The sequence below is a fragment of the Diabrotica virgifera genome, chromosome 5, assembly GCF_917563875.1.
Source record: "Diabrotica virgifera virgifera chromosome 5, PGI_DIABVI_V3a".
Lineage (NCBI taxonomy): Eukaryota > Metazoa > Arthropoda > Insecta > Coleoptera > Chrysomelidae > Diabrotica > Diabrotica virgifera.
In genome coordinates this window covers 11,219,154-11,363,332 of record NC_065447.1, presented here as the reverse complement: position 1 = coordinate 11,363,332, position 144,179 = coordinate 11,219,154, and the positions used below count along the sequence as shown (strand labels likewise).

The 144,179-nt window shown below is 32.8% G+C and overlaps 1 protein-coding gene across 1 annotated transcript; it reads left to right on the top strand.

Annotated features, from left to right (window-relative positions):
* The first annotated feature begins 139,056 nt into the window (after positions 1-139,056).
* On the top strand, positions 139,057-140,250 carry LOC126884883 (uncharacterized). Its single transcript, XM_050651190.1, has one exon. It carries the CDS (start codon positions 139,057-139,059, stop codon positions 140,248-140,250), a length of 1,194 nt encoding a protein of 397 aa, XP_050507147.1.
* Positions 140,251-144,179: the final 3,929 nt, after the last annotated feature.

Here is a 144,179-nt window from a genome sequence, read left to right as displayed (position 1 = left end):
AATTACTTTAAGGCCATATTAACATATCTAAATTAACACGCGTGCGGAAAAGTAAAACGCGTGCGGAAAAGTAAAACGCGTGCGGAAAAGTAACACGCGTGCGAAAAAGTAAAACTTTTTAAACTAAAATGCGTGCGCGAAAGTAGACATTTTTGCACGCTCGTAGAAAAAAACTGTTTTGTAGTAGATTATATTTCCGGAAGCCGGCGACAATAGAACAAATAGTTTAGCAACAATTAAATTGGTAATTTGAACGTTGGTATACGTTAAAAAAATTATTTTCTCGGCTTCCCATAGAGCAATTTTCTTCATTGTTTTTAATCCTCGAGTAGAACCATCTAAAAACGCATTATATAATATAATATCGTTTGTCATTCTTTTTGTTTTCGAGGTAGCTGAATCCGAATATGAAGTTGATTTTTATCTAAAATGGGTGGGACATGTTCAAAAATCTAATTTTATGCAAAAATGCAAAAAATCTATTTAGATAATTTTTCAACTTTAACTCGCTGTATCTTTGTTTGCTGTAAATATTTCCCTTCCAAAATTTTACTGTATGATCCTTGAAGTATTTAGATAAAAATGTTCGAGCAATGTTCAAACAAATTAAAAGACGAGCTGTTAATTTTTTAACATTTTGTCGTCAGATTTCATTAGTTTCGTGTGTACTTAACAAAGTTGCATAACAGTTTATAATTTTAACCAACACAACATTAAAACATGAGTCATGAAGAAGTTTTCTGGAAAATTTGCCATTCACCTATGATGGTCGCTTTTTCGATTTCTAAGCCTCAAATTAGGGATGTTCCGCTCGCCTATAAAGATGTTTTAGTTTTGTTATAATAAATAAGTTTTTCTTGTTTTTTTCCTAATTTTCCCAGAGTATTACTCCGGCACGCAGTTGCTGAATGATCGATAGCTCTAAAGGGCTTTCACAAGATTTTTTGTTCATATGACAAAGAATGAGAGTAGGATTCGAAAAAAGGGAATTTCAAACTTCTTTATAAAGTGTTAAAAAGCTTCTTGATATGTCTCGTGAGTCGGTTGAGATATAAGGTAGCTCAAATACTTATATTTTGTATTAGAAATGAGAGCTATAAGGTCTTTAAATTACATGCCATGGTAGAAACAAGAATATTACAATAATTAATTCCGATAGATGAGAAATTTTTTCAAAGTAATTTCACTTTTATTTATTTATTTAGCGTATAGACTTTCACAGTACGACAAATACACAAATATAATATATTATTTAAACACTAAAATATAATGAATGAATCTAAATATTAATATCCAATTTACATAGCCATTCAATTGCTTCTAGGGAGCATTCCACAAAGTCCTGAAGATTTACACGGTAGGCACGATTTAGGCAATCTGAAACACAATGACTTATGGTCTGTCTAGGTGATCCACAATCGCACTGTGGACTTTCCGCACGACCTAGACCGGACAGTATCGTAGCCCCCGCTAGCGAAATTATTCCGATTCGATTTTTTTGCACAAACTTACTCAAAAAGAGGTTCTTGCAACATATCCACAGGGTGCCGGGCGGTGCCGTGGTCGAAAAATTGTTTAAACAATTTTTTTTAAACAAATTCACAAAAATAATTTTTTCACTTCAAACAAATTTTTTTTTTGATAATTTGGGACATTCTGAGCAAAAAATGTCTCTAGTGATTTTTTTCTAAAATTGATTGTTGTCGAATTATACGCGATTTATTATTTTGAAAAATGCGAAAATGGCCATATAACTCGACAACAATCAATTTTAAAGAAAAATCACAAGAGACCTTTTTTGCTCAGAATAACCCAAATTACCTAAAAAAAATCGTGAGCAATAAAAAAAAAATTTGTAAATTTGTTTAAAAAAAATTGTTTAACACAATTGTTTAACAATTTTTCGACCATGGTACCGCCCGGCACCCTGTGGATATGTTATAAAGACCTCGTTTTGAGTAAGTTTCTGCAAAAAAATGGAATCGGAATAATTTCACTAACGGGGGCGACGGATACATCCTGGACTATAGTGCTAATTGTTAATAATTAAAAATAACAGCTTTGTAATAAAATAATAACAAAGATCTCTTTAGAACCTTGAAGAAGAGGTTTAAAACTTAACTTGGTCACTTTTTGAATTTCATAATAATAATGTTTACTCGAGTTATTAAGCCTTGAAAATGGCCATTTTCGCATTTTTCAAATTTTTAATCGCATATAACTCGACAATAATCAATTTTAGAAAAAAATAACCGAGACCTTTTTTACTCAAAATAAGCCAATTTATCTAAAAAAATTTTGTTCGAAATGAAAAAATTATTTTTGTTAATTTGTTTAAAAAAAATTGTTTAAACAATTTTTCGACCACGGCACCGCCCGGCACCCTGTGGATATGTTATAAGGACCTCTTTTTGAGTAAGTTTGTGCAAAAAAATCGAATCGGAATAATTTCGCTAGCGGGGGCGACGATACTGCCCGGTCTAACCCCATTTGAACAGAGAATCAGCACATTTACCATGTCCAGTACGTATGCGATTAAGCCTCGCCCAGGTGGACCGGAACAGACACGATCCGATGAAACCCTGGTTTGGGGTGGATATCTGAATATAGTCTGCTGCTATTATTGGCATCCATCTTGTGGATCATTGCCTTTGTATATCATAGGAATCACCAACTGTTCGGGCAGATCTGATTGGAGAATTTCTAGACCTCAGTCGCTGGTGCTCTTTCGAGATGTCTTGTATGTCTTGATGGATTGGTAATTATTGTATGTTGGCTACAATTTTCTGGTACTCTCTCACTAATGCTGCTGTACGGCGTAGATCTGGTGGAGCAATATTGCTCAAAGTAGGCAGCCATCTCACTGGGGTTGATTTTATTGTTCCAGTGATTATTCTCATGGTTTGATTAAGTTGGACATCGATTTTGTTTATATGTGCACTATTAAGCCATACTGGTGCACAATATTCTGTCACTAAAAAACCAAAGCTAGAGCAGAAGTCCGGAGAGTATCTACAGAAGCACCCCAAGTTGTTACAGTAAGTTTTGTAATTATATTGTTTCTTGTTCTCAGTTTACCGGCTGCGTTTGTAAGATGGCTTTTGAAGGTGAGTGTTCTATCAAGTGTGACGCCTAGATATTTGGGGTTGTTGCTATGTTTGATAGCTGTATCATTTAGTGTTACATTGAGAGTATCACCTGCAAGTTGATTCGACAAGTGAAAGAGACAGGTTTCAGTTTTGCTTGTGTTAGGACGTAAGCGCCAGTTCTTAAAGTAGTTACTTAGTGTAGTTAGGTTCTCGTTTAGAGCTCGTTCTCCACCTTCCTTACTATTATCTAGGAAGCCAATGGCCAGGTCGTCTGCATAAGCGAATTTTCTCGATTTTGTTTCAGGTATATCTGCCGTATAAAGGTTAAATAATAAAGGAGCTAGCACTGAGCCTTGAGGTAAGCCTTTGTTAAGTTTTTTAACGTTACTTCGTGCATCATTTATATATACCTGAAAAAGTCTGTTAGTTAGTAGATTGTTTATCAGCTGACAAGTTTTGAGACAGGGTATGATTTTTATCAACTAATAAATAAGGCCCTCCCTCCACACAGTCTCATAGGCAGCCGTAAAATCTATAAATGTTATGGCAGATTTTTCACGTCTTTCAAAGCCAGCTTCGATGAATGTAGTTAAGGACAGCACTTGGTCACAGCAGCTTTGTCCTTTTCTAAATCCAGCTTGCGCAAATGGTACAGCGTCCTCAATGGTGTTACATATTCTATTATATGTATAAGAGTCTTTCTAGTAATTTATAACAGTAACTGAGTAAGGCGATAGGCCGGTAACTTTCAGGCAGCTTGTTGTCTTTGCCAGGCTTCTGGATTGCGATAATTTTTGTTCTTTTGAATTCTGGGGGTAGCATAGCTGTAGTTACAATGTCACTAAAGAATTATTTGAGCCATTGTCTGGTTTTTGTACCAGTGTGGACTATAAACTCAGGATATATTCCATCGAAACCAGCTGCTTTTCCCGTTTTGGTTTGATTAAGCGCTTCGTTTATTTCATCCAATGAGAAGGCACATGAGTATTCTGATGTTGCGGGGGTATTTGCTTTATGTTGTTTAAGAGCTTTTTTACCGTCGATGTATGAGTTTTCTCAGATGGAGCTAGAGAGTTCTCAATTATTCTATTGGCTATCTTATTTGGCTCAATTGTTGATTTGTTTGAGTGTTGTGCTCTGCTTGCTTCGCCCAGTTTGCGGATCAGTCCCCATGCCTTCCGACTGGAATGGGAGAAATCAATATTCTACGGTAGACTTCCATTTATTAAGTCTAGTTGAATCCAGTGACTTGAGTAAGTTGTCACCAATTTCGGGATCTTCTGATTTCAAAAATTCGTTATACAGTTTTTGGCTTTCTTCGGTCCAGCCTGGGATGTACTCTTTCGGAAACCTGGGGGTATATGCTTTTTGGCGATAGAGATAACCATTTCTAAAAAACGGTGATAATTGTTGGCCTTCGGGTCAATGAAGCGAATGCAGGTGTCCAGCTCTTTGGTGTAGTCAGGCCAATTTGCTTTGTTAAAATTCCAACGGGGTCTCGGCGTGGATTCAAAGATAGGAATTTGTATGCCTATTTCGATTATGACAGGTCGATATTTGCTGCGAGGCAGTACAGTTCGGGAGCTTGGGAGTGGTTGCAACTGTGATTCACTCGAAACCCAGCATAGATCCGGGTTGTAGCCTTTGCACCATCTTCTAGAAAAGAAAGTAGTTTTATCTTTTAGACTATGGATAAGTTGAATATTGTTTTCTTCGGCCCACTCCAGGAGTTTTTTTTTTCATTTTCATCATTGTTTTCATACCCCTATTTGTTATGGTGACTGTTAAAGTCCCCTATGTAAACTGTAGGTTGGTTGCCCTCAGCTTTGATTACATTTATTGGCCATTTAGTTAATGGTGGTTTGTAGATGTTCTTTATGGTTATGCCATTCACTTCTGTAGAGATTATGGATACACCATTTTCGCAGCTGCAGTCCGTCACCTTGGAATTTTGTATACTGTTATGCACGTGCCGTAAACATTGCTGTAAGTGGCTCTAATCATGCTATATCCCGGAATTTTACCCCTCTTAAGAAGCTCGGTTTCTGATGGTGCGTGAGTTTCTTGAATGGGTATGACGTCACCGTTATTTTTGATTAGTAATTCTTACAAAAAATTCAGATTTTGATCTACTAATTCCCTCTACGTTTATTTGACATATACGGAGGGTTATGGGTTACGGAGGGTTACGGAGGGTCCGATACGTCTCGTCAAATGGTGTTGATAAACACCTTTGTAGTTTTCCATATTCCTATATGGAGATTCCTTTTCTTGCTTTTCTTTATCGTACTGGTTGCCAGGAGAGCTCAGCGGCTAGTTTGGCGTTCAAAAATTGATAGATCATTTAGCGTTACCCAGGGTCATTTATTAATAACTACATAGATACCTCACCTTTAGGTAAAACCGAATTCAGTGTTAAACTCCGCCCATTTACACCTCTTTGCCCCTCAAGTCTAAGTACTAACTGCCTGGACGGTGGCGACATTTATTGAAATTTTTGCCAAGATTGAAAAATAAATTTGAGTTGCTTGGCTGGCGTAATAGACAACGATATAAGGTTAGTAATCAGCATTTTAACAAATAATTTTAACGCGATTGTAATCTCTATTTTGGAATTCCGATTTTACTTCAGATAAAACGCTAAACATTGATTAATAAAAATAGTGAAGAGGTTTCTTAAAAATTATTTAATTATTAATACACTACAAAAAAACAACAAAATAGAAAATACATAATAAAATTAGCAGTGATAATTAAAAAAAATCTCTTTTGATTTAATTGTATAAAAAATATATAAATCACTCAATATCAACTGATTTTATATAAAATATATTTTAATAGTATTATTCCCATTGACAAAGCGCATTAGGCAAACATAAAAATATTTCCAAAGTTGAGTACTCACCTAAATCAGTTGCTAACTGTGCAAATTTTAGAGGAACAGCATTTTTCCTTAATAACTTTCTTTGGCCACTTTGGTAAATATGTTCCACTGCATAATGATGCTGGCAAATTACCCTCTGTTTCAGGTCACTGATATCCATCAATATAATATCAATATTTCCGCAGTTTTTTTGCCAAATTTTTGTGCGCTCTACGTCTTTTAGGGAAAATTTAAAAGAAAGATATATTATTATTTGTTCCTTCGCTTCTTTCAAAACATCCCGCGTAAACACACTTATGCGTTACAGAGGCCATTTTATCTAAAATGTGAGTCCTTTTTATTTTAATTTTGCTATAACTTGTCACAACACTTGTCACAGTTAATACACCTATAGGGTAAGTTCGGCCCTGACACTACTCCTACCTTCTCGCAATTCAGAGAGAGAATGAGAAATCTCGATACAGTTTTCGAGTAGCGCCATCTAGTTGTTGATACGTCTTTCGGTTACCAAGAGGTGAGCTATCTAGTGGAATATTTATAATCAATGCCAGGGTCCACCACGTGGAGGCGATCTATCACTACACCCCGTACCACTACACCACTACACCCCTTAAGTTCACTATTTCCAGTTCAGAATAAATACACACACCCAAACTTATATGGAATCATCTGATATTTCTTACTGTTTCGCGCGAATTTAAAAAAACAAACACACGAAGTCAAACAATATTTATTTTAAATCAATTTAATAACAAATACATAACAATTAAATAAAACAATAAAGCATTTAACAAACAAATTGAAAGTAGTTGTTTTAAAGTCAATAGCATACAAAATTCCAATGTAAAACGAATAATGTTTAAATTGTTTTTATTTATTTTTTTGTATTCTGTGGTAGTCAGTGTTATTACCTCTAGTCCTTATGCAAGCTTCAGTTTGCGTGGGCACGCTCCTAATCAAATTATCAACATTTTGTTATGGTAGGTTGCTCCATCCTTTAAGAGCAGCTTGTACTAGCCGTGCGGTGTTTTGTGGATTATCCCGGCGAACTCTAATTTTTCTTTTAAGCATATCCCACAAATACTCTATAGGATTAAGCTCGGGTGAGCAAGCAGGTTACTCCAAACAAGGGATACCTTCTGCTTCAATTATGTCTGTAGTAACTCTAATGGTATGTAGAGGTGCATTATCATGCAATAAAATTAAATTTTCTCCTGTTGCACCTCTCTAGAGCCTGACTACAGGTTATCAACATACCTGTGAGCAGCTAAAGTTGATTTGATGAAAATTAAAGGAGTTTTTTTACGGATCACAATTCCTCTCCAGAACATTACACTTCCCCTTGTATATTTGTGAACAGATCTGACAGTTTTCTTCTTGCTTGTGTTCCTCGACTTCTTAGTACACGATTTCATGGGTCATCTGATTTTAGACAACTCCTGACTTTTTTTTGAAAATAACACATTTTGTCAATTCCCAATGTTCCAGTTTTGGTGGTGAAGGCACCAATTTAGGCGATCAATCTTGTGCTGACTGGATAACTCGGGAACCCATAATTGTCTCCTGCTCTATACTTCTTGGTATGAACTCTTTTTCTTATCGTTTCAACTGAAATAGTTACACTTGTAGCTTCCAAAAGCTGCCTTTGGAGCTGCAGCTAAGAAATGGTTGGGTGTCTTCCAGCTGATTGGACAATTAAACGACCTTGGAGAGCCGTTATTACTTTTGGCGACTTTCCCTTGCTTTATTTTTGAGCTTTTCTAGTTCCTGTTACCTAGCATAGGTTTTGGACAGAACGCCCTGTATTACGCCTAGCTCTATAGCTATGTCCCTCTGAAAACAATACTTTCTCCACAAGACCAATAATCTTTCCTCGTTGTAAGTTCTATAACCCCACATTAGGCCATATTTTCGTTTTTGGGCGCAAAAGTTAGTTTATTTATTTTCGTTCAATTTGCAACTCAAGCAAATAACATACGGTTCCTAGCTGTACTATCCGATTGTCTTATATATTTGTTTATTTTCAATAAAAACCTTTTCTCTTCGCAACAATAACAAGGTTTTTCAAAAGAAATAAATATTAACAAAATGTCGAAACCCAAAAGACTCAATTTTCAAACAAATAAATGTTTAAAAATAATAAAATCTTTGGATTTCTTAATTCGGAAACAGATTCTCTCTTATACCTATTCCCATCCTTCTAAAAATTGCAAGGAATAAAGGGTGATGAATGTATAGACATGGGGAGTCTACATAGTTGCACTCCACAACATATCAATTCACCGAGGTAAAGATCAACAAATCTGCTTCCTAATACTCGATACGTGAGTAAAACCGTAGGTAGATAAAAGGCATTATATTTAATTTCGATCCAGAGATCATTGCCATCTTTCTATGGACCATTTCGAACTCTTTTGTTCTCATCAGGAAAGAAACTGTAATGATGCTCTATCGAAATTAAATATAATGCCTTTTATCTAAATAAATATTACTTTGAAATACATGGTGATTCCATAAAAGTTTGGGCGTGTGTATTCACAGACCAAAAAGTTTCGATACGACGAATTCAATGGGCCAAAATACATAAGAACACAATACACATACACTCTGAAACACCAAGAAAGAGACCTGGCCCCTAGACTACTAATCTTGGGCAGCGAGTAACAAATATTACCAGTGGCCAAGTATATAAAAATATTGAATTACCGACGAATTAGACATCACCCGAGGAACACGATTACCTTAATTTCTGCCTCCAACTAAAACCGCCGTTTACCAAATTAACTAATGACCTGGAAATTGTGTAAGATAACAGAACAGGGCTTGTGGAGCAGTAGTCTTAATATTAAGTAGGTGTATAATTAGTAGCTAGGGCTAACAGATTACCCATAGTTTCCGGCTGACCTGCTGCAATGGTGGTGGTTGCATTTGGCGTGAATAAAACACGGTAAACAAATTGGTACATTAAAACAAGTATGTAGGGGACATAAAAACCATCAAAGCTAGCGCTAAAATGTTTAGATACGGTAAAGTGTATGGTGATACATACAGTAGACTATAGGAAACAGGATAACGTGATATATCTCAGCACAATGTATAAATAGTCCAGTCGGGTTAGACGAATAACAGGCCTAACCTTGCATTAGGAGCTGCCCCAAATTTTATTTTTCTAATCTTTAGGAAGGGTCAATATTAGTACAAATTTAAAATCTCGACTGAATTCCACCGTTGCGTTAGCCGCCATCTTGATTTTAAACGAGAACCGTTTTGCTTAATATCTCCGCCATTTTCAACGTTTTGACAAAAAGTGTAGAAACTGAAATTGTTGAAAATGCGATTTTCTATAATTTCATTTATTATAATTTTTCTCGTGCGGTCGATATTTTCCGAGTTATGAGGGGAAAATAGTGAGCGTTGGAGCATAATTATTGAATTATTGAATTATCTCGTTTATTATTAGTTTTACAATAAATATGTACCTATACAAAAATGAAGAAAATTAAATTCTACACAATTTTAATCTCTTTAATTTTTTTGCTAAAATTAATATTTAAGGTAGTACGTATGCGGTAATGGCGAGAGCGTAAGACCGGATTGATTTTATAGCAATTGTTTTTGTTCAATATCTACGCCATTTTCAACTAAAATTGTTCAGAATATAATTTCCTACAATTTCTTTTTAACAATTTTTTTCATACGGTTGATATTTTCCAAGTTACATGGGATAATAGTAAAAAGTGGTGGGGGGAGCATAATTATTGAATTTAATTTTGTTTCTGAGCTGCCCCAAATTTTATAATTCGATCCTTTAGGAGAGATCAATAGTAGTGTAAATTTAAAATCTCGACTGAATTTCGCGGTTGCATTAGCCGCCATATTGATTTTAAATGAGAACTGTTGTTGCTTAATATCTGCGCCATTTTCAACTTTTCGACATAAATGGTGGGAAAGAAAATTGTTACAAATGCAATTTCCTACAATTTATTTGGCACAATTTTTTTATACGATCAATATTCGCCGAGTTAAGGGGAAAAATAATGGAAGCGGAGGGGAAGCATAATTATTGAATTGTCTCATTTATTATTAACTTTACGACATAATTGTACATAAACAAAAATAAAATAAATATTTTATACAATTTTTGAAACTTCCAATGAAACATCAACCAAACTAAGTATATAAAAGACATACAAAGACATTATATGCATTAAGTTCACTTAATTTTATTAACTAGCAGGTTTTATTGGTTGAATTTGTCTGTCGATATTTTAAGTTTTATTTCAGCTAATATATCGTGATGTTTCAACAATTTTTTTTTTAATTTTGGACCCTGTTGGGGGGAATTTTCCCATTTCCCCCCTTGTAGACCCGCCTCTGGTTCTCTTGAAAAATTGTGGTAAATTGTAATTGCAACAATTTCAGTTCTTACACTTTTTGTCGAAAAGTTGAAAATGGCAGAGATATTGCTACAAAATCAATCAGGTCTTACGCTCGCACTTTTACCACATACGTACTACCTTAAATATTGATTTTATCAAAAAAAATGAACGGCATCAAAATTATACAAAATTTAATTCTCTTCATTTTTGTGTAGGTATATATTTGTTGTAAAACTAATAATAAACGAGATAATTCAACAATTCAATAATTATGCTACAACTGTCACTATTTTCCCCTCATAACTCGGAAAATATCGACCGCACCAAAAATATTGTAATAGATAAAATTATAGAAAATCGCATTTTCAACAGTTTCAGTTTGTACACTTTTTGACAAAAAAATTGAAAATGGCGGAGATATTGAGCAAAAACGGTTCTCGTTTAAAATCAAGATGGCGGCTAACGCAACGGTGGAATTCAGTCGAGATTTTAAATTTGTACTAATATTGACCCTTCCTAAAGATTAGAAAAATAAAATTTGGGGCAGCTCCTAATGCAAGGTCAAATGCTATCCCGACTGGGCTAAAACCGTTCTGAAATATTATTCATATACCCTATTCCACAAACATAAGCCTGTTTTGAATTACTTCGACAACGAATATTTTACTGTGCAAAATAAGAAGAACAATAGTAAATTGCAAATTACATTATTGTTTATTGGAATAATTATTAGCGCCATTTACTTTCGTATTTCTTATGTTGCACAGTAAAATATTCGTTGTCGAAGTAATCCAAAACAGGCGTATGTTCGTGGAATGGCCCATACAACTAATTTCGACCAATCAAATTTAGGTTAAAAAACTAAACGGGTTGACTGCCACAAAAAAATGTTTAAAAAAGTGCATCGGGCAAAAAACTGAAATACATCCATTACTAATGTTTCACCAATTTTATTTATTAGTCCCAATTTTTGAAAAAATATGTCAGCGGTCGAATACGACCGCCACGGCGTAGCCGACATAGCCCGTGTTGCCAAGCGGTCGTTCAGGCGGTCGTTCTCTTCTGTTCGAGATAGATGCAAATTCATACTTTGGTGAAAAATCCATATGATAAAGTAAAAAAATACAGTAAAGGTTGTTATAAAGAGAGATTTGGGGAAACATAACCAAAAATCGGGTAAAAAAAGTATAATAACTTACTGTGACACTTGTGAAGGTCAACCACACCATTGTTTAGATTGGTTCAACAAACATTCGAAATAACTGATAATTTTTAATTTCTTTCATGTTCTTCTTTAACTTTTGTATGTTATTTAGTGTGAAATAATTGATATTTTCTACATTTTTATATTCTTTACTCAAAATAAAAATAATATTGTCAAAATTTCGAATTCATTTTAGTCTCTACTATTCTGCCAAAATGAAAACTGATATGTATATGCCACAACTGTATGCCACATCAGTCGAATACTACAATAAATCCGCTTCTGTACATGACCTCTGGCAAAACAGGAACTATATCACAGACCGTATCAAATCGGTCGTATACGACCGCCTGGCAGTCAACCTGTTAAATGCTTCTTACCTCAGACTCATAAGAATTGATTTTTCATAAAATACTCTACATGGTCTAAAATCTAAAATACAACCATCAGATATCAAATTTTTTCAATTTTATACGAGGCATGTAAAAAAATATGAATTTTTCTTAAGAGTTACGTGTCTTTATTATTCACAATATTTTAATTAGAAGGGTGTAATTGAACACTGAAACATATTTTTTAATTCCAAACCACTTTTCTTAATAACAATTGTCGATATTCTGCAATATAAAGGTACTTTACTCCTGAGTGAAATTCATATTTTTTGACATACCTCGTATAAAATTAATAAAATTTTATATTTGATGCTTGCATCATAGATTATAACAATGCACGAGTATTTTATGAAGAATAACTTTTTTTAAAACTTATAAAAAAAAGTTATGAATAGGCTCCAAGCTACGCAGACATACTGTATAAAAGCTAAAAAAAATTTTTGTTGAACATTTCATATTGTTGAAGCTTATTATTAAATGTATTTTAGTTAAGTTTTACAGAAAAAAATGTTGATCATTTTGTATAAAAAATTTTTTAGCTGGTAATTTTCGGTCTTTGTATTACAATTTTGTTATCTTTCTTGATTTTCTCAAAAAGAAATAATTTATTGCATTTTTAAAGTAAAATAATTCAGTGCGTTTTAAAGATTACATCCCAAGCTTTAAAAAAGCACCTAGTAAACTGTAATAAATCTGCTCACACTTAAGTAGTGCCGTCTTAAAGTAACATAACATCTTATCATAGTAAAAAAATTACATATTTTGAGACCTCGTATCAGTGGAATTAAATTTCTGAGATTTTTTTTAATGGAGCGTCGTTTAGTAAGAAGTTTGACAGGTAAGTTGTGCAAAATTGAGAGTTTTATAAGAAAAATTGTATTAGGTAGTTGCACATTTTTAAATCATTTTTAAAGAAAATTCATGTAAGTCTTATTTTCCGCTCACACCATACTTATGAGCATACATTTTATTTCCTTTTATTACAACCATAAGATAGCCTAATTATTCTTCTTTCATGTCCAGTTTGTAAAATTTCATTTCATCCATTAGTTAAAGAATTACGTTAAAATAACTCAACCGTACACTTTGCCGTACGCTAGTTTACAGTGCGCCATTGTTTGTGAGAAGGGTGACTTTAGCGTTATAAACAAAAAATTATAGAAGCTATATCTTTAATTTTAGAAAAATCTTAATTTAAGGTTTTTTTTGTAAAATTTCCTGAATTTTTCAATGGTCAAGTCAGTTTTTTCCTAAAATTTATATTTTCGGAGTTATTTAAAAAACATCTAATTTCGCAGTTCATTTGTTTAATAAAAAATGAAGCACCCACTTGTCGAGTAGAACTTTTTGATATGATATTTATTAAACATTTCTTAACGAAATTACAAAAAGCTCTATCTTGTTTGAATTTTTCCGAAGTGAAAATCTATTTGCGCTCCCCTATTAATAAAATAAATGCAATTTAGTAAAGTTTTTTTCGCACGAAGATAGAAAAAATATATTTATTTCGTCAATATATAAAAAGTTCAGATATTAAATATATCATCATGTGTTATTTTTCCCATAAAGTGACGTGACGATTACCTTTTACCCGATATTTTATAAACATATAATTTTTCTAAGCTGTCAAGCAATCCCAGCAAAAGCCGAATCCATTTGACATAAACATGGAAAACGTTTCTAGTACCCTAATCAATCACCACTTCCAATTAAGCTGGAAAAAAATGACAGACATACACAGCCGGTAGTCAGTCAATGTGCTTGTAATCCAGGATGGGGATGATGGGATGGGGATGAGGATAGAGCGAAGTAACGATCACTTATACGGAAATATGTATTAGTACAGTGTGTGAAGGTAAAAATCCGGTCAACCTCCATCGATTTCCATGAAAATTGGTGAATAGTTAGACGATACCTCAAGAAACAAAAGTGATATGTAGCGAATATGTGCTTTTACCGTGGGGGTGGATTTTTAATAAATAAATAGAGGGAGAAATTCTAAGCAAAATTTGTTATAAAAGGGTATATACAGTGATGAGTGCGCTAATAACCAGCAAAATAACTGGTAGATGAAACTGGTAGAGGTGAGAAATTACCAATAGAAACCTATAAATTTACATTATATTGATAGTTTTCCACCTTTAAACCTATCGGAACCAAACTGTCAAAGGAGAATTTTCTCCGAAATAAAAAAAAAAGAAATAAAATTTTCCTGTTACAGTGGCAGTTGCCAAACCATCCTATACGTCTAAAGGTGAGAAACCTATCAATGTAAATGTAAATTTATACATATAATGTAAATTTATAGGTATCTCTCGATAATTTTTCTCATCTATTAGTTTCATCTCTTTTTAATCCACAACGTATTGTTTTCCGTTATTTTGCGGTTTTTAGTTTACTCACCAATGTACTTAAAAAATACCACTTAGTGTACTTAAAAAATAAAATACGTTTTTCATAAATAACTTAAAAACTATGTTTTAACAAAAAAGTTATTCTTACCCAAATTGAAGCTAATAAAAAATGGAACAAACTCCTTATTTGAAAGATCTTTTAATGTTATATTATAAAACATACTTAGCACACACTTTTCAAAGTACTCACGAATAATACCTATAAAATAAGCTCCAGAAGAAGTTGATAACATCAACCGGTTATAACCGGGATAAAAAACACCCTGACAAACCGATTATTGCGAAGTAAAGAAACCGGTTTAAGGTTATCACCGGCATGTTTTTTTTTCGACTGTACTAACGATCACTTGTACGAAAATGTGTATTTAATAATTTCAAATGTTGGCGGGGAATTCGCAGCAGGCTGGGCTACAAGAGTGGAAGTTGTTTAAAGTGTGATAAATTATGTGGTACGCAGATTATTATTAAATCGGAAATTTATGACTGGCGCTTGTTATTTATTCCCTCTAGGGATGAAAGATAGCGGTTGCGTAGCCCTTGACAACAAGTCCCTTTATGGTATACAGTGTGTGAATCTAATTAGGAACCTAATTACATACCGAATATAGCTTCGCGATTGTTTTCTGTTTTGACCTAAAATATATTTTTGTTTGTATCTGGCAGCTCATTACAAATGCAAATTTTCAAGGCCATAAACCATTTTGGTATGGATGTAGTTAAAAACAATAAGGTTTTTTTTGAAAACTTACGAGTTATGCATTAATTTAAGTTACATATTTAAAAAATACCCCATGAAATTAGAAACTCTTAAAACACAGGATGGCAACAAAATAGAAAGCCCAAATTTTGTAAATTTTAGGCAGAAAATTACCTATATTTATTGTTGTACTATTGTTGGATTCATAAGGCATATTATTTATACCATTACATTCATAGAATACTTTGTCTAAAAAGAGAAAATTCCTTTATTAAGGGGATGGGTACGTATTTTCGGCAACAATGCTATTCAAATGGGGATTCATTTTTTTTCGAATCCTCGGAAAACTAATAAATATTTTTGAAAAATTTAAATGCAGAATAAAGGATTACGTTCTTACCGAGGCCCGAAAGTCCCTGAAAACTTCTATAATGTTTATTTTAATAAGTTACAGGGGTGAAAAACTAAGAGAAAATGTAGTGTGATTTTTAATTTCAAATATCTCATTCAAAAAATACTTTTTATTTATTCTAAGGGACTTTCTGCAATCGATAATCATTTATTGTTTCATTCTGCGCTTAAATTTTTTTAAAATATTTATTAGTTTTTTCAAGATTCGCAAAAAATGGACACCATGTCCGTGGTGATATTTTCCAAATCGAAAATTCGCTATCTTTGTCATACAACGCACTGAGTTAAATAGAGTATGATGACAAGACACTGACAGTTTTAAATATTTGACATGGCATATATTCTGTGATCCAAATATTTTGTTGTTAAATATATTCAAAATAATAAGCGTTCCATGGTAGCAATATATTATCAAACAATCACTAACACTTTTCCTCTTTTATCGATTGAGTATTAGTTTTTGTTGTACATATAAATTATTACAATCACTGAATACATAATGAAAAAATTATCACATTTATTAACTGAATTAATAATTTGCAATTATACAAATAACAGTTATCCAAGAACATTCGAAAGCCATCTCTTGAAAGTTAATGATGACATTGGCAAGTAGAATGACATTCTAGTAATGTTTACATATCCAGCCAGTGTGAATTTTACTACACGTAATTTGCCGTGTAAAGACAGAAAAAGTAGGGATAACCGTAAAATATTTGCGAATTATGTACCGATGGCCTTATGACTTTGACAAATTTGTCAAATCATCTTTGGGATACTACCTTTCTACCTACTAACCGAGTAAGAGAACGTTGTGACTAATTTAATACCGTTCCTGTTATCAGTTAGCACTTCTATCCACGCGTTAAAATGACATCATCGATTCAATTTGTTGCTGCTAAACTTTAAAGCGGCACTTATTTTCTGAGAGAGAAAAAAGTGTCTTCAATGTATATGAATCCCTTTTTCAGGAACAACCTTTATGGTTACCAATGTAGTGACTATGCGTCCAGGTATGACAGGTGTTAGTGAAAGAACCATTTACAGATTTTTAAGTGAAAGGACCGAAGTAGCTCAGGCCGTAGGATGCCTGACTTCCATGCAGCTAGGCCGGGGTTCGAATCCCAGCGCCAGCGAGAACAGCTAGACATTTTTAAAAATGTCTATAGGCTCCGGGTCGACTCAGCCTGAATCAAATGAGTATCTTGGGTAAAGCCAGGGGCAAAAATAGGCGGTTGAAGGGTAGCACTGGCCCTGTGACTTTCCTTGTATACAGTAGGTCCTAGATATAGCAGGCCACCCTGCTATAATCCCAAAGCCGCGTTAGCGGTACAAAACAGGAGAATATTATTATTAAGTGAAAGTAAACAAAAAAACATTACTAAGCCAAATAGACATGAAGGAAACAACCAATGAAAGGGTACCTCCCGTTAAGGCTATGGGTACATAATTCGCAAATATTTTACGGCTATCCCTACTTTTTCTGTTTTTACACGGCAAATTACGTGTAGTAAAATTCTCTCTGGTATGGAAACTGCAGATTTAAACATTAGGTTGACAGTAACATTGTCATTAGAAAGGCAGAGATGGCTATTTTGGTTTCGTTCAGTTTTTAAATGTTCTTGGATAACCTTTACTTCTATAAATGATAGGATTGAAAATGACACGAATGAAAAATTACTGAAAATAATAAACACACGTCCTCATCTGGTCAATACTATCAAAATTAGATAGACGTCATATCTAGGACACATAATGCGCCATAGCGAATTTGAACAGCTCCAGGTAATATTAGATGGCAAGATCGAAGGTAAAAGGGGTTAAAGAAGAAAGAAAAAATCTTGGCTCCGAAACATCAGAGATTGGACCCACACAACAGGAAATTACTTAATTCATCAAGCCCAGAATAGAGAGAAATTTGCCATATTGACCGCCAACCTCAATAGAGAAGATCGAAGGTAAAAGGGGTTAAAGAAGAAAGAAAAAATCTTGGCTCCGAAACATCAGAGATTGGACCCACACAACAGGAAATTACTTAATTCATCAAGCCCAGAATAGAGAGAAATTTGCCATATTGACCGCCAACCTCAATAGAGAAGTCACTTAGGAAAAGGAGCCGAAAATATCATTTTAGTATTTTTCTTCGAGAAAAAAAAAGCGTTAGAACTTTCCGTAAAAAGCGAAGCCTTTAATTATAAAATCTCAAAATCATCTTTATTAAAATATGAAGTCAACATTTAATAATTCACTCAAGAAAATGGGTGGAATGCATAAAACGTAGTAGATGCTATTGCTTCAGCAAATAGTCACTACTTTGTAGCATTTTCTTTTACATAAAAGTAGATGCTTTTGTTGAGAAGAACTTTCTACACAACAGAAATACCTACTACTGACCAGAAGTATCTACTACAAAGCGTAGCGCCAGCCGTGTCTGAATTACACCAATCGTGATGGATTTTCTCCATTTTATAGACTGCAACATAGATCAACTCAAGGTTTTGTTAATAGATTATGTATAATTTAAAATAACTAAGTATATTAGGATATTAAATAATTGGGCGAAACACTTTTAAACCCCCCAAAAACCATGAAGGATTTTTGCGGGCCTAATTATATTTTTTGAGATCGATACAGCCTGAATATTTTTTTTTCATTTTTTTTACGATATATGTGATTAAAAAATAAGACTAATCGCATTTTTAGCCCACCAACCCCTCCCACTACTACTTGAGGACAAACTAAGCAACAGATATACTGAGAAAAAAAATTAAAACGAAAAAATAATGATTTATTGAGCAGGTTGAGAGGGAGGAGGGCTAAAATTGGGCTAAGCATAGGCGCCCATACACACGGGCAGGGGGGGGCCGTGGCCCCCCCTAGCTTTTCGGGAAAGAAAAAAATTAAATTTATATTACATAAACGCATTTTTGTCAAAACATTATTGGATAATTTTGAGAGATAAATTGGAAACAACATATTTATTAATAAAAAAAATTCACATATTGGGTAGTTATTAATAGTTTAACAGAAAATCTTTGTGTCTGCAACAGTGGTCTGTATGGAATGTGCATAATACACATTTCCCACAATCACGGTATGCTACTAACGAAAACATTGACAGAGATTAGAGGCTTGGGAAACATATACACTGTAATCGACACCCAAAATTACAAATTAAATGAATCATTTATACTGCAAAAAAACCATATCAGCAAGAATTCCGATTTCTGATCGATAATCACTAATGAGCCATTTGTCTTTAACAACTGGTATAAAGTAATTATATTTTATATTTTGAAAAAATTCATACTGACAAATAATTTTTAAAATTTATTGAACATAGTCAAATTTTAGTTAGCAAAAGTATTTTTTTAGTAAGTAGATTATTTTTAAAGTGTGCATTATGATGAACAGAACAATTTTATTTAAATGAAAAACAGGTGATCTTTCATGATGAATGAGTGTTATATACAGGGTGTCCCAAAAGTAGCGGAAAGGCCGAATAATTCGCGAAATGAACATCGGATCGAAAAACTGAAAAATACGTGTTCAATAATTTTCAAAAATCTATGCGATGACACTAAACAAGTCCACCACTTCAACCCCTGGGTGTGGAGCGGGGGGTAACTTTAAAATCTTAAATGGAACCCCTAATTTTTGTTGCAGATTTGGATTTTCCTTGTAAAAATAAGCAAATTTTATTCGAGCCATTTTGCGAATTGTGGATAGGTAGATAGCGCTATAATCGGAAAAAACGGTATATCGTGATACCACAGCAAAATTATAGAAACGGTCTAATATCTCGAGAAATATATGTACTTCCAGATAAAACTAAAAAACACGTGTTTAATATTTTTCAAAAATCTATAGAATGACACCAAACAGGATTTTTCATTCCACACTCTGGAGGTGGGGTGAGAGTTAACTTTAAAATCTTAAATAGGAACCCCCGTTTTTCCTTGCAGATTGAGTTTCCTCCTCAAAAAATAAGTAACATTTATTCGAACTTTTTTAGAATTGTTGACGGATGGCGCTATATTCGGAAAATGCGATTTATTTGCGCCATCTATCAACAATTCTAAAAATGTTTGGAATATGTGTGCCTTATTTTTCATAGAGATTCTATATCTGCAAAAATAAAGGGGGCTCCTTTTTAAGATTTTACAGTAAAAACTTGGTTCGACACATACTCTTGGTTAGTCTGCTCGCCAAAGTTGAAGGGAAGGCTTTGCAAGCGTTGTATTCTTTTCAAACGGGTTTTAAAGAGAGGCTCAACTTTTGTGGTACCCATGACATTTCCATTTAAAAACTTGGTCTAGTGTTTAAATGTAAGAATAATTCCTCACAACATGGTTCAAACTAGGTTTTTTAGGTGGTTTAAACTACAGTAGACTCCCTCTATAACGAGAACTGAAATGGTGAATTAATAATCTCGTTATAAGCGGATCTCGTTATATCAAACAATAATAATATTGAAATCTTTTGATGCCTCTTACGTAGTTTATTATGTGTCGATGGTCAACCTGAACAGTGAACAATGAGACTTCGCCGCCATAAATTGTAAATTTCCTATAGTATTCAATATCGGTCTATAAACAGGCAGATGTTTATTACAGGTGGCCGAGTTTATTATAGCACTGGCCTCGATAATAAGACAGATGTTGGGCATTTCTATGTACAGGTAGTTGGGGCATTTATTTATTTATGACCATTACAACGCTAAAAACAGGTAAAGACAAGTATTCTTCGATTTAAATTTTCCTCGTTATAACCAAATATGCCTCGTTATAGAGCGTTATAGTTCAATAGGAATTTCATGGGACACCTAATGTACCTCGTTATAAGCGAAACCTCGTTATATCCGTGTTCGTTATAGAGAGAGTCTACTGTATATATTGTCATCCGAAATATACAAAATGTAATGTGCAACATCTTCAGGTTTGGCCCCCCCCTAAAAATTTTTATATGGGCGCCCTTGGGGCTAAGGCTTATTTTTTAAACACATCAAACCTAAAAAAATGAAAAAAATATTCAGGCTGTATCGATCTCAAAAAATATTAGGCCTAGATCCCGCGTACCAAAAAAAGTTAATTAATAGCAAGCTGAAAATATGTGAATAGTTTAACAGTGTCTAGTTGGACAAACTTTACAATCTGTTCCACAATTAAAACTTTCCCTGTTTCAGTGTTCCGATACATCAAAGTTTGTCCAACTAGACACAGTTATAAGCTATTCACAAATTTTCAGCTTGCTATTAATCAACATTTTTTTGGTACGAGGGATCCAGGTCTATTTGTATTTTTACTATGGCCAGTTTGACGATTCACCACCCAGTATATTGTACTACTGCAGCGTTGTGCTATGCAGTGATGAGCGCGCTAATAACCGGCAAAATAACGCAAAAGATGGAAAACATAATAAGTTGTGTGATAAAAAGAAATAAAACTAGCAGAGTTGGGACATTTAGCCATAAAAACCTAATAATTTCATTATTATGATAGTTTTCCACCTTTAGACGTATCGGACGAGTTTGGCAACTGCCACTTTGACAATGACAATTTTAGTTGACATACTCCTCTGCTACGTCTAAAGGTGGGAAACAATAATATAATGTAAATTAATAGGTTTTATCCCGAAATTTCCCAACTCTGCTAGTTTCATTTCCTTTTATCTCACAACCTAATATGCTTTCCATCTTTTGCTTTAGTTTGCCGGTTATTAGCGCGCCCATCACTGTATACTTGATTATTTGTAGCTTCAACTGCCAATTTTACAAACAAATATAAAACCCACAGAAAAACAAAAATCGACAATATTATTTCTGTAAATGTATTACAAGCTGCAAACTATAACAACAAGGAGCTACTTCAGTACTTTATAACGTGCCCTCCTTAGACCAAATAAAATAATTTTAGAGCTCTCTAATAACTTTCTCTGTTCATTCTATCGAGGCATTCTAGAAGCATTTAGCTGTTTTATTAGCTCGTCTCGAGGACCCCCGGGCCACTATTTCTTAAGTAAACAGCTTTAAAACCAACCAATGGAAACAATAACATATAAAGCGCTATGTGTAGATATATAAAGGGCTTAAGGGATAATTCATTGCTGTTTCAAGCTACGAGGGTATGCCATAAACTTACTATACTGGAATCAAATTGTCCTTTAAAATAGTGCTTAAAATAAAACTGAAAAGGAATTTCATCATAAGTTACAAAATAATCCGACCCTAACTTCATAGATACTGCAAAGTCACTTAAATAGACTTGAAATATGGTTTAAACTGTGGAGAGTCAAAGTTAATAGCTCCAAGTCAACACCAATTACGTTTACACTAAGGAAGGGGATCAATCCAGCTGTAACCTTTAACAACACACCACTTCCAATAAGAAGTGACGTCAAATACTTGGGGATTTACCTAGACAGCCGCCTAACATGGCAAAAGCATATTTGGAACAAACGACTGCAACTGGGACTCGTTTATAGAAAGATGTACTGGTTCATGAATCAAAAATTATGCCTAAGTCTAGACAATAAACTTCTGATCTACAAATGTGTACTGAAACCCATCTGGACTTATGGCATCCAAATCTGGGGAACTGCTAGTGAAACAAATTTACTCAAGATGCAGCGCTTTCAATCAAAAGTTCTAAGGCAACTGTGCCAAGCTCCTTGGTACATTTCCAATGATAATATACATAAGGATCTCCAAGTCCAAACCGTCAAAGAAGAAATTGTTTCCCTGTGCTCCAAGTACCACAATAGACTACAGGTTCACCCAAACATATTGGTCACCAATCTCCTGACACCCCTACAGAACAGGATCTTGCAAGTTCTTTAACCATGAGGTTCTTCTTCGTCCTGGACTGGGTCTGCCTGCTATGTTTCCTTGCATGATATTTTGTAGCAACCTATATTTGGGACCTCTCATTACATGTCCGAAATACTCCAGCTTTCTCTGCTTGATGCTTTTTATGATCTCAGTAGTCTTGGTGATTCGTTCTAGTATTGTGGAGTTTCCAATCTTCTCCACCCAGGATATTTTTTGAAATTCTTCTATAGCACCACATTTCGAAAGCCTAAAGGCGATTTAGATCGATTTTATTCACAGTCCAAGACTCGACACCATAAAGTAAGACCGAGAACACGTAGAAGCGAAGTAGGCGGATCCTCAATGCCAATTTTAGGTCTCTGTTACATAACACCTTGGACGTCCTTCTAAAAGCGGCTCTAGCCTGCTCTATCCTAGATCTAATTTCGCCGTGACTTTCTGCGTTACAATTTAATTGCTGTCCAAGGTAAACGATTTTATCAACTTGCTCAAGTTTGGTATTATTTACATATACAGGGTGAGTCATGAGGAACTGTACATACTCCTACCTCGTATAGAGGCTCCTATGGGGAATAACAAATGACCATTAAAAAGTGTCTGCTCCCATTGTATAATAATATACAGGGCGAGTTTCGCATTTTGACAGAAATTTTTATTCGTCATAATTGTTTAACGGTCAGATCAATGTGTCTCTTATTTTGGTCAATCGATACACTATTATCACCCAACCAACTGATTTAGTCAAACTAGAAAAAAATCAGGTCCGGCTTTAAAAAATTAGTTCGTTTGGGTCTTGGGAAAAATTTCACCCTGTATAAGCTTTTTGAAAAGTCTAATCTGAATTTTACAAATTAGACAAATAGACAATTAAAATGGCATATTTATTTTTTTCCTCACACGATTACTTAATTTTTTATAAAAAAATCAAATTGGACTATGAATTAAAAGTTTGGTAAAGTGAACCATAGATTAAAAAAAAATAACTTTTATTACAAAAATTAATTTTTTTTAAACAAATATTTCATTTATGTTACCACCCAATCAACTGATTTATTTAAACTAGAAAAAAATCAGGTCCGGCTTTAAAAAATTAGTTCGTTTGGGTCTTACAAAAAATTTCACCCTGTATACGCTTTTTGAAAACTCTAATATTAATTTTACAAATTAGACAAATATGCAATTAAAATGGCTTATTTATTTTTTCCCCACACGATTACTTAATTTCTTATTAAAAAATCAAATTTGTCAAAATCGGAATTTTAACCTAAAAATGAAAAAAAAAAAATGAAATCACGGTAACTCGCCACAACTCTGTTCCATTTTAATATTTTTTTTCTGAAATTTTTACAGCACATATCTCTTACCATTGTGAAGACTCTGAAAATTGTTGTAGACTTTCAGTCTTCTTCTCGTAAAAGTTATGAATTTTTAAAAATAAAAGGTGCAGATTCGTGAATTGCAAAGTTAAATCGCAAAAATTAAGTGAAAAAATTTAAAATTTATCTATTTGATCACGTCTATGTTAAACTATAGAGTCCAAAGGGAAGCGTATGGGGAGTTTTAGATCTAAACGTGTTATAGAAAAAAAAATGGTGAAACTTTTAATTTTAAGAAAAACGTTGTTTAATTTTTTTATTTTTATGGTAAAATTGCGATTTTGACAAATTTGATTTTTTTAATAAAAAATTAAGTAATCGTGTGGGGAAAAAATAAATATGTCATTTTAATTGCCTATTTGTCTAATTTGTAAAATTTATATTAGAGTTTTCAAAAAGCGTATACAGGGTGAAATTCTTTCTAAGACCCAAACGAACTAATTTTTTAAAGCCGGACCTGATTATTTTCTAGTTTGAATAAATCAGTTGATTGAGTGGTAACATAAATTAAATATTTGTTTAAAAAAATTTAATTTTTGTAATAAAAGTTAATTTTTTTAAATCTATGGTTCACTTTACCAAACTTTTAATTCATAGTCAAATTCGATTTTTTTATAAAAAATTAAGTAATCGTGTGGGAAAAAAATAAATATGCCATTTTAATTGCCTATTTGTCTAATTTGTAAAATTCATATTAGAGTTTTCAAAAAGCGTATACAGGGTGAATTTTTTTGTAAGACCCAAACAAACTAATTTTTTAAAGCCGGACCTGATTTTTTTCTAGTTTGACTAAATCAGTTGATGAGGTGGTAATAGTGTAACGATTGACCAAAATAAGAGACACATCGATCTGACCCTTCAAAAATTATGACGAATACAAATTTCTGTCAAAATGCGAAACTCGCCCTGTATATTATTAAACAATGGGAGCAGACACTTTTTAATGGTCATTTGTTATTCCCCATAGGGGCCTCTATACGAGGTAGGAGTATGTACAGTTCCTCATGACTCACCCTGTATAGAGGGTTTTATATGCTGTTGTTAACTTATTACGAGTATTTTGGTTTTCCGTATGTTCAGATCCAGACCTGCCTCCCTACAACTCTCAACGACACTATCAAGTAGTGTTTTGAAAATCTTATTGACTAGAACCTATGAGTACTGTATCGTCCGCATTACGCAAATTATTGATGACTTCACCGTTCACAAGTATTCCTTCTTGTTTTTCAGAAAGTGCTTTTCTGAAAATTCTTTCAGAGTAAACGTCGAAAAGGAGGGGTGACAAGAGGCATCCCTGCCGTACTCCTCTTTTAATATTAAGAGCCTGTGATTCCACAACATCTACTAAAACTGATGTTTGATTCCAATATAAATTTGCAATTATTCGAACATCTCCGCCGTCCAAGCCAATGTCTTTTAGAGCTTCGTTCAATAGGTATAGAGTGCTTATCACGTTCAAATGCCTTTTGGAAGTCAACAACAGTATATGTCTACAGACATATCTCGACATCTTTGAGCAAGTACGTTCATTCCAAACAGTGCCTCTCTCGTTCCAAACCCGTTACGGAAACCAAACTGTGTGTCATCCAGGTATTCCTCGCATTTATTGCAGATACGACCACGTATTACCTTCAGAAAAATTTTCAATAAGTGGTTTAACAAACTGATGGTTCTATAATCAGCACAGGTTTTTGCTGTTGTCTTCTTAGGTAGAGCTATAAACAGTGAATTAGACCAACCATTAGGTAGTTGTCCGCTGGTGTAAATGGTATTGAAAAACGAAGTTATAGCCTCTAAAACATTGCTATCATTTATAAGCTTGTATATTTCAGTTGGAATTTCATCACGACCAGTCGCTCTGCGATCTTTTGATGACTGTATAGCTTTTATAACTTCAGAGCGTGTTATTAGGGGTCCGTCGCAGTTAGTAATATCGGGAGGTGAACTACTCCTATCGTCTTCGAATAGGTTCGTGACGTAATTTTCCCATTTTTTAAGTTTGTCCTCTACTTCAAATATTACTTTAATCATGTTCATGCTGTAGCGACGCAGTTTGTTTCTTATTGAAGATACCAGCCGCTTCTTTCACTTTTTTATACATATTAAACGTGTCGTATCTGTTTTCAAGTTCTTCAATGTAATGACACTGTTTGGCTAGATGTTGACCGTTTGCTTCTCGTATTTTACGTCGAATTTCTTTTTGTATGCTGTTATAAAGTGTTGCGTTGTTTTTCGCTAGTCGCCGTTGTTCTATCAAATCAAATATGTCATCTGTCATCCAAGCCTACTTTTTTAGCTTTGACCTGCCTTGTAAATTTCTCACACAGATTTCTTTTACTGTTATTACGATTTTATTTAAGCCCTCATCGACATTTTCACCAATATTTTCCCAAATTAAATTTTCGTTCAGTTGCCTTTGAACTGATTCCCTAACTTTCTCGTCTTGATCACCTTGACTTGACTTCTTTTTGACTAACTTGACTTCTTTTGTTTTTAATTTTAATTGGGTTACAGATACTATGGGATTGTGATCAGACCCAATGTCAGCACCTGGATAAGTTCTAACTGATTTGATGCGGTTTCTCAATCGATTTTTTATTAGAATGAAGTCGATTTGGTTCCTAATAATATATCGTTCTTTAGAATACCTAATGCATCACAGAACACGAAACTCGCTGGTAAGGAGTTTGATCTTTTGAAGTAAATCTCACAGTCCATTCGGATAACCATGTTCTTGTATCTCTATGCATATTTGGTAGACAAAATCCTCTTTGCCTGTATGGTATTGCCTTGATAATTCTTTCGATAACGCTCTGTATTAATAGTTTATTCCAAATCTACTGTTCTGTTCTTTTCTGCGTTGAGTCACGGCCCATGTCATCAGTTGTCCATAACTTAACGTTTATGAAAACAGGTATCGAAAAATTTGTTGCAGTCTCAATTATTTTATAAAAATTTATTGCCATGTTGATGGGCAAAATACGAAACGGATAGGTACCACAAGAAGAAGAAACAACTATGCATTAATGATTAACGATGGCTAGAAGAAAATAAAATTCTATTTCTAACCAAGGATACCCCACTTTCATTATTTCCATATACTGTATATTTCTACATAAAATTAATTTAATTTTAGAGAGCAGACAAATGTAGCGGAAAGTTTTATGTCTACATATATCCCACTCTTATTCATTTTATCGCATCCACTTCACATTTCTGTTGTCTAATGTCATCCTTTACAGCTTAAAATTACACCCATATTTCAAGCGTTCACACAAAAGGCCTTAAAATCCCAAATCCTAGCTAACGCATATATACAGATACAAATATTATACTAAGCATTTATAACGAACGAGTTTTAGAAATGTGTATATGTGTGTGACATTATCTTTTATCCTCGGCTTTCCTCCATCGTATGTTGGAGATGATCATATCAAAGGAGCTATAATTAGACACACTGGGTGTTTTATTACAGCTTCTAGTAATTTATCAAAGCTCAGCGTACTCGTTTTATATATAAGGATAACGGTTTTGTCACCCGACGATGCTTCAAATGTATGATTCGTTTTCTGTCTGTTCCTGTCATTAGTTTGCTCTATATTTAGCGATATATTTCTACGATGCTTTTGATTAGGAAATACTTAAACCTTCATTATTTTATAAAATTCATCATTTGAAAGGGTAACGAAAATTTTGTTTTATTATCAAATTCTGAGTGGGAGTGTATACAGTTCAGTCGGGTTAAACGAAACAAAGACCTAACCTTGCATAGTAAGCTACCCCATATTTTATTATTCTAAATTTTAGGGGTGTCACTAGTAGGGTAAATTTAAAATAACGACTGAATTTCGCCTCACGTCTTTGAAAAAGTTTCGAGTCGAAGCTGCCCCCTAAGGCCGACCCGTTCTAATTTTCCTGTTTGTGAGTTTCCTGATCTGTGTTTCAGATCTGAATTCCAACACCTTATGGTGTTTGTTTTCTTGGATGTAATGCCTTTCATCATATTAACATGCTGCGCTGATCAACTTTGCCTTCCTCTTCTTCCTCTTTCACAGTCCTAACTTTACTGTACCCACCAGAGGCCTGAGTAGTTGATTCGTGTTCGAGAGCGGCGGACAAGTCATCGACCATCGTCTTGTGACGAACTAATCACAGTGTTCTCTGCGTTTCATGATCACGAAGACCATCAATCAATATTTGAACAGCCAACTTTTCCATCATGTCTTCGGAAGCGGTTGGATAAGCATATCCTACTAACCTGGGCAATATACGAAAAGATTGGTCATAAATTATAGCACAGATTCTGGCGTCAAAAATAGGTTGATTAAACCTCACTTACCTAGATACAATAGTGCACACAAAAAAAGTTACAGCCCTTTGAAGTTACAAAATGAAAATAAATTTTTTTTCATATATCGAAAATTCTTAGAGATTTTTCATTGAAAATGGACATGTGGCATTCTTATGGCAGCAGCATCTTAAATAAAAATTTCAGTGAAATTTGTGTACCCCATAAAAAATTTATGTGGGTTTTGTTCTCTTAAACCCCCCAAACTTTTGTGTACGTTCCAATTTAATTATTAGTGTGGCACCATTAGTTAAACACACTGTTTTTAAAACATTTCTGCCTCCTAGGACTTTTTGATAAGCCAGTGTTTATCGAGATATTTTGAATATTTATCGAATCCACCAGATATTTTTATGTGGTTAAGTACGATTATAGAGACCTGTTAATAATCTGAAAGTGTATTTATAATTTACATTTGTAGGTATATTTTGAAAAAGAAGGTATCTTGATAAAAGGTGACTTATCAAAAAAAGACTAGGGGGCAAATAAGTTTTAAAAACACTGTGGTTAACTAATGGTACCACAATAATAGTTTAATTGGAACGTACACAAACATTTGGGGGTTTAAAGGAACAAAACTCCCATAAAATTTGTATGTAAATATATTAAAAAAGAAGCCGCATCTCGATAAAAACTCGCTTATCGAAAAAATACGAAAATGCAAAAAAGTTTTAAAAACGTTGTGTTTAACTAATGGTACCACAATAATCAATTAATTGGAACGTAAACAAAAGTTTGGGGGGTTTAAGGGATCAAAGCCCCCATAAAATTATTATGGGGTGGACGAATCTCACTATAATTTTGTTTTAAGATGATCCTGCCATAAGAATGATACATGTCCATTTTCAATAAAAAATCTTTAATGGTTTTCGATATATTGAACAAAATCAATTTTCATTTTGTAACTTCAAAGGGCTGTAACTTTTTTATGAGCACATTTGTATTAAGGTAAGTTAGGTTCAATCGAACTATTTTTGACTCCAGAATGTGCGGTATAATTTATGACCAATCTTTTCGGGACACCCTGTATATCTTGTATTCTTAAAGAGCTTCATCTCTCTTCTTGAACGCTCTTCTTCTATAGTATTAAATTATGAGTAAGCATATATTCATATATTCATCTTTTTTTGTTTAAATTTTTAAATATTCGTCACCATCTCGCATGTTCAGTCTATTCTTAAGCTAAAGGGGGAAAGGCACTTTTGTTTTAATATGATTCAGAGTTGGACCACCATCTACAGATAGCTATTTCTGCATCTTATGCTTCATCAGTGTAGCTATGCAGTCGCAACTCTGAAACAAAAATCAACAATCCTGCCCTTTTAAGGAAATTCACCGCGATGCAGTAATTCCACCTTTGAGACGCAAAACAGCGACATCTCTAGTAAAACTAGGAAGACGACGAAAAGACCCAGACCTCAGATTTTTGAGTACTCGAAACTGTTTTTCGGCACTTTTTCCTAGACGAAAAGGGAATAGATACGTGACTGTTGTCCTTTCTACTTTCTTCTATATTCGTCGTCTCCGTGCTTATAAAGCCGGAGATTCAGGATGTACCAGAAAGCAGTTTCTTTCGACGAAAACTCTTGGATTTAAAATAGTGTTTATTGTTTTATTTCAATTATTTTAATTGTTCTGATACAGTAAAATTTGCATCTGGGCCTTTTCGTCGTCTTCCTAGTTTTATTCTTAAGCTGTTTGAAATTATCTGTCACTTCTACGGCTATAGTCTGAAACACTTCCAAAGCATCTCCTCGTAGAACATAGTCAGGTTTACCGACTTGTCTTTTTCGGACAATCCGTTCGCTCTTGCAGCTAGCTGATTCAAACTGCTTCATGTAGTTGTTCCCTGAAGATTTTCCGTCGAAAGTTAGAATTCTAATACGAACAGAACTTCCACTCCCTTCAACTATCAGCCGTGGCTCCAATTTCCATTTGGGCTCATCGTTTTTGTTTCTGCTGAAATAGGTTCCATTATTCTGTCTGCTGTCCCTGTTTGCTCCATCTTTTTTTCATCTCTTTCATCTTTTCTTCGAAAACAGAAACAGATTCAAATATTATACTAAGCATTATTAACGAACGCATTTTAGAAATGTGTATATGTGTGTGACATTATCTTTTATCCTCGGCTTTCCTCCATGGTATGTTGGAGATGATCATATCAAAGGAGCTATAATTAGACACACTGGGTGTTTTATTACAGCTTGTTTTAATTTATCAAAGCTCGCAGTACTCGTTATATATTATAAACGAGGGTAACGGTTTTGTCACCCGACGATGCTTCAAATGTATGATTCGTTTTCTGTCTGTTCCTGTCATTAGTTTGCTCTGTATTTAGCGATATATTTTTGCGGTGCTTTTGATTTGAAACTATTTATATCTTCACTATTTTATAGAATTCATCATTTGAAATGGAAAAGAAGAGATTTTGTTTTGGTACTAAATTCTGAGTAAAAGCTTATTTATATTTTTTCTAATATATTCAAAATAGAGGGATGCGCATCATATTAAGAACTAGTAGAATAACGCCAATATTGATTATGTTAAAATCACTTGAATGGTTGTCAGTTCGTCAACGTTTGCATTACCTAACCATGGTTTTTGTGTATAAAATATTGAACTCGTTGGCTCCATCTTACTTTCAAAAATATGTTTCTTTTCAGAGAGATGTACATGATTATAATACAAGGGGTACAAATAATCTACATATTGTTGAGTTTAAAAATAGCTTTATGATGAATTCTTTAATTTGCAAAGGGTTCAGAGAATATAATGAACTACCTCTCGATTTAAGAACTTGTAGAAACATTAATACATTCAAGTACAGTTTAAAAAAATATATTATAGAGAATAAGATGTGTTGAATTTATTTGTGTTGCCTTGTATGTATACTTATTGTGCTTACATTAATCGCATTGGTATTTTATTCAAATGTTTGTGGCTTTCGATATTGACATTTTAATTAGTTTCGGTTTTTTACTTTTTAAATTTTAAATTATCAAATGTTTGTGGCTTTAGGTATTGACATTTTAAATTAGTTTTAGTTTTTTACTTTTTAAATTATGTTATGGACTATATCAATACTTGTATTGTTTTGACTATATGTACTTTAGCATGTTTATATTAGGTTATTATTTCAAATAAAGTATTATTATTACAAACTTATATATAAATAATACATACATCTTGGGATCGGTATTCACCGGAGGGACCGCAGACGTTCGGATACACTTAGCGTCTCTTTGCAAAGACAATGACGTCGACTTTGCAAAGTAACAAGACACTTACCATGCCAATGGCCGTTAGTTGTCGATGCATTAGCTAAATAAAAAAACGTAATATAATATTGAGACATCATTTTGATGTAATGATGGTATATTTTTAATTTTGGTGAAGGAGACACTATTACGCCTAGCGCATCCGCCTGATTTTTGAAATACTAAAAAATACCCACCAAAAATATTAAATTGCATGCCACAAGAGAACATTATTAGGTAGCTTCAGAATAACTCCTTTAAATGGTAGAGCTTAAATGCATGACTTGTAGTAGACTTAACTTATATTCAGATCTATATATCTATTGTATACTACTTGTTGTATTGTATACAACTTTTTGAAGTTCTATGGTTTGTTTTTTAAGCAAGAGGAGTGATTCAAATTTACCGCGCTGTATTGTTTGTTTGTAATTGGTCCAACCGCAGGCAAGTTTACTCTACTGTTATCGAATTTTGACACTAATGACATTTAGCAAATTTTGACACTAGTGACATTTCATAGGTTAATTAAGTTATATCAGCGATTTTTATGTTTTCTGTGTTATTCCTTTAATTTTTAGATTGTTAGTCTGCTTTTATATAAAAACCAGTTATTTTTAGACTCTTTAGCGACGACGTATTAATTTAATAATATTTATGTATTTTAGTTGAGGGCCGACTAGATCAATCAAAAAGAAGATGTATTTGGTTATTATTCTAGTGACTTTCTTGGTTGTGAATCTGTCTTTTTAGTTTACTCTTCCTGGTTAAAAAATAAACTATAATCCTGTCGAAACATTCCTTTTTTAGAATTTTATTCTTCATTACATAGCTTTAACAGCACAATACCAGAATACAATGTAGGTATAAATAATAAAACGAAATTAAACATTCAACATAAAGAGCATCAAAAGGCATTATTAAAAGAATATCAAAGCATTTTATCTCTTTTTTCTGTTTTCTTTTCTTTTGAACGTCTAAATTATAAAGAATAGCTGACATACCATATCGAGGCTTTACAGAACTTTAATATAATGTCTACTCCGAAAATAATAACATGTGACGCAAAGTTATACGAAAAATTTATATATTTTGAGATGTCAGTGATACACAAAAAAAGGAATTTCGTGAGAAATAAATTCTTTACAGAAAAACGATTTTTGTGTATGATTTATGATAAGCTGGGCCATTCTGTGCTTATATAAATCATTGTCTAGATGATATTTTACTTTAAAAGCTTGAAATTGGATTTGATTTAATTTTCAATTGGAATATATTTTTTTATTAAGTTGAGTATAGTAACTCGTATAATAAAAGGCAAAAAATGAATTGGTATTGAAGAAGCTCAAGAGAAATATACAAACAGTTATTTTAGGTCTGCATCCCACGTATAAAAAAAAAGTTGATTAATAGCAAGCTGAAAATTGGTTAATAGCTTAAGGGTGTCTAGTCGGATAAACTTTGGTATATGGGAACACTGGAACAGTGGCAGTTTTAATTGTGGAACAGGTTAAAAATTTGGAACGGTCACACCACGAAAACGGCACATTTATTTTGTCCGACAGAACAGACTTAAACTCACCGACCAGAGATTAAACTCTCATGCAAAAATCAGACTGCTATTTATCACCGGTCATAATTCCTGTTATTTGACATATTCTACATGTTCCACTCATTAAAACGCCCATTTGGTGATGAATAGCAGTCTGATTTTTGCATGAGAGTTTAATGTCTGTTCGGAGGGTTTAAGTCTGTTCTGTCGGACAAAATAAATGTGCCGTTTTCGTGGTGTGACCGTTCCAAATTTTTAACCTGTTCCACAATTAAAACTGCCCCTGTTCCAGTGTTCCCATATACCAAAGTTTATCCGACTAGACACCCTTAAGCTATTAACAAATTTTTAGCTTGCTATTAATCACTAATTATTAATCATTAATTTTTTTTCATACGCGGGATCCAGACTAACAAATCGTTGGCAACAAAAATGGGAAAAATAAAACCATGGATGACAGATGAGATTTTGGACTTAACAACTGAACGTTATAAGAATCCGATTGGCGTGGGCAGCGTTGGAAAAGTTAAGATGGACAGTAAAAACCACAAAGATACAACAGTACCTAAAAACGCGGTATTTGATCAGTGAATCCTTACTGTTCTGACGTATGGCTCAGAAGCATGGACATTAATAAAGGCCAACATAAACAAAATAGAAATAACTCACAAGAAAAATGGAAAGATCCATGTTGGGAAAACAATTTGCAACAAACAAAACAAACAAATGGATAAGAGAGAAAACAAAAGTAATAGTTATTTATGTACCAAGTCAGTAAAGTTACTCTTTATCGAACGAGTCTGATATTATGAGCAGATCGAGCGTAGCGAGAGAGGCGAAGAAGAGACGAGTTCGATAAAGAGTCTTTACTGACGTGGTGCATACAAAATTTTATCGCCAACAATTTGATATTGGTTTTAATACTTACTTACAATTTAAAAATTTTGTAAATGTTAGACGTAATAAAAATTTCATGACAGTGATGACAGATGACTTTTGCATGATGGCGGCTTTTGATTTTTAATCGATAGTTATCAATATTGAATAACTACTCGGTAATAAGTCGGTAAAGTTTTTAATAATTTTATATGAATATAATTACAAAATACTCCAGAATTTCACTTTTTGACATACATTCAATTAACAGTGTCGTAAATGTTGTACAATATTTTTAATAATTAAAATAAATAAATTGGAAGTTGACTCAAATAAATAATCGATCACTGCCATCGACCAATTACATACATTCAATCTCATTTAATCGCGGCAGGTAAAGTAAAATTCTTCTTTCAGTACAATAAAGTGTTACTTTACTGCCGCAAATGGCGTCAAATGAGTACAATAATGAATGACTTTAGTGACGGTTGGCGATAAAAAATATAACAGAACATATAACAGGACTAAAATGGAAATTTGCGGGCTACAATGCGAGACATGAAGATAAAAGATGGAATGTTGAAATACAAAACTAGAGGCCGTGGACAGGAAGAAGAGAAAGAGGAAGACCTCGGATGGAACGATATTGTAGAAGCTGCAGGAACTCACTGAAAAAGCTCAGCTGAGGACAGAGAGCTATGGAAAGATTTGGGGAAGGCCTATGTCCAAAGTTGGATAGAAATGGACTATAAAAGAGGAAGAAATGAACGTTTACTTGTTAAAAATTACCAGATAAAAATAAAACTGAATTGTACAATAAATACATGTAACGAGAGAAGATCAAGAGAAATGGATTCAAGGACAATACAAAGAAGCAAAAAGAATTCACCAATCGCACGATTCCTTCATCATTGCCAAACGATGCCATCATTTACCATGATTATTGCCAAATGAAGGCCAATTCCTTGTACTGATCATTTTGGGTCCAATTTTTGCCGCTCTTTTTCACTGTGATATTAAAATTTTGTTTTTTTTAAAGAATTTCCATAAAGGAAAACCCTTACTTTCAGCTACATATTTGCATAACGGCTTATCTTTAATAGTAAATGAGATAGTAATAGGTTGCTTAAATTTTGTTTTGTATAACATTAACCATTCTAAATGACCTTTTGCCTAGTGGCAAGATTATTATTAACCACAATGGTCGAGCTTTTGGTGGGGTATTTCGCATGATTACAAAGACAAAGGGTCCAAAATAGCTAATTACAAATTACTTGTCCCTTCCTGATTCACGCATTTAAATAGGTCTTTCCGTCCGTGTCCGGAGACATATAATAACGTCCTTATGATGAAAATATGGCAACGCGGGGATCCTCGCGAAGAATGTTAAGGGCCCGGATTATGCCGTAAGTAAAACCAGAGGTTAGATTTAAATTAGTGTTGAAGGTTGAACGGTTTAAATACCTGGAATATATGAAAGTGTTTTCTTTGTACGTGAAACATCCATGCATGTTATTAAAAATGTAGTATATGTATATGTAGGCATTTATAATATTTTTAAATTGTGCTTTTCTATGCTAAAGGTTTTTTCGTAAATTAGCAAATTTGTAACCTTACAAACGTCACATCTTGGCTATTTTATTTTTAAATAATTATTTTACTTTATTTTCCTTAATATTTCATTGATAATAATCTTCTTCTATTTGTTTTAGCTGTTTTCTTCGTTAAAAACTCGTTGGCGCCCTCTTTTGTTATCCTCTATCTACTATATTTCTTTTCATCTAATACCTAAGTGACCATACTGACCGTACTTCATATATTCTTCTTCTTCTTCTTACTATCTTTCTTGGCTTGCATAATTGTGCATCTGCAGTACATTTGATTATATTGCATCTCGTCTTGCTGTAAGCAATGCTGCAACACTGAAATGAAAACCTAAAAATGTTGCCTTGATTTACCAAGTAACCAGGTGAATATTGGGAGACGTAAGTGCGGGTCGAAGTATTTGAAATTCATAAATTCATTTTGTTAATAATATATATTTTGTAAATATATTCTTACTCTGTAGATATCTGTCTTACGGAACATGCTTATCCCACCTCTCTACAGTTCATGGTGTCATTTCAGTGACAGTGACCATAATCTAGAGAGGGAAACGAACTGTCAACACTGATGATGGAATCGCCATGAAGCGAATTTAACGCCTTCAGGATGAGATAGAAGATAATCAGGTAAAAGAGGAAAGATAATCGCCATCTTTCGTAACAAACAAATTGACAGTGCTAGTCAGGTACGTCAGGTTTGCCAGATTGGGGTATTTTTCCACAATTTTGGGGTAATTTGAAAGCGTATAGGGCAACTTCTCTAAGCAGAAATGATTGGGAGATTTTTGGGGTGAAAATTATGGACGAATTTAAGGGGTAATGGGGAATTAAATTTGCGAATGTACACATAGAGCTGTATATTATACTCTCATATAATCGAAGAAGATGAGATCTACGAATTATTTCCAGGGCCCTCTGTTGATAAGTAGTATAATTTTTATTTACTGTTCTCTACATTTGACTACTAATTTATTAAAATGCGCCAAAAATTTAAATTTGGGTGATTTGAGCTTCAATTTGAGGGAATTTCAGTTTTTAAGTGGGGGATTTATAAAATCTGATCTGGCAACTCTGGTGGTAGTTGCAGCAAATTTTACCTGAAAAATTCTCTGTCTCTCTAGGACCTCTCTCTTGTATGTTGCAGGCAATCTCACTTCACTGTTTGAATCGGGCCGGGCCATTCCATCAGTGTTGACAGTTCGTTGAGAGAAGGTAAAATTAAAAAACTTATAATAGCCAATTACAGGCTGATTTATTTCATCAAATCATCTCTTGGAGTAAGTTTAGACATCACTGTATAAATTTTCCTAAGCCTGTATTAATTTTTTATAATCATTTTTTCCTATACCTAACCTTCCATGGCTACGAGCACATGGTCAGTTTTAAATACCTATTTCTTTCTAATATACTAATATGCATTTGGTAATCAAATTATTTAAGTACAGTCGAACCCGCTTATTGGAATAGCCTTTGTACCAGGCAAAAATATTCTTATAACCGGGATATTCTAATAACCGATCATTGGTGGCTAGTCGAAATAAGTGTACCGAATATACGTAATAATATTATTTACATACTATGCCAATGTGTAGTTTTACATACTATGCCAATATGTATACAGTAGGAAAAATGAAAGAATACCCATGAACGAACATATAAAACACGCTGTATTTTCCTGTCACCGTGTCACACAAAAAATTGACCAGCGCAAGTACATGTAATAATTATTGTTACATGTACTTGCACTGGACAATTTTCTTTGCGACACGGTGATAGGAAAATACAGCTTGTTTTATATGTTCGTTCATGGGTATTCTTTCATTTTTCCGACTGTATCATATATGTACACCTACATAATCAGTATATGTAAATGGTTTTAGGTCGTTTTACGTCAATAATACAGTAGTGTAACTACTACTTATCTATGTATGTGTTAAATACCAAATTACATTATATTATATACATATGTGAATGAATACAGTAGCAGTAGGTAATTAATATAAAATGTATGCAATATGTAGATATGTAAATATTTTCTTATTAAAATGCATATAACAAAATTACTTATTTTTTCTTGAGAAATTATCGGTAATTATAGCTTTTTGTTGTTAATCCGTGCGGTCATCCTTAATCCATTGGTTGAATGGAACTTTTATTGGCGGCAAGAAATGGATGAATTGAATTTAACAAAGCCATAAGCCTCTCTGGGTGAATTCTAATAAACTGCTTCTAACAATTTTATAGCAGGCAACAGTGCCTTTGTGTAGACAAAATAAAAATTACTTTATGACCCATGCATTTGTCGGCTAAAAATCGAATTGGTACTCGTAACAAAGTAATAAATATTTATTACCCTAATAATATCTAATCCATAATCCTTGACGACTGACCATAATAATCAAACATAATTTAAATTTTTAGTAAAATTGTAAAAAAAAAATAGTCGTTGACCTGCAAAATATGCTAATAAGCGGTATTATCTAATTAGAACCTATTCCAATAAAAGGATAAATTTATTAAGGAGTAAATGGAAACGTTTCGGGAACTCGAATTTATATTCCATAAACCGGGATATTCCTATAACAGGGATTCTAATAAGCGGGTTCGACTGTAGTATCAATAATAATTCCATTTAATTTACCAAAGGTACATTTTGGTTTTTAACTTCTTGATTGTCATTTATACGCATTATATCTTCTAGTTTTTGAGATAAAGATCACCTTCCTCCCTCCGGGAGCTTCAAGAATCCTCAATCGCCGGCGATACAACAACGAGGGACATGTCATCTAGACTGCAACCACATCACCTAGACTGAAACGAGCAAGATCTGTAGGCCTGGTGGAATACAGCCTTTAGAACCCCAGTGCCAGTTGTAGAGACAGCAGTACCATTCGACATAGGGCTTTTCATCGATTGTCATTTGTTTCGAACTTCTGTCATGTGTCACATAATATTAATACATATACGCCATACGTCTTTGGTTTGTATTATTGTATATACCAATAACGTATGTCGTAGATATATTAATATTATGTGACACATGACAGAAGCTCGAAACAAATGACTGTGAATGAAAATCCCTATTAAGAAGTTACCATCGAACCAGATACCAAACGCCATAAGTATTATCCAAGAATTGTTAGTTTTTGGCAAGAATCTGAATATATTTGTTAATGCATTTACTAAGTCATATTTTTGAAGTTATAATTCTTTAGGCACGAGGGTGAATTTTTATTTTGCCGGGCACATGCGCACACCGACAGTATGCTTTTAGCCGCTCAAACGTTATACGGGATCTGATTGGGTGTTAAAATCATCTGTCAATATTTGTTCAAATGGATTATGCATGAACAAATGTTGGGTGTATTAATTTTTATTATTGTGAGGACAGAGACAAAAAGCAAGTACATAAAGAAATAAGAAAGAGAATATGGAAACGGTCGGACCATACTCTGCGGAAACCGGACATAGACATAACAAAACAAGCATTGAAATTCAAACCTCCAGGAAAACGGAAACAGAGGAGGCCGATAAATACATGAAAAAAAAAATATTAAAGAAGCAGAAAACGTCGGCCTAATCTGGAAAGAAGTCAGACCAACAGCACAAGATCAGCAAAAATGAAGATTGACGGCATATGCCCTATGTTCCAGTGGGAACGAAGAGGATAAGTAAGTAAGTATAGCTTTTATATCATCTGTGGCATCATTCTAATTTGGTGAAAAGAAGCGTTTTATCTGCTTTATTTATTTTTTAAAGATATTTCTGATTATTCTTCTTATCGTCATTTAGTTCTGTGAATATTTAGTTTGGGTTATCCAAGTAATAAAATTTTTACAAAGAAAATAATTCATGTTGATTGAATTAGTATCTTTGTAGTGTAAAGCTTGTCACTGAAGCTTTTACAATGTCAGTTAAATTCCAATATAATATTTATTGTGGACCCCCTCTGTGGCTCAGTGGTAAGAGCGCCTACCTTTGGATCGAAAGGTCCGAATTGTCGTGAGTTGGAATCTCACCAGGGTCGGGAATTTTTCGTTTACTATAAATTAACGAATGAAAATTTTCTGTCCTTGTGGGATCAGTACTCACCAGAGGGACCGCAGACGTTCGAAAACAATTAGCGTCTCTTTGCAAAGACAATGACGTTGACTTTGCAAAGTAACAAGACACTTACTCAACAGACACACTACACATGACACTAGGTACCTAACTGCAAAAATTCACCGTACTTATCATGCCAATGGTCATTATTTGTCGAGACATTAGCTAAATAAAAAAAAAATATATCTATTGTTATATTTCTCTCAAATTAAAATAAATAGGAATAATAAAAAGTCTAAACATGTTTTATTAAATCGCGAAGCATCAACTAATAAACAACCATCGGCCACATTATTAGGGACAAAAATAATTTTTAATATACCTCCAAGCTTTTTTCGACTTTGAATATTTTGAAAAGAAAGCCCAAGTAAACAAGATAATTGGTTTAACATCTTCCGTACGTTTCGGAATCCGAAACGTTCTTTAAATTAAATTATGTGAAATAAATATTGGGCCCCTCTCGACAAATTCGGAAGCTTACCACCAGCTGAAGCTTGTCACTTTTCCCTTCGTCCTCTTCTTTGATTTTTCTGAATGTTTCAAGTGTCTCATTAAAAGTGTATATATATTTTGATTTATTAAATATTCATGAATGACGTTTTTTGTTGGCTGTATATTTAAATTTCTCTCAGAAAAAGCAGACAAACAACGATTTCAAGCGGTGGTTTAATAATCATAACGTGAGAGGGAAAATAAAATGTAAATGGAGGATAATTGTTTTTACTACAATTTTTTTAAATAACGTCTTCTGTGCAGCAATTCGTAGTCAGTAAATGTACCGGGTGTCCCAATAAGAATGGCTCTCGGCCATATCTCAGGAACCGTTTATAGTACACTTCGCGTCATATAAAACTGGTATACTTTTTTTTCCCAATGTAAACCTGTATTCAGAGTGACAATTATTGTTCGTGAATCACTTCGTTGTTGCCATCACAGATAACGGAATTGCACTAAATCTATATCCAAAAAAGAACGTTTAAAATGTATATTTCGAATAATTGTAATACATATATTTACATTCTACACTTGTTCACTGTAAAAGTTTTTCATTTTGTATTAATTTCAAATTAAATTTTTAATTTTTTCAGTGTGTATTATACAGGGTGTAACGAAAATACAGGTCATAAATTTAATCGCATATTCTGAGACCAAAAATAGTTCGAATGAACCTAATTTGCCTTAGTACAAATATGCACATAAAGAAAGTTACAGCCCTTTGAAGTTACAAAATGAAAATCGATTTTTTCGAATATATCGAAAACTATTAGAGATTTTTTATTGAAAATGGACACGTATAATTCTTATGCCAGGAACATCTTAAAACAGAATTATAGTGAAATTTGTCCACCCCATAAAAATTTTATGGGGGTTTGGTTCCCTTAAACCCCCCCAAACTTTTGTGTACGTTCCAATTAAATTATTATTGTGGTACCATTAGTTAAATTCAATATTTATAAAACTTTTTTGCCTCTTAGTATTTTTTCGATAAGACAGTTTTTATCGAGTTGCGGCTTCTTTTTTAATATGTTTACATAAAATTTTTATGGGGGTTTTGTTCCTTTAACCTCCCCAAATGTTTGTGTATGTTCCAATTACACTTTTACTGTTGTATCATTAGTTAAACACAGTGTTTTTAAAACTTTTTTGCCTCTTTGTATTTTTTCGAGAAGGCACTTTTTATCGAGATATTACTTATTTTTTAATATGGTTCAAAATATACCTAAAAATGTAAATCATAAATAAATTTTCATATTATTACCAAGTCTCCATAATCGTACTTTGCCATATACAAATATGTGGTGGATTTGACAAATATTCAAAATATCTCGATAAATACTGACTTTTCGATAAAGTACTAAGAGGCAAAAAAGTTTTTAAAATATTGTGTTTAACTAATGGTACTACAATAATAATTAAATTGGAACGTACACAAAAGTTTGGGGGGGTTTAAAAGAACAAAACCCCCATAAAATTTTTATGGGGTGTCCAAATTTCACTATAATTTTTTCTTAAGATACTACTACTATAAGAATGCCACATGTCTATTTTCAATAAAAGATCTCGAATAGTTTTCGATATATTGGAAAAAATTGATTTTCATTTTGTAACTTCAAAGGGCTGTAACTTTTTTTATGTGCATATTTGTACTAAGGTAAGTTAGGTTCAATCGAACTATTTTTGGTCCCAAAATATGTGACTAAATTTATGACCTGTATTTTTGTTACACCCTGTATATTCTATACAACTGATGCAGTTTGGTCCTAAAATTTACGAGAAACCAATCACACCTCTCGATTTGACATTAAACATAATAATTTAAAGTCATGTCAAGATTTATTATCTATAATTATTTTTGAAATGAAATATTTTCATAAATTATAATAAAGCACGAATTAATGTATGGATACTTAATTGAGATGATGAAAAATTACAATTGTTTTAGTTTTTAGCAAGTTTTTAGTATATTAAAAAATGCGGTCTGTCGCACAGCCCTGCTTTTACCTAATTTGATATAATATTTCCGTTGAACTGGCAACGCTACCCTAGAAATTAGAATGACACTTGTGACAAGATCACAACTTGATTTACACACTGGTTTACACAACTTGAAAAACACGATTTTCGGTTATAAGAATTGTACCAGTTTTTTTTTTTGACGCGAAGTGTACAACTTTGAGAAAAAAATATGTATAACAAAAGTTGCCACGGGAAAAGCCTGGAAATTATTTTCATAATTGTAGGACCACCGCTAGAGGGCGTAATTGAATATCAAAAATTTAAAAATCAAAATTTTATAAAATTTACCTATTGAAAGGGCACTGAAAATCCAATCATCGTATTCTTCATAAAATTCTGCGCATATTTGAATTCACAAGTTTAAGTCTACCTTTACAAATAAGAGGTAGGGTGAGTGGGAACCTTCTTATAAAAAATGGCTTTAAGTCCGGTTCTGCTAAATCGAATTTTGCAAACTTGGTCTCGTTGAAAAAAAGCTCTTTTTTGTCAATGTAAGAGTCTTATTTTCGAAATAGCCTAATAAATAATATGCCAGCTAGTAGGCGTTATTTAATTATTTTCGAAAATCTAGTTTTCTTTGGAGAATATTAAATACAAATATGCATTTTTAATCCTGTATTACAAAATTAGACCAAATTAGCAACATAATACCGAAAACCGCATGTCGATACATTTTTTCTATCTCGAGATACCTTAAGGAACGTGTAAATTTTAAACAACTGTTAACGTCACCGGTAAACGAGGTTAAGGAAAAGTAGTGTGCTATGGAAAAAACAAATAAACATTTTCCAGATGTAAACGTATATAATTAATTAAAACAACAATAAGAAAAACAACACTATAAAATATAACAGAGAAATAAAAACAACTACTTACTTAGTGACGACCAAAATGGAAAAATTGTTGCCCATCATTTTCGATGCAAGCATTTATACTCTGAGCTAATTAGCAAACTACAAGGAAAAGTTATTTACCAGCAATTTCATTGCTGAAATCGAATCTTATTATTGTATGTATTAATAATATAGGTATGCAAAGTCCGCAGATAGTGTGCTACTTTTTTTATAAACAAAACGGCCCCAGAAAATCGTGTTTTTTTCAATTTTTGTTCTATAACTCCAAAGATTTTAACTTTACATCAAAAACACCTAAATAAAAATTCACCGCAATTAAATTCTGCATAGATACTTGTTTTCCCCGATTCACTTCGACGAAAACTTTCCCCGAAAAAAGCGGGTTTTTCAACAAAATCTTTAATTTTCAACAAAAATTTTAGATAAGTAATTGTTAATCAATAATTAAATAACTTGGTAATGCAAAAGACCTTTTCGTATAGATAATAATTTCAGAAGCCGATGGAAATTGAATGAACAGTTTAGCAACAATTGAATTGTTAATTAAAAATTTACGGTCGCTATAATAACGACAATAATTAAAATGCATAAGCAAAGCTATAATTTTTTCATAAAAAGACACTACAGCTATCTAATGTACTTTACAGAATTTAAATTGGACTATTTAAGCGGCCTCAGGAATATTTTAAAATTATACACAATTTTTTTGGCTTATAAACAAATAGAATATCTCGGTAAGTAATTAACTAAATTAAATCACGAAAACGGTGTTCGAAAAACAGCGGCAGGAAGCTTCTCCTAAAAGAAAAAACGTTTAATTATGACGAGTGGTTCCTGAGATACAATCGGTCAAAGTTGACCGGAATTTACGGCAACGATATAAACAATAGGATCATAATTTTCAAACCATCACCTTTTTGTTTTTGTCCTCTTTCTCCACACCAATTTTCATATCTTTGAAATACTCATAATATATATTATTATAATAAAAACTATCAATAATACGTGTGAAAATTGCCAAAAATAGCAAAATTCCAATCAAAAATTAGGTTGGAAATAATGTAACCCTCAAAGTTCAAAATCGGTATACGTTAAAAAAATGCATTTTCTCGGCTTTCCATGGAGCAATTTCCTTCATTCTTTTTTTGTTCCCTAATAACTCGAGGAGAGCCATCGAACTAACGCATTATTAAATGTCAAACTTGCTTTTGTTTTGTTATAATAGATTAATTTATTTATAAGAACAGAAAACTACATATTTTTTCCAGTTGTAAGCTTTTTTTAGATAAACTTACTACAAGTGTACCTTTTAAAGTTAAAAACATAAATATTCTCATTTGAAAGTTGTATAATTATTTAAACAATTTTTATTTAAATAAATTAAAATTTTGTGTTATAATAAATACATTAATTTATTATAACAAAACAAAAGCAAGTTTGACATTTAATGATGCATTAGTTCGATGGCTCTACTCGAGTTACCTGGGAACGAAAAAAGAATGAAGGAAATTGCTCAATGGAAAGCCGAGAAAATGCATTTTTTTAACGTATACCGATTTTGAACTTTGAGGGTTACATTTGCTCCAACCTAATTTTTGATTGGAATTTTGCTATTTTTGGCAATTTTCACACGTTTTTTCGATAGTTTTTATTATAATAATATATGTTATGAGTATTTTAAAGATATGAAAATTGGAGTATAGAAAGAGGACCGAAATAAAAAGGTGATGGTTTGAAAATTATGATCCTATTGTTTATATCTTTACCGTAAATGCCGGTCAACTTTGACCAGTTGTATCTCAGGAACTACTCATCATAATTAATAGTATATTATTCAACGAGCATGTAATGATGGCTATTACTCACGATGATGAAGTTTGCGACACGAGCCGTAGGCGAGTGTCGCAAACTTCATCATCGTGAGTAATAGCCATTACATGCAAGTAGAATACTATACTTTTTCTACGACCTTATTTATTTTAATTAGTAAAAAAATATAATTGTCAACTACTCGAGATTAAAATTATAATTTACAAAAATAAATTTTGTTTACCAATAGTACACGGCTGAATACCTAATTGGTTGCTTACTATTAATTAGCAATGCTGTCTTTATATGTACCTATTGTAAAAGACACAACAAGAAATAAATAGTCAATTCAAGTTATATTCATTTCCGAAAAATTATAAGTATAAATTTGTACCTCCTGTCACTGTAATAAACAGGAAATGGCTATTGTCGATGGACGTATTTAACAAGTTATAATGCACATTTATATTAAGTTAGCATTTTTAACCGATGTTTCCTTGACGGATTACTTTTACAAGGCTTTGACCCTCATATTTTTGTAAAATTATATCTTGGTGGTTAGCATGTAAACTTCACGTAAGCACTGATGATGATTGGTAAACCAATCGAAAACTAGTTATGTGATTGTGATGTAGCCCTTTTTAGGGATTTTAAATATATACCTTTTATAAAGGATTTTATTATTTTTGTATTACATGGTATACAGCCAACTACAGGAAAACTTTGTCCTTGTGGATTTTTATAAATTTTAAAGATTACGTACACCACACAATAGTAGCTATAAACATCAATAACTTCGGAAAAAATATTAAACAAGAATGAGCTAATTTGAAGAACATGATAGTTAAAAAATAAAGATAAAAATCATTATCATCATTAATTCGAAAACCCTTTCGAGTTTCTTAGTTCGCTCTATAATTTTTTTACCATGCTGAGCTATTCCTTATGTTGTTTTTCCTCTTATTTTTAGAGTTATTAGATCTTGTTCCACTTGTTCCATATATCTAAGTTTGAATATTTCTTTTGATATTCTCCCTAGTGGTGTCTGGCTTACTATTTTCTTTCGTATTTCATTCTCCTGTATCCGATCCCATCATGGTTCTTTAAATACTGTGTAACTGTGTATAATTCAAAATTAAATCTTCAATGCCTTAAATTATTTTCTTCCTTTGACCTCTTTGCACTGACATTGTTGTCATTAATTTTTAGACCAATATTTTATGCCATACTTTCTATCAAATTAAATAATTTTATTATATTCCTTTTGCTTGTAAGTATAATTACTATCGGAAGTTTTCACTTCCGATTTCGTTAAACCTTCATCGATTTTCATGAAAATTGGTGAGTAGTTAGAGGATACCACAGCGAACAAAGGTGACATGATGCCAACTTGCGCTTTTACCCTGGAGGTGGATGCTACCCCTTCTCGGGGGTGAAAATTATTAAATAAAAATAACACCATAAGTCGATAGAGGGACAAATTTTAAGCAAAATTTGTTATATAAGGTTATTAACATAAATCAATACTTTTTGAGTTATTAAAGATAAAATATTTTATTTTTTCCTAAAAAAATACGTGTTTTAAAACTGTTTTTTATAACTCAAAAGCTATAAGCTTTTGCAAAAAAGTTGTTATTACCAAAATTGAAGATAATAAAAAATTGAATACACTACTCACTTGAAGAACTAAACTAATGTTAATTCAAAGTGAGTTATGGGTAACTGAATGTATATTTTGTTCGATGAGTACTCAAATCTAAGTATTTAAGAGGAAACAGTAGCGATCAACAGGTAGCGAAAACGCGTTCCAAGATTGCGGCTGTAATTTTGAATATTTTTTCGAGATATTTGGCACACGTATTCGTAATATAATAAAGAATGATGGTACAGAGCCCAATTTTAAAAATATATTAATATGTGGAAATTACTCTGTAATTAAATACAATATTAAAAAAACGAGCCTGTACCGCCATTAAGAAGAACAAAAAAATACACTTTCTTCAAATAAACTTTTTTATCCGTTGCCTAGATTTTGTGTCGTTTTGGAACTACTAATGAAATAAAAAATTTTAGTAGTTCCAAAATGACACAAAATCTAGGCATCGGATAAAAAGTTTATTTAAAGAAAGTGTATTTTTTTGTTCTTCTTAATGGCGGTACAGGCTCGTTTTTTTTTAATATTGTATTTAATTACAGAGTAATTTCCACATATTAATATATTTTTCAAATTGGGCTCTGTACCGCCATTCTTTATTATATTACGCATACGTGTGCCAAATATCTCGAAAAAATATTCAAAATTACAGCCGCAATCTTCGAACGCGTTTTTGCTACCTGTTGATCGCTACTGTTTCCTCTTAAGCTTAAATAACGGGAAAGCGGTGCAATTTATAAAATATATCTTCTAGACACTTGTCAAAGCACTTCGGAATACTTATGAAATAAGCTCAAGAAGAAGGTAATAGCATCAAAATTAAGCAAGTTATGATGAACATAAAATTTCCACAAACATTAAAATTTATAGTAATCCTTACAAAAATTTCTTAATATTAGCATAAGTAATACAGTGGAACCCCGATTAGTCGGCCTCCGATAACCCGGAAGTCCGGCTAACCCGGACCGATTTTCATCAGACAAAACAAACATTTTTTTCAGTTTGACTGAGTTTTTTACCAGGAAATGAACAACTGTATACAACTGTACGTAGATGTATTGTCCATATGTATTTCATGTTTTCGCAATTATAATGAAGCTTACCTTTCGGTATACAGTGTTGTATCAATTTTTACTATATTCTCCGGCTAACCCGGATTTTCGATAACCCGGATCGGCCGCGGTCCCGATTAATCCGGCTTATCGAGGTTCCACTGTAATTACTTTTACGAAATAATTATTATTTCAATAATTTTGACCGGTTTAGAATGCATATTTAAAAAAAAAATGTAATTAAAAAAAATCAGAATTTTAAAAATTATCGTAATTCTCATATTCTTTTGATAATAATTCCAAAATTACTCAATATACGTAAAAAACGGCATTTAACCAAATTTTAGTTTTTTCTGTATCAAATCTTCTACCGTTTTTACTATTTCTGTAGGGTAAAAAATAACCGAGATAGAAACGTGTAAAGCTTAAATTTTGCTGCGAGAACCATGTAACCGGGGTCATTTAACCGTTGATTAAAAAAAAAGTACGGGGTTTAAAAGATCAAATTCAACGTCGTTTAATAGCCCTTGAAATAAGCTTTCAAATGGATTTTAGGTGAATCCGATTTCGTAAAAAATAACGGAGTTATTTAAAAAAAACAATACCATTTTTTGGATAAATTTTTAAAAGATAAATTTTGAAAAAAAATTTAAGCATAAATTTTAATGCTATTGACTCATTCGGGTACTCATTTGATAGATATTTCTAATTATTTTGACAAATGTTTAATAAGTTTATGTTATAAAATGCATAATTTTCCCGTTATTTAAGCTTAAATTCTTAGATTTAGGTACACGCTGAAAAAAATTTACATTCAATTAGTTATAACTCACTTTAAGTTAACACTAAAAGAATTTTCTAGTAAGAAGTTTATTTTATTTTTGATTAGCTTCAATTTTGGTAATTACAATTTTTTTGGAAAAACTTATAGTTTTTGAGTAATTTGTAAAAAATCGGTTAAAAACATGCATTTTTTTATAAAAAATTAAAATTTTTGATCTTTAGTAACTCAAAAAGTTTTGATTTATTTAAATACCTTTATATAATAAATTTTGCTTAGAATTTGTCCTTCTATCGAATTATGGGGTTATTTTTAATAAAATAATTTTCACCCACGAGAAGGAGTGGCATCCACCCCAGGGTAAAAGCGCAAGTAGGCAACATGTCACCTTTGTTCCTTGAGATATCCTCTAACCACTCACTAATTTTCGTGCGAATCGATGGAGTTTCAACGAAATCGGAGGTAATAGTTCATATCCACCTTCAGTAACTGCACTAAATATCGGCCTCATCTACAAACGCTAATATTTTAAACATTGGTACAGCTCCCGGACCGAACCATGGCCGGTGAGAGAAATCCTGTCTGCGTAAAGTTTAGGTGGGTGTATGTACACATATATTCAATAAGACTCTTGCTCTGTATTGGAATATTCAACTCTTTCAGTGTCTGGATTAGAAACTTTCTATTGCTGTTATCCTAGGCACTCTCAAAATCAATGAAAACTGTGATCAATAAACACTGTGATTTTCTATATTAGCTTGTTTATTAAAAGCGGATAGCCAAAGAACTAGATGGTGACCAGATCATTTCAGAACAAAGACATCTCTCTCTCTCTCTCGTTCCATCCCTCCTTGTGGAGTATTGGGCGCTTATGCGTTTCTTGGCCAAAAGTGTAAGATTGCTGTCTGGCCGGGACAGCGCATCTTCATTTGTTTTTATTCTCTGGATAAATTGTGAACTAATTCCCTCCACTCTCTTCTATCTTTTGCTCTCTTTTTGACTTCGCCCCATCTTAGTCCAATTTTTTCGTGTTCTCTCGTTGTTGTTCTTTTCCAGCTGTTGTCTGGTCTGCCCCTCTTTCTTTTTCCCTCTGGTTGGTATTCAAGTGCTTGTCTTGCTATGCTGCTTTGGTCTTTCCTTAAAGTGTGGCCGATCCATTTCCATTTTTTTCCTTGACTGTAGTAGATACGTTAGTTTGCTTTGTCCTTTCCCATAGTTCTGTATTAGTTATTTTATTTGGCCAGTATATTTTTAGGATTTTTCTTAGAGATTTGTTTACAAATGTTTGTAGTTTTTTAGTTGTATTTTCGTCCTGTTTCCATGTTTCTGCTCCATAGAGCAGTATACTTTTAATGCAACTGTTAAAGATTTTAATTTTTGTTGTTTCCGATATTTCGTTTGTTTGCCAAATTTTATTTAAAGCGTTGAATGCGTGTTGCGCCTTTGTTATTCTCGTCTGTATATCCTTTTTACACCCCCCGCTCCTTTCCATGACAGATCCCAGATATGTGAACTTGTCTACCTCTTCTACTTCTTTACCGTTTATCATTATTTTATTATTTGGATGGTTATTATTTTTTAGAAGTTTAGTTTTTTCTGTGTTTATTCGAAGTCCGATCGTGTCGGAGTACTGTGCCAATTTGTCAATTTTTGCTTGCATATGATTTCGGTGTTCAGTTATAAGGCAGATGTCATCTGCAAATTCGAGATCTTCTAGCTGTTTGAAAAGGTTCCACCTGATGCCTGTTCGATCGTCGATTACTTTCCTCATTACCCAATCTATCATAATAAGAAATAGGGTAGGGGATAGTACACAACCCTGTTTGACTCCACTTTCTATGGATATCTCTTCTGTTACTTCACCTGAATGTTCTAGTTTGGCTTTGTATCCTTCGTAGAAGAGTTTAATAAAGTTTATGATTTTTTGTGGTATCCCATATAATCTAAGGATTTTCCACATCTGTGCCCTATTTACACGGTCAAAGGCCTTTTCGAAGTCGATAAAACTCACATCTATATCTTTATTCCATTCATTTGTTTGTTCCAAGATAATTCTAAGGGTGCAAATGTGATCAATAGTGGAATGGTTGGAACGGAAGCCTGCTTGGTTGTTTCTCAGTTTTTTATCTAGTTCCGGCTTCAATCTTTCCAAAATGATTTTGGTCAGCACTTTGGATGTGGCACTTAGTAGTGTTATTGCACGCCAATTGTTGCATTTGCTCAGGTCTCCTTTTTTGGGTATTTTTATAATCAATCCCTCTTTCCACTCCTTTGGCAATTCTTCGTCCGTCCATATTTTATTCAAAAGTGTATGTAGCATCTCTACTGACTGCTCGGTGTCTGCTTTTATTATGTCAATGGGTATATTGTCGATTCCTGCGGCTTTGCCATTTTTTAGTAGTTTTAGAGTGTTTCCAATTTCTTCCATTGTAATTTCTCCAATATTCACTTCTAGCTCTGGTGATTCTACTTCATCTTCTGTGATTTGAGTTATTTCATGCTTAGCATATATCTCTTCGAAGTATTCCTTCCATCTTTGTATTATTTCTTTCTCATTTTTTATTCTATTTCCTTGTTTATCCTTTACTTCTCGTATATTTCGTTGTGCTTTTCCTGTTAAGTTTCGTATGATTGTATATTGTGTTCGTAAGTCGTTTTCTTTCGCTGCTTCTTCTGATATATTTAGCATCTCATTTATATAGTTTCTTTTATCTTTTCTGGCTTGTTTTTTTACTTCTGCGTTTTTTGCCTTGTATTTCCTTTCAAGTGCCCTCTCTTCTTCCGATCCTTCCTTTTGTAGAATTTCTTCTTTGATCTTTTTTCTTTCTTCTATCAGTAGTAGAGTGTCTTTGGTAATCCATTTTTTATTTTGTCTTCTTTTTAATCCGATTGTTTCTTTTGCTGTATTCATCATCACTTCTTTAAAATATTTCCATGTTTCTTCGACTGACTCTCCAGTTTGTTGTGATACTGTTCGGTTAATTGCCAGTTTCTCACTAAATTTATTTCTTATACATTCTTGTTTTAGGGCATCAACGTTGTACTTGTTCCTTCTGCTGATTTTTTGGTTTTTATCTCTGGCTAATTTCATTTTTAGTCTCGCTTTGATTAGCATGTGGTCTGATCCCACATCAGCACCTCTTAAGCTCCTGACATCTTGCAGCCAGCTTCTCCATTTATATTCAATTATTATGTGGTCTATTTGATTCTTGTACCTCCCTCCCGGTGATTTCCATGTTTCCTTATGTATCCGCTTATGTTTAAAGATGCTTCCGCCTATTAAAAGTTCATTTTGCTCACAAAATTCGATTAATCGATTTCCATTGTCGTTTCTCTCTCCGATTCCCTCCTTTCCCATCACATGTTCATGTCCTTTATTATCATTTCCTATTTTTGCATTAAAGTCTCCGATTACTATTTTTATATCTCTTCTATATTTATTATTAATCTTATTAAACGTTGTTTGTAGTTGCTCGTAAAATTCTTCCTTCTCATTTTCGTCGTTTTTATTTGTGGGAGCATATACATTTATTACTATTATGTTATAATATCTTGCCTTCAGTCTCGCCCAAATAATCCTTTCTGACACTGGTTCCCACTCTACTAGAGCCTTTCTCCCCTTTTGGGCTAGCAGTATTGCCACTCCCTTTTCGTGTTTGTCATTTACATCCGTATTCCCAGAATATATCATTAGCTGTTGGTCACCTATTCGGGTTGATCCACTACCATTCCATCTTGTTTCGCTTAGTCCGACAATGTCTAATTTGTACTTATCAATCTCTTGGCTTACCTGCTCCAATTTGCCGGTTTCGTGTAGGGTTCTTACATTCCATGCACCTATAAATATGTTCTCTCTTATGTCTATTTCATGTTTATCTTTCGTTTTTGCTCTATTTCTATTTTCGTCCTTGCTCAATTCCTTTTTCTGTGCCTTGTCTGTCGTGATTTGTGCTTTTGTTTGTGTATTTTCATCTTCTGTTAGTTTTTTGGATTTCCCTGGTCTTCTTCTAGCTGGTTGCTGTATTGATTCCATTTGTGTGTTTTTCCATCTATTATTAATTTATTATATTTTATTGTAACACTTTTACCCTTATTAATTTCTTCATTTGCGACTTGTCTTATTTTTTTCTGTGTTTGTAGTTCTTCTTTTGTTATGTCATTATTTATATATACTTTATTGCCTTTTATGTGTTTTAGTTTAGCTTTATTTTGCATGATCTTTTCTTTTTCAAACTTGTTCTGTAGTTTGACCAAACATGTTTTTTCTCCCAGTTTGATAACTTCTTCGATTTGAACATTGATATTCATTTCTTTTTCCATGAAGTTTCAGAACAAAGACATAGTTATATTCAAAACAGATAGCAATGAGGGACAATACTGAATACAAGGCAATACTTGAGGTAGGAACACGAATTGTCACAAAGAAGGAAACGTTAGAGAGAGAGATCTGCAGCACACGTACGAGAGAGAGAGAGAGAGAGAGAGAGAGAGCGAGTGAAAGAGGGAGAAGATGGACTATTCATGTGATGATGGGTCTAGATGTGATGTCTGTGAGGGGATGGACTTTAGTTGGTAAGCAGGGAGCTAGGGGTGTATCTGGGAGAACGATTGCTCGACACTACGTGCAAATGTGCCCTTCCACCCTGAATTCAATACATGCCGCGAAACATGCATCGGAGGCCATGGGTGAAAACGATATATACAAATATCTTAGAGTAAAGCAGGCGCGGAAAATTGGCCATAAGCAAATGAAAACTGAGATAACTACTGAGTTAATACGAAGGATAAAACAGCTGCTTCGTTCACAACTTAACAGTAAAAATTTGTTTAAGGTACTAAACACCCACGCTTGTTCCGCGCTTAGCTATTCATTTGGTATTGTTAAGTGGACAAAAACAGATATAGAAAATCTTCATTGAAAAGTACGAACACACCTCACAAAGGCACAAAAACACCATCCTAAAAGTGCAGTAGAAAGAACAACATTACCACGGAATCTAGAAGGAAGAGGACTTATGGATATAGGTGAGCAATTAGATAAACAAATTGCCAATTTAAGAACTTATTTTCAGATGCAAGCTGAGACATCTACTCTACATCGCGCTACTTGCGCAGTAGATGACACAACACCGATCAAACTGAGGGAACCAGAAATGCGCATAAACCACCTCACTAAATACGAAAAAATGCGCACCTGGATGGGTAAACCTCTGCACGAGTGACATCCCATTGAGGTCATCCAAGACTATGTCGACAATACAGCATCGAACTATTGGTTGACATCAGGAAAGATGTTTTCTGAAACGGAGGGTTCATTACTGGCCATTTAGGATCAGGTTTTACCAACCAAAAATTACCTGAAATATATCATCAAAGACCCTCAGGTCCAAAACGACAAATGCCGATATGAATGCCAAACCCAAGAAACCATCCAACATCTTACAGGGGACTGCCAGGCATTTGCTGCAACTGAATACAAGGAACAGCATGACGCAGTGGGAAAAATTCTTCATATCAAGAGATAGCTATCAAGCTAGAACTTCTCCAAACAGACCATCTTCCATATTATCAATACGTCCGCTATACTGGGACCGCACTGTGCTCATAGACCAAACAGTGGCACATAATAGACCAGATCTTGTACTAGATAAGTTAACAAGACAAACAACACTAATTGATGTGGCGATACTTAACAGCAATAAACTACATAGTAAATTTACTGAAAAGATCGCCAAGTACAGAGATCTGGAAATTCAAATACGAAGACAATGGAGAATGCAAAGTACCAAGACGATACCTATTATTATACCACTGGAGTTGTTCCGAAGAACCTCCTCGAAAACATAAAAAAGCTGGGTCTAAATAAACATCTTTATGAGACCATGCAGAAAGCTGTACTACTCGTAACGGCCAGATATATACGAACATTTTTGGGAGGTACACCTGCATACCAAGTCACCTAGAGGGCTTGATAACACGGGAAGAGTCACACCAGAGCTCAATCCTTTTGATACCGTAGGTATCTGGGATGAGTCAATTTTCCCCTTAGAGGGAGTGTGAGCCGTATGGCTAAATCTGATTAGGTCTTTATTAATGTTAAAAAAAAAGATACAGTAACAGAAAATAAATTTGGGGCAAGATTCACTACGTACGTTACTTTTAACAATACATTTTTACAAATAATAAGCTTTAATAGTAAACATACGTCTGATCTTCCAACTAACCCCAGATTGACCGTAAATAATTATCCCCTTAAATGTTTTTATATATTCTTCCATTTACAATAGGTTCAATACTGCTACTATTTTGTTGGACTAAAAAATTATCAGCCTTGACCTGTCATATCTTGCTCTCAGTTATGCGCTTTTATACAACTAAGAAACAAAATGGAAATTTAATCATAATCGAAAATCAATCCGTCTCTTTCAATAATTTAGTTTGTTAAAGCTCCACTAATTATTTTTAGATCAGTAATTAAACTTCTCGTTATATCTTCATTATTTCTTCAATAAAGTTTCCAATACTAGCTACTTTTAGGAAAACATTGCATTTAAACTACACACTTTGAGCTGTTCTGACTCATTTGTCATCATTTGAATCAATCCGCATTAACATTTTGGTTTTACAATTGGTTTCGTGATATGGCATCTTCTACAATTTTTCTCCTCTCTCTCCTACTTTTGCTTATGGTTGTCCACTATCTCACTCCCATTTTCTTAAGGTCCTTAACTATCAAGTTCTCCCATCTGGTTTTGGGTCTTCCTCGTGGTATGCCTGATAATGGTCTGCATTTGATTATTTCCTTGATAACTGCTTCTAGATGTCTCTTTTCTATATATCCCATCCATCTGAGACTGTGTGCCTTGATAAATCTGACGATGTGTTCCCCTTTTAAAAGTTCTCTTACTTCGTAGTTCATCAGTTTTATAAATTTATTATTTTAACTAAGTTTAGTGCGTCTGCTATTCTCCGAATGATTTTCAGATGGTGAGATTAACGTCTCAACGTTGAACATGACCAAACCATCTTAACCTATGCTCTCTCATTTTGGCATCAATTGGTGCCACATTTAGACTTCCTCTAATATACTCATTCCTAATTTTATCCTTCTTTGTCACTCCACTCATCCATCTAAGGATTCTCATTTCCGCCACATGCATTCGTTGTTCCTCTTTCTTTTTCACTGCCCAACATTCAGTTCCGTAGATCATAGCCGGTCTTATGGCTGTTTTGTAGATTTTTCCCTTGAGCTTCATTGGAATTTTTCTGTCACACAACACACCACTCGCCTCTTTCCACTTCATCCACCCAGCCCTAATCCTACTGCATGCATCTCCATCTATTTCTCCATTACTCTGTAATACCGATCCTAGGTACTTAAAACTATTGCTTTTCACAATCATTTCACCATCCAAAGATACCATTTTATTTGTAGTAACTCCATCTTTAAATGAACATTCCAAATACTCTGTTTTTGTCCTGCTAAGTTTTAAACCTTTTTCCTCCAGAGCTTGTCTCTACTGTTTCAGTTTTTGTTCTAAGTCTCTTTCACTATTTCCTATTAACACTACATCATCAGCATACATTAGGTACCATGGAATGCTACCCTGTAGTTTCGCTGTTATCTGGTCCAAAACTAATGAGAATAAATAAGGACTAAGCACCGAGCCTTGGTGCATCCTACTTTCACCTGAAATTTATCAGTTTCTCCCACACCTGTCCTAACTGTTAAGTGAAAAATGTGGAAATACAAAGTCGTAGATCTTTTTATTACCTACAACTATGGTAAATTTACCTGCATAGAAATTAGCCCACTTAAAAATTTGGTCATTTTTGATGTCTCATATTTCCTAAACCTGTTGGCCGATTTAAGTGATTTTTTAAACATGTTATAGCCTGATTCTTTGACAACACCACTGTAATAATATTGTTTGCATCACCCTGTGGAATATTCTAGTACTGAAATTAAAACCCAACTATAGCATCAGATTTTCTTAACATTCTGCTTTTTGATTCATTCATTTATGTTGGATAATAAAAAAGTTAGATACTTTAACAACTACACATGTTGTTCATCAATACACGGTGTTTTTAAATAAGTGTGACAAACTTTAATGGATAATTCTGCATGAAAAAATAATGACAGTTTGTTTTATAAACGTATGTCCGCAAATATTTCGTTTCCGAGAAACGGGATGTTGAATTTTTTCTTACAAACTGACGATATATTTATTGCTTTAAAGCCACTTGAGATATGCAAATGAAATTTGGTCAGTTTTAAGAGCTACTTATTGCGAATTTTTTGACATAAAATTAAGAATTTTATATTCACCATTAGCGTCATACGGGTAGTATGATCGGTCATATTACACGTATGTGCGTTATTGGTGAATATTAAATTCTTAATTGTATGTCAAAAAATGTGCAATAACTACGTCTTAGAACCCACCAAATTTGATTGGCATATCTCAATCGGTTTTAAAGCAATAAAATAAATCAACATTCCGCATCCCGGAAACGAAACATTTGCGGACATACGTTTATAAAGCCACCTATCAATTTTTTTATGCAGAATTATCCCTTAAAGTTTGTCGCACTTATTTAGAAACACCGTGTATTGATGAAGAACATGTCTAGTTGTTAAAGTATCTAACTTTTTTATTATCCAACATAAACGAATGATTCAAAAAACACAACGTTAAGAAAGTTGGGTTTTAGTTTCAGTATTTTATAAAGGTGATGCAAACCCACAGTGTGATGCGAACTTTGAAAAAAAAAACACAGTTTGATTGGTACACCCGGTATACGATGAAAATTTACCTATTTAGCAACAATATTACTACTGTGGTATTGCTAAGGAATCGGGCTATAACATGTTTAAAAAATCACTTAAATCGGCCAACAGGTTTAGGAAATGTGAGACATCAAAAATGACCAAATTTTTAAGTGGGCCGATTTCTATGCACGTAAAATTATTTCACCTTTTCCATTATATTCGTAGTTTTTTGGGAAATTTTTACCCCTAAAAACTCAACCCCTTCCATTTTTCGTTCTCACATCAGCCACAAATTATTTTTCCTTTAATATTTCTTATATCTTCTTCCTTTTACAATGTATTCGATTCTGTTCTATTTTATTTTTGGTCTCAAGAATTATCTCTCCCGGACTGTTTTATTTTGTTATCAATTATGCGCCTTTATAAGGCTAAACAAAATGGAAATTTAATTATAATCGAAAATCAATCCGTCTCTTTCAATAATTTTGTTTGTTAAAGCTCCACTGATTATTTTTAGATCAGTAATTAAACTTCTCGTTATATCTTCATTACTTCTCTAATAAACTTTCTAATACTTTTAGGAAAAATTTGCATTTAATCCAAATCGAGCATTAATAACTTGCGATTATTTGTGTTAATTGCCTTTCGTTTGCGCAAATTACAACTTATAAACAGTGAGATAACTCCAGGACGAAATTAATGACCCCAGACCGGCGACAAAGTAAAAACTAATTAACAGTTTTGTTGTTCTATTTTGCCCTTCCACCAGTATAGTCTAGTCCGTTTTGTGGTATAGTCTGTAAAGTTAACTTTAATTGTAAACTACATGAATATTTTTGATAAATATTTAAACCAAAATTCAAAAAATGTTGGACGAAGGAAAGAAAAAAGTTCGTTACGAGAATGAGACCAGGAACACGAAACACAAGTACAGTGGAACCTCGATAACGCGAATTAATCGGGACCGCGGCCGATCCGGGTTAGCCGGAGAATATGGTAAAAATTTATTATATACGGTATATTTACAGATAAATTCCGTTATAATTGAAATAACATGAAATATATACAGGTGAGTGGGGAGGAATGTGCCAAACTTCAAGACTGTATAATATACGTAAAAATAATCAAAAATAACTCGTATGTTGTTATTCGATTTTCATTTGTTTTAAAATGTTTCTTGCAAACTGACGATTTATTTATTGCTCTAAAACCGGTTGAGGTGTGCAAATGAAATTTAGTGGTTTTTAAGACATAGTTGTTGTGCATGTTTTGACACACAATTAAGAATTTTATATTCACCATTGGCGCGCGTACGAGTAATAGTCTGAAATTAAAAAAAAACAATAGTACGCTACTGAGATATTTCAAATTAAAAATTATTTTTGAATTTCCTATTCAATTTCTGACAAACAATCTATCTTCATGTTTCTTCATACGATGCTTCGTTTTCATGCAAAAAATAAAATATCTTAACACTTACAACGTATTCGGAATAAGTTTCTACACATTCATACAGAAACTCCGTCGAAAACTTTGTAAGCGTTAAGATGTTTTATTTTTTGCGTGAAAACGAAGCGTTGCATGAAAAAAGGGAAGATAAGTTTTTTGTCAAAAATTGAACGAGGAATTCAAGAAAGATTTTTAATTTGAAATATTTCAGTGGCGTACTATTTTTATCTTTAAAAATTACAGACTATTATCCGTATGCGCGCCAATGGTAAATATAAAATTCTTAACGATATGTCAGAACATGCGCAACAACTATGTCTAAAAACACGCCAAATTTCATTTGCACACCTCAACCGGTTTTAGAGCAATAAATAAATTGTCAGTTTGTAAGAAAAATTTTAACTCCCCATATCTCGGAAACAAATGAAAATCAAATAACAACATATGAGTTATTTTTGATTATTTTTACGTATATTATACAGTCTTGAAATTTGGTACATTCCTCCCCACTCACCCTGTATATATGCACAGTACCTACACATCAAAATTATTAAAAACACGCAAACACAAACCTAAGCAAACGGAAGCAAACAATACAAGACTGTACTACACACAATACAGTCACAATCGGAACGATGTTATGAACAGTGAAAACTAAGACCATTGTATAAAAAATAATTTTTTTTTATAGTCTGTTAGTCTTTTCTAAACAATGCTAAGACAGTCTTAAATAAATAAAGGAATAACAGGTGCCTGTTGTTTCCGATAAATCCGAAAAAATGACCGTCGCTCTGCCGCCGCCGCCGTGTGCCATGAGTCATTTTTACTATCGTATACATAATTCAAATTACACAAATACACATTATCTCTCAAATATTATATTACATACTATCCCTTGCCAGATAATTTGGATGGAATTCACCAGATTAAGAGACTAGGCCGATATCAAGCACAAAATAATCTGGGGAATTCTATACGAATTATCTTGCAACGGATAGTACATTTTTATTGTTGAAATCTTTGTCTGATGAAAATCGGTCCAGGTTAGCCGGACTTCCGGGTTATCGGGTCCGACTTATCGGGGTTCCACTGTACTTTTGAAACGATATCTTCTATTTCCGAAGATGCCGTCTCCTTTGGAAGTGTCCCGATGATCATGATTATTTTTTGAGCTCTGTTGACTGCCGTCATAAAAAGCTCATTATATGAGCAATTAATTCACTCTCTGAGATTTTGCAACCATGACAATCATATCTATAGACATTTTCTCGTGAAATTTTAAAAACCAAGGTCGATTTCCTTGAAAATTTGGATTTAGGTAGTAATTATATCCTTTGTCAAAATCTACCCTATGCAATGCGCTTTTGCCCTGGGGGTGAGAACAACCTCATCTAAGGGATGAAAATTTTTTAATCAAAATAACTACGGAAATCGATAAAATGTTAAACTACGAATAAATTTTGTTTTATAAAATCTTTTGCAAAAATGGTACTTTCCAAGTTATTTGCGATTGAAGCTATATATTTTTCATTGAAAAAACTCACGGTTTTTTCATTGAAAACACTCACGTTTTATAACGGTTTTTCATGAATAGCATAAAAAAATTTAATTTAAAAAAAAATTAATACAGAACAAAATTGTAGCTAATAAAAAACAAAGAGATTCGCGTCTGCAAGACCTATGTAAACCCCATAACGACTGAGTTATTGCTCTTTAAAGGATGGTTATTTTCGAAAAACATAGAAATGGAGAACTTTTAACCTCCAATAACTCGATTGTGGTGCAAATTTTTGGGGAAAACTTAAGACACATCTTTTAAATTTCACTAAAATACCTTTCAAATAAGCTCTGACACAAGTTGTTTACATAAGAACTGACCGACTTATGGCGAAAATAAAGTCGCTCTCTGCGTTTTTCTTTCTTTTTGGAATGTAAAAATTAAACCCTCGTCGTTACAATCCTAATAGAAATGAATAGCTTCCCACTTGAAATTAACTTCATTTAGCTATAATTGATAAGGTCCATGTAATTTGACCTGGCTTAGTGTAGAAAAAATAGTTGATTAAATTGAAAATGATATTATTAAAATTTAAAACAAAAAGTGCATTTTTCTTAAATAAATCTAAAAGTATTCATAATATGAAAAAATGTTTCAAACAGATTGTATTGTAGAATTTTGTAACTGTAGAATTTCTTTCACTGAAAATTTTGATTTTTTTTGTTTTTGTATCATGAATACTTTTTGGTTTATTTAAGAAAAATGCACTTTTTTAAATTATGATTATGTCATTTTCGATTTAATCAACTATTTTTTTCTAAACTAAGCCTTCCAAACCGGTCCAATCACATGGATCGTATTAATTTTAAACCTAAATAAAGTTAATTTAAAGTGCAAAGCTATTCATTTCTATTAGGATGGTGCTAGCTTGCTGTCTCCACTGGCTGCGAATATAGGAATTTTTTTGATTGACTATTTAGATGGGAAATTTTAGTTTTAGCAATTTTTCTACCCCTGGTCTTCAGTCTTTTACGTTTCCTTCTACCACCAATAGTTTCATAGTTCACATTTTTCTGGCTATATGGCCGAAGTAATTTAGATATGCTTGGATATTTTTTAGGCTGTCTGCTATATAAAGCTCTTCTAGAATTGGCAGGTTGACTCTGTATTCTATCAAGGATACGAGTAGAATTCTTCTCTGGCCTGTTTTCTGGTTCAGTAGCTTAGACATCTATATTCCTCTTATGTATGTTAAATGAGTCGTACCTATATTATTGTTGTAGATTTTATGTTTCACAGTATTTCTCGTTTTCCTTTGCTACCTTAGTTTCCCTTGTATTTCTCTGTGTATCTTGGCATATTTTGTTTTATCTACGGATTTAGTGATCCTTCTGTTGATATAATTTTAGTATATTGACAATGAAAAACATGAACGAGGAAGAGAATAATGACCTCCTGACTTTATTAGTTCCCCTTTTGGCTTTTAACTTTTTTTATAAATAAAAATGATTTAAAAAAAGCGCTCACCTCAGGATATTTTAAAGTTGAAAATTGATGAAAATTTTAAATACCTGAAACAAAGTAGATATTTTAATATTATATAAGTATAATGTATTAAGTTGAGATATAATAAGCATATGTAGATATATTAGAAGCACTAAAAAAACAGGGCTGCGAAAAATTCTGCCATCAAGGTGCTATATAAGATGCTAGTACCTACAAACGTCAAAACCGTACTAATAATAGGTGCATAATATGATAATCGAAAATGTACATATGATGAAGAAAGTTATCGTTTCGATGAACTAAACCTAGAAGTAGATCGACAGTATCAGAATAATAAAGAAACTGCTATAAGTTTAAAGGGTCTTTCAACGTCTGGTAGACATTGAATGTCAATCCTTCACGGGTTTCCACCTAGAGTCATCTACACACTGGAAGCCTCCCTGTTATGGCGCTGCACCCATTCCAGTCTCTGTACCAGCCATTGCATTTGCATATACCAGTACTCGATCACTTCTTTATCTATTCTGATCTACATTTCAACATTAAAACTTGAAGTGGCGAGTAAGAGTAAAAATTAAAAATAATGCCTTACTCCTGTCTAAGAATTTATGACTTTTTAAAATTCAATTAGTACAAAAAACAAAAAATGTATAGGCCAAACCTTCGAAATGTTCACGTTCAATAAATTCTTGGTGAATCATAAGGTTGTACCTTTTACAACGTGTATCAGATCAAATTTAAAAATAAAAAGGAAGTGCTTAAATATTAATTAGTGACAAACCAGTTCCGCCTTCTGTTCACTAACGAATTAAAATAATAGTAGGTATACTACTCCTGGTGGGATGATACTATTAGTACCGCCTTTATTACTGTTTTCGTGTATTGCTACCAAGTTATTAGTTCGAATAGGTACCCATAGAAATGACATGAATTTACGATTTTTACGAGGACTGTGACAAAATTAAAAGTGACGACGATCTTTATTCAATATTAACCATCCACATCAAAACAAAAGCCACTTATATTAAAACAGCATCTTCTGAGATCAACAAATGTCTCAAAATTCATAAAACCGTTAAACAGTAGTAGTGACAGTGACAACCCAGAGAATAGATAAAAAGGCTGACAGTTTTTTTTTGAATAGCACAATGATGCAGGCTTTTAGCCAATAAGATATGAAACACGTTGCAATTTCATTTTCTACCATTCATCATTATCATGCAACCTCTTCCGTCCACTGCCAGACATAGGTCTTTCCCATTTTTCGCCACTTTCCACGGTTCTGTGCGTCTAGTTGCCATTTCTTGAACATTCGTTTAATTTCGTCCATCCAGCGTGTTGGTGGTCGTCGTCTGCAGCGTTTTTCTTCTCTTGGGCACCAGCCAATTAGTTTTCTGGTCCATCTTGAGTCTTTTAGGCTCTCAACGTGACCTACCCAATTCTACTTCAGCTTGGCTATACCTTCGACGACATCAGTGATACCTGTTCTTTTCCTTAGGTCTTGATTTCTTATTTTGTCTTTTTTTGTCACGCCGAGAATTGATCTTTACATGCGCCTTTATGACAGTCGCATTGTTAGTGCTGTTATTTTTGTGAGCGTGAGAGTTTCTGCTCCGTATGTCATAATAAGAAGAACGCATTGGTCAAATGTCTTCCGTTCCATAGCTATCGGGATGTTGCGCTTAAAGATGTCTCTTAGTGAACTATACGCCGCCCAAGCAAGTGTTATTCGTCGTTGAAATTCACAGGTCTGATTACACTTGCTCATTCTGATTTCATGACCGAGAGCAAGCATAAAAATGCTAAAATATGCAATCGAAATTAATTCCTTTTCTGAGAAGATTCTTACTTTATGTTACGTTCGAAATATAGTAGGTACCTACCTATAATTACTTCTTTGTGGTAACTGTACTCATACGCAAAAAACGTCTTTTACGCCAAGTTACAGACAACTTACAGATGAAATACTTTTGACATTAGGTGTCAAAAATATTGTCTAAATGTCAGAGTTCAAGAGTTCAAGACCTTCAAAACTGTATTTCTAATAATTGCCTACCTTGTAAAAAGTCTAAACTTGGAAAATAAACGTCTCTGAATTTCACTTTCCAGACATATTTTTTAAGTCCTTGCCAAGTTAATAATGGCGCTCCAAACAAAACTCTCAAATATTTGTTAGGGAGGACGTATCTCTCTATTGCCTTCCCTCCTTATGGATTATTGGGTGCCTTTGTGTTTCTTACCCAATGGTGAAAGATTGGCGGATTGGTTAGATCGCATCCTCTTCGGTTTTATTCTTTAGAAATATCCTCTACAAGTATTTTCCATTGTATTTCTCTCTTTCTGATTGACCTCTCTCCATCTCAGGCCATATCTTTCATGATCTCTTGATACAGTTCTTCTCTAGCTATTAGTGGGTCTTCCTCTTCTTTTTCTTTCCTCTGGTTGGTATTCAAGTGCAACTCTGTTTATAATATTTTGGTCCTTTCTTAGAATAATATGTCCAATCCATTTCAATTTCCTTCTTTTAATAATTGTGAGTGTTATTTACTTTTGTTTTGTTCTTCTCTATAGTTCTACGTTTGCTATTTTATCCGACCAGTATATTTTTAAAATTTTTCTCAAGGATTTATTTATAAAGGTTTGTAAATTTTTGGTAGTTGTTTCTTTCTAATTTACTTGATAATCTTTCTAATATACTCTTGATACAACTGTGAAATATTCTGATTTTAGTTAATTCTGATATATCGATTTTTTCTAAGGAATTTTATGCATGTTTTGAATTTTCTATTCTTTTTTCTACATCTGATCTATTACCGCTTTTTCTTTCCATGATTTATCCCAGATATGTAAAGTTATGTACTTCCTCTATTTGTTTCTCATTTATTTTAATTTTAGTTTCTTGGATGTTGTTTTTTAAAAGAGCGGTTTTTTCTGTATTTATCTTCAGGCCCATTACGTTGGAGCAGGCGCGGATACAGGGGGGTCACCGGGTCCATAAACCCCCCTATTGTATTTAGTCTATAAGTATTTTTTTATTATTTATTATTTTTTCTGTTCACTCTATACTTTAAGTCATCAGTACAACACTAAATTACACGACAACCGCTTCCAAAGAATTGAAAGAAGCCATAAAGTCTAATAAAACACCCTTCCCTGAAAAATAATCTGCCGGCGCATTTGTTTGGGTACCGGTGGAACCATAAACAACGGAAATATTTTCACAATTCAAATAATAACAAAAATGATATTTTAAAATGCAAATACATTACACTGGGTATAAATCTTATCTCATGAAAAGTCACGTTTCAAATTTGCGATACAATAAAGATATAAAAATTTGTATTTTACTAGATAATCTATGAGTACCTCCCCATTGATGCGTAGAAAGGTTAATCTTCATGGTAAAGAACGACCAGTGAGATTAATAGTCGTGAATTGTCTATCAATCCTTTTGATACCGTAGGTATCTGAGATTATATAGTGTATTTTATCCTTAGAGTAAGTGTGAGTCGTATGGCTAACTCTGGAATTTGAGGTAAGTCTGGCCCCCCTATTATGAATTTCTAGATCCGCGCCTGCGTTGGAGTATTTTACAAGCTTGTCGATCGTCTTCTGCATATGGTTGATATGTTCGGTTAGGAGACAAAATGTCGTCTGTGAACTCCAAATTATCCCACTGGTTATGCAAGTTCTTAATAGGAATGATTTCGGGTCAGTACGCATCCTTGTTTAACTCCACTTTATCCGCTACATCTTCTACCATTTCTCCCGTGAGTTTCAGTCCAGCTCTATATCCCTTGTACTCAAAATAAATCTTTTGAGACAGTCACAGAAAACTGAATGCAATTCTTTAACATTAGGTGTCAAAAATATTACTTAAATGCCAAAGTTGAAGAGTTCAAGACCTTCAAAAATGTGTTTCTAATAATATTCTTCCTCGTAAAAAGTGTAAACTCGGAAAATAAACCTCTCGGAAAACTTCCCAGATATATTTCTTAAGTTTGACTCACGTAGTGAAGTTTTTGTCCTCGCCAAGTTAATAATGGCGCTCCAAACAAAACTCTCAAATATTTGTCTTAGGGAGGACGTGTAATCCTTTCTAATTAACAGGCGGCAGGGAAAATCACTTTAAATTCCTCAACAATTAGCCAACGTTTACATCGAGATTACTTTTATTTATTTTCCACCGTGAAAATAAGCTACCGGAAGGTTGTCTGTCAATGTTGGAGAAAATTTCAAACTTGTTTATTTTATTGAAAACTACTAAACTACCCATAAATTGAATTAATAGTGTAAACAGTCAACTTAATTGGATAGGTGCAAAATTTGCTTACAATACTTTTTAAATGCATTCATTTATTTTTGGAATCTTGAGGAAACTAATTAATATTATAAAAAAATTTAAACGCAGAATGAAAGACTACATTGTTACCAAGGGCCGAAAGTCCCTGAAAACTTCTATACTCTATATATTTATTTGAATATGTTACAGGGATGAGAAAAAATTAGAAAGTTGAGAGTATTTTTAATTTCAAATATCTTATTCAAAAGAAACTTTTTATTTATTCTAAGGGACTTTCGACCCTCGGTAATAATGAAGTCTTTCAATCTGCGTTTAAATCTTTCAAAAGTATGTATTAGTGTTTTCAGAATTCGAAAAAAAATTGAATGAATTTAAAAAGTATTGCAAGCAAATTTTGCTCCTACGCTCTTAGCTTAAACTATGGATTTAAACAGAGTGGTTCGTTTACCTGGAATAACAGATCTTTTAATATTCTAGAGAATAAAAAGTTTTTGAAGATATTCTTCTTTAGCGGCGAATCGATTGAGGGTAAAATTTGATTGATCCGCGCGCATGCGCACACCGACAGTATGGTATTAGTTGTTATACGGGCTCTGATTGGGTGTTGAAATTTTGAAATGATCTGTCAATAATTGTTCAATATGGAGGTTATCGGTAAACAAAAATATTGTATAATATTAGTTTTTATTGATGTGTGGACAGAAATAAAATCAAATTTATAATTATAGTGACTTTTTAAATAGTTTTGAAAAGCCGCAGGTACGTAATTCTAAATGTTTCAGTTGGAAATACCTAATAGTTTCCTATTACCTAATACCTATCTATTTGGAAAATGTAAACAAAATAATGTAGTTACCTATTAGTAGGCAATGCTTTAATTTACATAATCTGATTACGAACAAACTTTCTACAAATCTTCATCTCATATATCGTTTTCTTACTCTATATTTTGTTGTATTTTATTTCGACAAAAATCAAACTAATAATTTTATTAAATTCATATAAATTTATGGTGTAAACGTTTAGTTTGTGTATATTCCCACATGACGTATACGAGAGTTTGGTGCAGTTTGAAATGGCGTCAACTTTCGTACGGCGCGGTAGACGTGAAGTTGGTTCAAGCCCCAAGCAAGTTATAATTTTTTTATTTTTTTTTATAGATTTTATGACTGTAAGTATATTATTATATAATTTTTGAAGATATTCTTCTTTTTTGAAAGTGGTAGATAAGAAAGTTAGTTTGATTTTTAAATAAAATAAGTACAAATAACCTTTTAAGTATATTTACTTCGTTTAAATTACCTATTATATAATAGAAGAATATCTTCTTACGTGCGTACAAAGTACACATACATTCTTTTTTTGAATATCCACTGGTTCCACTGGCTGCGAATATAGGAATTTTTCTACCCCTGGTTTTCAGCCTTTTACGTCCTTCTACCTTCTACCACCAATAGTTTCATAGTTCACGTTTTTCTGGCTATATGGCCGAAGTAATTTAGATATGCTTGGATCTTTTTTAGGCTATCTTCTCTATAAAGCTCTTCTAGAATTGGCAGGTTGATTCTGTATTCTATCAAGGATACGAGTAGAATTCTTCTCTGGCCTGTTTTCTGGTTCAATAGCTTAGACTTCTCTATTATTCTTATGTATATTAAATGAGTCGTATGATATACGTCGTATAGTCGTCATACCTATAATTATTGTTGTAAATTTTATGTTTCATAGTATCTCTCGTTTTCCTTTGCTACCTTAGTTACCCTTGTATTTCTCTGTGTATCTTGGCATATTTTGTTGTGCTTACGGATTTAGTGACCTTCTTTGAAAAAGTTTTTTGGATATGTTCTTTAAATAGGAATTTAAATGGTCAATGAAATGTTATCATGTTTTGTTTACGGATTTAGTGACCTTCTGCTGAAAAAGTTATTTGGATATCTTCTTTAAATAGGCATTTTAATGGTCAATGAAATGTTATCATGTTAACATACTTATACTCCATCTAATTTACTTACCGTTGCACGTCATCCGCCTCATAGCCCGTGACGTCACATGATACCAACACGAAATATTTAGGCGGTAGGTGTGTTCTATTTTAGACTCCTTTTGCCGAGTACACTGGAATTACAGACACTCGACATATTTTATTATATATGCGTAGAAATAATATTTGAAGATTTCTATTAATGTTAACTTAAAGAAATACACAATATGTTTCGTTTAATTTGTATAAATGGATTATAAAGCGTTTTTATGAAGCACATTTGTTCGGAACACACTGTAACTGTAATCGAACGAATGTGACATTTTGGCATAAATTGATAACATTTATTTGACAGTTGCGGTATTGACAGTTTAGATTTGTTTTTATTCTTGACTCTAAGTATTTGTTTTATTATATTTATTGTTTTTATTATTTACTTTAAGGCAAGATTATACGTTAATTCTAGTTTTCTATTTCTAATGTTTTTATTTATTTACATTGAATATTAATTTGTTTTTTGTATAATCCAAGTTTGCAATAATTATGTGATCTATTGATTTAAAATGGATTCAGGATTTTTTTATACTTTGGCAACAATGTCAACTTAGATCTCTGACATAGATAATGACGTGCAACGGTCAGTAAATTAGACAAACTGTACTTATTTTTGTGTAGATATGACCACAGTATAGGAGGAATTCCTCCTATACTGTGATATGACTTTGTCTATTTGTCAATGTGCCTCCAGTAAGTTGTTGTCATTCCATCCTTTCCTTGGTCTTAACCCTGGTCGTCTTTTTATTGGAAAACCGTTTCTCGCTGTTTTTACTACTACATATATTTTGTTGTCATTTAACTTATATGATCGTTCCATTCTATTTTTTTCTTTCTTACCCAGTCCTTTATGTTATGAACTTTGCATCTCCGTCGTATATTTATACTTCTAGCTCTATTCCACAGTGTCTTACCATAGATCTTTCTAATGGTTTTCAACTGTGCTGTTTCTAGCAATCTTTTTGTTCTGTCTGCGACGGGTCGTGTTTCTGCCGCGTATGTCATTATTGGTCTGATGACTGTTTTAAAAATTCTGCCATTTCTTTCCCGATATTTTTATTTCTACATATTGCTTCATGCAGGTAACTTGCGGCTCTGTTTGTTCTATTCACTTGATCTTCCACTATTCTGTTTCGAGCTTTCCGTAGCTAGATAATGCACATTTCCGATGCTTAGATATTTGAACTTCAACACTTGTTCCATTACGGATCTTAATAATTCTTTCTGTATTCGATTCGTGAATGCGCCAGGAAACTTTGTTGAACGGGAGTTATGATATAATATTGAAAAACTACATAAAAAAATGCATTCATAAAGTGCATCTCAAACAGACAATAAAAAAAAATTCATAACTCGTCAATTTTCGGCGGAAATAGTTTCAATTTTGTTACTTGAGGGTTTTTGGGGTCGACGAAAACGAATATGATTTCAAAAGTGATCTGCTGAGTACCTGGTGTCCAGGGTACCTACTGTGTACCTCTTGGAGATTTCGGCAAATTCATTAAAAATTATTCAAAAATCATTACTTGGGAGTTTTTGGGGTCGCTAACGAAGAATATGACATCGGAAGCGATATCCGGAATACCTGGTGCCCAGGGTACCTACTTCTTATGGAGTTTTCGGCAAATTCATTAAAAAATTAGCCAAAAATTATTACTCGGGGTTTTTTGGGTCGCTGACGACGAATATGACATCGGAAGTGCTCTACGGAGTACTTGGTACCCAGGGTAGCTACTGTTTACCTCGTTTACTGGAGTTTTTGGCAAATTCATTAAATATTAGTTAAAATTCATTACTTAGGGGTCTCTGACGACAAATATGACATCGGAAGTGATCTCCGGTGTACCTGGTGCCGAGGGTACCTACTGTTTATCTCGTAACTAATGATGTTTGACTAATTTTTTAATGAATTTGCCGAAAACTCCAGAAAACGAGGTAAACAGTAGGTACCCTGGGTACCAGGTACTCCGTAGATCATTTCCGATGTCATATTCGTCGTCAGCGACCCAAAAAACCCCCCATTAATGATTTTTGGCTAATTTTTTAATGAATTTACCGAAAACTCCATAAAAAGTAGGTACCCTGGGTACCAGGTACTCCGTAGATCATTTCCGATGTCATATTCGTCGTCAGCGACCCAAAAAACCCCCCATTAATGATTTTTGGCTAATTTTTTAATGAATTTACCGAAAACTCCATAAGAAGTAGGTACCCTGGGCACCAGGTATTCCGGAGATCGCTTCCGATTTCATATTCGTCGTTAGCGACCGCAAAAATCCCCGAGTAATTATTTTTTACTAGTTTTTTAAAAAACTTTGGCCAAAAACTCCACTATAGAACTAAACAGTAGGTATCCTGGGCACCAAGTACTCCGAAAATCACTTCAGATGTCATATTCGCCGTTAGCATCCCCAAAAACTCCCGAGTAATGATTTTTGACTAATTTTTTAATCAATTTTAATGACGAGGTAAACAGTAGGTACCCTTGGCAACATGTACTCCGAAGATCACTTTTGACGTCATATTCGTTTTCAGCGACCCCAAAAACCCCCGAGTAACAAAATTAAACTCCTTTCCGCCGATAATTGACGAGTTCTGAATTTTTTTTATTGTCTGTTTGAGATGCACTTTAAGAATGCATTTTTTGTAGGCAGTTTTTCAATATTATATCATGGCTCTGGTTCACAAAGTTTCCTGGCGCATTCACGAATCGAATGCAAAAAGAATTATTAAACTTACTAATGAAGTAAAAACCTCACGTGTAGGTAGATGGTATATAATTTTTAAAAAAATGTTTTCCTAAAATGATCCAAAATGGATAAAATCACACAAACGTTTTCGGACCAATCAGTCCATCATCAGGTGGTAGAAACCTAAAATAAGCAAACCACTGCATTAAAAAAAGGCCAAGGTGAAATTTTGACAGTCTGAAAGTTAGGAAAATTACAACATGTGGTTACTTACTTTAGATCCAAAGTAGTTGGAACTAGCTACATATTTAGGTCAAAAGACCTTAATATTATAATAATTATGCCATTTCGGCTACAAAAATGTCGACAATAAGTCGATGTCACAAGAAATTAAAATGCAGCGGTATTACAGAGTGGTCTTCATCTTGGCTTCAAACTGACAGACTGAAATATGACATTAAACGGATATTGACAAGACCTTCTAGGTAGGGAATTTTATGTGTATGTAGTTATATTGTATTTTAGAAATGCAAAAAATATTTTTACTTAACTGAATGAATTTAATTAGATATTAAATGAATGAGTGAGAATAAACAATTTAAATTAATAGTCACATAAAATTATTTATGATAATTTCATGACGGTGAAAGCGAAAATTTTGCCAACAAGGTAATGACGTCACTTGGTAAAAAAAGAAGAACAAAATGAAAAAATAAACTGAAGAAAAATAAAAATAAAAAGAAATTTATTAGATGATAAGTATGAGGTAAAAGAATTAGTGAATAAATCTGGAGTTTGGCTATTATGAAATGTAATTTAGTTAAAAATCATAGTATAACAGTTTTTTATTTTTATTTTTCTTCAGTTTATTTTTTCATTTTGTTCTTCTTTTTTACCAAGTGACGTCATTACCTTGTTGGCAAAATTTTCGCTTTCACCGTCATGAAATTATCATAAATAATTTTATGTGACTATTAATTTAAATTGTTTATTCTCACTCATTCATTTAATATCTAATTAAATTCATTCAGTTAAGTAAAAATATTTTTTGCATTTCTAAAATACGATATAACTACATACACATAAAATTCCCTACTTAGAAGGTCTTGTCAATACCCGTTTAATGTCATATTTCAGTCTGTCAGTTTGAAGCCAAGATGAAGACCACTCTGTAATACCGCTGCATTTTAATTTTTTGTGACATCGACTTATTGTCGACATTTTTGTAGCCGAAATGGCATAATTATTATAATATTAAGGTCTTTTGACCTAAATATGTAGCCAGTTCCAACTGCTTTGGATCTAAAGTAAGTAACCACATGTTGTAATTTTCCTAACTTTCAGACAGTCAAAATTTCATCTTGGCCTTTTTTTAATGCAGTGGTTTGCTTATTTTAGGTTTCTACCAACTGATGATGGACTGATTGCTCCGAAAACGTTTGTGTGATTTTATCCATTTTCGATCATTTTAGGAAAAAAATTTTTAATAAATTATATACCATCTACCTACACGTGAGGTTTTTACTTCATTAGTAAGTTTTTTATTATTGTATACAGCCAATGAGAGGAATCTTTTCCTTTTTATTTTGAAGAATTATTAAGATCCACCTTGTGCTTTTTTTTCGGAGATAAGGCCGATTTTTAGCGCTTTATTGCTTCGTCTATATAATGTCAATGTAATTATTAAGAAGTGGTTGTTATCCCGGTGGACGTATTTAATAAAGTTATTTTATTGAAGTGTTTGATCTTTTATCATTGTTGAGGAGATTGATGGATCAACATTAAACAACTTGAACATCATACCGACTATTATTAATATAAAGATAAATCTTCTTTTTCTTCAGGTGCCATCTCCGCTACGGAAGTTGGCAATCATCATAGCTATTTTAATTTTTGAGGCAGTAGCTCTAAAAAGTTGTTTTGAGCTGCATCCAAACCATTCTCTCAGGTTCTTCAGCCATGAAATTCGTCTTCTTCCGATGAAGAAAGATAAATATAGAACGGTAATAAATAAATTAAAAAAAAAACAAAAAGGTGTAATCTCAAAAATAAACAAATAATTTTCCGTTCGACCGAATTATAGCCAGGCTTATGTAGTATAATGACAATTTATTGGTTAGAAAATATTACTTCTTCTTCTTCTTTTTCAAGTGCCATCTTCGTACCGAAGGTTGGCGATCATCAGGGATATACGTATTTTCGAAACTGCTGACCGAAACAATTCGTTATTACTAACATAAAAATAACATAAAAATATTACTAACATAATACTTATATAAAATATAGTATTACCTCAAAATACCCAACTCTTAATAAAAAGATTTTTAATTTTCCTAAAAAGTTTATATATTGTAACATGTGTTGTCTTCGAAATGACCGATTTAACTAAATTATTATTATTTGTTTAATTGATTAATATTGTGTATTTCGATAACGACTTCCGGCGTTGAAGTCGAAACGTCAATAAAAATAATTTCAAATTATGATTGTGGCTTTTTTTCCCAAGAATAAAACAGTACATTACCTAATTATGCCACAAGAAAATTCTTGAGAACAATAATTTTTTAATGTTTTGAATTTTGATAACAATTTCCCAAGTGAAAATTTAAACGTCAATAAACTTAATTTCAAACTAAAAGCGTGGCTTATTCCCAACTTAAATAGTAATTCTACCTAAATATCGCTCTAGTCCGCTCCTGTTCCCTTTGCGTGGGCACAAAGGTATTCCTTTTGTTTTTCACGTTTCATCGGTAAATGTATCACAATATTTCTTCATTTATTCTCAGCTCACGACATCCACCCGACTCATTCCTAATTTAATCAGGCCTTTCCACCAAATATTTATCTGCTTGCTAAGTCCTTTTTCAATTAACAAAGTCATTCATAAATTTTGCGCTGGTGAGACGTAGTCTATGTCAGAGAGACAAGTGGGTAAAGGGATTTTATAGAATTCTTGAATTCGAATCGCGGGTTTGACTCAAAAGATACATACTTAAACAATTTAATTAAAAAGGTTTTATACAGCTACATTTTAAAACGTCTGAAAGGAAATTTAAAGGAGTAATACGACGCTCTTTTGAGCTTTCTCCTCGTTGGGGTGCCCTATCCGTTCCTTGGGCATTGCAAATTAAAATTCGAGCAATTCAATATGTTTGTTTTTTCATTGTTAAAGTAAAATGGGTCAATTTACTCTCATTTGTCATTATCTTCCATTTTTAAAAAATCGTTGAAAATCGTTATGGTCTTTTTAAGTGAGCAGTGTAGAGCAAGTACAAAATTGGTCCCAGGACACTTCCTTGTAGTACTCCAGATTTTATCGGTCCTAGGCTTGTGTATTTATTATCCTGCTCTGCTTGACTAGGAACCGTCGGTTGGAAATAGAGCTTTTTATAATTTGGTAGAAAGGATGGGAAAGGTTTTCCTTTAGCTTAGATAGGAGACCAGCATGCCACACCTTGTTGACCTGACCAATGTCCAGGAATGCAGCAGAACAATACCTTTTATTTTTTAGTCCATTTTTGATGGCTTTTACTAGTCTACGTACTTATTTTATTGTTCCGTGTTGTGTTCTTAACCCAAAATTGTCTTGGGGTATTAGTTTTCTTCCTACTATGACTGGGGATAATTACTTAAGGAGAATTTTTTATTAGATCACGACATCCATTCGACTCATCCCTAATTTAATTAAGCCTTTCCACCAAATATTTATCTGCTTGCTAAGTTCTTTTTCAATTAACAAAGTTATTCATAAATATCGCGCAAAAGATACATATTTAAACAATTTAATTAAAAAGGTTTTATACAGCTACATTTTAAAACGTCTGAAAGGAAATTTAAAGGAGTAATACGACGCTGTTTTGAGCTTTCTCCTCGTTGGGGTGCCCTATCCGTTCCTTGGGCATTGCAAATTAAAATTCGTGCAATTCAATATGTTTGTTTTTTCATTGTCAAAGTAAAATGGGTCAATTTACTCTCATTCGTTATTATCTTCCATTTTTAAGAAATCGTTGGATATTGTTATGGTCTTTTTAAGTGAGCAGTGTAGAGCAAGTACAAAATTGGTCCCAGGACACTTCCTTGTAGTACTCCAGCTTTTATCGGTCCTAGGCTTGTGTATTTATTATCCTGCTCTGCTTGAGTAGGAACCGTCGGTTGGAAATATAGCTTTTTAGCATTTGGTAGAAAGGATGGGAAAAGTTTTCCTTTAGCTTAGATAGGAGACCAGCATGCCACACTTTGTTGACCTGACCAATGTCCAGGAATGCAGCAGAACAATACCTTTTATTTTCTAGTTTATTTTTGATGGCTTTTACTAGTCTATTTACTTATTTTATTATTCCGTGTTGTGTTCTGAACCCAAAATTTTCTTGGGGTATATTAGTTTTCTTCCTAGTATGACTGGGGATAATTACTTAAGGAGAATTTTTTATTAGATCACAACATCCAGCCGACTCATCCCTAATTTAATCAAGCCTTTCCACCAAATATTTATCTGCTAAGTCCTTTTTCAATTAACAAAGTCATTCATAAATTTCGCCCAGTCTATATCAGATAGACAAGTGGGTACAGGGATTTTATATAGAATTCTAGAATTCGATATACCTACTTTATTTTTTCAACAACATTCAAAACAACAAACACGTTGAGATCTATTCTATCTAAAACTAAGCCTAACAGTGAACAAGAAAGAACAAAGAATTTTATTTATAAAATACCTTGTGAATGCGAACAATTTTATTTAGGTGAAACATCAAGACCATTAAACGTTAGAATAAGTGAACATCAGTCTTATATTAAAAATAGAGAATTTGATAGATCTCAAATATGTCAACACGAATAGGATAGTGAACATAGAGTTCAGTGGAGAGATTCAAGTATAGTCTGAAAGAAACAGATAGTAAAAAGAGAAAAATCAAAGAAGCGGCTCTAATTGTGCTAAATGAAACCAATTGTGTCGCAAATTCCTCGGTAGAATGCAGTAGGATGTGGTTACCCATACTAAAAGAGGAAGTCAATAGAAAGAAAATACCAGGATTAATAAGTCAATAACATATCGAGTTAGTACATATTTTATGTTTTAGTATTGTTTATATGTCTATGTATTATTAATATTATTTATAATTTAAAATAACATATATGTACATATTAAGGTCAGAATTTGGTATTAGTTTTGAGAGTAAACTAAAGTAAGACCTAATACTTACGATGTCGGGAGAGTATCACGAGGTTTTGTCCTGGTTTTCCCTCGTGATTTACTATGGAATCTCTAGCGCGAGAATTTTACTGTCACCATTGCATGTGGTTGTCTTTTTAAAGACAGATCACATGTTCTGTTTTTTTTTGTGACGGATATTCTTAAGTTGGGATTGATTTCATGTAATTGAATGAACTATCTTTCAACAAAGTCGTCCCAGGAACGCAACTCATAAATATTGGCAATATCATTTTAAAGTCTTCTACTTTAAAATATATGTCTGAATTGCCGATATAAATGAGTCAGATTAAATAAATTATCAGAAGAATTTTTTTACTAAGCAACAACATTTTTGTTTAATTCATTAATATTTTTTGTATTTTGACAACGACACCCGATTTGGACGTCGAAACGTTTTTAAAATCATTTTTTTAGTAAAATTGTGGCTTATTTCCCATCAAAATTAGTTCATTCTACCTGGTATAATGACGGAGGAGTTTACGGACAGACAGACTGGATACATAATTCAAAGTTTTCAAAATTGGGTGAAAACAACATTTTTTATGTGTGTATAATACAATTCTGAGTAGATGCCGTTCGTAAGTACAAACCATTCAAAATCATGAGTGAAAATATAGTATGTATAAAGAGAAGACCAAAATATGCAAACAAAACATTAAGAGGGATTCTAATAAAATTAGTCGTGCACAACCGAGCGTAGTAATTTTCAGTTTGTTTGTTTCACGGCTCTGTTTATACATTATCCAATCACATAATGCGTTACACTAACTCTTTGCGAGGCAAAGCAAATAATGCCTAACGACACATCCAAATAAGCCGATCTATGTATTGTTTGATCTAACACCTAGCAGAATAAACGAGATTTATTGATTACGAGACAAGAAGAGAGGTGTTTCTACAAAGACTAGTGGATAAATTGACTAATTCTGTAGAAATATTATACTATTTAATCTTTAGTTTGCGATATGTAACCATCATCCCTAGTGTATTTTATTAAACGCTTTTCTTTACTTCAATAGTTTGCAACAAATCTTTAGACGTTAATTTGACTGCCTTTTCTTCAATGCAAATGAATGAAAATTTGCAGACATATGAATTCGCGGGAACAATACACGAATAGTCAGTAAAAAATTTTTTTTATGTTTATTAATTGTATAAATAAAAAAAACACGATTTTATTGGAAAATGCTAAAATTCTCTTGTTTTTTACAATGTAGAAACTTGAAACTTTTACGGATTGTAGCTAATGATATGCACTATACATAATTTCACTTTTTACGTTAATGGTTTATGTTATGCTTCATAAATAAACAATAAAGTTTCAAATTTTGAACGCTCATATATTTGTTTATATATAAATCGGCGTTTATTCGTGTCAAATTTCAATATGATACGAAACAAAACTTCAACCAAAACTCGAATTCAAAAAATTCGTGTTTTTATCGCAGTCTTAGAAAAACCACCGGTAGAGACCTTTTGTGCTACAATTAACATTAGAATTCGTTTTGTCGTATTAATTAATTAAACGCTTTTCTTTAGTTCAATCGTTTGGGTCAAATCTTTGGACGTTAATAATTTGACTGCCTTTTCTTCAATGAAAATGACTAAAAATTTGCAGACATATGCATTCGCTGGAACAATATACGAATAGTCAATAAAAATTTTTTTTGTTTATTAGTTGTTTAAATAAAAAACGATTTTAACGGAAAATACTTAAATTCTCTGGTGTTTTACAATGAAGAAACTTTTACAGATTGTAGCTAATTATATGAACTGTAAATAATTTCACTTTTTACGTTAATTGTTTACATTATGCTTCATAAATAAACAATAAAGTTTCACATTTTTTGTCGATTTCGAATACTTTTCATGTTTGTACATAATATATTTTATACATATTTTAATAAACATGACGATATATTTTAATGTTTGAAAAGTGTAAGACTAAAAAGTAAAAAATAAAAAAACATGAAAAAAATATTTTTAAGGAACGCTTTTCTTTAGTTACGAGTGACTAAAATTAAACATGTTATAAAAAAATCAACTAAAAAGAAAAAATAAAAAAAGTTGAAAAAATCTAAGACATTCGTTAGAAAAGCGTGGTGCGAAAACAGTTTATTCGATAAAGACGCGCCACGCTTTTCTTTGACGAATGTGTTAGATTTTTTCAATTTTTTTTATTTTTTCTTTTTAGTTGATTTTTTTATAACATGTTTAATTTTAGTGACTCGTAACTAAAGAAAAGCGTTCCTTAAAAATATTTTTTCATATTTTTTTATTATAATTAAAACAATTAAAGGCCACAACAAGATGTAACTGAAAACATATTCTTGCCTTTGTAGACTATGAAAAGGCATTTGACACTATCGAGATGTGAGCAGTTCCATAGAACAAGCTACTAATAATTATAGCCCTCTTTGGGCTCTTCCGGTTCATTTGTCGCGGTGAATCAGTCCGCATTAATATTTTGGGTTTACAGTTGGTTGTGTGACTTGGCATCTTCTACTATTTTCCTCCATTCGTTCCTGTTTTTTCTTATGGATACCCATTCTCTAACTCCCATCTTCTTAAGGTCCTCGACTATCTGGTTTTTCCATCTGATTGTGGGTCTTCCACGTGGTCTGCCTCATACAGGTCTCCATTTGGTAATTTTCTTGATACAGGCTTCTAGATTTCTCCTTTCTATGTGTTCAATTCATCTGAGTCTCTGTGCTTTGATAAATCGGACTATTTCTTCCTCTTTCAAAAGTTCTCTTACTTCGTGGTTCATCCGTTTCCTAAATTCATTATTACATAAGTTTAGTGGGCCTGCTATCCCAGCTATTTTTCTCTATAGGATCCTCCATATTTCTTCATATTTGTGTATCAGACACATTACTTCAGCACCATATGTGATTACTGGTCCAATTGCTGCACTGTAAATTTTTAATTTACAGCTGAGTAAGGTTCTTATCTTTGAGGAAGATGTTGTACTTCCAACAGGTTCTGTTTTCCGCCTGGATTCTTTCATTGATTACTATACTATAGCTCCATTAACTGAGACCCCAAGATATTTAAAATTTTCTATCATTAACAACTCATTATGTATTTTTTCTACAACCACTATTCAAAGTGCATTTTTCTGCACGGTTTTATGTTAGCAAACTTGATATTTTCTCACAATATAAGACATTTGACATTAGTGTGCAGAAAAGTGACGTTTCTGTGCCGCAAAGTGACGTTTCTGTGTCGCAAAGTGACGGTTCTGTGCCGCAAAGTTCTTTTCTGCACAGTTGACTACCTCATTCTGAGTAACGTTATATTCTGTTTACATCCGTGGACTACCGCATTCTGAGTAACGTTATATTCTGTTTACATCCGTGGTTAAACTTTAGACAAATATATAACCTATAAGACAATTATTATATTTAACTATAGCATAGAAACTAAATTATGGATGTTACAACTGTTTTATTTTACAATTTTATTCTTATTAAACATTTTATAATTATCAAATAACCAATAAGGATTTAGCAACCTGTGCAAGAGAAGTCGAATGAAGTAGGTTTTGTGTAAATCCGTGACTGCATAAATATAATGTCAATAATGTGTAATAATTGTTTAAATTTAAACAAAACAAATTAAGGCAGTGCATTAATTATTTAACTGATTTCTGTGCAATTTATTTAGGTATAAGGAATTTAAATTGATTAGTAGGTATTAATTAAATACAGTTTAAAATTTATCAAATAGGTACCTATTATAATTAATCGTCGTTTGGAAATTGTGATTTTTATTTTTAGGAAAAACTGTGCTTGTAGAAAAAGTATAGTGTGAAACACGTGCAAAAAGGTAATTTCTCCCTCGTTTGAATTGCGGCACTCGCTTGCGCTCGTACCGCAACTTTTCAAACTCGTGAGAAATTAGTACCTTTCTGCACTTGTTGCATAATATACTATTTCTACGAGCGTGCAAAAATGTCTACTTTCGCGCACGCATTTTAGTTTAGAAAGTTTCACTTTTCCGCACGCGTATTACTTTTCCGCACGCGTGTTACTTTTCCGCATGCAGTTTTTACTTTTCCGCACGCGTGTTAATTTAGATATGTTAATATGGCCTTAAAGTAATTATAATACATGCAATAAACTAATATTTAGATATTATTTACTAATTTATTTCAAATATATCTTATTGTGTTCCTGTTTTAATGAAATTAACGCGACAATTCGATTAAATAAAATTATTTTAACATAATGTTCGAAAGTCAAATCGGTAGACAATAACAGTCGTTTCGAATCATCGTCATGGAAGACGCCAGGCTAACTAATTATATTGAAAGCTTGGTTTTGACAACCTTGTCAAAGAATTAATTTGTGTATGTATTTTCATATTAATTAAATTAATTGATTAAGATTTGGTAATTTTTTAAAGACTCTTAGAAAAAATATTGTTCCTAACTCTTGCAGAAAGTCTCTTTTCCGCACTCGACTGCTTGCCGAACTCCCGCTTCGCGTCGTTCGGCAAACTGCAGTCGCGTGCGGAAAAGAATGGCTTTCTGCACTTGTTAGGAAAATAACTATTATACATTATCCAATCACATAATGCGCTACACTAACTCTTTGTGGGACAAAGCAAATAATGCCTAACGACAGATCCAAATAAGCCGGTCTATGTATTGTTTAATCTAACACCTAGCAGAATAAACGAGATTTATTGATTAGGAGACGTCAGAGAGATATTTCTCCAAGGACTAGTGGATAAATTAGGTACTTCAGTGGAGATATAACATTTAATCTTTCCTTTACGATACTTCACCATCATCCCTAGTGTATTTTATTATCATTATAATAATTAAAGGGAACAACAAAATATTGCTGAGAACATATTATTGCTTTTGTAGACTGTGAAAAGACATTCGACAATATTAACATATCGGCCATAGAAAAATCTATTAAATATTATGGAATATATTCGAGATATAGGCAAAGTTATTATAGCATTCAAGCAACTACAAAATATGATGGAAGATCTCGCAGACAGTTCACAATACGTCGGCCTAAAAATATATATGTAACAAAAACAAAGGCAATGACAAACACAAATGAATCCAGACATATAACTATAAATGGCAATGAAATAAAACAAGTCCAACAATATATCTCCTTCTTAACCTTCTGTCGTCCACGTTTAGACGACATGGTCCTCTACCTTCCATCGGTCTCTATCTGGAGCAACAACTTGTTCCGGCCACTCTTTTAATATCATCAACCCATCTCATCTGTGGTGTTCCTCTCGGTCTTTTACTTTCATAAGGAATCCAGTGTTGTATTGTTGCAATCCAACGTTGGTCTTTTTGTCTAGCTTGTGGCCTGCGAAGCTTCATTTAAGTTTGGCAACTTTTGTTGTTTTTAATGTTTCCCAGTCGTTTTTTATCTGATAGTCGTATACATAACATTACTCTTTCCATTGCTCTTTCTGTAGTGGCTAGTTTATTCATATTTGCCTTGGTTAGGAGCCAGGTTTGACAACTTTGGATACTTAAGAACGACAAAATTGCACACCCTGTATAAACAATTATGTTAATGTTTATATTACTGAATAGAGAATTAAATAACCTTTCAAATGAGCTGTCACACAACCCATACTCTTATTTAAAAAATCATCGATTACGTCATCACGCCCAGATGGATGACGTCACTATTATTATACATATGCCAAAAAGTCCTAATTTAAAAATAAAAATCGACCTGTCTGAGGATTTCTCTTCAAATTTGCTCATTCTCGAGAAAATGAATTTATACAAACTCAAACGTCCTCACTTTTACTAGTGTCGCGCCCGCTTGATTATAACTCCCAAATATTTATAACGAAAAGATTTATTTCATAATAGGTGACGACGAAAACAATTATTTCCCTTTCTGTTTCTGTTTCTGTCGACGAAAACAATTATTGCTTAGAACTTTTTCGTAATTATAATTTTCGTGATCCCACAAACAGAAATGATGTTTTTTGCTGATACTCCTCAAAAAATAAATATTTTCACCAACACTTTATTAGGGATTATAATTTTCACAATCATATAATCGAAAATAATATTGTTCGTGGCGTTCATTGAAAGTTCTACTCTTCACGGCATTTTTCGGAGTTATACTTTTCGTAGGCACCGGCGAGCAATTAAAAAACAAAGGGGGTTTCGATATTGTATTGCAAAAAGCTTTTCGGGATTTCATCAATCGATGTTTAAAGAATATCTACCTACCTTAGCAACATTGAAATTTTCTATTAAATTTCCGATTCAGGGTTAAAAATGGCCGATTTCGCAATTTTTAAATTTTTAATCGCTTATATGTCAAAACTATTAACCTAAGAGAAAAGTCACTAAAGACTTTTTGTTTGGAATGATTCAAAAAACCTAAAAAAACTTTGTTCGATGCAATAAAAATAATTTTAGGAAAAACCCTAATAGTCGAGGAAATGAAGCTGGAAAAATGGCAAAACCTCGCAATTTTTTCGTCCAGCACCGATTTGTACAAAAATTTGGGATTAGGCTCATTTTACCCTCTAGTTCATTTTCTATATTGAGCCGTTGTACGCTTTTAGTTTTTTAAGGGTGAAAACCACCCCAAGTGTAAAAAATTATAAAATAACATTTTAAACTTTAATATTGTCAATATTTGCTTCTTATTAGTTAAATAATGATTGTTTTGTGCTTTAAGATATAATATCACAATATTTTAACCCTTAAAACCACCCTTGTTGAGCTATATATAAAAAGTTTACTTATCCTAAAAGAATAATTTTGGCTTGCATCAATTTACATAACAATTTGGGGTTAGGATCATCTTGCCCTGTACTTCATATTCTATATCATGCTTAAGGGTGTTGATTATTTTTAGGGGTGTAAACTACCCTTATTGTCAAAAGTTATATAAAAACATTGTAAACTTGGGTATAGGTAAAATTTGGTTTTGACTGGTTAAATAATGATTGTTTTATGCTTTAGGATATAATATCATAATATTTCAACCCTTAAAAACCACCCTTAATAACATTACAATTTTTATAAGTAGACAATTTAATAGATCTATACAGAAAAAAAAAGTAGAATTAAAGAATTACAAAAACATTTATTTACACAAAAATACGAATTTACACATATACAGGGTGTCCCAAAAGTAGTGGAACGGTCGAATATTTCGCGAACTACACATCGGATCGAAAAACTGAAAAATACGTGTTCAATCATTTTCAAAAATCTATCCAATGACACCAAACACCAACCCCCAGTACACCCACTGGAGATGGGGTGGAGGGTAACTTTAAAATCTCAAATGGAAACCCCTAGTTTTTCTTGCAGATTTGGATTCGTTGCGTAAAAGTAAGCAACTTTTATTCAAGACATTTTTTCGAACTGTGGATAGATGGCGCTATAATTGAGAAAAACGATTTATGCTGATACCATAGGTAAATTATAGAAACGGTCTAATATCTCGAGAAATACACTTCCAAATGAGAAACCAAAAAACAGGTTTTTAATACTTTTCGAAAACCCATCGAATAACACTAAACATGACCCTCCAACCCACCCCCTGGCGGTGGGGTGGGGGGTAACTTTAAAATCTTAAGTAGCAACTCCCACTTTTTATTACAGATTCGGATTCGTCATGAAAAATTAAGCAACATTTATTCGAAACATTTTTTAGAATTGTTGATAGATGGCGCTTTAATTGGAAAATTACGATTTATTAGCGCCATCTATCAGCAATTTTAAAAAATGTTTCGAATAAATGTTGCTTAATTTTTCATGACGAATTCGAATCTGCAATAAAAAGTGGGGGTTGCTCTTTAAGATTTTAAATTTACCCCCCACCCCGTCTACAGGGGGTGGGTTGGATGGTCATTTTTAGTGTTTATCGATAGGTTTTCGACAAATATTAAAAACCTGTTTTTTGGTTTCTCAATTTGGAAGTGTATTCCTCGAGATATTAGACCGTTTCTATAATTTACCTATGGTATCAGGATAAATCGTTTTTCCCAATTATAGCGCCATCTATCCACAGTTCAAAAAAATGTCTTGAATAAAAGTTGCTTACTTTTACGTAACGAATCCAAATCTGCATGAAAAACTAGGGGTTTCCATTTGAGATTTTAAAGTTACCCCCCACCCCACCTCCAGGGGGTGTAGTGAGGGTTGGTGTTTGGTGTCATTGGATAGATTTTTGAAAATGATTGAATACGTATTTTTCAGTTTTTCGATCCGATGTTTAGTTCGCGAAATATTTGACCGTTCCACTACTTTTGGGACACCCTATATAAAAATATACATACAAATAGTCTTTTAGTCATCCAGTATACAAACCGGCTCTGTGGTAGTATTATATAGGTACATTGAAAAAGTTCTATAAGGGGACTATTCGAATTTTTCGAAAAAAAAATCAGTTTTATAAACATAGCTCCTTCATTTTTGGCGATAAATAGTTTTTTCAATAACAGTTTTGTAGGATTTGTGAAGAGTAATAAGACTGTGTAAATGAAATTCCGTAAGATCCCTTAATTTTTTAATTGAGGTGGGTTTAAAGGGCTCGAATGAGGGGATGTTTGCTCGTAAATAGATATTTTAAACAGCTATATATCTCGTTAATTGTTCACTCTAATGAAAATCTATACATAAGAAAATTTTAGCTATTAAAAAGCTACAATTTAGTAGTCTATAATTTTTTTCGTATCTTCAGTATTTTCGGAGATATTTTGAAGAAAATGATAAAAAATGCAAAATTGCAAAAAATCAATTTTTCGTTAAACTCCAATTTTTATAAAATTAGGCCTTTTAAATAGGTAAAACTTCTTGAGTGTATTGATAATATACATATAAAAGGAATTACAGAAAGGCAAAGACGAATTTTTAGTTACAAGGGTAGCTAGGGTATTGTTTTCTCTGTTTTTTGCGTAAATAAAAACAGGTACCGACTTTTTTTGATCATAAGTTGCTCAATTTTTATGCTAGAAGCTTTTTATTATTAATTTTTGAAAGATCTTATTGTATGCTTGAAAAAACATCATATAAGTTTTCCTGGAAAAATGCAAAGTTTTCCCGGTATTTGGCTTTGATTATTTCAATTTATGCATTTGACGAAAAAAGCTAACTTTTAAGGGTCTAGGACGTTTCATCGCCGCCGTTTCGATGCCGCCAGTTCGATGCCGATGCCGGCCGATTCATCGCCAGTCAATTAATCGCTATCTGATATATTTCCGAATTTTCGACAGTTACAATTATTAGTTATTTTTAGTATTAATTAGGAATTCTAGGAAATGCGAGATATGACGGCGATGAAATGGACTGGCGATGAACCGGCGGCATCGAAACGGCCGGCGATGAACCGGCGGCATCGAAACGTCCCATTCCGAACTTTTAACATGCCGTATCTCGGTTTTTATTGGTCGTGAGAATATTATAGAAAAACAGTTGCGTTTGTGTTATCAAAAGATACAATTTTGATATCTACAGTTTATTTGATTAAATGCATATTTTTCGAGTTATTCTAAAAAACATTCTAAAAAAGTCGATTTTTCCGTCGAAAAACTGTTACTTTCAACCACGAATAACTCGAAAAATATTAGTTTTACGAAGAAAATATAAAAAACATCTTCTTCTTAAAATTACTTTTTACATCGACTTACATGGTTAAAATGTAATAAAAAATTCCCACCCCCGAGATGGGGTGGCAACTACCCCCAAGGTTTTAGCGTACAGCAGCATGATATAGAAAATGATCCTTGGACTATTCCCTACCTTCTGTGAAAATTTCAAGTAAATCCATTCTGGACGAAAAAATTGCGAGCCAAAATGCTTCATTTCCTCGACTATAATCTTTCCCCTGGCCTGGCAAGGTCTTATGCTCTTCAGAATCGCCTCTCATTGTACACATTTCTTCTAAATGACTTACTCAAACACATACTTAAATTTAAACTTTACAGGAGAAAGTTTGTTTTCCTTAACTATGCACTTTTCGTTTCACCTGGTAGATACACGTGCAGGGCTGGTGCCTGCCAGTCATGGTTTTTAGCCTTAATGTGCTATGAATTATCACTATACAAATTTTTAGCCTTACAGGAAGACCGTTACTCGGAGGGTTCACCAGCTCTTAGACTATCAGTTGGATACTTAATAAGCGCAGAATACCCTCAATACTTAAGGATCAAAGTGTTCAAACAGTGCGTCCTTCTTATCATGACGTATAGATGTCAAACCTGAATCCCAACCAAGGCAGATATGAATATGATATGAATGAAAGTAGCCACAAGAGAGAGATATCAATATGCTGGAAAGGGCAATACTAAGCATGCAACTGTCAGATAAAAAGAGAAACGATTGGGTACAATCAAAAACAAAAGTTGAGATAGTATTTGGATGTAGGGAAAGGTTTGTAGGATAGCTTAGAAAAAGGTGGAAAGATTGTATTCAGGGAAGATCTAAAGAAAATTGGAGTGAAATATGAGTAGGGCTGACAAACGTGGAAGGTATTAGTAAAAGCATAACGGTGAAGGGTTTTTTTGTATATTTGATTCGAAGATTGGCTTTTATGTTTATTATATACGATGATCGTACCGGATTTGAAACAAATGATCACCTACAGAGCATTACAACGGTAATAGAAAAGACTATCGAATACAATCGACCACTCGTTTTGGCTTTTGTAGATTTTTATAAAGCCTTTGACACGGTAGAATTTGACAAAATTCTGGAAGCACTACAAGCATTGACTACCGATACACAAGGTTAATTTACAATACATACAATAACTCAACTGTGACGGCGAAACTACATAAAAACACGGACCATATCCCAATCAGCAGAGGAGTCCGACAGGGCGATACCTTATCGCCTAAACTGACCGCAGTACTACAATATGCTTGTTAAAAACTTAACTGGGAAGAGAGAGGCCTGAATATTGACGGTAGAAGATTAACAAATTTGAAATTCGCAGACGACATAGTTTTATTCTCTGACAACCTTAAGGAGATATGCACAATGCTACATGAACTTCAGTTAGTGTGTGCCAGTGTGGGTCTTAAAATAAACATCTCCAAAACAAAATTCATGACAAACCTAGTACCCAGCGGAAATATCAATATTGGAGACAACGAAGTAGAGATAGTGGAAAAATACATATACCTTGGACACGAAATAAAGATTACAAGAGACAACCAAACATGCGAACTACGAAGAAGAATAAACCTAGCATGGGCAGCCTATGGAAAACTCAAAGACATCTTTAAAAGCGATATAACAATTGCTTTAAAACGTAAAATATTTGACCAATGTGTGTTGCCTGTGATGACTTATGGTGCCGAAACTTTGACATTGACAGCTACACCTTCTAAAATGCTGCAAATAGCCCAGAGGAAAATGGAAAGGTCAATGCTGAGTATATCGCTTCGTGATCGAGTTAGAAATGAAGACTTCAGACGAAGAACAGGAGTTACCGATGTAATTTCCCGAATTGCCTCCCTGGGATGGCGATGGGAGAAGGACGAAGAGATTACTTGAATGAAGGCCGAGATTAGATAAAAGAAGTAGAGGACTCGTTGGACTGACGATCTCAAGAAAATGTCTAGAAACTGGATGCAAAGTGCTCAAAATAGCGCATAGTGGACAAAAATGAGGGAGGTCTATGTCCAGCAGTGGTCGCAAAGGGCTGGAGGAGGAGGATGGTGATGATATACGGTGATAAAGCGTTACCAATTGGTCTTCGTTGGACGTCGATATAACCAGACATAGGGATGCTTTCACGCATTATGTAAAAGACAGAAAAATACAGAATTAGAAAAGCGATTGACAAAGAAAAACGAAAATAAATCACACAGCCAGGGGCCTAAATATCTCTTAAGTCATTATAATTATTTTTCTTATTTCTTTAAATTAAAATATCGCTTAAGTTAAAACACGTCGTAACTGAAATTTTATTAAACACTTCAGTCTTTGTAACGAGAATATGCTACCGCTAATTTTAATCGTATTAAAAATTAATTTCGAAGAGATAATGAGAATCGGCAATACCTTGTTAATTACTTTTTTAGGCCCTTACCTAGGGCTTTAATTCCCTCAAGCTGAAAAAGTTGTACCTTTTTAATTAAGGATTATATATTCCCAATAGGTATTATATCGAATGAACGACTTTTGAATTTTATGGGGGCCGAAAGATATCAGAGTAAATTAGCAAATTTGAATACTTTAAAGGAAAAAACTGAAGTAAAAGGAACAACTACACAGAAATGTAGGGGGGATGCTGTTTTTTTATTAAAAAAAGTGTTGGTGAATATATTTATAAATAGACTGTCTTAAGGGGAAAGGCGCAAAAGGTCGCCTGCCAAAATTTTCAATGCGTTTTAAATTTATTCATTTTTTTTCGAATCCTGAGAAAACTAATTTTAAACTAAGATTTTTGAAAAATTTAAACGTATATTGAAAGATTACATTATTACCGAGGGCCGAAAGTCCTTTAAAATAAACAAAAAGTTTCTTTTAAATGAAATATTTGCAATTAAATTCACACTAAATTTTCTCTCTTATTTTCACCCCAGTAACTTATTAAAATAAACATAGAAGTTTGCAGGAATTTTCGGTCCTCAGTAATAATGTAATCTTTCATGCTACGTTTAATTTTTTCAAAAATATTTATTAGTTTGCTCAGGATTCGAAAAAAATGAACACATTTAAAACACATTGAAAATTTTGACATGTGACAATTTGCGACTTTCCCCTTAAGAAAAATACTTGACAAAGATCCATGGAAATAAAAGAACCAATAAACAATCAGACAGGAAAAGAAATGAATGAGTCCGTAACAAAACAAAAGTGAAAGATGTCTCAACTCAAGTAGCAAAGCTATTGGGAATATATTTAAGATTTTAAAGTTACCCCAGACCCAACACCAGGGGGTGGGGTGAAGACCTTTCTATAATTTACCTATTGTATCACGAAACATAGTTTTTTTCCTATTACAGCGCCATCTATCCGCAATTCGAAAAAATGTCTCGAATAAAAGTTGCTTACTTTTACGCAAGGAATCCAAATCTACTATAAAATCTGAGGGTCCCATTTAAGATTTTAAAGTTACCGTGCTTGGTGTCATTCGATAGATTTTTGAAAGTAATTGAACACGTATTTCTCAGTTTGTCTATCCGTTCTGCTACTTTTGGGACACCCTATATAATAAAGGACTCAAGATCTTACCAAGTGTTAGGATTACCTTGTGAAAATATGTGTACCAGGAGTTACTTTTTTCTTTGCTTAATCTAACTTGTAATGCTCGATTATTATTATTAGATAAGTACAAATATTCGATAGTAGATAACTTACTAGGCAAATCCCAAAATGGGTACTAGCCAAAAACCGGACAAAAGGAAGACGTTAGGAGCCATTCACAGAGCAACGCTGAAGAGAAATATTCAGGCTGGAGATTAAAACGACAGGCCAAAATGGAAATGAGGAACTAGGGAGCATGAAACGCTGAGAAAACCGGATGAAAAAAAAATAATGAAGAGAGAATAATGAAGAAGAGAGTGGAAAAACGTTAAAGAAAATTAGGAAAAGACGATGACGAAATTTTAATGAGATACGTCAATAAGAATATAAATAAATTATGAAAAATATATGCAGGGAAAAAGAAGCACTAGAAGAGTACATTAAAACGTATATAATCATATATCTTTTAATAAATTTCTCTGTACCAGCTTAATCTATGTTTCTCCATATCTGCTTGTATCTTCCATATATATCTGTCCAGTTCTGACGTCAATAAATTGAAATAAAACTCAACAAAATAGTTATTTTCCTAACTAGTGGGGAAAGATACTTTCCGCATGAGTTAGAAAGAATATTTTAGAAATGAGTTAATAAAAATATGAGTTAGAAAAAGCCACAACGAGTGAAAATACACAAATTAATACGTTCTTTGACAGGTTGTCACAACCAAACTTTCAATAAAATTGGTTACCATGACGACGATATTGGTTTCCGTGACGACGATTCAAAACCATTAAGTATGTTCGCGGAGAGAGTCCCAGACTAGTCCACGACAAGTGGAGCACCGTTGAGAGATAAACATAAAAGGTATATTTACTATTAATTAATTGTAGTAAAGAAAAGAGAGACGTTCTCACAAACAATTTATTTTACAACTGACGACCGGTTTCGCTGTCTACAATATTCACAGCATCTTCAGGTCACGGTAAAAGTAAAATTAAATGCTACAAATAACAAAAAACCAGAGTTAGTTAAGTGGTCTGGTTGAAATCAAAGGGTAATGATCAAGCCAATATTAAAGTATATATATTTATGCATACATATAAATACTAACATGTACGTAAATATGGTTTACAACCCTCACACTCACATACATGCACGCATTCAAATGTAGTGGCAACAAAAGTATGTTAAGTATAAGTATAAAATATACTCTTACTTTCCGGTATAAGGGAAGAATATAGTAGTATTCAATATCATACTTTTTCTCTATATTATGCTAAAGAGAGAGATGGTAGAGGGACAGATTTGAATGTAATGCATTAACAAAACCAAAATAATTGGCAGGATCTTGAGGGGATTAGTAAGGAAACACGACATTAAACCGTGAAACCAAAAAAATTGTTAGTTATATATAAAGTGATGTTATTTTTATATTTTTAATTAATAGTGTATATTTTAATTTAGTTGGGATTATTAGATGTTGTTCTGGATGTTCAAGAACTAATAGATGTAAGATTGGTTGTGCAATTTTCCTAAACCAGAATTGGTCAGTTGTGTATTAGTTATGGTGTGATTGTGAAAATATTTTAATTTGATTTGTTGGAGATATTGAAATTAAATTGAACAATAGTAATTAGGTAAAAATTTGCTAATTTTTTTTTAATATTAAAAGTGTCAAACAATAAAAAAAACAATAAATTTAATTTTTATTTTTTATTAGTTTTATTATTTTTATTTTTTATTGTTTGACACTTTTAATATTAAAAAAAAATTAGCAAATTTTTACCTAATTACTATTGTTCAATTTAATTTCAATATCTCCAACAAATCAAATTAAAATATTTTCACAATCACACCACAACTAATACACAACTGACCAATTCTGGTTTAGGAAAATTGCACAACCAATCTTACATCTATTAGTTCTTGAACATCCAGAACAACATCTCATAATCCCAACTAAATTAAAATATACACTATTAATTAAAAATATAAAAATAACATCACTTTATATATACTAACAATTTTTTTGGTTTCACTGTTTAATGTCGTGTTTCCTTACTAAACCCCTCAAGGTCCTGCCAATTATTTTGGTTTTGTTAATGCATTACATTCAAATCTGTCCCTCTACCAACTCTCCCTTTAGCATAATATACAGAAAAAGTATGATATTGAATACTTACTATATTCTTCCCTTATACCGGAAAGTAAGTGTATATTTTATACTTATACTTAACATACTTTTGTTGCCACTACATTTGAATGCGTGCATGTATGTGAGTGTGAGGGTTGTAAACCATATTTACGTACATGTTAGTATTTATATGTATGCATAAATATATATACTTTAATATTGGCTTGATCATTACCCTTTGATTTCAACCAGACCACTTAACTAACTCTGATTTTTTGTTATTTGTAGCATTTAATTTTACTTTTACCGTGACCTGAAGATGCTGTGAATATTGTAGACAGCGAAGCCGGTCGTCAGTTGTAAAATAAATTGTTTGTGAGAACGTCTCTCTTTTCTTTACTACAATAGTATGGACTCACACATGCAACCCATTCATTTTTTTATTAATTAATTATTAACTTGAACTTGAGTAAAATTCAAGCATGCGAAATATCTCCGTGCGGTATCCGGTGTGACCAGACGTGATCTTATAAGAAATGAAGACATACGTGAAAGGTGCGGTATTGGAAGGACCTTAGACAGACTTGAAACGAAACACTTATCGTGGTTCGGATATATGGCGAGAATGAGTGAAGGTAGAACTGTAAAGAGGGTATGGAAAGCGGCATCCGACAACAAACGACGAAGAGACAGGCCAGCAAGGACGTGGAACGCAAATATTGAAAAGGCTTGCGAAAAAAAAACAATATTGGGTGGAGAGAAGTAGAAAGACTAGCTACTGACCAACAGGCATGGAGACGTCTGATTTCTCCACTTACCTCGACACCGTAAGGTACAAGAGGACGGCTTAAGTAAGTAAGTAATTATTAACTATTAATATACTGGTATATACTGTATATTTATCAATCAACGATAATATATTCGGGAAAGTATCACCTTCCGCATTAGTTAGGAAATTAACTATTTTAAATTCAAATAATCTCAACAAATATTGCACTATTAACAATCCAGAAATGCTATTATAACATCCTGTATATCGCTCAACGGATTGTACTGCAACAATAGCAACGAATTCCTTTGAATTCCTACTCTTTTGACTCGTTTGATTGCCAAAGTAGAAGCTAAAATTCCTTTTTGTTTCAAATTCAAACAATTGTATCTAGAAACACTGTGCCGCTGGTTTGCAGCAGTTATTAAGAGAAGTCAATAAGAAGAAGTAGTGCTTTATGCTCTAGTTTCTCCACATCATCGCTTTGTGTACGGCGCTGCGGTACAGACTGAAAGCAAAAATTATCAGCAAATCATAATAGTGTATTCAATATTTCTGTAAATGTCTCAGTTACCTTGAAAACAACATATAAAAAAAATATTAAAAAAGAGCTTCAAGTATATATTATGTTACCGGGCAAACCCATTTCAGGACAAACTAGTTTGGCCTAGGCCAAACTAGTTTGTCCTAAGCGCGTTAAGATAAACTAGTATGGCCTAGGCCAAACTAGTTTGTCCTATCGCGAGTAGGACAAACTAGTTTATCCTAGGCCAAACTAGTTCATCCTGATAAGAATACACACACTTCAGGCCAAACTATTTTATCCTGATATGATAAAGACTCACACTTCAGGATAAACTAGTACGGCCTGGTCTAAACCAATTTAGCCGAGTCGAAAGTAATTTAGCGAACATGTAAGGACTTTTACATGCGGGGAATTCCCAAATCACGTCCCAAGAGGGATGGCAAAAAAAATTATACATCGATATATTATATCATATAATATTATAAATCAATATATTTTTGTATAATAATTAAAGAATATAAAAAATAATAAATAAAAGGATGATGATTTCTCCAAAAATTAAAAGAAAAAATACACTTACGAATAAAACCGAGTACGAATTAATATTATTTTCACCAATTTTGAAAAAATGTGAAAACGTTGAATTATCCACGTCCGTCTGTCTGTCTGTCCGTGAACTCAACTCCTCGTCATTATACCAGGTAGATTGACAAATGAGGTGTCAACTGAAAGCTTATAATCCAAGGATGGTACTAAAGGTAAGAAATTTGACCTAGGCTGTCTATCCGTCCGACCGCGAATATAACTCAATATTATTGTTTGTTTGTTACGAATAATTATAATTTTAATAAAAATGATTATTTTCTCAAGAACAAAGTATGTTATTCAATTTACTATTTATATTAAGCCGTACTAGTTCACTGAATTACTTTCTTCTTCTTGGCTTTTTCCCATTATGAGTTTGCCGTTTTCGTCTTCCATAGCACTCTATTCTCACAGTCGCCATCTCTGAGGTCTCTATCTATCATAGCATTTCCTATGTGAGTTTTCCATCTCACAGCTGGTCTTCCTCCCCGTGAGTCCCAGTCCAGTAATGTTTTCGGCCACCTGTGCTCCGGCATTCTTTGTACATGCCCGTACCGTTTCAGGGCTCTATTTTTACTACCACAACTTTTTTGTAATTGAGCATTCTACTTCTATTCTGTTTCATATTTACTCTGTTCATATTCTATCCTACCTGGTAATTTGTAAACACCTTCTCATAAACTCCAATTCAACTGTTCGTATTTTATTTCGTATTATTTTTGTCACTGGCCACTTTTCCGCTCTTGTAGGGTAATATTCAGCACTATGCCCTGAAAAATCCTTTTTTGTTTTCTTAAGTTAGAGTGTTCTCCCATATTATCACCCCATAGAGTGCGTTCGTGGCTTGTTTTCCCCGTAGTATTTTCATTTCTATATATTTCATACAAGTGCCACCTCGGTTTATCATTTACCCTAAATACTTAGAAAGTCTTACAACTGTTAATAGTGTCGTCTAAACTTACATTTAAATCAGCAACCAATCTGTAATTAATTATGTACTTTCGACTAGATTAATTTGGTTTAGACTGAGGTAAACTAGTTTATCCTGATATAACAATATACACTTCAGGATAAACTAGTTTGGCCTGAAGTGTACGTCCTTATATCAGGATAAACTAGTTTGGCCTGAAGTGTGTGTATTTATATCAGGATAAACTAGTTTGGCCTAGGACAAACTAGTTTAGCCTACGCGCGATAGGACAAACTAGTTTGTCCTAAAATCGGGTTTGGGCGGTAACATATACACTGTGTTCATTTGAAAATGGCCCGCCAATATTTCATGAATACGACATATTACAAAGAAATGCATGCCTGGACAGGTTTATTTTTGAATTTAGTTTTGCTTTTATAGGGCATTCCAACATCATGTCAAAATGAAATCAATATGGCTGCTAGCTGGGAGGGAAACATAAATATTATTCTGTTAGTTCTTAATGTGTTTTAGATAATTTTAGTTACGTTTCTTTGTAAATTTGTTTTGTGCAAGGATTAACTTAACATTTTTACTGAAAGAATTAGTTTAAAAAGATAATAATATGTCTCATTTCTGCTGTGTATTGAAGTTTGGAACGCGAAGTAATCGTGATAAAGTTCAGTTTTATCGGTTACCATAAGTGCTACATCTTAAGCATAACACTGAACTAAATAAGTTATGATCTGAGAGATAAAAACAATAGATAAATGCTATAAAATGTCCTATAAAATCCTAAATAACTAACTATGTCCATATTACTTACGCTTGGAAAACTGTCTCCACTGTAGGTTAACTCAGACTCGTTGAGGGAAAATGAATCTTTATTATTTATTTTTCCAATATTTTGATTGTATCCACTAGCAGCATCCATATTGTCTACCAACAACTTTCGAAAATATTTGCTCATGTTTATTTATTCACTGCTTAAGGGGCTATCCTAGTGTAAAAGTACGAAATTCATATACTTCTTTGGATATTTCTAAAATAAAAAGTTGTGTACCATTTGTTTTGAAAATTTGCATGAGCATTTATTATAAAAAGAAGTACTTGTAAAACAATGTTTTACAAGTGTAAACGATTTATGCGTCATCTAATGGCACCGTGAAAATAAAAACATAGCTCCACTGCTGCAGTGATTGGGACTAATAGAGATCCTGAAACATAAAATTTCAAAGTTATTATTGAAACATAAGTTATTTTTTATACCATCAACTAGGGATTTTTTGATCGGATAAAAAATGTCAATTTGGCGGTTTTTGAAACTAAAAATATTTTAGCTAATTTAAAAAAAAAATCAACACTTCGTCATTTTTCCAAATTTTAATATTTTTCAAAAATCCTAGTTGATGGTATAGGAAATAACTTATATTTCAATAATCACTTTGAAATTTTATGTTTCAGGATCTCTATTAGTTCCAATCACTGCAGCAGTGGGGCCACTTTTTATTTTAGAAATTCCTAAAAAAGTATATGAATTTCGTACTTTTACACTAGGATAGCCCCTTATCGTTCAACGATGATGCACATGCATTTCATTTTCCTACTTAGCTAGTCTATTTCTATAATATCGTTTCCTGTTTTTGTGGCATATTGCATGTCTTGTTTTTGCACTAATTCCAAGGTTTCCCTTGTTATCCAATGTTTGTATGTATTTTCTTATTTCGCCATGTTTAGAAGCCCTAAATTAAATGTAGTGGTCCATTTTGGCGGTTTTAGAGAATGTCTTCTAAATAAAAATATCTAAAAATTTAATCAGAGATAGAATTAGAAATATTTTATTCGATTTTTCAATTTCATATTTGCCATTAATTTCAGAAAAGAACAGCTTAATAATAAAATATAAAACTTTCATTTAATACAAGATATAAAACACACATTCCAGTAAGTGAAGCGCAATCCAGAGCACGAAAAATAAAATATAAAACTAAAGCGGAAATCTCCTGCATTTTATCATCTGAATTTAATTTATTTTATTTCTAAATCGTAACGTAACAGTAACTACCGTTCGTATGGCTTTTAATTATTGTAAAATATTTCGTTAGAGATGTTCACTTTGTTATCCCTTTTCGCCATTTTCATTTATTGGAAAAAAACATGTATAGCAGGATGTTTTATTCTTTAAAATAAATTTTTTATATAAATTAAATTAATAATAAATTGAATAATAGTAAATTATAATAGGTTAATAATAAATAATAATAAATTTATAATAAATAATAACAAATTAATAATAAATAATAAGCTGCTTTTAACAACAATGCTGGCTGGATAGAAGATACGACGCATAACTGTCACCACTACGTTACTGCTAACTACGAACCATTCACGATTGAAGAGGTCTCAAATGTCATCAAAGAGCTTCATAACTGGAAATCCCCTGGACCAGACGGAGTTGAGAACTTCTGGCTTAAAAAGATTTGGTGTATTCATGAGTGCTTCTTCTTCTTCTTATGCAATCCACTAATGGATGTTCTCGATCACGTTTGACCATTTTTCTCTATCCCTTGCAGTATGTATTAGGTCTCCTATATTTTTTAGTCCTGTCCATTGTTTGACATTACGGAGCCATGACATTTTCTTCCTGCCCACTCCTCTTCTTCCTTCGATCTTTTCTTCAATTAATATTTGCAGAAACTGATATATTTCATTTCTAATTAGGTGCCCCAGGTATGCTGTTTTTCTCTGTTTAATTGTGCACATCAGTTGTCGTTCTGTACCAATCCTTCTCAGGATTTCTTCATTTGTTATTCTTGCGGTCCAGGGAACTTTAAGGATTCGTCGATAGATCCACATCTCAAATGCCTCTAGCTTATTCATTGTGTTTATTTTTAAAGTCCATCCTTCCATGCTATATAGGAGCACCGAACAAATATAGCATTTTGTGAATCTTAGTCTTAGGTTTAGGTCAAAATCAGAGTTCGTAAAGACGTTTCTGAATTTGATGAATGCACTCCTGGCTCTTTCTATCCGACATTTAGTTTCCATATATCCGACATCCAGTCTTCACATAGCCAGGTTCCCAGGTACTTAAACTTTCTTACGCGCTTTACATCTTGGTTGTCATATTATGCTAGTCTTTAATTTTGATGTTGACATAATTGACGGCTGATTATAAGGAACTTCGTCTTTTTTATGTTGATGCTAAGTCCCATGTTCTCGCTATGCTCTCCAATTTTATTAAGAAGGTTTTGGAGGTCTTCTATATTGTCTGCTATTTAGACCGAGTCATCCGCATATCGTATATTATTGACCCAAGTACCATTTACTTTGATGCCACTTTCGCATTCCTCAAGAGCTCCCTGGAAGATACTTTCTGAATATAGATTGAACAGTAGTGGGGAGAGAATGCATCCCTGTCTAACACCTCTGAGAATTTTTTGAGCTTGCATTGTTTCATTATCCACCTTGACGACAGCTGTTTGATTCCAGTAAAGGGCCTCTATGCAACGAATGTCTTTTTGATCTATGTCGAGTTGTTTTAGTATATGTACGAGTTTATGGTGTTGTTCTCGATCGAAGGCTTTTTCATAATGTATAAAACACATCATTACATCTTTCCTTTGATCGTAGCAGTTCTGAGCTAGCACTTGGGTTGCAACTAGTGCTTCCCTGGTACCCAGACCTTTTCGAAATCCAAATTGTGAGCAACCAATAACCTTATCGTATTTTGTGGAGATTCTGTAGTGAAGAACTTTGAGGAATATTTTTAAAGAATGGCTCATTAGACTTATCAGTCGGTGCTCTTGACACTTTGTTGCGTTGTTCTTTTTTGGCAAAGGGATAAAGATAGATACAAGCCATTGGACAGGGAATTTTCCTTTTTTATAAATTTGGTTGAAAAATCTTTATAGTATCGTAATTCCCTCTTCATCTAACAATCTGAGTAACTTAACAGGAATTTGATCAGGTCCAACTGCTTTCCCGTCTTTCGAGGTATTTATTGCTCTAGTAATTTCTTCAATTGTGATCTCGGGACCAGATAGGTTGTTAATATCTATCACTTGTTCCTGAACGACTTCTATCTCAGGCCTCTCGTCTGCAAAGAGATTTTTGATGTATTTTTCCCATATGAGTTTCCTCTCTCTATCATCTTATTTTTCTTTGTTCATTTTCTAAGTTAGAAAACTTCTTTTTTCTGCATGAGTGCTTATCAACATAATTTAATCATGTTATTTCTAATCCACAGGAAATATCGTCATTTCTAACTCAGGGAACCATTTATTTAATACCAAAGGATCAAAATAACACCCAAGATCCAGCCAAGTACCGCCCAATTACTTGTCTTCCAACTTTGTATAAATTGGTCACATCCTGTGTAACCCGACGTATCTACCAACACTGTGCTCTAAACAATATCATAGAGCCTCAACAGAAACGATGCGCTAAGAGTTCCATTAGTTGCAAAGAACAACTTATCATCGACTCAGTCATTTCTAACCAGGCATTCCATAGGCATAGAGATTCCATAGTAAATAACTAGTTGTTGTACACTCGATATGTTATTGACTTACTAATCCTGGTATTTTGTTTCTATTGACTTCCTCTTTTAGTATGGATAACCATATCCTACTGCATTCTACCGAGGAATTTGCGACACAATTGGTTTCATTTAGCATAATTAAGGCCGCTTCTTTGATTTTTCTCGTTTTACTATCTGTTTCTTTCAGGACTATACTTGGATCTGTTCACTGAACTCTATGTTCATTATCCCATGCGTGTTGACATTTTTGAGATCTATCAAATTCTCTATTTTTAATAAGTATAAGACTGATGTTCATTTATTCTAACGTTTAATGGTCTTGATGTTTGACCTAAATAAAATTGTTCGCATTCACAAGGTATTTTATAAATACAATTCTTTGTTCTTTCTTGTTCACTGTTAGGTTTAGTTTTAGATAAAATAGATCTCAACGTGTTTGTTGTTTTGAATGTTGTTGAAATGTTGATTATATTTCCTATTGTTTTAAGTTTATCAGATAGTACTTTTATATATTATGGTAATGATATCTTCCTCATATTATTTCTTGTGAATGCTACAGGATCCCGTTCTAAGTTGTTCTGTTCCATTCGATCCAATCTTGACAATTCCATATTTATAAACGATAAAGAATAATAATTTTTTTGATAAAATAGATGTTAATAATTGTTTTTCTTCAAAGCATGAATTTTCGTTAGAACAAGTAATTTTGGCTCTATCATATAAGGATTTAATGATTCCCTTTTTAATGTTGATGTTGTGATTGGATTTTTAATTAAGATATCTGTTGGTATGTGTTGGTTTTCTATACACTTGAGTCTCATATCCAGTATCCTTCTTTGAGACTATAACATCGAAGAAAGGTAGGGTGTTATTATATTCCTTTTCCATTGTAAATGTTATTGTCTCTTCTTGATCGTTTATAATATTTAGGAATGTATCCAACAATTTTGATCTATGAGCCCATATTGAAAACACATCATCTACATATCTCCACCTTACTGTGGTTTTTATATTTTGTTTAGAAATGATATTAGTTTCGAAATCCTCCATAAATATATTAGCCTATAATGGAGATAAAGAAGAGCCCATTGCTAGACCAAAATTTTGTTTATAGAATTCATTATTTAGTTGAAAATAGGTATTATTAGTACATGTAATGTCAATAACTCCATTATAGCTGATACATTTTAGTCTTGTCCTAGTTGTCAATGTATATCATTCTCTAATTTCGTTTTGATAATTTTTAAAGTTTTATCTATTGGCACATTTGTAAATAAACTGTTTATGTCAAAACTTACTAAAATATTATTTGGATTAAATTCAATATTTGATAATTTGTTTAAAAAATGTTGTGTATGTTTTATAAATGTGTCATTATTATTAGCAAATGGTTTTATAATGTTTAGTAAAAATTTTGATAGTTCACTACAAGGAGAATTGATGGTACTACAAATGGATCTAAGTGGTATGTCCGTTTTATGAATTTTCGGCACTCCATAGAAATGTGGTGTCTTACTGTAATGAGGTGTTATTAATTTTCTTTGATAGTATATTAAATCATTTTTAAATTTGAATAAAGTTTTATATATCTTGTTTTCCAGTGTCTTTGTTGGATTCTTCGTTAATTTGGTATAAGGTCCATTTGTTATTAGATCTGTAATTTTGTCCTCATATTGTATTTTATCCATTATTACAGTTGCATTTCCTTTATCCGCTGGTAGGATTGTTATGGGGTCATCATTTTTTTAAGTTTTTAAAGCTTTCATTTCCTCTTTGCTGATGTTCTGTTCAATTTTATTAGACTTTTCCAATTCAAGTTTACATAGTACCCTATATTGTTCTTTTTCATGAGTTGGTATACACTGGGATATTTTCTACACTGAGCTAATTATGTCTAATTTTTGGAATAGATGGATGAGTATCAGCAAATAGTAATAGTATGGTATAGTTAGACCCAAACCCAGACATCCAAAGTGAAAGTTATCCTCCAACACCAAATTGTTCTATATGGTCCACATAATGTTCAGAAAAAAGTCACACCATTTTGAGCGTCGGGTTTGGGGGGGGGGGAGGGGGGAGAAATCTGCAAATTCGTAGTTTTTTATGTTTTTCGTCAATATTTCTAAAACTAAGCAGTTTAGCATGAAGAACCTTCTACACAAAATTGTTCTACATTAAATTTGAAATAAAAAAGGCCCTATGCATAAAACTTCTAAAATGAACGGTTCCAAAGTTACGGCGGTAATATAGTATAATTGGTCCAAAAAAAGGCCTAACCCAGACATCCAAAGTAAAAGTTTTCCTTCAACACCAAAGTTACACCATTTCTAGCGTCCGGTTTGGGGGGGAGATGGGGGAGAAGTCGGTAAATTAGTAGTTTTTTTAAGTTTTTGGTCAATATTTCTAAAACTATGGTTTAGCGTAAGGCATGTTTTATAGAAAAATGTTCTACATAAAATTCAAAACAAAAAAGGTTTTATACATAATTGTTATAAAATCAACGGTTCCAGAGTTACGGAGGGTGAAAAGTGGAGGTTTTCGATACTTTTATATTTACCGATTTCTCCCCCCTCTCCCTTCCCCAAACCCGACGCTCAAAATGGTTTGACCTTTTTCTGAACATTATGTGGACCATATAGAACAATTTGGTGTTGGAGGATAACTTTCACTTTGGATGTCTGGGTTTTTAGTATAGTTATATCATAAATATTGCCCAAAAAATATAAAAAGTATCGAAAACCTCGACTTTTCACCCTCCGTAACTCTGGAACCGTTGACTTTATAACAATTATGTATGGAACATTTTTTGTTTTAAATTTCATGTAGAACATTTTTGTATAACATTGTTTACGCTAAAGCATAGTTTTAGAAATATTGACGAAAAACTTAAAAAAAACTACTAATTTACCGGCTTCTCTCCCATCTCCCTCCCAAACCGCACGCTCAAAATGGTGTAACTTTTTACTGAACAATATGTGGACCATATAAAACATTTTAGTGTTGAAACTTTTACTTTGGATGTTTGGGTTAGGCCTTTTTTTTGGACTAGTTATACTATACTACCTCCGTAACTTTGGAACCATTCATTTTAGAAAGATTATGCGTAGGGCCTTTTTTATTTCAAATTTAATGTAGAACAATTTTGTATAGAGGGTTGTTCATGCTAAACCGCATAGTTTTAGAAGTATTGGCGAAAAACTTAAAAAACTACGAATTTACCGAATTTTCCCCCCTCTCCCCCCCAAACCCGACGCTCAAAATGGTGTGACTTTTTTCTGGACATTGTGTGGACCATATAGAATAATTTGGTGTTGAAGGATAACTTTCACTTTGGATGTCTGGGTTATGCCATCTTTTGGATCAACTATACTATACTATAATATCTTTCTGGATATTAATAGGATATTTGAGATTTAAGTAAAATTGAAATCAAAAATCGACGTTATGTATAGAGGAATGTGGAGAAAAATTGTCACTTTTACATAATTATTAGAAGACTTGAAGTATAGATTATTATGAAGTGACATCCGTATACAATCAAAATCTACAGATGTGTATTAATTCCATAACTCATACACTGGCGCTGTCTTCATAAATATTAATCCTCGGATGACTAACATCGGTCGAAGTTTCTCTCCACTCCTCATTAGTTACATCCGCAGAATTATAATTATCATTGTAAATTGTGACCTTAGATACCGCGACACCGAATGCTCGTGCTGTAATCGGCTTCTAGGCTGTTACATAGACAAGGAGGGGTGATTTATTCCTTCAGCCCCCATCCCACTCCTTTAACGCCGTGTGCTGATTGGAATCAACCAAAGCCACAAAGTAAAGGACCGGGTTAGATTGGTATTACACTTTTCAGTAATTAGAATTCGCCATTAGATGTTTATCAAACATCTACTTGTTTACTTCAATTACAAATATATTCTATTTTGAAACATCTCGAAGATGCTCCTGAAGATTGAGTTCAATCGTCGATAAAAACTGCAATGGAAATGCACAAATGTATTAATTAACTGTAACAGTTTTATATCTGACAAATGTTTATTTAACGGTGCCTTGTTTTATAATAGTTATTTATGAAACAGTTCGTGAAGTATGCTTTTTGCGAACGCACGCGATTTTTAGAGCACGAGCGACAACGGAGCGAGTGCTATACATCGCGTAAGTTTGCAAAAAGTACTTCACGCCCAGTTTCATACAATATTTTATTTACGATAAACAAATAAAAAAATTGTAACTCCTCGTCACTGCAATTCATTTCTATTCTACAATTTTTAGAACTTGACATTTAAAAATCCTAACTACTTTCAAACCACAAAACTGTCCAAAATTTTGTTGTAAGTCATTGCTCATATTTCTGGAAAAAATTTCGAAAATAGCATGGAATTTACTTGATATTTGTTACCAAGCAGTGACATAAAGAAAGTACAAAGAACGAAAAATTGATTTCTATTTAAAATGTATAGCGGTCTATTAGAAACTAATACAGAATGCAAACTACAGAATATATGGGGGATAATAAATACATGTACATGGAATATTAAACCTATGTACAAAGCGGGAAATATACAGTGAGGAAGTTTGGGTTGAAATAATTTTTTTTTCATGGATGGGCTATTTAAAAATAAAAATCAATCTGTTTCAGGATTTATTTCCAAAATCGCCCATTCGTGAAAAATTAATTAATTTCAACCCAAACGTCCTCACTGTATATAACGCCATCAAAGCAATGACATGAATTAATAGAGATACAGTCGAACCCGCTTATTAGAATACCGGTTGTAAGAATATCCCGCTTTAAGGAATAGAAATTTGATGTCCCGAAACGTTTTTACTAGCTACCAATGATCTATTATTAGAATATTCCGGATCTAGAAATACTTTGGTTGGCACGAAGGCTATTCCAATAAGCGGGTTCGACTGTATAAGTTAGTCACTTAGATGTGATCCATTACCGATGCTCCAACAGCTGATAGATCGAACAAGATATAGAAAATTCCATGATGACCTGGGACCAATTTTGTGTACGAGTTGTGTAAGAGTTTTATACAATGGTTGAAATTGAAAGAAGTGGCCAGGGCAGAGGACCATTGGAACTGTGTGAAAAAAATTAAACAGGGGAAGTATTAAACATATTAGCTATGTAAAGAGAACATGTAGTCATTACCACTTTCTTTAAATTACCTGCTAAACTCTTGTTTACTCAAATAATACGATTGGATCACTATTCAGAGGTGGGCAAATTTCGTTTCAAATTAAAACCAATCAAAACAACTGAAAGAGAACACTATAGTTCAAGGATAGTTAAAGATATGCAAAAGAAATACGAAACACAACAATATATAGAGTATACAAGATTAATAAAACGCACACAAGGAGTATGACAGATGAGAACATGGTGGGGTACATGAAAATTGACAAAAAAATAAAGAACTCTTGTCTACAAAAATAAATAAATGAGCGAACAGTGTGAGAAAATCGAAATATTGAAGCAAAGAATCGACTCTTATAACCTTCATAAAACTCTCAATATGCAGAAATCTACAAACCTAGATTATCAGGTAAAGTAGTGGATAGAAATGGCATATCCACAATTGACATGGAACAAAAAGATATAGTTATGTAGACGACATGTTTAAAGATGAGAGAAACGTATTATTAGCTAAAGGAATCTGTAACACTGGACATACAATAATTAAAATTAATGAAGTAAAAATGCCAGAAAATGTTTAGTTGTTATCATGTTTTTAAAGAATTTCTAAAACGCATTGACAGAAAAAACGATTCATTCATTTGTCTCTTGTCTATTTACTCTTACACGTATAATAAGGAGAATGTCTTTTGAGGAAAGATACTTAACTTAGGCCTCCGTAACCGTTTCTATGTAAAGGACTAACTTAGGCCTCTATAATCTCAAATTAGAAAACTTAATAGAATTGTTCAGCAAAAATTAGGACATATCTAAGAAGATGTAATACTAATCTAATTACTCTAATTATTCAAAGGGTATAAGAGGACACAGGTTATTAAGAAGAAAACTGATGCAAAGAAATATACAAGCTGAGAGACGTAGACTGAGAGGTAACAAGAGAATAAACAGGACATTCTAAAAATAACTACAGAGTTCTATAAAGACCTCTATACCAACCAAAGATCACAAGAAAATTTCCCAACACGAATAACACGCACGTAAATCAGGGACCTCAAGTACTTTTACCCATTACAGTATCAGAAATAGGTAACTATATGCTCTTCTTTAATATTTTGCAGCGCTCCTTGTGATTGCTTCTGAGCACACGCGAGCGGGCGGGGACTTATTTGCTAATTTAATTTATATGTCTTTTCTGTAGAGTTGGTTTCTGTGCAGTTGGGAGTCTTTGGGCATCATCAACAAAAATTGTGAAGTAGTGAACACGGTTAAAAGGCGTAAATTGGAATGGTACATTCCATGTAAAATCACTCAGGCAAAAAATTTTGGATCTCCGATTTGTCTGAAAATTGGTATATAGCTTCTGAGGGACGTAAAAATAAGATATTTAAGGTCAAAAAATCTTCTTCTTCTTTTTTTCTCAAAATGTTATTTTATGCGATTTTACAGTGATTTGGTGTTTATTTAAACAAATTTCCATTTTCTCTCGTAAAGTATCAATGAAAAACATAATATTTTAATAGAAAGGACTCAAAAATGTCATTATATGGCATTATAACAAGTTATTTTGAATCAAAACAAGTTTTTGATCAAATTTTATAGTGTAAAAAACGTTAAAATACCGTTTTTACATTTTCCTCCATTCCCAAAATACATCATCATCGATTTGGCTGAAAATTTGCCCACAGATAGCCAAAAGATAGGACTTTAAGTAGTTAGAAGGATTTGAATTATATTACAATACCAAAAAAGTTACATGCAGTAATATCAGAGTCAAAAGTATATATTAGTCCAGTCGGGATAGCATTTGACCTTGAATGCGGAGCTGCCCAAAATTTTATTTTTCTGATCTTTAGGGGAGTCAATAGTAGCCTAAATTTAAAATCACGAATGAATTCCTCCGTTACGTTAGCCGCCATCTTGATTTTATAGGAGAACCTGTTTTGCTCAATATCTCCGCCATTTTTAACTTTTCGACAAAAATGGTAGGAACTGAAATTGTTCCAAATAAATCTTATTTATACTTATTACAATTTCTTTTTAACAATTTTTGTCGTGAGGTCGATATTTTTGAGTTAATTGTACTTACAGTAGACGCCTATATTTTTGACTATAATATTGCATGTAACTTTGTTGGTATTGTAATATAATTCAAATCCTTCTCACCACTTAAAGTCCTATGTTTTGTCTATATGTGGGCAAATTTTCAGCCAAATCGATGATGATGTATTTTGGGAATGGAGGAAAATGTAAAAAACGGTATTTTAACGTTTTCTACACTATAAAATTTGATCAAAAGCTTGTTTTGAATCAAAGTAACTTGTTATAATGCCATATAATGACATTTTTGAGTCCCTTCTATTAAAATATTATGTTTTCCATTGATACTTTAGGATAGAAAATGCAAATTTGTATAAATAAACACCAAATCACTGTAAAATCGCATAAAATAACATTTTGAGAAAAAAAGAAGAAGATTTTTTGACCTTAAATATCTTATTTTTACGTCCCGCAGAAGCTATATACCAATTTTCAGACAAATCGGAGGTCCAAAATTTTTTTGCTCCAAAACTGAGTGATTTTAAATGGAATGACCCGAATACTTTGGTCATATAATGCGTCACCCAGAAAAATATGACATACTTCATCTTGTCATGCACGGTAAAATAATGGGAAAAGAAGTGTGGGCCGCCGTACAACTCCTTGGCATAAAATCCTATGTCAATGGTTTGGGACAAGTAGCACTGAACTATTTCGTGCTGGGCAACATCAGAGCCTACGATTGAAAAGCGGTCTCGGCACCTTAAGAAGAAGAAGGGCATCATCTGTTTTATTTAAATTTTTTGGATGTATTTCCACTGGCATTTTCAATGGAAATGCTATTTTCCGTAGAGAATACTATTATGTACTCAACATTTTAAAAAGGGCCATTTCGGTTCTGTTTCGATAACACAATCTCAAAGCGCTAAAAGCACATCGAGTGACGACAACTAATATTATTGGGTTATCGGTGGTTATCCAGAAACAAATTGGTTGTCGAGGTGCTTTCTCCTTACCACTACCATTTACCACCCAACCTCTTGCCTCTTATTGCTAGAGAGATTTCGGCGTTTTCATGGTCAAGACAAAATGGTTTTGCTGTTCTTGATTGAAAATAAATTATGGCGCCAAAGTTTCGTGTGTGTAGAGAAAACGGTAACTAGATAAGTTCTAAGAGAAATAACTGTCAGTTTTTGCGATAAAAATGTGTCACAAGGTCTTTACACATATTAAGCGAATGTTACAGAGAATGCTACAGCTACACAGAGTGATACAGTGGACTACACTATACAGAAAGTAGTTTGTTTTGTAGAATATTTTTAATTTACTAATATATATTGTTGTAGAATTGTTTTTTTTTTAATTCAAAAAAAATTAAATTTATATCAAAACCCATAAGATCATAGTTTTTTATCACCCTGTATATGACCAAAATTGTATAGAATTTAATTTTGCTATTAAACAAGTGTTTCGGAAAAATGTAAACGATTAGTGATAATGATTCGACGAAATGGACGGAACATTAACAAACAATTCGGTGATTAGAAAGTGGACAGAGCGTTGACGGGAACAATGACGTTTTTTAGATCTTTCCGGGAAGGTTTTTAATTTGGTAAACAAATTGTATTAGTTTTTAGATGTACAAGTAGAAAGTAGAAAAGAACTAATTATGATATTTCTTGAAATTTGACAAATTGGAAAAGTTATGTGGAAGAATATTTGGTTTCTTAAGAAATAAATGGTTTGAGAGAAGTTGTTGTTTATTGGATGGAAAATATCGGGAGAAGGGGTAATGAATGTTGGAGTCTGGATTTGAGAGAGAAATAAACGGCACTCTGTAATGAACATCGATAGAAGGCAGTTGAGTTTTTAAAAAAAAGTGTGTAATCAGTGTAGAGTGGTGTGATCAGCCTTTGCGAGCAGAATCAAGTTGAAATCAAATTGTCGACCGGTTGAAGAGTTAATTTTCCTGGTCCGAGGTAGATTCCTTTGTTTTGTCTAGAACGAGTCGCTGATTATTATCCGTTTGTGCACAAGATATCGAGCAAGGAAAACTGAGTAATAGAATTCGAGCAAGTCTCGTGTGTTTTTTCTTGGAAGCAGTTTTGACGTGAGGGACTTTTTCGCAACATCCAGAGAGTACGTGTTGGGGAAATCAAGGACGGCGCAACCCAGAAAACGAGGGAGTGAAGAAAAAAAAAGGTTAGTCAAATCATTTGTCGGAATGGAGAAGATTTGTTTATATCAAAACCATGTTTGTTTATTTGTTTATTGAACATTTTGTTTTAAACGCAGTTAGTCATTTCATATTTGAGAAATCAATTCAAAAGAAGAAAAGTAAAATTTATTAAATTTAATATGAGTAAATAAAAAATTGATTAAATAATATTTTTTTTGTCAAAACAAGGAGATATCAGAATTAGAGTTTAATTTAATAAGTTAGAAATTGTTGCAACAAAGTTAAATTTTAGTATTTTTTTATCATATGTACACGGCTTATTTGATAAAAACAATAGATTAAATTTATATGATTTTGAGTGTTTTCAATGTCCCTGTTTCCACCCTGGAAGAAGTAAGCAACTAGAAATACTAGAAGCCACAGATCACAGGTATTGTATCAAATACAAAATTAGCCCTGAGAATAAAATTGATTGGAAAATTTAATTTGAATTTAGTTGTGTTTTTTACATAGGCAGTAAATAAAATAATTGAATAATCAATTAAATTAAGAATTTGCTAATCAATCTAAATAAATAGATAAAGTAGAGCATAAAAATATGCGAAAAACGGCAAAAGTAGATAATCTGGTAATTGTACACAATTACTGGTAATTGTATACAATTACCAGAGTCGACGGTAAATGTAGGAAATTTTCTTTTAAAACCCTTTATTTCCTTCTTTTGCCGGTAATTCCCAGAGGATGTTGGTAAAAGTAAGAAATTCGAATCATAACAATCGACACTCGAGCGTAATGCCTTTGCTTACCTCGTACATAATCAGTCTTCAGTGTGTAGTGTTAACTGAGAATCAAAATTGTTTCAATATTGATTTGGCATATCCTTCCTGTTTTTTATTAACAATAAAGTTACTTACCTATCTTTGAAGTGTTTTCTTTACCAAATTAACATTTTGTGTTAACCTACCTACAAACAAAACTGTACATATTACAGTATTCTAGAACTGATTATTTTTGATTTAACAATAGAAGAGACATTTTGTTAAGCTGAATTGAGTTTTTTGCCCGAATTCATAATAATACTTACTTACTGACTATTTGTTGTGACATGGAAAACTCTCATGGCACTTGGAATTACACAACTTTCCATTTTTTTATATTTACACATCTGTTTTACATTTACTTTTGCAAGCACATCGCTGATAGCCTTGCTCACCCAACTGTGGCAATAGCCCTTCTTAAGTATCCAATTCTATAATTCATTTTGGACACTCATAACAGCTTAAACATTTCTAGAATCACTTCGTTTTCTGTCAACATCTGACACTCTTAATTTTACCATATCACCGACATTACAGGGAGAAATTTCAAGTTTTATGTTTTAAGCATTTTCGTCGCTTGCTTTTCAAGACCTTTTTTTGCACGGGTCCGTTTAATTGCAAAAAATCTTGCTCTCTCAAATTTTATTAGAAGATGGTTCTTCTAGAATCACATTAGATTCATTCACTGATGGTTGCTCAGGTTGTTCTGGTTCTTATTTTATTAGAAGCTCATTTGGTTCATCCACTTTTACTCCTTCACGTTTTTCAGAATCAGGCTTGACTGGATTTCTTCTACTTGTTCCACCAGCTCTTCCAAATTTTCAGTCGAAATAATTAATAGAGCATCTTCAAAGGAACCTCAAACATAACTTCATACGAAATGCACTTGATGCCAGAATGGTAAGCTCGGTTCTTAGCGAATTGTACAAATCGAAGACCGTCTGAACACTTGTTTGTTTGGTTGCTTTCCACGCATATTTTCGATGTCTTGATTTTTGAGGATTCACACGTTTAACAGATCCTTGTAGCTGACTGTGTCTTGGCTTAACGTGTACTATTTTCAAATATTTCCAAATGGATCCAAAGTTCTTCCATAATTATGTTGAAGAATTCTCGTCCATTGTCGCTTTAAGGAATACTTTGAGCTCCGCTCCAAAGGCACAAAATATGCCAAGAAGAACCAATGCAACTTCTCCTGCACCTTTAGTTTTAAACGGCCGTAACTGTACAAATTTTGTTAAGTGATCTTGGTAGAAAAAAATGAATTTGAATTATTATTCATTGGTTTTAACAGTATTTCACTACTGAGCCTTTTTTGAGATTTTTAGATTTTTTTCTGGCAAGTTTCTCATAGGCGCAAATAGATCTTTATGATTTACACAGTTATGATTTTTTACTTCTGTTGTAATTTAACTTCTGTTAACTTCTGTTGTAACACTTCAAACATAGATAAGTACCATTATTATTAATTAAAAATAACGAAGAACATGCCAAATCAGAATATCATGATGTCTCAATCAACACTGCAGACTGAAGACTAATTACGCACAAGGTAAACAAAGGGACTTGTGTGTCGATCGTTATAGTTTGAATTTCTTACTTTTACCAAGATCCTCTGGGAAATATATAATATTACCGGTAAAAGTAGGAAATAAAAGGTTTTTAAAGAAAATTTCATACATTTACCGTCGACTATGGTAATTGTATACAATTACCGGTAATTGCGTACAATTACCAGATTATTTTACCGATAACTCCGTCTCTGAAAATGGTGCTAAAAATGTAAATATAAATATAATATATTGTCAGTTTATAACGTCCTGCGACGTTGTCTGATGCCTAAGTCGCCAATTTTTTACAGAAATTTATTAGCCTAATAAAATAAAAAAAAAGTCAAAATGTAAATTCGTACAGGTTAAAACAAATTTTATATCAAAGTTTAGGTGGGTACAAGAGATATTTTCAAGAAAGTATCCAAATCATACAAAGGGATCATTGCTTAAATAATTAAAAAGGGGTCACTTTTGCAAAAAAAAATACTTTTTTAACTGCTGAGGTAATTCAATTATTAATGAAGGTTTATGGGATTTTTTCTGCTAAGTTGAGGGGTAAATCTTTCACATAAGACTTACTATATTAAATTTGACCCCCTATTTATTTAAATAATTGTACATAAAACTTTAAAAACAAATTTGCAAAAAATTATTTTTAGCGTTTTAAATAAGCACTATAAAATATCTTGTTTTACAGATTAAGTTGCGGTATGTTACCAGTATTAAGCAAAAAAAAATTGGTTGGAAAATATTTAATATTTTTTGAGATATTGAATTTGTTTATTAAATGTTAATATATTTTCAATTGCAAAAACGCGGTTGTTGCCAAAGAAATATTCACCTGATTAAAATCTCACTATTTTTATTTTTATGTTTATTTTCAATAAATGTATTGATAAATTTAAATTTCAACTAAACTCCCCCCTAAAATAGCATTTGAAAATTATTCAAATTTGTTTATAATTTGTTTTTTTTAATAACGTCGTGGGGATTAAGTATTTTGAAATTCCGTTTCGATAATTGGGTTCCTGGTAATTTTTTACTAATTAACAAAATTTTTTTGTCGTTTTTTCTTCTTCTTTTTTCTTGTAGTTATATTACTACGGGCCCTTTTAGGGCTAAATTTTATTAAGAATATAGAATCTCTAAGTTGTAGATTCTAGACCTAAAAATATTAAGATTTAACTAAAATCTCTTAAATAAAATGTGTCTACTTACTGAGTTACAGGGTGTTTTATTTAAAAATTTAAAAATTATTGTTACCAAGTACTTTAATACTATTTGACGTATCCTTATCATACTTGCCAAAAAGTGTGGCTATTATACACCCTACATACTAAATTGTGATTAATAAACGCTTCTAGCTAGTTCCAGAGGCGTACGACAGGGGATAGTGAATGATTGACCCTTCCCAAATTCTACGCCACTGAGTCAATTACTATTTTAGCTAAATTTTTCAAATCTCCAATACTTTGTATGTAAATAGCTTTATTGGTATCGATAAAGTCATCAGTTTGAGAGATATTGGAAGCTTAAAATGAATGAATGAATCAAATCAATCAAAATAACTATGCCGTTTAATTTTTAACGTCCAATATCTCGAAAACTAATGACTTAAGCGTTACCAGTAAAGAGTATATTATTTGCTTAGAAAGTATTGGAGAATCGAAAAATTTAGCTAAAATAGTAATTACCTCAGTGGCGTAGAATTTGGAAAGGGTCAACCATTAACTATCCCATGTCGTACGCCTCTGTAGCAGCTAGAAACTTTTATTTATCACAATTTAGTAGAGTGTATAGTACCCACACTTTCTGCCAAATATGATAAGTATATGTCAAATAGTTTGAAAGTACTTGGTAAAAATAATTTTTAAATTTTTAAATAAAACACCCTGTAACTCAGTAAGTAGTCACATTTTATTTAAGTGATTTTAGACCAATCTTAATATTTTTAGGTCTAGAATCTACAACTTAGAGATTCGACATTTTTAATGAAACTTAACCCTAAAAGGCCCCATAGTAATATAACTCCAAGAAAAAAAAAGAAGAGGAAAAAAAGACAAAAAATTTGTTAATTAGTGAAAAATTCCCAGAAATCCAATTATCGAAACGGCATTTCAAAATATTTAATACCCGTGACGTTATTAAAAAAACAAATTATAAACAAACATGAATAATTTTCAAATGCCATTTTAGGAGGAAATTTAATTGAAATTTGAATTTATCAACACATTTATCGAAAATATACATAAGAATAAAAATAATAACATTTAATACAGGTGAATATTTCTTTGGCAACAACCGCGTTTTTGCGATGGAAAATAGAGTAACATTTGATAAACAAATTCCATATCTTAAAAAATATTAAATATTTTTGGACCAATTTTTTTTTATTAATGCTGATAACATAGCGCAACTTCTCTTGTAAAATAAGATATTTTATAGTGCTTATTTAAAACTCCAAAAATACTTTTTTGCAAATTTGTTTTTAAAGTTTTATGTATAATTATTTAAATAAATAGGGGGTCAAATTTAATTTAGTAAGTCTTATGTGATAGATTTACTCTTCAACTTTGCAGAAAATATTACTATAGACCTTCATTAGTAATTAAATGACCTCAGCAGTTAAAAAAGTAATTTTTTTGCCAAAATGACCCCTTTTTAATTATTTAAACAATGATCCCCTTGTATGATTTGGATACTTTTTTGAAAATATCTTTTGTACCCACCTAAACTGTGATATAAAATTTGTTTCAACCTGTACGAATTTACATTTTGATTTACATATAGTGTAATTTTATTTTACTAGACTATATCCGATTATTGTAGATACTATTAATTTTAACTACAATAACTACCAATATTTAACAATAAAGCTACCATCTACAGGGTGTTTGGTAGGTCGATGGAAATTTTTTAAGGGATAATAGGGGACGCCATTTGCAAAATTTTTTGCTAATAATGTATCTTAAACTGTTAAGGTTTCCGAAATAAAGTTAAATTTGTCAATATTCTAAAATAACGCTGCTCGTCTATTTTATTTTTAAAAATAATTATCTAAGCGAGATACTTCCGTGACATACAAAATATCTTACGTATTACTTGCTCAGATTGCAAAAACCCTTCGTTGTTAATGCAACTCCAGACACAATTCGGATGTCAAAACAGTAAAACGCACCTTTCATACGCATACAATAACCATGTTTATAAACCAAAATAAACCACTTCATAGCAGGTAGATTGTTTGTTAGCATAGCAGGTAGATTGCTTTTTGTTTGTTATGAGTTCGGAGACTGACGATAGCTGATGGAAATTGTATGCGAAGAGTCAGTGTTGTAGGTTCACATTTTTATTCCATTCGTAAAACAGGGATGTAGTACGCCTAGATAATTTTTAAACGTGAAATAGACGGTTGTCGAATATTGACAAATTTAACTTTATTTCGGAAACCTTAAGGCAAGCCGCACGCCAAAAAAACATGAAACGGAAAACATGAAACATGAAACGTGAAACATGTTTCATGAAAATAAAACACTGCTAAACAAATCTCAAAGTCCGCCTACCAATGAAACGAGTGTGATTCATGCTCATAACACATTTTTATTTTCGGAAAGTTTCATAAATGGCCAGACGTCTATTTGTTTAGCAGTGATTTATTTCCATGAAACGTAATTTACGTTTCATATTTCTTTGATGTGCGATAATAAATTTCAATAACAGTTTGAGCGATACATTATTAGCAAAAAATTTGCAAATGGAGTCCCCGATTATCCCTTAAAAAATTTCCATCGACCTACCAAACACCCTGTATAATAGTAGTATACCCGGTATACTAAATACTAGACTTCAACGCATCTCACCCAAAAATGTCTTGTACACAACAAAAACAATCGTAAACTGACTCTCCTCTTTCGCCTTTTCTGTTAAAACACAACACTTTTCCCAACCGTTCCCTTTTTTTCCCGTTGATCGATTTCGCTAACACGAATATCTACTCTGTTGTTGCTCAGGAAAACCAGTAATCTGATAACAGTGACTCGTTTTTATGCTTCTTGGAGGTTCTGCGAGACTTTGAATATGTCTGTGTAATTTATTTTGGGCCTGTGGGTATAAAAAATGTGCGAAAAATTATTTATGTGCCACCAAACGACCGCGGGAGATACGGGCAAGTTTATTGCCAGAGATATTGTACACAAAAGGATTTTTTTGTGATATTAATTCTAGCGACCTACTTAAAAGACATATCTTACTGCAGATTTTTTACTTGTAGGGGCTCGTATTTATTTCGACTTATAGTACGGGATCCGAATATAGGAGGTCGATCTGTACCCATCTGCTTGCCGGACGAAACATTTTTTTTATTAAATTTCATACATAGACAAATATTTCTAGCATGGGTTGCCTATCAAAATCGTGTTATAGCTATCCTTAGGGGGGGGCGTAGGGGTTGAAATCAATATTTCAGAACATTTTTTTAAAGTATGGTAGAATTATTTTATTTTTAAATTAAACAGGCATACTGAGTTCAATTCATAGATTATTCAATAAAAAATTCAAAGAAAAATATTCAAAAATAAGCCAACGGTAGCAAACTTTTAAAGACACCTCAAGAAACAATGACATCAGACATCATTTTCGGTGGACATCAGAACTCATGGTTAGATCATTAGCTTATGAGTTTTTCGAGCTGTCGAGTTTTTTAGTTTTATCGAATTTTGACTGTTTGCTAGCACTCAGAAATCAAAACAACGAATTTTTTTGCAAAAAAGAGAGAAAATCAACATATTTATTAGAGAAATTGAAAATAAAAGTTGACAATACTTTAAACGCCTTTTTGTCAAAACTGCTTTTTTTCAAAGGCTGTAGACATCGTATCTCAAAAACTACTTGACCGACCTACCTGGAATATTGTATATATTTTTTTTAGACATTCCTTGAGGTAATGCTGTCTAGATCTTTTTGTTTTATGCTTATTTTTTGTTTAACAACAATAAATATGTTGATTTTCACCTTTTTTTGCAAAAAAAATTTGTTGTTTTGACTTGTGAGTGATATCAAACACTCAAAATTCGATAAAACTAAAAAACTCGACAACGTTTTGAGATGTCTTCAAAAATTTGCCACCGTTATATCGGTGATTTTTTGTATTTTCTACGTTATTCCTTTAATCTGCATTTATATGAACAGCAGTTGATTTTAGAACTCTTTAGCGACGTATTAATATATAATATAGGTAATATTTATGGATTACCTTCGAGGGCCCACATGATCAACCGAAAAAGAAGATGTATTAGGTGATTATTCTAGTGACTTTGGTCACTAGTGGTTAAAAAATAAACCATAGAAGACACGAATTATATAAATACGTGCAAAAAAGGGATGAAAAAATTATATGTATTCTATAATTAAAGAATTTTTTTTATACTTACAGAAAATAATAAGAAATGTCGATTTACCTGAAACAAATATTGAATGTTAAAAATCTAAAAATTCATGCTAGTACAAACGTAATTCAAAATTGTGTAATTCTAAATGTAAAAATTCTTCTCGAATGCCTTGATCGCCAACCACCTCAATAATTAATTTCTGTTCGTTGATCATAATTTGATGTGTAATTTATTTACAATATTTAACCCGGGAGCAGTCGCGCCGTTAGAAAAAATCTAACATTTTATCCTTTTCCGTGATAACTTGATGAAAAATTTTGCAACTTACCTCTCCACTCGTAAGTGCCTCGAAAAAGATTGTAGTAATGTGTGCGATTTTTTTTAATTTTTTTTAAATTTTTTTTTAATTTTTAATTTTTTTTTGTGGAATTTAGGGCTTTGGTGAGAACCAATTAGCTTTAAAATTGTTAGAAATAGATATTTTTAATATAGCAAGTAAATAAAAAGATTTTAAAATAGAAATTTGTTTTAAATTCGTATTGTGAGGTTTAAGGCTGTTATGTCTGCTTATTTGACTAGCAGTCGTTAATTTCTTGCATCTTTTTCCATTAAAAATTCCCATCTCATTCCTCCATTTATTCGATTTTAGCTTTTTTATTAGTCTGTTATTTTCCACATGACCACCAAACATAGAATTATTTTGATAAGTTACTATTAACTACTGCTTTTCTTTCTCGTCCGTTATTATCTTAGGTACTCTAGAATTACATATTTCTACGGTTTTCAATACTTTATTTCCTTTCTCCATAAATTCTTCTACTCGGCACTTTTAAAAAATAATATCATTTATATACATATATATTTTTAATATTTTAATTCCTCTAGCCTCCATAAGCTGAATTGTCGTTCCCAACGTTTTATCTAGATCAAATTAAGATAAATCATTAGCTTTTTTAAACACTATCCAAAATTACTTTCGGTCCCATTTTCCACTACTTAAATGTAAAACTAAAAAATGTACACGTTCGAATTGGTTTACGCAGGAACTGTACAATTTAAGGGATCAGCTAAAACTTTTAGAAACGATCTGTCAGCAAAATAGTAATCTTAGGCCAGTCCTTCATTTGGCAAAGACAGAATATTCGATTAAATTAAAAGCAGCTAAAAGTAGTCACTTAATGAGGCAGTTAAACGAATCATCAAATAAAATAAAATGTATTTGGCATTTAGTAAACTTAACAGTCGGGAAACAAAACAACTCAAAAGTACCTAGTGATAATAATAATAATTTAGCAGACAAATTTAACCACCATTTTGTTGAAATGGCTCCAAAGTTACTTGCTGCTTTGGATCCTATTAAAATAGGTGGGTTTACATCAGCATCAAAAAACCGTAATAGTTGTTATATGTTTTTATATCCAACTAACCCACAGGAAATAACTAGTGTAGTCGGAAGTTTTAAATCCAAACACAGTTGTGGTTTTGATCAGATTTCCCCTAAGTTATTAAAACAATGCATTCACGCTTTCGCAGATCCACTGACGGATATTTGTAATGCCTCTTTTCAACAAGGAATATTTCCTAATATGTTTAAACTATCTATTGTAATCCCTTTATTCAAAAGTGGTGATAAAGATGACCTTAACAACTACCGTCCCATAAGTCTCTTATCTGTGTTTTCAAAGATAATTGAAACTCTGGTTTATACTAGAATAAACGCATTCCTAAAAAAGCATAGTGTCTTGCATAATTTTCAACATGGTTTTACATCTTCTAAGTCTACAACTACAGCTCTTGCAAATTTCGTCAGCTTAGTGTTGGATGCTTTGGACAGACGAGAGAAGGCATGTGTTTTATTTCTCGATTTGTCCAAGGCTTTTGATACTTTGGATCATAATTTGTTGCTAATAAAACTTGAGGGGATTGTTTTTCGTGGTGTAGTTCTAAAATGGTTTGCTTCCTACCTAGAAAATAGAAGACAAAAAGTAAAGATAACATCTAATGGACTTAAATACGAATCAAACACGTTGGATATCCATTATGGTGTCCCTCAGGGTAGTGTATTGGGTCCTCTACTTTTTATAGTATATATTAATGATATAGCTTTGATAACTAATTCACTGAGTGGAGTTAACATCATCAGTTATGCGGATGATACCAACATTCTAGTCACAGCAACATCCAATCAAAATTTGCAAAATAAAACTACACAGATACTATCCACCATCAACAGTTATTTTTTATCCAACAAACTAGTTTTAAATGAAGAGAAATCAAAGTATATGATTTTCACGTCAAATAATTTATTAAACCATCAAGCCACTATACAAGCAGCAATAGATAAAACAGACTGCACGAAGTTGCTGGGGGTCCTGTTAGACAGTAATTTTAAATGGTCAAACCACATTTCTAATTTGAAATCCAGATTAAGTAGCGCATGTTATGCATTGAGAATTCTTTCACGTCTCTTTAATACATCAATACTTTGCCCATATTATACTTTGCCCATTTTTACTCAATAGCCAAATATGGCATTGAAGTCTGGGGTTGTACCTCTGAATTAGAGCAGATATTCGTACTTCAGAAAAGAGCTATTAGGATAATATATAAAATGAAATTTAGAGATTCTTGTAGAGGTATCTTTAGACAAAATAATATTCTTACAATTCCTGGTCTGTATATATTTTCGTGTATAATGTATTTACATTGCAAAATTTATGAATTCAATAAATTTCAATTTAACCATATTTATTCAACAAGATTCAGAGACAATCACTTTATGCTTCCACAGCATCGTTCTGTTTTGTTGGAAGGTAGCACACATTATGCAGCCATAAGTTTCTTTAACAAATTGCCAATAGATATACGAATGAATTTACATCAGCCAAACTTTCGGAGGTGTGTACATCAATACATTTGTGAGCTAGAGCCATATTCTACAAATAACTTTTAAGTATGTTTTGTCGTATTTATTAATTTATATACTTTTAATATGTACATTATATATGTCTGTAACTTTGACTTGTCTCATACATGTACAACTTTGTATAATGTCGCATGGGATGAATAAATTTGACTTGACTTGACTTGAATTACTTAGTTTAAATCGGTGAGTAGTTTTTTGCAAACCTTAATCCTGTTTTTGATCCATATGCTCATCTTTAGTGAGATACGGTTATTCTTAAAGGGCAGAATTGCTAATTTATGCGCTTCTAAGTTATTTAGTACCTTTCTTACTGTTCTTGTCTGACTGTGGGATTTTAACTATGTTTTATTGGACAGAGGCTCTCCTGTTCTTTTTTATTCCTATTTCACTCTTGCAGTTACATCCAGGGAAACCAGCAGACAAATCGCAAAGCTACAGATCAATATAATTCCTTAGCTGTACATACAAATTTCTTGAACGACTCCTTCGCAACACAATTAGACCTATTTACAAAAACAACATAACTGTATTTTTAAGATTTCTATAATTTGTTAGTGTAAAAACCTAATTTCTATGAAAGAACTTGTAAATTTTAATGATATTATTTATAAATATTATAGATATAATATCTATAAATAATATCATTAAAATTTCCAATTCTTTCATAGAAATTGTATTTTTACACTAAAAAATTACAGAAATCTTAAACATACAGTTATGTTGTTTTTGTAAATAGGTCTTCATTAATTATTTCTGACAATAAACTTGCCGAATCTTAACAAAACTTAATCGAGAACAGTCAATCATAATAACAAAATAGCAAATGAAAATACTCGCAAATGCCAATTTTAAACATAAGAAATATCCAAGATACTTAGGGATAACCCCTCGCATCTAAAACGTGTACAACATGCCTATGCCCAAAATCAGAACTCAATAATATAATAAAAAAACTCAGCGGTACTACCTGGGGTGCCACTACAACAACAATTTTCACTTCATCTATTGTCTAAATCCGAAAAAGTTCCCAGTGCTCGACTTAATCACTGCAAGGAATTCTAAAAGAACTTCCCTAGAAAGGAGTGCAATTTTTAACCCAATATTAAGAACTGGTTACTATCCCCTTTTGTGGAAATTGGCGCAAATCATCTTAATAACCAAATTAGGCAAGCCTGTAGAAGAAGTTGAGTCCTATAGAGCTATCAGTCTACTTTCAGTGATGTCAAAGATTTTTGAAAAACTCTTACTAGACAGATTACAGCCAATCCTCGTGGAAAAGCAGCTAATACTCAACCACCAGTTTGGATTTAGACAACAACATGCTACCACCGAGCAAATTCACCGAGTCTGCAATTCCATAAACAAAGCCTTAGAAGAGAAGCAATACTGCTCTGCAGCCTTTTTGGATGTCTTGCAGGCTTTTGCTAAAGTCTGACACACTGGCCTGCTATACAAAATAAGAAAACTCCTTCCTATCAACTAGTTTCTAATCCTCAAGACCTATCTCTCCGACCACGATTTCCCTGTAAAAGTAAAAGATCAGTGCACTAACTTATATCCAATCAAAGCTGGAGTACCTCAGGGCAGTGTTCTTGGACCAGTTCTCTACCTACCTACTCTACACAGCAGATCTTCCTACAAGCCAAAACATCGTCACAGCCACATATGCAGATGACACAGCAATCATTGCAGCTACATATAACGTTCACTAATCGAAAAGATACGTGCCCAACCGTCTCATTAAATAATCAAGTACTACAACAAAGCGATGATGTAACATACCTTGGTATGTACTTGGACCGCAGATTAACGTGGAGAAACACATATTCACGAAAAGAAAACAGTTGGGTCTGAAACTCAATAAAATGTACTGGCTGATAGGAAAAAGGTCACAACTGAGTTTTAACAGTAAAATTTTAGTATACAAGGCAGTGATTAAGCCAATATGGAGCTATGGTATCCAACTGTGGGGATCTGCGTCGAGATCCAATATCGACATCCTGGAGAGATTCCAATCGAAGACTTTCCGCATTATCAAAAATGCACCGTGGTACATGCCCAATGTATTCGAGTACATCAATCGTGATCTTCAAATGAATCGTGCCTCGATCGTGCCATCAATTGATATGAATCGTGATCTTCTTCTTCTTCAGTGCCTTATCTGGACCGGATGTTGGCGATCATCAAGGCTATCATTGTTTTGTTGACTGCTCCGCGGAGGTTATCCCAAACCATTGTCGGAGGTTTTTCAACCACGATATACAAGCGTCCCGGTCCGCTCCTGCCAAATACTTTGCCCTGCATGTCGAGTTGAAGAACTCGACATTTTTTTTCGTTCCGCATCACGTGGCCAAGGTACTCAAGCTTACGTTGTTTTACTATAAATTAAACACTTCTTTTCCTTTTGTCATGCGCTGTAAGACCTCAATGTTGGTGAGATGGTCCACATAAGATATTTTTAGTATCCTCCTGTAGATCCACATCTCGAAGGCTTCAATCCGCTATTCAGTGACTTGCGTCAGTGTCCAGGCTTCAACTCCATACAGTAGCACTGGAAGAACGTAGCACTTCACTATCCGCATCTTGGTTCCCAAACTGAGATCACTGCAGCACAGCAAGGATCTCAGCTTGATAAATGTAGACCGTGCCATTTCAATTCTGGATCTAATCTCTTGAGCGTGGTCCCATTGCGAGTTGAGAGTAGTTCCGACGTAAGTGAATCTGTTGACTCTCTGGATCTCTTCGCTATCTGCCATTAGTGCTCCGGGATCTAAATTTACACGGCTGACAACCATGAATTTAGTTTTCTTAATATTAAAGTTCAGTCGGTATGTTACGCTCACAGTTCTCACACGGTCTAGTAAGGCCTGTAGATCATTTAGGCTGGTTGCTAGTAATGCAGTGTCATCGGCGTAGCGGATATTATTGATGTATTCACCGTTCACTCGGATTACCATCTCTAGGTTTGTGAGGGCTTCAGTAAAAATTTCCTCAGAGTATATATTGAAAAGAGTCGGCGAGAGCACACAGCCCTGCCTTACTCCTCACTTGGTCGGTCAACTGGTCTTCGACCTTGACTTGAACACGCTGGTTCCAGTACAAATTCATGATGATCTGAATGTCCTTCTCATCTAATCCTACTCTTTGTAGGGCGGTGACCATCTTCTGGTGCTGGCAACGGTCAAATGCGATCTACCAACAAAATTTTAAATTTTAAATTTTCAAAAAAAATTTTGATTTTTAGGGATTTTTAAAGTTTTATTTATAGGGTTTTATTTATTAGAGTCACATATAATTTTGTTAAGTACTTACTAAAATTATGATTTCATAGGTTATTGTCACTGGACAGTCTCCTGCAAGTCTCTTTTAATTTTTAAACAATTTACTTATTGTAATCATTATTCATTATTACATATTGTAAATAAATGGGATGTTAAAAAAATCTATGGTCTAAGTATCCTCTGTAATGTAGTATTAGTGGAAAATGTTAAAAGGGATTTAGAACAAAAACTGAAACAACTCTTGAGGAAAAATGTTTAAAACTTAGTAGGTCAAAAACAGAGTATTTGGAATGTTCATTTGAAGATGGAGTTACTCCATGAAATTGAAGCCAAATTGATACAGAACTGATTGCTGGTTAGATTTTTTACGCAAAAAGTGGGAAAAAATTTTTGTTCTAATTAACCTAACATAAATAACAGTTAACTACAAAGGCATTCAAGGTGGCACATTGATAATATAAGATTTGAAGAAGCGATCCAGTAACGGTAGCCGAAAATATAGATGAAATATATTCTTAATAATACCTTGATTCTGTGGAGCATTAATTCATTTCGATTATTACGAAATGCCAAAATCTCTGCAGTTTACTACGGATAGAAGCAATCATCTCGAAATCATATATGAGGCATATCTTTAATATTTGGATACCGAGCTTATTAACTGAAAGGCGTATTAGTTATCTAGTCCAGATTTACACATACTCAATACATACATATTCCGGGTAGATTTGTTTGTGGTGCAACGTAGGAAAGCAAATATCAATTTCCATTATATTCCTACCACGTCGCTATCGGCAAGGAGATACAATTCAAATTAATTATTATATACGCGTAGTCTAGGCTATTAGGACTTAACAATTACCATAATGATGATTATCGAAGAATATACATTAAGAAAATTAAGTTATTGATAAAATATTAATGAATTGGCAACCGCGCGCTGAGGTAAAATACCTACAGTCCGTACAGTATAGATACTGTTGCACGTCATTATCTACGTCAGAGATCTAAGTTGACATTTATTGTCTAAGTCATTTTAAATCAAATATATCACATAATTATTGCGAAGTGGATTATACAAAAAAACAGATTAATATTCAATGTAAATAAATAAATACATTAGAAATAGAAAACAAGAATTAAGTTATAATCTTACGTTAAAGTAAAAATGAAAACAATAAATACAATAAAACAAATACATGTCTTTAATTATTTTGTGCTTTAAATATAAAAAATTTTGCTATTTATATCGAAAAGGGTTTGTTGACTTGTTAATAAAGTAATTGAAGTACAGAATGTTATCCACTAGCTGATACCTTTTCCCTCCCATTAATAAACCATGTCTTGTACCACAAAAAGTTTACATTTCCTATTTTATTGACAACGCATTTCCTTTCCTGCATACTCTCCCGAAATGGGAATCCGCACCTTCACGCTCTGCTGGATTATTTGTTCTACTCCTCCAATAAAATATGGATGTGGCGGTGTAAAAAAAACCGAAGGAATGCCGATATACTGACGTTTTAGATCCGAGTTGCCATCAAAATAAACCCTTTTGGAAGCATCAACATCTAATATGAAATACTGCAAAACGTGATAAAAATTTATGTTTTGAGGGGGCGTGTGAGTTCCGGAACAGTTTTATTAGATAACTAAACTTAGAGAAATACATATACCAGCATATACTGAGTGTTGCTGTAACGTCATAAACGTAACATGTTATTTCATTATTAACGCTACGTCCATTTCTACTGATTTCATTTATTTCTTAACTCTCTGTTTTATTTTACCCATTTTCCTCATAAAAATAGTTGGCGCTCAATAAATATTATGTTCTTATATTTTCAATTATTTTTTATCCTAACATTTTCCCGTATTAAAAGGCAATAGCTAATTTAATTACTATACAATGTCGATGATTCTAAGACACTCCGTTGTCAGTTGGCAACTCTCTACTTCCCTTCCATCATGTCCGTCTCGGTTAAAATGGTAGGGAACGTTGTTATAATGTCTGACATCTATTTAAGATCATGTTTCTGTTCATAAATTTATTTATTCCGTTAATACTTCTTGGGTTTTCAGGACTAATAATATGAATTTTTACCCCTCTTTCCGGGAGGGGCTTCCTGAAGCCCTTGTAAAAACACGTGCAACCACGTGGACAAATGTACAAAACCAACTAAAACTTGGAGTTGCTTTACCTGCACCTACGTCATCCGGGGCATCATTCTCCATATCCAGCAGCAAGCAATTCTACAGTGCCATAAGTATCATCTAATTGTAAAGCTACAGACAGGTTTTATTGCTCAAAACAAAGAAGAGTGGAGGCATGTTGTCCAGGCGGCTAAAACTCATGAAGGGTTATAACGCCACAAAGTAAGTCTTCTTCATCTTCTTATACTTGTTATAGATCAGTCGATCTGTTAATTCCGACGTTGAAGTATTTCTTGAGAGGTAGACTGCCAGCTATCTCTCCATCTTGTTGGTGGTCTCCTCGGTGGATGCTTGCTAGCTGGTTTTCCTTCTAGCGCAATTTGTGGTAGTCTGTGCTCCTCCATTTTTTTTACATGACTAAACCATTCTCTTGGCCTTTGCCTACCCATCTTACTACATCTTGCATTCCACATTATTCCCTGATGATGTTGTTTCGTATTCTATTCCTTCTTGTCTTTCCTGCTATTGCTCTTAGTGTATTCATTTCGATTGTTCGTAGCATGCTTTTGGTTTTATTGGTGTCTTCTCTTGATTACTACCATAGGTTATAACAGGTCTGATGCAGGTTTTATAAATTCTAACTTTGCTGTCCATTCTCATATAATATATGGGTTATTCCAGACCATATCTCTCAAACATTCGGATATGACTGCGGCCTTATTTATTTGTCCTTATAGGTCTCTGGCTGAGTCATTATAACCTGATAAATCTACACCTAGATATTTGAACTGGTTTAGCTGTTCTATGGATTTTCCCTCTACCACGAGCTTGCATCTAATTGGATTTTCGCAATAATAATGTATTTTGTTTTCTGCGTGGATATGTTCATGTTGAGTCGTCGACATGCAGGTAGAATCGATAAAGTTGTCTTTGTATGTCATCCTCATTCTCTGCAATCAGAGCTCCATCATCCGCATAGCACAGTATACTGATTCTACTGCGACCGGGTCTGTAGCGATTCCACATCTTCTATTATTTCATCCATTAGCATATTGAATAAAAATGGGCTGAAGCTCTCTCCTTGCCTGATTCCCCCTGGTGTTGGTATGTTGGCCGTAGTGATGTCGTTTGTTTTAAATTTTGTCGTGTTATTATTGTTCATTTGTTTTATGACTTCCACAATATTTGCCGGTATCCTATGTCTCTGCTAGTTAAAGTGAATTTTAAAGAATTAGGTAGTATTATCTGAACACTCACAGGAGTATGTGTTCATTTAATATTAAAATGGGCAAAAAATGACGTATTTTAATTGAAAATATGATATTATTTGGTATTTTCCAAATCTTTTAAACCATATTTCATTTTTATTTTTTGGAAGTAGTATGTGTAAACATAAAATTAGTTCTATTAAAATGACATAAAATAAAAAATAGATATATACTGGATATTACTTTGAAGTAATATACAGTCGAAAAAATAAAAGAATACTAATGAACGAACATATAAAACACGCTGTATTTTCCTGTCACCGTGTCACAAAGAAAATTGCCCAGCGCAAGTACATGTAATAATAATTACATATTACATGTACCTGCACTGGCCAATTTTTTGTATGACACGGTGGCAGAAAAATACAGCGTGTTTTTCATGGGTATTCTTTCATTTTTCTACTGTATGTACTTGAATATAATATAGGAACGGAAACAAATATGTATCGTTTAGTGTAGGTAACTGATGGGCGTTTATGCAAAAGGTGGAGGAAAAACTCATGAAATATGGTTGTGATCTTTATTAGTGTAGGGAACAGAGCTTGAAACCTCACAAATGGACACAAGTCCGGTTTTATTTTTTTTCTCGTATATCAAGGGGTGCTTATTATAAGACTAATTTTTCTTAAAAAATTTCGCCCCGGAACGCCCTTTTCATCCCTTCAAAGGGGGTAATTTGTGGTTTTTGCAAAACGTAGCCCTTCCTGTGCGTTTTGCAAAAAATTTGCTTAATAGTAAAATGAAGAGGACTATATTTCCTACTATTTATTTCCCGACAGCATATGTACGTCTATCGTCCACCATTTAGCGGGGTTGGCGCTCCAAAGTTTTTAAAAAAGATGTTTTTAAAAAAATTATTTTTCCTTAACTGTAATGACAATTAAGAAAAAACCCTGGGAAGATTAATATCACAAATAAGTGGCTGATTTTTTGGTGTAGGTTTCATTTAAGGACAATTGCCCATTTGTTAATTACAGGGTGTTACATTTAAAAAAAAAAACCCATTTTAATACCATCTGAACCGCCTATGCTAGAGTAAAAAAACTTTCAACGATTATCCATGTACTAGTGTTATTTACAAATTTGTATAATGCACTCCCATAGACGGTGGGTGATAGACATATGCTGTCGGGAAATAAATAGTAGGAAATATTTACTATTAAGTAAATTTTTTGCAAAACTTACAGGAAGGGCTACGTTTCGCAAAAACCACAAGTTACCCCCTTTATAGGGATGAAAAGGGGGGTTTCGAGGCGAAATTTAATGAGAAACATTAGTCTCATAATAAGCACCCCTTGACATACCAGAAAAAAAAAGAATGTGCGTGTACTTTGTACGCACGTAAGAAGTTATACTTCTATTATATGATTTCAACGAAATTAATATACTTTAAACAGTTTATTTGTATTTTATTTAAATATTAAACAAATTTTAATACTTACTACTTCTCAAAAATTTTTATTAAAAGAGTGCCAAAAATTAAAATATTAAAAGAATAAAACACACACAAACAAACACATTGAAAAATGCCACAAATGATTTCTAAACAATGTAGGAAAAACTTTTAACTAAATACGTATTTTCTGAAAAAAAAAATATAATAAGTAAACTTACAATCATAAAATGTATAGAAAAAATAAAAAAACAAAAGTTTCCATTGGGGTTCGAACCCGCTTATCAGCGCAGTTAGTATTGAAATTCATTCACCTGAAACTTTTACCCACGGAGACCATGTGTCATCATGTGCGAAGATCAACTAACTAAACGGATTAAACTTTTGACGGTTCTGAATTTAACCAAATTATTTTGATTTTGAATTGAAATTATTTAGAATTGAAAGAAATATTAAAATACAACAAAGCATAGAGTAAGAAAACGATATATTAGGTGAATATTGATATAAATTTTGATGGTAATCAAATTGTGTAAATCAAAGAATTACATACTATTTTGGTAGGTTCTCTTAAAATTTTCCAAATTGGTAGGTCCCTATGAAATTTTTAATTAGGATACTGAAACATTTACAATTATTACGTACCTGTCGCTTTTAAAAACTATTTAAAAAGTCACTACAACAATATAAACTTGCTTTTTTCTCTGCCATCACAACAATAAAAATTAATATACCCAACATTAATTTGTTTATCCAAAATCTCCATATTGAACAATTATTGACAGATGATTTTAACACCCAATCAGATCCCGTATAACGTTTATACCATACTGTCGGTGTGCGCATGCGCCCAGTAAAATAGAAATTTACCCTCGTGCCCAAAGAAGTATAACTTCAAAAATAAAACTGGACTTGTGTCCATTTTGCGAGGTTCAACCTCTGTTTCCTACACTATATCTATTAAATAAAAAAGTAATGTGAATACTATTTTTCCAACGCGAAAAATTAGCGATTCAAAGCAAGGTTTCTAATAAATTTATCTATTTCCTTTGAAATATATTTTCACATAAACTAGATAAAACATTAAATAATGCAGTTGTAGCGCCGTGTTCCGAGAAAATACATATTCGCCTAGTAAATCTAATTTCTCGCCCTAGGATGGGGTTGTATTAGATCTATTTTTAAATTACAGCACCCTATCTCGGCAATTACGTTAAAATATGAAATAGGTCATGTTCAACAGTGCCAAGTATACGATATTACTTCATAACAATTTCATCTATTATAAAATAGTGTAAGTACTCGTATATTTTCTATTTTAGTATAGTCTAAGTAAGAAATATTAGTCTAAGAGCTAGTGAACCCTCCGACTAACGGTCGTCCTGTAAGGCTAAACATTTGTCTAGTGATAATTTATAGCACTCCAAGGCTAAAAACCATGACCTGGCAGGCATCAGCGGTGCACGTGTATCTACCAGGTGAACCGAAAGTGCAAATTTAGGGGGTAAAATAAACTTTCTCCTGTAAGGTTTAAATTTAAGTGTGTGTTTGAGTAAGTCATTTAGAAGAAATGTGTACAATGACAGGCGATTCTGAAGAGCATAAGACCTTGCCAGGCGAGGGGAAAGATTAGGGGTTTTTCCTAAAATTATTTTTTTTTGCATTGAACAAATTTTTTTAGGTTTTTTAAATCATTCCAAACAGAAAAGGTCTTTAGTGATTTTTCTCTTAAGTTAATAGTTTTTGTTATATAAGCGATTGAAAATTTTCAATTTCAATTTCAATGTTGCCAAGGTACGTAGATATTTTTTTAACATTGATTGATGAAATCCCGAAGAGTTTTTTACAATAAATATCGAAAACCCCTTTGTTTTTTTAATTGCTAATCAAGCGGTCGCGACACTGTAGTATAAGTGAGGTCGTTTGAGTTTGCATAAATTCATTATCTCGAGAATTAGCAAATTTCAAGAGAAATCCTCAGACAGGTTGATTTTTATTTTTGAATTAGGACTTTTTGGCCTATATATATATATAATACTAGTGACGTCATCCATCTCGGCGTGATGACGCAATCGATGATTTCTTTAAATAAGAGTAGGGATTGTGTGATAGCTCATTTGAAAGGTTATTTAATTCTCTATTCAGTAATATAAACATTAACATAATTATTTATACAGGGTGTACCTGTCGCGACCTGTCGCACCCGCTTGATTAGCAATTAAAAAACAAATGGGTTTACGATACTGTATTGCAAAAAACTCTTTGGGATTTCATCAATCAATGTTTAAAGAATATCTACCTACCTTGGCAACTTTGAAATTTTTAGATAAATGTCCGATTTGCGGTTAAAAATGGCCGATTTCGCAATTTTCAAAATTTTCAATCGTTTATATAACAAAAACTATTAACTTAAGAGAAAAATCACTAAAGACCTTTTATATTTGGAATGATTCAAAAAACCTAAAAAAAATTTGTTCGATGCAAAAAAAGTTATTTTAGGAAAAACACCTAATCTTTCCCTTGGCCTGGCAAGGTCTTATGCTCTTCAGAATCGCCTATCATTGTACACATTTCTTCTAAATGACTTACTTAAACACATACTTAGATTTAAACCTTACAGGAGTTTAGTTTACTCCTACACTATGCACTTTTCGATTCACCTGGTAGATAAACGTGTACGGCTGATGCCTGCCAGGTCATGGTTTTTAGGCTTGGTGTGCTATGAATTATCACTAGCAAATGCCTTGCAGGACGACCGTTAGTCGAAGGGTTCACAAGCTCTTAGACCATATAATAGAACGGTCAGATTTGTAGATTTTGATAGTTCTGCTTTAATGTATAGTGGGGTGGCTGGTTTTTTTTGGTAATTAAATATGTAATTAAAATAATTTAGTTTTTACTCAAGTACATACATGACCATCTCTTATCTACATTTAACCTTACATGGACCGTTCTTCTTACTGCATGCTTGCATTGATAAATGATGTAGAATAGCTTTTGTAATTATTAGTCTTCATCATCATCAATGGCGTTACAACTCTCCGTGAGTCTTTGCCGCGTTTACTATTGCCTTCCATTTTTGTGGGTCCTGTGCCACTAATTCCCATTGTCAAACTCCCATTTTCTCCAGATCTTCTTTGACTGTATCTTTTCACCTTTTTTTAGGCCGTCCTACAGACCTTCTTCCATCTGGCTTTTCCCAGAACACATTGTTTATAAGGCGATATTTATTGTCGTTACTGCGTATCACATGCCCTGCTCATCTGAGTCTATTCGCCTTTATATATCTAACTAGATTTTCCCTTCCGAAGAGAGACTCTAACCTAACTCGTTATTGTAACTGCACCTCCATTCGTTTATCACGCTGTCTCTGCAAGGGCCATATATCATTCAAATGATTTTACATTCCCACACCAGCAATTTGTTTATTTCTCTTTTTGTTAGCGTCCATGTTTCGCTTCCATACGCGACTATTGGTCGTATTATGGTCTTATATATCTGGATTTTTGCACCTCTTGAAAGAAGTTTTGACTTCATTAATTTTGTTGTCATTTGTGATTGTCGCTCCTAGATATTTAAATTCTTTAACCACTTCGAAGTTATGATCGTTTATAGTAATGTCTTGCCTTATTCGCCGTCGTTCTTGTTTTGAGACGACCATGTATTTTGTTTTGTCTTCATTTATTTTTAAACCGATATTTAATACTGCTTCTTCAAAGCTCGAGAAAATATCTTTAACTTCTAATGTTGACTGTGCCACTGCATCTACGCCATCGGCAAAGAAGAGTATGATTTTTGCTCCCCGAGTAGTTATGTTTGGTTTGAGTTTTTGATACACTTTTTGCATGACATATTCTAAGGCCAGGTTAAACAAAAATGGGTACAACGGATCTTCCTGTCTTAGTCCAGAATTTACGAAGAAAGCATTTGATATTTTCCCCCTATTCTAACTTGTGCAAAGGAGTTACTTACACACATTTGTGTTACCGCAGCTAGTTTCTTTGGTACGCCGAGCTCGATCATTGCCTTCCATAATGTTTCACGATTAATTGAATCATAAGCCTGTTTGAAGTCTATAAAGATCTGATGAACGTCCTAATTATATTCCCAATACTTTTCAAGCATTTGTCTTATTGTAAATATTTGATCAATAGTCGATATTCCAGGCCTGAAACCACACTGGTAGTCACCAATTATTATTTCTTCGGCATATGGCAGTAATCTTTTTAATAATACCGAAGCCAATATTTTATAAGTAGTGTTGATCACTGAAATCCCTCTGTAGTTCATGCATGATGCTTTTTTCTTTTCTTGTGTATTGGTACAATAATACTACCACACCATTCTTTCGGCATTATTTCTTGTTGCCTTGCCCTCTCTATTCTATTAATCTTGTTATTGTTATAATTATTGATACTAAAAAAAATTATAAAAACAGTTAATTCTAAAATAAACTTAAGTATTTTTGTTCATATAGTATATGCCTGCTCTTTTTTTTATTTATTTTAAAATTACAAAATTTATTTTATATAAATATATTTTTTAAACGAGACTTTTTTAATATTACAATCGTAATTGACAACTCTCATAGCTCGGTAAAACATATTACAAAATATTTGAAGCTTTGACCAATTATTCGCTTTTCAAACTAATAAAAAATGGTATTGACATTTATTAGTTTAGAGTACTTTATTGCAGTACATTACAGTATATACATAAACACATTGGGTTGTTTGATTAAAAAGCAACCAAATTAATTGGGTTTAATTACATTTTTTCGTTGCAATTTTTGATAAATATTTCATTTAGTGTTATTTCTACTTCAGTTTGAATTCCTTTTGAGAGCATACATTTTTGGAACCAGTTTATAACTATGTATAATATATTGCTGTATAATATTTAGATTATGGTGGTTTTAGATATTAAGCTGGTGGTTTGCAGAATTCTGATTTTGAAATGGTTTTAAAAATATTTTTAGACGTATCCGTATTTTGTTGAGTTTCTGTGGGTAACAACCAAGTGCAAAAAAACCATAAGATCGCCAAAAAGGAAGCGAAAGAAGCAGTAACAAATATGTTAAAGCATAATCTAATAAAAATATACACGTAGAAAACCAAACATAGACCAAAGAAAGCAAAAGCACTATGTTCTATTATCATAACTATCAAAATATTTATAAAACTGAGTGTCAGAACAAATGCCAAACTTAATGAATTAATGGCGAAGACTTCAACTACTATAATGATATGACGTCACGACTAATGAGGGCGCGTTTTGGGCTGCCTGCTATAATTTGAATTTTCTTTCGACTGGAGGAAATCACCATCCTCAATAATTGGGAGATGATAAGATAGAAAGAGTGCTTTATAAAGTCCCTTATAATATTTTTTTGTGGACCTTAAGAAAGAGTCCATTGACAGGGTCAAATTAAAGGACGTTATCCATTTGTTATACTCAAGAGAGGAATAATTAAAACGATCGAAAACATCTACCAGAACAACACAATAAAAGTAAAGGTGGAAGATGAACCAACTTACCCAATTGAAGCCAACAATGGGATAAGACAGGGGGATTCCTTTCAGTCTTACTAATCTCTCAAAGTGAAGATGATTTACAACGTATGCTGCACCAATTTAACATAACCGCCAAAAAATTTAACATGTTAATTTCCCCAAAAAAAGACAAAATGCATGGTTATAACCGAAAATCCAATAAGATGTAAATTGGAGCTGGAGGGAGAGATAATAGAACAAGTGATGGAGTTTAAATATCTAGGCATCACACTATCTACCTACGGAAGGCTCGAAACAGAAGTGGAAGATCAAGTGAATAGAGCAAACAGAGTCGCCGGTTGCCTGAATGACACAATATGGAGAAATAAAGATATCGGAAAAGAAATGAAAGGCAGAATTTACAAAATAGTCTTCAGACCAATAATAACATACGCGGCAGAAACACGACCCGTAGGGCAGTCAATGAGGGTATTTGGCTCCGAATTCCATCCTACTACATCGATTTACCTGATATTTTCACAGTAAGTAGGAAATAGCTCAAGAAACAGGCAAGTTTCGGAAAGTCTACCCTATGCCGATGTGCGCTTTTATCTTGGGGGTGGTTCCCACCCCTTCTCGGGGGTGAAAAATGTTTTGGTTAAAATAGCCACGGAAGAGGCTAGAGAACCCAATTTTAAGCAAAAACTATTCTATAATTATTTTTTGAAAACTCAATACTTTTTGAGTTATTCGTGGTTGAAAATTTGCCATTTTCATTGAAAAATGACAACTTTCGGACGGATTATGCGAATACCTTAAAAACTATGCATCTAACAAAAAAACTATATAAAATATTTCTGTAGGTTATAAAAAAACAAGATTCGTTCTTTCATAAATCTGCTAGTTAAAATACAAAGAGGGATATGGTAGGTAAGAAGAGTTTGTTTTTTTTGCTGCATGCTCAAATCGGTGTATTCAACTTGAATTTTAGGTGTATAATGATACTAATAACTTTTGTAGTGGTTGAAAAGACCTTTAAAATGAGCAATACTAAATGTCGATTACATTCAAACTAAGCGAGATACTCTGCAAAAAAGTTGATGACTAATATATTTTAAGAAGAAATGATAAGTATATTTTTCTACGACCGTTTAATAACATGCTCATTATTCGCTATTTTTTCATAGATAATAGCACCCATTACTGTATCCGTGAGTAATAATTCATTACTCACGGGCTGAAGTTACTCACGGGTCGTTACTCACGGGCTGAAGTTAGATTTAAGTGACGCATGCCACTTTTAATATTAATCGTATATAAACTGCCAATAAAATTACTTAAAGTTGTTTTTTTAATACAATAACTATTGTAATTTATATCAATAATTAACTTTGAAAAACTTTTAAAGGAATTGTAACTGTAACAATGTCAGTATATTTTTACGTTTATATCTTGTTTACTAAAAATTTTGACGTTTATCATTTATTTTAGTGACAGTGACATTAGCTCATTTTGTTTATGTTAATTGGAATTTATACCTGATATTGTGTTTATTTGTCAAGTTATATTAAATATGTGTTAAATATGTTATAACATATTATGTAGAGTTATATTATTATATTATATATAGTTAAATGTAAATATACATTATACATTATAACTATTGAAATACGTCCACCGACAAGAGCCATTTTCTATTTATTAAATTAATTGATAGTAGGTACAAATTTAAGCTTATAATTTTTCGGAAACGAATAGAACTTATATTGACTATTTCTAGTTGTATTTTTACAATAAATAATAATTTGGTAATAGTAGGCAACCAATTATTCAGTCCCGTACTAGGGGTAAATAGCATTTAGGTGTTCTTGTAAATTATTATAATTTATATCTCGAGTAGTTGATATTTATATTTTTTTACTAATTAAAATAAAAAAAGGTCGTAGAAAAAGTATAGTATTCTACTCGCATGTAATGGATATTACATGCTCGTTGAATAATAAACTATTAACCCCTCATCCATTAGAATGTTTTCCATCATCGTTTTCCGTCTACATTACTTTTTACTATAGTGTTATTTCTATGTTTAAAAAGATGGACTGAATTAAAATGAAGGGTTTTTGAAAAAAATAAGATCAAATTATAGAGCGCATTTTTAAATTTTCTTAAAAATCTTCCTTTTCCTACACGTAACTCGAAAAAGATACGAGATACGAAAAAAAGATACCAAACAAAAATGTAGAGCTTTTTTGTATAAAAATTTCCTTTTTATTTTTTATTACTGTATCTCTTATCATTTTTAAGTTACATGGAGAAAAAGGAAGATTTTTAAGAACATTTAAAGATGCGTTCTATAATTTGATCTTTTTTTTTTCAAAAACCATTCATTTTAAACCCGTCCAACTTTTTTGAGCATATAAATAACACTATGTTAAAAGGTATTGTTGAAGGGAAACGATGCATTTACATTTTGGTGGATGGCGGTTAAAATTACTTCTCATTTTTTCTTAAAATACATTAGTTATCAATTTGGTTTGCAGCATATCTCGCTTAGTTTTAATGTAATGGGCCTTTAATATAGTTCATTTTAAAGATATTTTCAAGCACTACAAAAGGTATTAGTAGCATTATACACCTAAAATCGACCGTTTCTCTGTTATTTTAAGTTGAACACACCAATTTGAGAATGTACCAAAAAACAAACTATTTTCACCTGCCATATCTCTTTTTGTATTATAACTAGAAGATTTATGAAGGCAAGTGTCTCTTTGTTTTTTTATAACCTACAAAAATGTTTAATATAGTTTTTTTAGTTAGATGCAAAGTTTTTAAGGTATTCGCAAAAAACCGTTCGAAAAGGTATTGTGTTTCAATGAATATGGCTAACTTTCAACCACGAATATCTCAAAAGGGATCGAGTTTTCGAAAAAAAAATTATAGAACATTTTTGGCTTAGAACTAGGTTCTCTAGCGAATTCCGTGGTAATTTTAACCAACAAATTTTTCACCCATAAGTAGGGGTGGAAACCACCCCCAAGATACAAGCACACGTCGGGATAGGGTAGACTTTGAATTAGAAGATAAGTAGAGGCTAGGCCCAAAGTTTCATTAAAATCCATACAGTAGGATAGAATTCGGAGGTAATATCCTATTCTTGCTCCCATCGACTGGCGTACCGACACAGAGAGGACAAAAAGATTGCTCGAAGTAGCGGAGATGAAAACCCTCCGAAAAATCGATGGTAAGACTCAACGGGACAGAGCTAGAAGTACAGTACGACGGAGATGCAAGGTGGACAACACTAATAACTGGGTAAGAAACCAACACTAATAACTGGGTAAGAAACAGATCAATAGAATTGAATGAGCACATAAGTCGAATGACAACAAATGTCAACAAATATGAAAGGACGGCCAGAGACGGTCCCCCAATAGGAAGACGATCAGTAGGAACATCACGAAAACGATGGAACGACAACTTACTAGAGGCACATTGAAGGAACAGACAGAGTCATGTCTATAGAAAAGAAGAAGAAGATAATATTTTGCAATCACAACTTTGGTATCATGTATTTTCAAATCAAATATTTATAAAAAATATCTTAAGCGGAAAAGATTCATTAACCGTTGTGAAAACTATGTTGAATTCACCTAAAGTCAACATAAAAGAAAATATAAACGTTCTACTTTTTTAACTGTAAACTCCTACCACTATATAGGCCAGGGTAATAAGACAAAAATATACCCTGTTCGTGACACTTCAGCAGCCAGGGTACTGAAGCGTTCTTTTGACAGGTAATACCTATAAGAACAAATTATAACTATTTCCTGCGTAGGATCTGGCGGCCATTTTTATTTATAAACAATTAACTGTCAAAAAATGGCATTTTCCCTTTTTTTTTTCAAATCAATGGAAAACAGTGAAACTTATGATTTTTTTAGTACAAATATCTTTGAGATTATGAAAAAAGCTTTAAAATGACATATTACAAAGTTTGATATACTCATTTATTGTAATATAATTGCGAAAAAAGGTCGGAATTGCAAAAAAAATTATTTTCGCAATAACTGCTATGAAAATTAGTGTAGAGTGTGATAAAAATTTCAAAGCGATTCATTCAATTGTTTAAATTTTATTCGAAATGTTTATCTCAGTGAGCATTTTTTTTGCACCAACCTAAGTCAGAAAAAAATGACGTTAGAACCATTCCACAGGTGTCAAATGGAAGAGCATGAACTATATTTTCAACTTGGTTTAAAACAAGCGAATAAAAAAAGAATGTGTGTGTATTTTGTACGCACGTAAGAAGCTATACTTCTATTATAATAAAATTTAAACGAAATAAATATACCTACTTAACAGTTACAATACAAAAAATTAACAATACTGACCAAAAATAAACCAAAACCAATGCCAAATATTAAAAGAAAAAGAAAAAACATGAATCGTCCGGGATTTGAACCCGCAATCTCGCGATTTTTTGATCTCTGGTCCAATGCTCTACCAACAAGGCCATCAAGCCGCATGCTACTTACCTTTCAGATATACATAATTATACATCACAGTGACAAGTGAAATATAAAAATAGATGTTTTATTATTTTACGCCCAAGGAAGACAAATCCAAAGACACAAAATTATAATAAAAAACCTTTTAAACCACCTTTTTCAAATAGCGCAAGTTGAATTATTAATATTAATGTTAATAAATGAAATATAAATATTTTGACGTTTCACAATTTGACAATTCACTTTTAACTGCAGTGCCTTAAAATTTTTAAGGCACTAGTGCCTTAAAGTAGCATTTTTAACGCTCCTATGGAGTCCTAAAAATTGCATTTTTAACACATTTGTAGAAAAATATATTTAAAAACACTAATATATTCTTTCTACACTTTTTCTATACTGATACATACATAAATTAAAACATTTTGAAGTATAACTTCAAAAATATAATATGAAAACTATTTAAAAAGGCAGTATAACTATTAACTAACCTTTGTTGTTTCTCTTCCCACAAATTTTAAAACGCAACAACCATACATAACCAAACCGTCAACCGTCCAAACCACAGCTGCGCTACAGCTGCCATATTGGATAATTTTTGACATGTCATTTGAACATCCAATCAGAACAAAGTTATAATGCGCATGCGCCGGGATCGTAGGTTTTAACATATAAAAATTCACCCTCATATCGCGCGTAAAGAAGTATAACTTCAAAAATGCATTTATTAGTAATAAATAATTATGCAAAAGTATCATAAATCTTTCCTTATAAACTTTTTGAATAACTTTTTCCAAAAAAATAACTTTTTTACCCTGTTTTAAGTGCACAACTACCAAGTAATGTTATTTATATCATAATTGATAAAAAATTGTAATAACTATATATAATTTCTTAAAATGATGTTGGATAATCGAGTACAAATATAAAAATAAATAAGCAAAATCATTGGCTAATACTCGTAAAGCGAATGTGAATTTAGTTGGAAATATATAAAATGATGAAGGGTCATCATTCCATACATTTCTGTGCAACTATATACACCGGTGTTTCGGCCTATTTGGGATTCGTCAGTATAGTGTAGCAAGTTAAAAAAAGTTGTTTGTTAACTTATAAAAGGATTACTACAGGAGCAAGGTTACCATTTTTGGTCAGATTGTTAGAAGACCCGCAGTCGCAAGGCTACAACTAACATTGTGATTGTATTGTACTTTGTACTATTGTACCTTGCGACTGCGGGTCTTCTAACAATCTGACCAAAAATGGTAACCTTGCTCCTGTAGTAATCCTTTTACAAGTTAACAAACAACTTTTTTAACTTGCTACACTATACTGACGAAGCCCAAATAGGCCGAAACACCGGTGTATATAGTTGCACAGAAATGTATGGAATGATGACCCTTCATCATTTTATATATTTCCAACTAAATTCACATTCACTTTACGAGTATTAGCCAATGGTTTTGCTTATTTATTTTTATAATTTCTTATATAACAAAATAAAAAGTTTATAAGGAAAGATTTACGATACTTTTGCATAATTATTTATTACTAATAAATGTATTTTTTATTCGCTTTTTTTAAACCATGTTGAAAATATAGCTCATGCTCTTTCATTTGACACCTGTGGAATGGTTCTAACGACATTTTTTTCTGACTTATGTTATTGTAAAAAAAATGCTCTCTGGGATAAACAATTTGAATAAAATTTAAACAATTAAATGAATCGCTTTGAAATTTTTATCACATATTAAGCACCAAAGAATCCTTATATGACAAAAATTTCAAAGCTCTACACTAATTTTTACAATAGATATTGCGAAATTATTTTTTTTTGCAATTCCGACCTTTTTTCGAAATTATATTAACAATAAATGAGTATATCAAACTTTGTAATACGTCATTTTAAAGCTTTTTCCATAATCTCAAAGATATTTGTACTAAAAAAACCATAAGTTTCACTGTTCTCCATTGATTTGAAAAAAAAAAGGGAAAAATGCCATTTTTTGACACTTAATTGTTTATAAATAAAAATGGCCGTCAGATCCTACGCAGGAAATAATTACAATTTGCTCTTACAGGTATTACCTGTCGAAAAAACGCTTCAGTACCCTGGCTGCTCGAGTGTCATGGAAAAAACCTTATTACCCTGGACTAATAATACCAACTCGATAACCGCTCTCGTCATCTACCGTTTAGAACTATGTAAGAAATTCTTAATATTCCCGATATTGCATGAGAGCTCGGGGCGTTATCCCGATGGAATTTCACTTTTATAGATTCTCCAGGCCGGGAATAATTTGGCCGCCGCGTGAATTTACTGGATAGAACGTGTGTCGATAATAAAACCCATACGGGAATCTGTGTTTAACATTTGCCGCACGTAAGCCGAACGTCCAGAGTACGTGAAGATAGCAGATTGATGCAATGTACCTGAACATTATAGCAAACAAAAAGTGAATCCGGTTACTTGTTAAAGCCTTGTAATTTAAACATTGCAAATACGTTACACAGAATACAGTGTGTGCAAAAAATAATATGCAAAAACGTGTAGTGTTTTATTTTTCTTGAATTTAAAACTTTTAGTTAGACCGGTACTCAGCAATATTAATCCTTGAGTTTTACATCGTTAAATAGATTCGATCGTCGACCACGATGGCAGGCGGTTCGAGCAGTGAACCTCCTGACAAATGTAAATTTTGTGCTAAATTTACTTCAACAAGTGACATTAAATGTTTGGGTAATACCTGTGATGTTGTTGTGCACGTCAAGTGTTTTGATGCAATTTCGAAAGTTGTGTTTGTCGATAAAAACTCGTTCTATTGTCGTAATTGTTCTGTTAATAAAGGACATTGTTCTGCTCCAATGTGTGATAAGTTATCATGTGAAAAAGTTGTATTGGAGAAGGAGATTGAATGTCTGTCACGAGAAAGGGAAGTTTTAAATAAGTACGTTTCTGAATTGGAATATACAAATAATCTGCTTAAATCAAAAACGCCGGTAAGTGACGACTTTCCAGTACAACCTTCTAATTCTACCAGTTTATTTTTGCCAATTAGTGATAGGCCAGCAAAAAGTTACTCGGGTGCCTTGAAAATAAACAAAACTGGATGTGATTCTGTTTTGCTTATAAGGTCAACGAACCAAAATATTACTAACGTACAGGTAGATAGCGATATTAAATCGAAAATTAACCTTTCTTCTACAAAAGCTACTGTCGATAGTACTAAGTTGGTAAGAAATGGAGTTTTGATTAACTGTAGCAACGCAATGTCTTTAGAAAAATTAAAAGAGTGCCTTACCAAACAATTAGGAAATACTTATTCTGTTACTGAACCAAAGAAATTAAATCCGAGATTAATGATTCGTGGCGTAAATGCAGCCTCTCTGGAAACAACAAGTTTTTTGCAAGACCTTATTACTTTAAATGATCTCAACGTAAATGAAGATGATATAAAAATAGTAACAAAAGTTAAGTTTAAGGAACGTTTCAACGTCGTGTTGGAGGTTTCACCAGCTTTATACAAAGCGGTAATAGAAAGAGGTTTTCTGTATATAGGCTGGCTCAAATGTTATGTTAGTGAACACGTCAATATTGTAAAATGTTTTCAATGTTGTAAAGCCGGTCACCAGAAAAAAAATTGTCTTAGTAATTTAGTATGCCCGAAATGTTCTGAATCTCATGAAATGAAAGATTGTACCAGTCAGACTATGTGTTGTAATAATTGTAAAACGTTAAACGTAAGATACAAACTTAATTTAGATACAGCTCATGTTGCAAACAGTTCAGTTTGTGGTTATTTACTAGGTAAAATTGAGCAACTTAAAACTAGAATTCAGTATGTCTAACAAAAAGCTAAAATTAGCTCATTTTAATACACGTTCTTTGTTTCCAAAATTTAACGTTTTCCTTGATCTGGTAAATGATCACAACTTTGATATTGTTTGCCTGTCCGAAACTTGGTTGACTTCGGATATCTCAGATCAGAGTGTATATATTCCGGGTTTTAAAATAATTCGTAAAGACCGTGGTTCAAGAGGTGGTGGAATCGCTGTTTTTGTACGTGATTCAATAATTTCAAAGTCAGAACTTGCTGACCTTCCTTGTCCATTAGGTATCGAACAAATGTGGATTTCTGTGAAAATACAGAAAACAACGTTGTTAGTCGGTGTTATATATAAAACTGAGGCGTGCAGGATGCTAAATTTTATACAGTATTGTGATGATACCCTTTCTCACATAGTACCTCAATTTAACAATATTATTTTAACTGGTGATATCAATGTTGATCAGCTAGTAGATAATCAAATAAATTATTGTTTTCTGTCTTATAATTTTGTTCAATTAGTAGCGGAACCTACGCGCATAACTAACAGTTCTCAAACATTGCTCGATGTTATTTATACAAATAAAAGTGAACTCATTAGACATTCAGGCGTTTTAGATCATGAACTATCTGACCATAGAGCAGTGTACTGTGAATTTGATTTAGATATTAATCACAAAACAAACTTTTTAAAGATATATAGAAATTACAAAAACTTTTCAATATCTTGTTTTAACGCAGATCTGGAAAAAATGTCATGGGATAATATACTGTACGAAAATTTTATAGATAATAAAATTCGAATTTTCAATGACATGTTAGTTTCGCTGTTTGACAAACATGCTCCCTATGTTGAATCAAGAATTACAAAACCACCTGCTCCGTGGCTAACACCCACAATACAGAATATGATGAAAACTCGTAATGCTGCTTTAGCCAAATATAAGAAAACTAGAAACGTGTTAGACTATAGTTACTATAAAGACCTTCGAAACGCGGTTACTAACGCAGTCCGTCTGGAGAAGAGTGGTTATTTAAATTATCGGTCTGCTTCTTCGAATAAAAAAGATCTTTGGAAAGCGATGAGGTTATTCAAAATTGTAAATAAACCAGTTATAGAGATCCCTCAGGAGCTTAAAGACCCTATCTCTATAAATAATTATTTTACATCTGTTTTTAGCCCTGTAAATTGTTGTCCTGAGACAACCCAATGGTATCAGTCAAATATTTTCAACCCAGATATTATTTTCTCGTTTAAAATGGCCACTATTGATGAAATTAAATCACTAGTATTAGGGTTAAAATCGGACGCTGTTGGATGTGATAATATTTCTGCAAAGATGCTACAACTCTCCCTTTCTATTACTGCTCCTTATATTACGCACATTATAAATTGTTGTTTGGAGGTAGGTTATTTTCCGGACATTTGGAAATACGCTTTGGTAAAACCACTACCCAAATCAAATAAACCTGAATCACTTAATGATCTTCGCCCAATAAGCATTCTACCGGGACTGTCAAAAATTTTAGAAAAGGTTATTTATAAACAGATATACGATTATATTTTAAAAAATAATGTAGTTACGTGTATACAATCAGGCTTTAGAAAAGAGTTTAGTACAACGACCCTGCTTCTTGACTTAACAGATAATATACTTCGATCATTTGATGAAGGAAAAGCAACCTCAGTCATATTGCTTGATTTTTCTAAAGCCTTTGACACTATTGATCACGCTCTTATGTGTGCTAAATTGAAATATTTTGGATTTGATGATACCTCCTTACAGTTTTTCAAATTTTATTTGGTAAATCGTTATCAAAAGGTCATAATCGATAATAATTCATCAGAATTTGCATGTGTCACTTCAGGGGTGCCACAAGGTTCGGTTCTTGGTCCTCTTCTTTTTTCAATATATATTTCCGACCTGTATAAATCTTTAAATAATTTGAAGTTGCACTCTTTTGCAGACGACACACAACTTTATTTCTCTTTTGAACCTAACTCTGTTAATCAAGCGTCACAAAAAATAAATCAGGATTTGGAATCTATTTGTACTTATTCCACTAGACATAATCTTAAACTAAATGCAAAAAAGTGTAACTCTTTGTTATATTGTTCAAAAAATTATAAAGCCACTGTTCAGGATAACTTAAAACTAATTATAAAAAATGAACCTCTAAAAAATGTTAATAGTTGCAGGAACTTAGGAGTCATATATGACTGTACGCTACGATTTCAAGAGCATGTCACCCTTTTAGTAAAAAAGTGCTATTTAGTTATGCGTCAACTGTATTCGCGGTGTGCAAGTACTTGGAAGGGGAAACGAGAAACGACCGTGCGCGAGTCGCGGAGAAATATTGCATCTATCTTAAATAATTCATACTGTCAATTGAAATTGTCAAATTGACGTATATTTCATACGTTCTGTCATTGACGCAGAAAAATTATATATTGCTCCACAATATTGATATGATATGCAATTATTATATAAAGGTAAATTTAATTAATTTTATTTTGCTTGCAGTACTGCATTTTAATAACTAATTTTATTTACTACATACAATTGTTGACGTTTTCATAATATAACCTGAATCTTATTTTTTCTTCTTATTATTTTTTTGGACTATGGCCTTGACAATTATCCAGTAACCAGGACTAATATAATTGGCCAATATAATTAAAAGTGCGAATTTTAGTATAGAGCGTAGAAATAGGGGTCGCTTTGCCGTAAAGGTATTTTAAACTTTAAATTGCGTAAATTACTTTGTGAAACTATGGTAATGTCAATTCTTAATTATGGGCTCTTGGTATTTTATCCTTGCTTAGATCAAGTTACGAAATTAAGGTTGCAAAAAATTCAAAATAATTGTTGCAGATTTGTCTTTGGCATAAGAAAATACGATCGTGTATCATCCAAAATAAAAGAACTTCAATGGTTAACCATAGATAATTTATACAAATATCACCTCGCCTCTTTGATATATCGAATTATTTCGTCGTCAAATCCTATTTATTTAAGGAATAAATTAGTATTTCGTGGAGAGGCTCATAATCTGGATCTGAGATATCCTCATAGTCTTATGCTGCCAAGATATAGACTAGCTATTTTCCAGAGATCGTTTACTTACAATGCTGTTTTAGTGTTTAATAGTTTAACAATAAATTTAAGAGGTAAATCTCTTGAATTCATGAAGCAGCATTATAAGAAATTTTTACTACAATCGCAGTAACGTTATTATTATTATATAGTATATTGTTGTCGTTATTGTTATCATTATTTTTGTTTTTATTTATCATTCTTATCATTTATCACATAACATCACAAATTATTTTCTTTATATTATTTTTCTAGTAGCCACATTACTATTTTTATCATTTCAGTATTATATTATTATTTTTATGTCGAATTATAAATTACTTTACATTCTAATTATTTCAAACTAACTTTGTAAACTTGAGGTTAAGTGGAGTAGCTCTAGCTAGACTTCGCCTCATGTATATCGTGTTTGTAAATTTTTACAGACTAAATAAAGGCAATTTATTATTATTATTATTATTATTAAATTGCATATGTGTAGTCTAGTTCAAAAACTGTGTATACTTATGCCTAAAACACGCTTTTGGAATGCCCTTAGATTACTACTTAAACTTATAAATATCCAAACTTCCACCATGTCTTTTCATTTCTCAGTTTGATGTCGAAATAGCTGCTGATGTAAATTTATAAGGTTTTTGAGTACTAAAAAAATCCATGATCAATGGTAAGTTATAATTGTTTTTATAATTCATTTAAAAATTCTATTCTTCTTCTTCTCCAAGTACTCCATCCGTTGCGAACGTTAGCTACTAACGTGAGTCCGAACCACTTCCGCAGATTTTGGAGCCACGAATGTCTACTCCTGCCTGGCCCTCGCTTATCGTATATCGTATTTCAATATGGGGTCTAGATA

Excerpts from the sequence above, each read along its gene's own strand:
- LOC126884883 (XM_050651190.1), top strand. The coding sequence starts at position 139,057 with ATGGCAGGCGGTTCGAGCAGTGAACCTCCTGACAAATGTAAATTTTGT.